The 144,179-nt window shown below is 37.8% G+C and overlaps 2 protein-coding genes, 1 long non-coding RNA gene and 1 other non-coding gene across 5 annotated transcripts; 1 reads left to right on the top strand and 3 right to left on the bottom strand.

Annotated features, from left to right (window-relative positions):
- Window positions 1-10,379: 10,379 nt before the first annotated feature.
- Window positions 10,380-10,486, bottom strand: LOC118021421. The gene has a single exon (XR_004682167.1). It is a non-coding gene; the product is annotated as a U6 spliceosomal RNA (small nuclear RNA).
- Window positions 10,487-42,147: 31,661 nt separating this feature from the next.
- PEG10 (paternally expressed 10) lies at window positions 42,148-48,642 on the bottom strand. The gene is given in 2 exon segments (XM_035020594.1): window positions 42,148-47,438; window positions 47,441-48,642. Coding segments are annotated over 2 exon segments (2,061 nt in total). The 5' UTR covers window positions 48,330-48,642; the 3' UTR covers window positions 42,148-46,266.
- A 2,351-nt stretch (window positions 48,643-50,993) lies between these two features.
- LOC118020782 lies at window positions 50,994-55,383 on the bottom strand. The gene is made up of 2 exons (XR_004682009.1): window positions 55,133-55,383; window positions 50,994-51,057 (listed from the first exon to the last, which is right to left on the bottom strand). It is a non-coding gene; the product is annotated as an uncharacterized LOC118020782 (long non-coding RNA).
- A 74-nt stretch (window positions 55,384-55,457) lies between these two features.
- SGCE (sarcoglycan epsilon) lies at window positions 55,458-123,314 on the top strand. Of its 2 annotated transcripts, XM_035020593.1 has the most exons (12): window positions 55,550-55,731; window positions 71,299-71,406; window positions 82,049-82,171; window positions 83,766-83,923; window positions 90,121-90,193; window positions 95,061-95,259; window positions 105,355-105,517; window positions 107,933-108,144; window positions 109,285-109,311; window positions 110,044-110,232; window positions 120,293-120,336; window positions 123,108-123,314. In XM_035020593.1, the coding sequence occupies exons 1-12, from the start codon at window positions 55,623-55,625 to the stop codon at window positions 123,122-123,124; spliced, it is 1,422 nt and encodes a 473-aa protein (XP_034876484.1). In that variant the 5' UTR covers window positions 55,550-55,622; the 3' UTR covers window positions 123,125-123,314. The 2 variants fall into 2 exon arrangements, with proteins under 2 accessions (XP_034876483.1, XP_034876484.1); XM_035020592.1 differs by lacking the exon at window positions 71,299-71,406 and having other exon boundaries at window positions 55,458-55,731.
- The last annotated feature ends 20,865 nt before the right edge of the window (window positions 123,315-144,179 follow it).

The following is a 144,179-nucleotide window of genomic DNA, read 5'->3' as shown; positions in this document are numbered from 1 at the left end:
CGTTCAATTTTCTTTTCAGCAATACAATCATCTAACTTAAAGCGTCTTCCTGACTACTTAACTCTGATGGTCTCATAAACTTATAAATACATAATCTTAAGTTTTTCAAGAATGTACATAAATTGGGGTGCCTGGGTGGCTCAGTGGTTAAGCCTCTGCCTTTGGCTCAGGTCATGATCCCAGGGTCCTGGGATCGAGCCCCACATCGGGCTCCCTGCTCCACAGGAAGCCTGCTTCTCCCTCTCCCACTCCCCCTGCTTGTGTTCCCTCTCTCGCTGTGTCTCTCTCTATCAAATAAATAAATAAAATCTTAAAAAAAAATGTACATAAATTTAGTAAGAATTGAATTTAATACCACAAACCTAAATCAACTACACAGATACACTTTAGAAAATGGAATTACAGGCTAATAAGCAAACATTATAAAATATAGTATGCAGGATCCCTTAATGCAAAATATTAACACCATGGATTTTATTTTCTTAAGATTTTTATACATACTCTGTATTCTTCCTGGGTGAAAAGATGCTTCATCACTAAAGAGATAATTATGTCATAACAAAAAATTTTTGGAGATGCCTTCTGAATAAGGTGAAGTTCTGGAATGATTCTTTCTCCCCCTCTTTTGTTCTTTTATTGCAGTAAAAATTGCATTACCTAAAATTTACCATCTTCACCGTTTCTATGTGTACATTACAGGAGTGTTAGGCATATTCACATTGTCGTGCAACCAATCTCCACAACCTTTTCATCTTGAAAAAGTTAAAACTCTATCTGTTAAACAATTCCTCACTTTTCCAGTCCCCCAACCATTGGCAACCACAATTTTACTTTCTCTTGCGATGGATTTGACTGCTTTAGATACTTCATATAAGCAGCATAGTACAGAGTATTTGTCTTTGTGTGACTGGCTTATTTCACTCAGCATAATGTCCTCAAGGTTCAACCATGTTGTAGTGTGTGTCAGCATTTCCTTCCTTTTTCAGGCTGAACTATTCTAGAATAATTCTTAATGACAACAGTGACAAACTTAGTTATAACCACTATATCTTGTAGAGGATGGAGAAGAGTTTCACGGAGGGTTCATGTGCATGAATTTAAGTCACAACTAAGTCATAGATTTCCTAATATAGACATAAGCTGCTGATTCTCTCCTCGGTTAAGATATTTCCACTAGGATGCCTCTTGGATGCCCTGAACTTTCTCTCTCAAAACAATATTTTAGGCTGGTGTTTATGTGGAGAAAAATGTGTATTTATGTCCCCAAAGCTCAATGCAATATTTTTTTATTAAAATGATGAGGGGAAAAAGCCTTGGGTTGAGATCCAAATACAATTGACAGAATGACAGGGTCCATGTAGAAGCCTTGACAAGAGTAATGTAATGCCAATAAAAGAGACATGACTCTTAGGATGTCCATGGTGTAAAGAGAGGCATTGCGGCATTACTGCATATGATACAACATTTAGTTATAATAACTTCACATCCTAATAATAGAGTCTGGTACTCATATGCACTGGTTTCCTGTACTTTAAGAAATTGGTTGGAGGCACTGAGTTGATGGTTAACATATTAAAAGTTTTCCATTTAAAATAATGAGGTATAGGTTTCTGTTCACGATTGCATGCTTAAGAGCTGATTGTCAGGAACGGTTTACTGACATGACTCAGGACACGCCTGAGCTTGTCTTCTAGAAGTATGCAGCCCCGCTAGGATTGTTATCCCTTGCTTTATCATCTCAGTTGGATTTTCACTTCTTTGTCTCCTAAGATATTTAAACAATATCTTCCTGTCCATCTTCAAAAATCTTTGACCTGACCATATCTTACATTCTTTTCATGTTCTATCTTCTAGGACTATAATCTTCATAAATATTAGAGGATATTTATAAAATAAACTTTAAAAGCCAGGCATCCCCATGGCTTTGTCTGGTTTCCACACTCTTGACTATTAAAATCTTCCTACTGACACACAGGCAAGATCATTTTCTGTATGGATCTGTATCACCTATCTATGTCTGCCTCTTAATCTGGCTTATCAAATGAAAAAGGCCTTTGTGGATGGGTTTTAGAAATGTCTTCATATTTACTGAGTCAAATCATGTTTTAATTTCTCTGTTTTAATAAATGCAAGCAGTGAGATATGTATATTAGGCTTCCAATTCAGACGACTTCACTGAATTACAATTGACAAAAACATTTTGCTTTAGTCCAAAACAGTGAAATAGTTCCTATTACGAAGTAGCCAGATTGATTCTGTCATCTGTAATCTTATTTTTTGATTTACCAGTCATGTTAGAAGGAAAATGTCCAAATTGTTTGCTTTACAAAAGGGTCAAAAGAGCAAGCTGCTAATTTTTCTTAACCTAAATTTTTATGTAAATAACTGCAAGATATTAAAGTCAGAAGAAATCATTACTAGCCTTAGAAGTTTGATGAATTTTTGCCAGTTATAAATGGGAGCAGGTTAAGGAAGGATAGGCCAGTGTACTCAGGAAACCTGAGGGCATCTGAGATCCAAACCCTGGTGAAACTTCTTTTAACTTTAATGGATTAACAACCAATATCCCCTTTGCCAGAAAATGGAAACAGAAATATTACCAGATCAATGAAAGATAATATACCATTCTAAATAAAGGATATGTTCTAAGGAAACAGAAGAAAATTATTCCTCTGAAAAATATTAACTGATTTTTATGGGGAAATCATCTTAAGGCTTTGTGGTCTACCCCTGGACAAGCCATAGCAGAGGTCACAGAATAGAAAGGTTCAGAGAACTCCGACCCCCTGTGCCATCATGACACAACTTTTCTTCCAGAGAACTATGACCCAGGGAGATAAGACTAAAAATCAGTACATTTTACTATTTGTTCAGGGCATTTCTGCAAACTAATTTTGTCCAGGCAAATACTTGGCTCATTCAGATAAACGACTCTCCTATTAGGACAGTAGGGAGCTGGCTTGGGCAAACAGCTTGCTTCCCCTTCAACGGTTTACTCATTAAAACACCTCGCCACGTCCACCAATCCGAAATTACTGTGTCAAAACTATCACAGTCCATTACCTGCCATGAAAGACTTACTTGAAACCTCATAAACCCTACACCTAAACCCTACAAATACTGTTTCTTGAAATCTCCCTTCTGAGGCACTACTAAGACTTTGAAGGTGCCCTTATTACAGCAAGTCTAATAAACTTAGCTTTGCTTGATCACCATGCTTTTCTGATATTCTTTTGGGGAATTGACACTGACATTCTTGGAGACCATGAGAAGATCTGATGGAGAGCCCCTGGCCAACATGGCCTGAGACCCTCAGCTCTTAAACCACATTTACCCTTGAGGCTTGAACTTCCTGTTCAGGGGTCTCTCCCACTACAGTGGTCAGGTAGGTCTTGCTTTGGTGCTCAAGCCCAAGAGATTTTGTGCAGTCCTCTCTGAAACAGTTTATTTTGTGCCCTGGGAATGAGGATTCCTCTCAGGAATCCTTTGGTGATCTGTCCGATTTGAAAACTCTTATATCTGGAGGGAAAGCTGGTTTGTTATCAATAACATGTCGAGTTCTTTTTTTGTCCTTGTCACTTTTTGTTGTGAGTCCATAAGAGAAAGTTTGGAGGGGAAAAGATGAATGTAACTTCAGTAGTCTGTCTCTTGATCCACCCTGGAGAGCTGACAGGTTCAGAAGGGCCCATCACACCCAGCCTCCTTATTGGGCCCATTTTGCTGTGGGCCACTGATTCAAACCTCGTAAGACCTGTCCTCAGTCTTGCCTTTGTTTCTTTGATAATTGCCTAATTTAGTTTCTTTTGCTTGGCGCCACAGGTCTCCAAGCTGTGAGACTGGCTGATCAGTCAGATGCTTACAAGTGTTGCAGGGATCTTGGGGTCCTCTCTCTTTCACACCCCGGGCCATGCCTATGCTGCCTTCATACTTTCATTCAGGTGCATGTTTCTCTAACTGGCCTAACTTCACCAAGGAGCATGTAGAAATACTGTGGCCACTATGGGGTATTTCTGGCATGCACTAGATGAATTATTTAAGGGACAATTTAGAACAAACAAGAAGAAAACCTTGGGAGGAGATTCTCTGACTTGTTTGTCTGAATGAAAGATCACCTTTTATCATAAGAGATCACCTTCTCAAATTTTCCTACTTTGGTGATTACTAAGTACGAACTTTTCTATCATATGGTTTGATTGAATCATTAAGGACTCTAGTTATTGCTTCAATAAGCTGTAATGCTTTTTCTCTGGTGTGTATATGTGCAAAAATAGGGCTTCTTTCATCTAACCCTTCTTTCCTTGTAGAGTTTAGGTAATTAGCTTTTTACAGTGAAATTTGTAATATAACTGTTTATAGAATAACTGTTTTAAGCTGGCTTCCTCCTGCTTCTTTCCCCCTTCTTTTCATTTTTTTTTTACCTTTGGAAATTTGGAAATGAATCTGTTCATGCACATGCTCTGTCATTATGTATAAATTCTAGAAATATCTAGTGCAGATATAAAGTGAAGACTTTCCCAAAAAAGGGGGAAAGCAGGGGAAATATTAAATTGTGTGTGCTTCTTTTGTATGTTTTCCCTTGCCAAGAGTGAAACTCAGAAAAAAAGTTAACTGTGAATTCGCGTAATAGACATGGTTCCCAGCTAGAAAGAAAAATTCAACATTGGGAACTTTTGGCAAAACTCCAGTCTTTAAATTTTTTTATATTTTCATACAGAGATTTATTTATATTTGAAAAATCAGGAAAAGATATTCTTCTTAAATAGATAATTCTTTGGACAAATTAGAGTAATTGTTTAAAATCAACACTGTCTTCTTACTAATTTTATTAACATGTAAAAATCTTTAGCAAAATGTTTTAGTTAGTACAAGAGGAGTTTAATTTTTCATCATTTAAATATTTAAGATTTCCTGCTTTACTTCCATGGATCTATTGAGTAATCTTAGTTTCCACAAATTTTTTAGGGTTAAACAAATAAAGAAAACTGTGTTTAAATGAGAATGTAATGAGAGATGTCTTTTGAAAGAGTTTAATCTTTTAAATTGTTATTTTCCGGCCCAAAATGTCGATAGTGCCAAAGTAGAGAAACCCAAAATTATAGATCTAGTCTGATCTGTCCAAGATTTCACCTTGATAATGTGGATTTGGATTCTTATATAAAAGTGCTTCTGAATTAAGTTCCTCTAGAAAGGGTTTTTTAAAAAGACTAACAAATATAAAATATTAAAATTTAGTTTATTTAATTTCTAGAAATTCTGGGACCATTAGATATATTGTATTATTGTACCTTATGAACTTGTATAAACCAACCAGAACAGAGCTCTTTTCTCTTGTAAGACTTTACAGTCTAATTTATTAATACCCTCTAGAGATAGGTATATATTTGAAATCACCGCCCAAAAGCTAAAAACTTTCCTCAATCACAAAAACACAGAGAGAGCTTACAGCCTTTGGTCTACAACCTCAAGTAAAAGTAAACACAGAACACAAAAACTCCACAGTTCAGATATCAAAGGGTTAGTCTCCTCTCCAATGAACAGAAAAATATTTTCTTAATTGATATGAGTTCACAAAGAGTCAAACAGAAAAACAAGCCAGATTCTCTATTGTCTCTTACCTGACAAAGAACAGATCTCCATCATCCCTTGCAGATTACTAAATGGCAAGACCATACAGACAGACTACCAATCATTGTTGCAATCAAGTAGGAAACATTTATTGGCTACACACAAATTAAATTCATGTACACACAAGGTGCTCAAGACAGCCTACTCCCTGCTCTTGGTTGTAGAAAGCAACCAACAGGCTTGACCAAGCACCAGAAATAAAACAAAACTCAGAAAGGGGGGTCGGCGGGGGAGAAAGAAAGAAAGAAAAAAAACCTGTAGAAACTGTGAGTCAGCAAAGATAAGTTTCCAAAGTTGACTGGGAAACCCTACAGGAACCAAGAAAAAACATGCCTTGGCTTAACAGCTCTTTGAGGCTACTTCTTGGATGATGCCATTTTATTGAATCTAGCAGATAAAACCACTTGGGTATCTCAGTGGATGACCTATCAACATGTTAAAGTACAATGTTCAAAGAATTGAAACACTGTTCTCATACGAATATAGAATGAATACAAGTCAAATATTTTGCCTAATTTTTAATTTTATTTCCTTTTCTTTTTTAAAAAAGTAATCTCCACACTCAGCCTGGGGCTTGAACTCATGATCCGGAGATCAAGAGTCACATGCTTTACCCACTGAGCCAGCCAAGCACCCCTTTTGTCCAATCTTTTAGATAATAAAGGACCTAGTCAAGAACTGTGAGGGGTCTGAGATTTTATCCTATTTGCAAGCAAAAGAAGTTACCTGCAGTGGATTCATGGATGCCAGAAGACGACGCAAGATGCCCGGGTCAGAAGCAAAAAGAAATGTATTATTTACCGCATAGCAAGCCGCATGAGCACAAGCATATTTGGTGCCAGTTCTTCAAACCACAATTTCTACACAGTGAGATGAAGGAGGACAGGTGACACCTGCACAGCAGTGGGTTGCATTCTAGGAGAGGAACTCGGAGCTTAGGTAATACACACTGCGCATGCCTGACGCCCAGCTCAGGCGGGAGATCTGTCTCTACCTTCCAAGGCCGGACGCAAAACTGAGCTTTGCTCTGGAAGCAAATCAATGTATCATCCGAGGCTGTTTGCTGTATAAACATGCTTGGAAAGATAATTCAGAACAAAGGCATTCACATGTACTCATAAGACACACAGATATGTGAGAGACCATTGGAGGATTGTCTCCTAACATTAGCAATTAGAATGTTAAAGCTAATTCAAGAAACATTTTGAGAAACGATCTATTTATAGGCACTTGAGGAAAGGAAGGTTAGAATAAAATTGCTAGGTTACTTCACAGTAAGACACAAAAAAATACAACAAAATTTTGGAAGTTAACTTTTCTATCATACATAAATCTATAAGATAATATGCATTTCAAATCAAATGGTAAGAAGAATACTAAAACACAGGTAAAAGTGCCAGTTTAATTTTAACCTCATTTTTTAAATTAAAGATCCAGGGGCGCCTGGGTGGCTCAGTCGTTGGGCGGCTGCCTTCGGCTCAGGTCATGATCTCAGGGTCCTGGGATCGAGCCCCGCATCGGGCTCCCTGCTCCGCGGGAAGCCTGCTTCTCCCTCTTCCACTCCCCCTGCTTGTGTTCCTTCTCTCGCTGTGTCTCTCTCTGTCAAATAAATAAAATCTTAAAAAAAAAAAAAATTAAATAAAGATCCAGTATGACATTAAAAATATATCTGTATTCTCTTGGCTTTAATTCCAAGTTTTGGATAATTTTTCATAAACTGTGAACATAACATAATTTGATATCCTTGCATGGAGACTGAGAATATACTTACCTTCACTGTTCACACAGTAAACATCTTCCCATCCTTCAAAATCGTACCTGAAACTGTTAGCAAAGACTAATGTCCACAGTTGTCATGGTAATATTCAGAGTAAAATGTAATATTATCTAGAACACCGAGATCCAATTTTCTTTGATAAGTTTGCTCATATCCCAGAAGAAGACAAACAGCATGTCTCCTATCGGGGATTTATCAACTATATGAATATTTTCGAAGAACAAATTTTTGCTTTGTAAATTTTCTCTATTGTTGGTCATTATCAATTTTATTGATCTCTGCTCTCATCTTGTTTCTTTTGTTTGATTTACTTTGGATTCAATTTTTGTTTTAAGGCTTCTGAGGTAGAAACTTAGATCAATATTGTTAAATGTTTCTGCATGTCTAATATAAACATCTAGAATGATAGATTCCCCTCTAAACATTGCTCTAGGTGTATGTTGCATATTTTGTTATTTTGTTATTTTCTTTTTTTCTTTTTTTAAGTAGGCACCATGCCCAGTGTGGAGCCCAACACAGGGCTTGAACTCACAACCCTGAGATCAAGACCTGAGCTGAGATCAGGAGTTGGACGCTTAACTGACTGAACCATCCACGTGCCCCATACATCTTGCATATTTTGATAAGAAGTCTTTTCATTATTATTTAGCTCAAAATATTTTAGGTTTTATTGTGATTTCTTCTTTGACCCAGGTTTATTTAGAAGTGTAATTTCCAAATACTTGGAGAGTTCCTAGGTATTTTTTGTTAGTATATTCTGCCTTTAATCAACCTTGTTGAGGTATAATTTTTGTACCAAAAACTGCACTCAATTCAAGTATACAATTTGATAACTTTTAACAGATATACAACTCTCATGATATCACTGCCAATCAACATACTGAATTTTTCCATCAACCCCCAAATTTCCTCATGCTCCTTTGCAATTTATTACCTCCCTGCAATAGATAGGTTAAAATTATTTAAAAGGCCTACTAAGTAGACAATAATAAAAAAAACTTAGTGTGGGATATTAATATCATATAATGTAGACCTCAAAAAAGGAAATATTACCCAGAATAGAGAAAGATAAATGATGATCATCCAAACAAACACGGAACATTCTCCTAACAGACATACTATAGGTCATATAAGAAATCTCAAAAAGTTAAGAAAAAACGAAATCATACAAAATGAAAAAGAGAAATACAACCCTTGACAATCAGGAGAGATAGCCTAGCATGTTTTCTGAGGAAAAACAGAATAGATTTGTTGTAAAGTTCAGTTTGTTCCAGAATATTAAAGAACATAATGAAGTGTAAAACTTGATTGTGTATAGCAAGTTATAGAAGTTTTGATGAAAGTGAATTTTATTTGCCATGCTTTATAATATCTGAGTCTGAAAGAAAACAGACAACATATGTTAAAATTTTGGCAAAATTCCTTAATTTTGATGTGTTTATTTATAAGTATATGTTAATACGCTTTATTGCCAAAGACTAAATTAAAGCAATACTGGAATTTTATTTTCTCCCTGTGAAAATATAAACTGAGTTTGAAATATTTAGTCTGCTTTGAACAAGCGTAATAAGTTCCTGACAATTTTGTAACCTTCTTCTGTTTTTAGTGCATATTGTTGTCACTTTGATTTATGTGTACTTAAGGTATAACTTGTCATTGGTCACAGGTAATTGTGTTTCTGTCTCAATCAAATGACCAAATCTTTTCTTATAATTCTTTATTTTGCTTCCTTGAGATCAGATCCTAAATTCAGGAAAATAAAATTTTTAGGATGTCTTTTCATTTTTTTTATTGTGATAAAATATACATAAAAGGTACCATCGTAACCATTTTTAAGTGTACAGTTCCGTAGCATTAAGTACAGTAAGTACTTTGACACTGCAACCAACGCCACCATCCATCTCCAGAACCTCTTCATCTTCCCCACCTGAAACTTCATACCCGTTAAACAATATCTCCTTCCCCTGCAGCTCCTGGCAACCATAATTCTGTTCTCTGTCTTTATGAATTTGACTACTCTAAACAGCTCATGTAAGTGGAATCATGTAGTAGTTCTCATATTATGACTTACTTTTCTCACTTAAAATGTCTTCAAGGTTCATCCATGTGGAGCATGTGTCAGAATTTTCTTGCTTTTTAATGCTGAATAATATTCCACCTCATGTACATTCCATGTTTTGTTTATGCCCTTCATCCTTCAATGAACACATGGATTGCTTTCACTAATGCTGCTATGAACATGGGTGTACAGATATCTTTTCAAGACCTTGCTTTGAAATCTTCGGGGTATATATTGAGCAGTGGAATTACTGGATCATATGGTAATTCTATGTTTAATTTTTTTTTAGGAACCACCATACCAGTCTTTGTAGTGGCTGCACCATTTTATATTTGCACCAGGAACATCAAGTGTTCCACTTTCTCCACATCCTTGCCCACACTTGTTACTTTCTGTTTTTTTAAAACAGTTATCCTAATGGTTGGGAAATGATATCCCATTGTAGTTTTAATTTGCATGTTTCTCCAATGATTAGTGATTTGAACATTTTATCTGTGCTTATTGGCCATTTGTATATTTTCTTTAGAGAATTGTCAATTCAATTTCTTTTCCCATTTTTAAATCTGGTTATCTTTTTTGTTGAATAGTAGGAGTTCTTTATATATTTCCGTGTTCTAAGCCTTAGTTAGATATATGATCTGCAAATATTTCCTCCCATTTCATGGGTTTCCTTTTCACTCTGTTGACAGTGTGTTTTGATACACAAAAGTTTTAAATTTTGATATAGTCCAATTTATTTTTTCTTTCATTGTCTATGCTTTTAGTGTCATATCCAAGCAACCACGGTGCCAAATCCAATGTCTTGAAGCTTTTTCCATATGTTTTCTTTTAACAGTTTTGATTCACTTTAAGTTAATCTCTTGTATATGATATAATGTTAGAGTCCAACTTCATTCTTTGTATGAGAATATTTGCTGAAAAAACATGGAATGCTTTACAAATTTGCATGTCATACCTGTGCAGAAGCCATGCTATCTTCTCTAACATCATCCCAATTTTGGTACATGTGCTGCCAAAACAAGCACTCGATGTCTTTTTAAATTAAAATTAAAATTATCTTTGAGATTTCTCAACGAGCCCCTGGAAAATCACAATGATTTATACATTTACCTTATAAAAAGAGAGATGCCAGAAATATTTTACATTGCCCCGCTATAATTTATATTTCTGAATTAGCTTGTCACTATTATAAGAAATTCATGGGGAAAATTGTCAAATGAAAGGATAATTTTGTACAGATAAAATGTTATTCATATAAAATTTTCTGATTGTACATTGTATAAAACAAATTGACAGGCTCAAGAGATCTGTTAATGCTTTCATCGTCCGTGATATGGTCTTATCTGTGGAAAAATTCTGATAAAATTGTTATGAAAGAGTTATATATTATAGTGCAATGGAAAAGTTTACTCTCCTCAATTTTGATGTTGTTCATTACTATAATAAATCAATCTTATCATTTAGTCATACCAAGAAGCAGGCAGTTCTGCTTCTTTGGTGGTTATAATACAAAAACTATTCTTTACCAGATCCAGGAGCTATATTCTTAAATAGTTCTTCAAGAGACAGACTTCAAAAACTTAATTTGTAAACCATGTAATGAGAAATGAGAAAACAATTTGTAATCCATGTATTGTGACATAATTACTGTACCCCAAAGAAATTACTTTATTTGTGGAAAGATCTTCAGAAATAGCCTGGAAACACTGCTTTTGCCTCATCAATGGAAAAAAAATTTTTAAACAAACAAGTTCAGTTTTTGAAGAATATGCTAAAATTGCAAGGTCGTGAAAGGTGTTTTTGCTCTTTTTGATGTATAACATGGAGTTACACATTAATATGTATCTTTAACATATATTCAGTTCCAAAATAAAACATATTTCATTTTAAGTATTATTCTTTACAAAGTAGGCTTTGTCTTACATAATTCAAAGGAAATTAAGCATCTTTGTTTTCTTACTGAATAAAGAGTCTAAAGTTATCCTTACATGTTTTTAAATTATTAGATATTATAATTTTAAATATTTTAACATTAAAATTATTATTTAAATAAATATTAGATTTTATTTTTTGTTGATATGCTAATACAAAAATTTTTCACTTAGGCTCACTTTTTTATTATATATCATACAAAAATGGACAAAATACTTTTTTAAAATGTGGAGAGTTCATAAGTAAAAGATTAGAAAATGTTGGGCTGCGGCACCTGGGTAGCTCAGTCAGTTAAGCGTCTGCCTCCGGCTCAGGTCATGATCCCAGGGTCCTGGGATCAAGTCCCGCATCAGGCTTCTTGCTCAGCAGGGAGTCTGCTTCTCCCTCTGCCCCTCCCCCTGCTCATTCTCTCTCTCTCTCAAGTAAATAAATAAAATCTTAAAAAAAAAAAAAAAAGAAAATGGTTGACTATGTAATTATATACTAGTTTATAGATAATTTTCTTAATGAAAGCTAATAATAGGTCTATGTTAGTTAAAACATAATTTTGTAATAACTCAATAAAAAGGGAAAAATTTTAATAGATATATACATAAATCCTAGTTGTGTTTAGGCATTCATAAGAATCATATCTGTGGGGCGCCTGGGTGGCTCAGTCGGTTGAGCGACTGCCTTCGGCTCAGGTCATGATCCCAGGGTCCTGGGATCGAGTCCCACATCGGGCTCCCTGCTCTGCAGGGAGCCTGCTTCTCCCTCTCCCACTCCCCCTGTTTGTGTTCCCTCTCTCGCTGTGTCTCTCTCTGTCAAATAAATAAATAAAATCTTTAAAAAAAAAAAAGAATCATATCTGTGTTAAAGTACCATTTAAAAATATTGAAGCTGCTCAATTTAAAATTTTTACTGAATTTTAAAATTGTTTTAGAAGAGTATTTTGACATTTTATCCATTTTATAAGGCAGCTAGATAAAAAGGACATTCTTAAAAATGCTTACATAGTAACAATTTGGCAGCTAAAAATGGAAACATATATAGCCTTTGTAGTTTCAACTTAAATAGGGACAGGATAAACCCTCTTTCTTTTTCTCTAGTCTGTGGTCCTTGTAAATTAAAATATTTTGCTAATGGCAAATTTAACATGCCTGAGGCATGGGTCAGAGGGAGAAGCAGACTCCCTGCTGAGCAGGGAGCCCGATGCAGGACTCGATCCCGGGACTCCAGGATCATGACCTGAGCCGAAGGCAGTCGGTCAACCGACTGAGCCACCCAGGCGCCCTATTCAGCAAACATTTATATTATCAGTTAGACTGCTACTAGAGTGAACCGATGAGATGATGAGGATCCAGATCAGGCAAAAGGAACAGAAAAGACAGGTTTAAAATATATTTGAGGTAGAATGTATAGAATATGGAGACTGATTAGAATTAAACAAGAAAAGGAAGTTTGAGATTTTCAAAGAGGACATAATCATGATTCTCATACAAGAGTAAATTGGACACCTGCCAAAGATTTTATTTCATTCATTAATTAATGAGGAAGTCATCGATGTTACAATGGATTCAAATGAGATTTAAAGAATCACACATATATAAAGATTAAGTATGTTAAAATTAATTTGCAAATAGTTCCAAAACTGACTTATTCCACGGGAGGTAGAGAGAAATCAGTTGTGTTAACCCCAGACAAAATCCATATGCAAGATTTTGGACAGCAATCATTTGCATAGCTATTAGTTATCTATACCTTATAAGAATTGTAAAAGAGCTCAAAGACAATGAGAAGTACAGAGAACTTATAGAATTGGATACTAGTAATGGTGTGCTTAGACAACTGTTTAATTTTCCATTGAAGACATCCAGTAGTCCTTTTGGTCCATTTCAAAAGATAAAAGATAAGGAGTTTAATTTTTAAATTTTCGAGTTCATGTTTTTTTTTTTCAGAGACTTAAAGACAAGTGCTCTCTCTATTTGGCATTTGGTAATTGGTGTTACTTTTCCAGGGAAGAGTGATAACAAGGCTCATAAGAGTCTTGAGAAGGTTTATTGATCTGAATCTACGAGAAGGAACACAGTAAAACATTGTTAAGAAAATGGGCTCTCAAGTTACATTGCCAAAGTTCACATTCTGACTTCATTACTAACTAGCTACTGACCTTGGGCAAGTTATTTACTTTCTCTATAACTCAGTTTCTTCATTGCTAAAATGAGAATAACAGGATTTAATTTATAGGGCTTTTGAGAGGATTTCATTAGATAGTAAATGTCATGTACCCGACACACGGTAAGCACTCAGTAAATGCTATCTATGAGCAGCCTGAGAGAAAGGCTACTAATATCGCTGGTCTTCTTATAAAGAGTACATTTGGATAGAAGCTTGAATAAATTCACAAACCTTTCCCTGATAACAGCATGTTCCAGTTCTCTGGAATTTCCATTCGCACATATCCTCAGCCTATCACTTTCAGAGCCAACCCTGTAAGATGCAGGGGAGAGCGTCATCACGAGGGGTGGAAGGAGCTGCCCCACTGCCACCATGGAAATCTCATCCCTTCATCACTTACGCCCTCTCGGCATCCTTCATCCCATGGCACTCACCTGTCAGCAGTGGGTATATTCTAGACAAATACAAACTCTGACACTGTGGCGCCAACAGGATCGCTAGGTATCTTCCCCACGGCAAGTACTTATCAATCAAATAAGTTAGTTTTAATCGGGTAAAAATTTCCAAAATTACATAAACCCTACATGTCAACCAGGGAAAAATAAACATTCTAAAACAAAAATAAGACATATTAGTAGGAAATGCTGAATGACAGACGGCTTGGATAAATCCTATTGCTAAAAAATAAAGGTAAAGGAACACTCAACAAAGCAGTTTTATCCATGTACCCCAGCCACTTAAGGAATCTGCAATTCCTTTTCTTTTTTTAAGCTTGTTTTGTTTTTTGTGGTTTTTTTTTGTCAGAGAGAGCACGAACAGGGGGAGCAGCATGCAGAGGCAGAAGCAGCCTCCCCTGCTGAGCAAGGAGACTCGCTCCCAGGACCCCAGAATCATGACCTGAACCAAAGGCAGACGCTTAACTGACTGAGCCACCCAGGCGTCCCTGCAATTCTTTTTTTTTCAATTGCAATGAATTGCAGCCTCAATAATTGCAGCTATCATAACAAGAAATGCTTAAGAAAAACTACTGGAAAGATATACATCAAATTATTAACCAGGATTGAGCCAGGATAATGAGTTGATGGCTTTTTTCATTTTCTTTACATTTTACTCCGCTCTCCGAATTTTATATAATGAATCACTTCAATGTTTAATTAAAAAATAAAGGAAACTAAATCCCACAAACCCCTCCAGGATGCGCTTTTGAAGCCTCAGACAGAAGAGAAGGGAGAAATGTAGACATATAAGGTAATATAAATTGTCTTAATTATTTAATTTTTTTCACTAACTGCTATGTCAATAATGAACATTTCCCTAAGTTGTTAATACAGAAAATACTGCTCCTGTATTGGGAATACTCTTGAAGAGTTATGGAGCACCTGGCAAAGAAAAGTAGGCAACTTTATGATAAAAAGTTCTGTACTCCCCTGGTAAATGTGCAGTTGTTATTCCAGCATTAGCAATAGTAAGTGAGCACTTCTGTTAAAGTTACCAAGTTACTTACGCCCCCCCAGTTTCCATGGTAACGACTTTTTTTGGGGGGGGGTAATATGGTATATGCCTAAGAATCACAAAATTAAGAATGGAATTTTTTTTTTAAGGTTCCACAGCACGAGGCTGAGAGCTGGGTGGTCTGCATTTGAATGGACCTTAAAATAGATCGGCACTTCTGGTCCCTTGGTAGGGATCATAATATAATGTTCCTCAGTCAAACTGAAAGAAGATGTGGAAAGGAGAAGAAACAATCAATAAGGGATATAACTTCAAAAACAGGAAAAATACTGCTTACCGCAGCATGCTAATGGCCTGGAGATGGAGGGCTGGAAAAGTGATTCTCTCAGTGTTGCTTCTGCAGGCCCCTAGAAAGGAATGCATAGGTTACACACAGAAAATCTCTTTCTCTATGGTAACAACAACTTTCCCCAGGGCAACGAGAAACAGGAAGGGAAAAAGTTTCTGCAGGTCTGAGGTGGAGTTAAATAGGTGAATTTTTTCGTGAACAATCATACTTCACCAGCTCCAACTCTGTTACCAAGGACCCTATGCTGGCTTGCTCCCCACCCCCCCTTATCCTATCAAAGTTTACTCTTAACAATCTGGATAAATGTTCTCAAAATGTAAATACTTGATTCTAGTCATTATGTTAGATATTTACTCACAATAGGGAATATGCACGTAACCTCTAGGAATGTTGCTCTAAGGATGGCATTTAAGACATAAAGACAGGTTAGAGAGAAAAGAATCCTTTGGTGTGTCCTAAATTATACTCCTGTAGCTGCCTTCTTATAAAGCCATAAAATTATAAATCTTCAAAACCACCATGAGATATTATTATTATTATTTCACACTTATTAGGATGGCTAGGAATCTAGGAATTTTTTTTTTTATCCAGAAAGATTTTTTATATTTCTTCTATTTTTTTTTTTTTTAAGATTTTATTTATTTATTCATGAGAGACAGAGAGGCAGAGGGAGCCCGATGCGGGACTCGATCCCAGGACGCTGGGATCATGACCTGAGCCGAAGGCAGACACTTAACCATCTGAGCCACCCAGGCGCCCTATTTCTTCTATTTTTAATGGTAGTAAAAAACACATAAAATGTATCATCTTAACCTTTTTTAAGTATACAGTGCAGTAGGGTTAAGTATATTCACATTGTTGTGCAATGCATCTTTAGAACTTTTTTATGTTACAAAATAGATTCTGTACCCATTACACAACAACTCCCCATTTCTCCCTGCCCCATCCCTTGACAACCATTATTCTACTGTTTTATGAATTTGACTACTTTAGGTATTTCATATAAATGGAAGGGTACAGTGTTTGTCTTTTTGTGACTGGCTAGTTTCATTTAGCATAATGTCTTCAAGTTTCATCCATGTTGTAGCACGTGACATGATTTCCTTCCTTTTTAGGGCTGAATCATATTCCATTATTATGTATTTACCTCCTCTTGGCTATTGTGAATAATGCTACTATGAATGCAGACAAATATCTCTGCAAGATCCTGCTTTCAATTCTTTTGGATATGTGCCCCAAAGTGGGATTGCTGGATCATATGTTAACCGTATTTTTAATATTCGGAGGCAATGCCATACTGTTTTCTATAGCAAACACAACATTTTGCATTTCCACCAACAGTGCACAAGAGTTCCAATATTCTTGCCAACACTTGTTATCTTATGTGTTTTTTTTATAGTAGCCATCCTAATAAGTGTGAAATAATAATATCTCATGGTGGTTTTGAAGATTTATATTTTTGATACAACTTTTTTTCTAATTTATAAATGTTGCCTATAACTTCACCAAATTGTAATGTCATAAACCTGCAAATATGACAATACTTGGCAAATAATGATACACAGGAATTTAAAAGCTTAGTGATTTCCCAATACCCACAAGAAATTGGTGATAATTTGAAAGTTGAATTTGAAGCTATGAATCCCCTAGTTATTTACTTAAGTCCTGAAAGTATACATAAACTCCTGGCTTCCATGTTCTGTTCTTATTTCTCTATGCTAAAATATGTATTTTTTTACATGGATGTTGCTGCCACCAAATTTTTATGAAGAACATACGTAAAGCCAGTATTTTTCCATATGTTCACACAAAAAGGAGTCTTTACAATAAGTTACTTAAATGAAAATGAAAAGAAAATAATTTCTGATTAACAATAAGCATCATAAAACACAACTTTTTGATACAGCTTTAAGAAAATGTAAAAGCACATAAATCCGAGGCAACAAAAGGAAGTCTGTCAAAATAACACAAGAAATTTTGGAGTAACTTAATGTTTCACAAAATATGTGATTTTCAATTTAAAAGATGTTACCTTGATGGTCCGTGTACAATGCTTGATTAAAATTATGTGATAAAGTCTAGTAGAGCACCAAAATTCATCAAAATTGATTCATTTATATGTACTAAAGTATAATTTTGGATGATTTTGACACACTGAAGTTTGGGAACCTTTTCCCTAGATAATGCTTTGGTGGTTGTCACCTCAGTATGACACTGAAGGGACATTGTACCCAACTTTTCACCTCACTTTCAAATTTTGCCTATTTTTTTTCATAGCAAATAAAAATGTTAACACTTTGTACTCTTTATTTTTCTGAGGTCTTGAAAATGCCTCCCAATGTCACTTCCACATTTAGGGTCATCTTCTGTCTCTTACTCCTCAGGCATTTTTAATAGGATGAGTCCCAAATATTAAAGTAAAATGCTACTGTTATAATATTTAAATAAAATAATCTTTGTACATATAATTTCATATAATTTATGGGAATATCTGAGAGATGTGGGTTGTTTGCCAAATTTTAATGGAGCCTACCAAAACTCTGTATTTGCCACTGTAGACTTTAGATGAGATCTCATGTTATAATGCTGGTAATGTATTATTTCTTCTGCATAATAAATGTTATTGTTAACTGAATAGTTAACATTGATTCTTTTGTTGCACATTCCTAACGAAATTATAGTTCTTTCTAGGTGTGCTGACAGGACTAATTTCCAATCTCAGTTTTTAGAAATTTGTTCTTCCTTTATACAATAATACTCTGAAACAGTTCTAAGCAGTCTAAGGAGGAAGAAACTTCTAGTGGTAACACATTCTATTTCACACTGATTCTCATGAGTCATCTCAATAATATGTTGTTTTGAAGGTCAGCAGCTGGCAGGAAAAAACAGAAAAGAAATAATGCATGAAGTTTTAAAACTTCATAGTACACCTGGAAATCTCTATGCAACTGGTACATATAAGGCTGTTTATGCTTTTAGATTTTTCCATACCTTAAATTTACTGCTCAAAAATGTGATCAATTCTCTATGTAGCCACAGGCATGGTATAATATTTGTCTAGTAAACTGAAGGAAAACAGAAGAAATATTTTTATGTCTAAATGTCCCCTTTTAATTATATACATGTTTATTGTGGAAAATTTGAGAAACACAATCTAAAAGCAAAAATAGCATCACTCAAAATTCCACCTTCCAGAATAACCATAATAAATATTTTCGTCTTCATATGAAAAATATACTTATGTTAATGGACATGTATATAGTTCAGAAAAGAGCTACAAAAAATTTCTCTGAGGTATTGAAATGAATTGTGCAAATATCTAGCAATACCTTGCATTTGTACAGTAATATAATAAAGATGCTCATGTCCAAGAATGTTAGCACAAGTACATATTCCAAATATACCCATGAAAAGGTTGAATTTTCAACCAGACCAATGCATAGTTAGTCTAAGCTAACCTGTTCATTCTGATTTTATCCACTGATATATTTACCTATGTGAAGTGGGAAAAAAATGCCACCACCACACTGAGATGACAGTAAAATCACCTTGAAAAATAGGAGTTATACAATAAAAGGAACAAATCTAACAGCACTGGAGACAAAGCAGAGTGTTATTGTCATATAGAAAATTTGAGGAATTTCTTGAAAATATACAGTAGATAGTGGGATGAGTGTTAGAAACCTCAGAGGAATGCAAAGCACTGAGCCAGCAGGGCTGGTAATGTGAGCTGGCCACAGGCCAGTTCATTAAAAGAATTGTGCAATACTTGGGACAGACCCAACTTGAATGATCTTTGGCTCGCAGGCTAAATCCCATTAGAAGAGTGAAGGTGGAAATTCTGACTTAGGGGAAATGAAGATCCACCGTGAGCCTCTGGGCTAAAATAAGGTAAAAAAGTAAAATCTGACCCTCAAATGGGCATGAATGAACATGAAGAAAATCCCAAGGACATGTAGCTTTAGGTTAAAATGAGTTGGACCACAGTGATCTTTTCCTTATCTCACCATCCCAGGTAGCTCAGTAGGTTGTCTGTTTATCTATCGGCTCTTCAGAAAAATTGCCTTTTATCCCTTGGCAAGAAGCATTCCTTAAGCTTTCCCCCACCACACTTATGGAACCCAAAGTCACTCTTCTTGGGGGGGGGGGCAGTTCTCAATAGGATAGAAAGCTTGAGAATGGCCAAAGCTTGAAAATCCTTCATTTATAAATGTGAACACAAAACAATGAGTTATAAGGCATTTTGAGGAAAACAAATAGCAAGAGAGATACCAAAATCAATACACAAATATGAAGGAAAAAAATGATCTTCTAAAAATTTATAACTCATATCTTCAAATAAATTTGAAAGGTGATTGCACCCAAAAAATGAAACTATCAGAATAAGAGGATTTTTTGAAATTAAAAGCATGGTACTATGATATAAAAAAAAAAAAAAAGAAAGAAAGAAAGAAAAGAAAACTCCATTGTAGGACTGAAGGGTAATAAAATATTTGTAGAACAACCAAATGACTGAAAGATAAAGTAGGAAGAAATTCACTTTTTAGGCACTAAGCAAAGAGGTGGAAAAAATAGTTAAGAAAATATGTAGTGACATTTGTCATTCCTTCTAGCTACTCAGCAATTTTGAACATCTTTCCAATATTGGAGGAATTTCCCTCCTTATGAACATCACCAGGATAGAAATCACTTTCTTTCTCACCCTCCTTTGTTTGAAGGTAAAATTTGATGAGTTAAAAATAAATATTGCAGGGCGCCTGGGTGGCTCAGTTGGTTGAGCGACTGCTTTCGGCTCAGGTCATGATCCTGGAGTCCCGGGATCGAGTCCCGCATCGGGCTCCCTCCTTGGCGGGGGGTCTGCTTCTCCCTCTGACCCTCCTCCCTCTCATGCTCTCTGTCTCTCATTCTCTCTCTCTCAAATAAATAAAATCTTTAAAAAAAAAATAAAAAAAAATAAAAAAAATAAATATTGCAAACTCCAGGGCAACCCCTACTAAATTATTTTTTTAAGAAGCATAATTAATATGCTAAAAGATAAGTGGAATCACAAAATGCTCAGTTGAAACACAGGAAACAGAAAAAGAGGTAGGATAAGGGAACAAAAGAAGTTCAATGAATAGAAAACAGTTATAAACAAGGTAGATATTTGTCAAACTATATCAATAATCACTTTAAATGTGAATAGCCTAAATACACAAGTTAAAAGACAGATTTCAGAGTGGATAAAAAATTCAAACAAAACTATATGTTGTTTATAAAAAAGCCACTTTAAATATAAAGATATAGATTAAAAATAAAGGGATGGAGAGAGATATACTATACTAACATTAATAAAAAAAAAAAAGCTAGAGTAGCTATATTAATTTCAGAAAAAAGCACAGTCCAGAAAAGAAAATTATTAGGGATAAAGACATACATTACATAACGATTATCAAATGTCCAAGAAGACCTAACAATTGATGTATGCATACCTAACAAGAGGCCTCCAAAATAAATGAGACAAAACTGATAGAACCATTAGGAGAAATATATAAATCCACTATTACATGTGAAGACTTCAACACCCCTCTGTAGGTAATGCATAGATAAAGCAGGAAGAAAATCAATAAGAATATAATTGACTAGAACAGTACTATCAATCAACTTGGTCTAATTGACATTTGTAGAATACTCTATACAATAGGAGCTGAATACACATTCTTCTCAAGTCCACCTGGAGCATTCATGAAGGTAGACTACACTCTGGGACATAAAAGACTCCTTTAAAAATTTAAAAGAATAGAAATCATGCAAAATATGGTCTCAAATCATAATGGAATTAAAACAGATCAATAAAATTCTAGATCTGAAAAATTCCCAAATATTTGGAGATTAAACAATATACATCTATATGACACATGAGTCACTAAAGAAGCCTCAAAAGAATATTAAAATTTTGAACTAAAGGAAAATGAAAATACACTTATCAAAATTTGTGGAATGCAGGAAAAACAGTGCTTAGCAGAAAATTTTTCTATATTAGAAAAGAGGAAAATATAAAATCAATAATTCAGCTTAGGAAACCAGATAAAGAAGAGCAATTTATACCTAAAACAAGCAGAAGAAAAGAAATAATAAAGATTAAAACAGAAATTAATGATATTGAAAAGAGGAAAACATTAGGAAAAATTAGCAAAACCAAAAGCTGTCATTAAAAAAATGATTAGTAAAATTGATAAATCTGTGACCAGGCTAACCAAGAAGAAAGAGAAGACACAAATTATTAATATCAGATATAAAAGAGGGGTCATCAGGGGGTAAAGGGATGGGGTAACTGGGTTGGACATTGGGGAGGGTATGTGTTGTAATGAACCCTGAGTGTTATATAAGACTGATGAATCACAGACCTGTACCCCTGAAACAAATAATACATTATATATTAATTTAAAAAAATAAAAAAATAAAAGGGGGGTCATCACTACAGATCCTATGGAAATTAAAAAGATAATAAAGGAACACTATGAACAACTCCATGCCCACAAATCTGATAATTCAGATGAAATAGACCGATTCCTTGGAAGACCAACTTGCCAAAACTTACACAAGAAAAGACAATATTTATATCTGTTAAAGAAATTTAATCAGCAATTAATAACTTAGCATCCAAAACAGAATGCACCAGGCCCAGATGCGTCCACTGGTGAATTATACCAAACATTTAAAGAAGAAATCATACCCATTCTCTACATCCTCTTTCAGAGCATAGAAACAGAGAGAATAATTCCTAACTCCTTTTATGTTAGCATTACTCTAACATCAAAACCAGACAAAGACATTACAAGAAAAGAAACTACAGATGAATTTCTCTCATGGATATAGATGCAAAAAAACTCAACAAAATCTATAAAAAGAATTACACACCACGAACAAGTGAGATTTATCCCAATTATGCAAGGCTGGTTTAACATTCAAAAATCAATTAATGTGGGGTCCCTGGGTGGCTTAGTTGGTTAAGCATCCAACTCTTGATTTCTGCTCAGGTCATGATCTCAGGGTTGTGAGATCAAACCCTGAGTCAAGCTCCATGCTCCATGGGAAGTCTGCTTGAGATTCTCTCTCTTCCTTTCCCTCTGCCCTTCCCTCTGTTTGCTTTCTCTCTCTCTCTCTAAAATAAATACACTTCAAAGTGTCATAGTTAAGATCATGTGAGTTTTAAGGTGACAGAATTATTGTAGGTGCAGGGCATGAATGATATGTAAGAGTCAGGACTCTTAAGAACACAGGGAAGATAAAGAACATCATAAGCAAGCCTGGTGACAATAGTTTGAGTTTAGTCCTGGGCTATGTTTTGGAATGATGGGAAGATATTTCCTTGGTGAAGTTATTCAGCTTGAGTTGATGAGGGTTGACAAAATTTGTTTGAGCAATAGATGCTTTCTGAAGACATCTTTGACTTCATGTCTCCCACTGTGGGTCTGCTGCTATGGGACCCCACCAAGAAAACCTAGATAAATATGCTAGAAGAGAAATGTCAAACTTTCCCCATGAGTGCTATGTTTCCTCTTGATAGAAAAGAAAATGGACAACCTTAGAAGCAGGTAAAAAATGTAAAAACTCACCTGGGGCAATCAAAAAGAAAGAGTAGGGGTGCCTGGGTAGCTCAGTGGGTTAAGCGTCTGCCTTCAGCTGGGGTCATGATCCCAGGGTCCTGGGATCGAGTCCCGCATTGGGCTCCCTGATCAGCAGGGAGCCTGCTTCTCCCTCTCCCTCTGTTGCTCCCCCTGCTTGTGCTCTCTCTCTCTCTCAAATAAATGGATAAAATCTTAAAAAAAAAAAAGAAAGAAAGAAAGAAAGAGTAAATAACAGGGAAAACAAAATGGACCACTGAAAATTTACCCCACTTGCTGCTGCAAAGGGGTATTAAAAGGGAGTATCTTTGATGCAGTAATAGTGACTCTAGGCCTAGAAAGTTAAGTGTCAGAAGAGTGCATAGAGGAGGACAGATCAGATTGGTCCTTATTGGATCCCTGAGGATAGGCTTTGGAGGGATCACCAGCAACTACAATTCAGAATTCTGCTGAGTTGGATTCTCTGGTTGACTATATGTGAGGCAAGTAAGAAACTGCACTAGAAGACCAGATTCAAAGGCCTAAGAATTTCCAGGCAATAAGAAAAGAATGAAAAATGCTTTGGGAACTTTGTAGGAAATGAAGAAATACAGACGGTAGGAGATTTGGAGAATGGAGAAAGCAATGAAATGAATTGTACTTAAATAATTCCTTGATACAAATGTGGAGGAATAGGTTCAAAACAAGGCATGGAGCATTGTCATGATTTAAAGCCCATGCTCAGTTCAGTCCTGGGTGCCAGCAGTAGAAGGTACAAAAGAGGGGGAAATAAGTGCTTTTTCTATGCATGATAGATCACATGAGCCGACCACACTGCAAATTTTTGAATTTTTCAAAAACAAGAATGAGTCAAATGAAATTTCTGCACAATAAAATTATGTGCAAAGTTGGATATTATTCCCCAAATATGTTGAAAACATGGCAGCAGAATTACTATCTTAACAGAGGACTACTTTTAACTGAAGTGAATTTGATATGTTTGGGTCTCAGAAGAGCTGGTTTTGAATTAACTACTGCCATATAGGCCAAGTTCAAACCAAACTGTTTTCTCTCTCTCTCTCTCTTTTTTTTTTGTTTTTTTGTTCATGATTCTCTTTGCTCACCTTCCTTTTCTTAACACATGTAGATCAGAAACAGTGTGGATCTGGACTGTACTATGTGTCAGAAACTGAGTTGTCTACTCTAACTTCATCTTCTATTTTCTTTCTCCTCAGAAGCAGATCCCTGAGTTTTAGCTGGGTGTGAGACATGTGAAATGAAATACTACTTTTCTATCCTTCACACTTCCACCCCAACACATAACTAAGTTCCAACCGATGAAGTATGAGTAAAAGTGTCTGGGATTTTTAGCTTAAAGGGAGTTGACTCAGCAGAGAAGAACCCCTTTTTGTTTTTCTGCCTTTCCTCCTTCTTCTGGCCAGTAGCTATCTAAGCCTGGGAGACGGTGGAACAGCCACTGGAAGTCTAGATCTCTACTGATACCATAGAGCCACTTCACCAACCCTGGACTCTTTTCTTTTCTTTTCCTTCTTTTATTTATTTATTTATTTATTTATTTATTTGAGAGAGAGAGAGAGAGAGGAGGGGCAGAGGGAGAGAGAAGCTTTCAGCAGACTTCTCACTGAGCTTGGAGCCCGACTCTATCTCAGGACCCTGAGATCATGAACTGAGCCAAAACCGAGTTGGATGTTTAACTGACTGTACCACCCAGAGGCCCCAAAGCCCCCCTGGAATATTTCTTTTTGGTCTTTCATTTGAGAGAGAAATAACCTCTATCTTGTTTTAGCTACTGTTACTTTGGAGTTTTCTTTTACACCCAGCTAAAACTAATACTGACTGATGCATACCACACATTTAGGCTTAAGAACATCATTTTGCTTGGTCAAAATTTAAGGAATGTGGAGCATAGTGTGTGTATGTGTGTAACTGTAATACAGGCGTACCTCAGAGATACTGTGGGTTCAGTTCCAGACCACCACAATAGAGCAAGTCCAGGGGTGCCTGGGTGGTCAGTCATTAAGCGTCAGCCTCCGGCTCAGGTCATGATCCCAGGGTCCTGGGATTGAGCCCCGCACTGAGCTCCCTGCTCAGCGGAAGCCTGCTTCTCCCTCTCCCTCTGCCCGTGCTTGCTTTCCCTCTCTTGCTGTGTGTCTCTGTCAAATAAATAAATAAAATCTTAAAAAAAAAAAATAAAGTCAAATAAGGTTTTGGTTGCCCAGTGCACATAAAAGTTATGTTTATATTATACTGTAGTCTATTAAGTGTGCAAAAACATTTGCCTAAAAAAACAATGTACATACCTCAATGTAAAAACACCATATTGCTAAGATGGTGGCGGAGGAGAAGGAGACCTAAATTCTGGTCCCAAGAATTCAGCTAGACATGTGTCAAACCATTCTGAGCACCTATGAACTCAAATGGAGAATGAAGAAAAGAATAGCAGCAACTCTATGAACAGAAAAGTGACCGCTTTCTGGAAGGTAGGAGATGTGGAGAAGTGAATCCCAGGCGATATTCGGGAGGATAGACGGTGGGGGAGGGGGCCTCCGTTGGCCGCTTCTGGCAAGTGATAGAGCCTCGGAGCACAAAATCGGAACTTTTAGAAGTCTGCTCCGCTGAGGGACGTCGCTCCAGTGGCTAAGCGGGGGGTGGAATCCTCACTGGGACAGTGTGGTCTCAGGGCCCTTGGGGTCATAGAAAGACCGGGGGTGCCTGAGTGCGGCAGAGCTCCCAGGTATCGGAGCGGGGAAGCCGGCTGCAGAGACAGAGCTGAGGAGTGGGCTCTCAGCTCAGGGTTGCCATAAACTGTGATCCGCAGCACAGTCGGGCCACTGCTCCTCCAACAAGCGGCAGATCCGGGGAGACCCCTCTTCCTCCCCCGGGGGGAGAGGCGTGGGAGCTCACCGCAGGGATCTGCTGGGTTTGGAGACTCCAAATGGGGTCCTGAGCCAGAGACAGAAACACTTGGTCATAGGCTGGGTGAGCACGGAGTGTGGCCAGAGACGGGCGAGACGGGAGTGACTGACTGCTTTTCTCTGGGGGCTCACTGAGGAGCAGGGCCCCGAGTTCTTGGCTCCTCCGGGGCGGAGATTGGGAGGCCGCCATTTTCACTCTCATCCTCCAAAGCTGTACGGAAACCTTGTAGGGAACAAAAGCTCCTGAGAGCAAACCCGAGCACATTACTTAGCCCAGACCGGCAAGGGCAGGGCAGTTCCGCCTCCGGCAAAGACATTTGGGAACCATGGCAACAGGCCCCTCCCTCAGAAGATCAGCAACACAATTCACAGCGCTCACCATAGCACATACCCTCCCCAATGTCTATCACCCAGCCACCCCATCCCTCCCACCCCTCACATTGAATGGAGCACTGGGTGTTATATGCAAACAATGAATCATGGAACACCACATCAAAAACTAATGATGTAACATATGGTGATTAACATAACATAATAAATTAAAATTTTTTAAAAAATGAATAAAAAAAAAAAAAAGATCAGCAACAACAGCCAGCCAAGACCAAGTTTACCAATCAATGAGAACGGCAGAACTCCAGCACTAGGGGAATACAGCACATAGAATTCATGGCTTTTTCCCCATGATTCTTTAGTCTTTCAAAGTTAATTTTTTAAATTTTCTTTCTTTTTTCTTTTTTTTAATTTTTGAATTATTCTTATTTCTTTTTACAACCAACTTCTTATCTTATCAATTCCCTTTTTAAAAATCTTCTTTAATTTTCATTGTTACAATCATTTTCTATCCCTTCATTGTATTGAACCTTATTTTTTGATTTCTTTAAAATTTTGGGATGCAGTTTCTTCTAACAGACCAAAATGTACCCAAAATCTAGTATATGGCTCTGTTCTATTCACCTGCCTGATCACATTCTCTCTTAGCTTTAAAAAAATTTTTCTTCTTTTTTTAGCCAACTTCTTCTTCTTTTTTATTCCTTCTTTAAAATATTTTTTAAATTTTCATTTTTACAGTCATATTCCATCCCTTCATTGTATTTAACCTTATTTTTGTATATATATAAGTTTTTCTTTCTTTAAAATTTTGGGATGCAGTTTCTTCTAACAGACCAAAATACACCCAAAATCTAGTGTATGGCTCTGTCTATTCACCAGCCTGATCATATTCTTTTTTCTCTTCCTCCCCCGGTTTCAGGTCTCTTCTGATTTGTTGATTTGTTTAGTGTATATTTCTCTGGGGTCGTTATTATCCTTTTAGTATTTTGTTCTTTCATTCTTCTCTTAACAAAATGACAAAATGGAGGGGCGCCTGGGTGGCTCAGTTGGTTAAGCGAATGCCTTCAGCTCAGGTCATGATCCCAGGGTCCTGGGATCGAGCCCCGCATCGGGCTCCCTGCTCTGCTGGAAGCCTGCTTCTCCCTCTCCCATTCCCCCTGCTTGTGTTCCCTCTCACACTGTCTCTCTCTCTCTGTCAATTAAAAAAAAAAAATGACAAAATGGAAAAACTCACCTTAGAAAAATAGAACAAGAGGTAGTACTGATTGCCAGGGACCTAATCAATTCGGACATTAGTAAGATATGGAACTAGGGTTCAGAATAACGATTATAAAGATACTAACTGGGCTTGAAAAAAGCATAGAAGACACTGGAGAATCCCTTTCTGGAGAAATAACATCTAACCAAGTTGAAATCAAAAAGGATATTAATGTGGTGCAATAAAAAATGGAGGCTCCAACTGCTAGGATAAGTGAGGCAGAAGAGAGAATTAGTGACATAGGAGACCAAATGATGGAGAATAAAGAAGCTGAGAAAAAGAGAGATAAACAACGACTGGATCACGAGGGGAGAATTCGAGAGGTAAGTGATATCATAAGATGAAACAATACTAGAATAATTGGGATCCCAGAAGAAGAAGAGAGAGGGGGGAAGAAGGTACATTGTAGCAAATTATAGCAGAGAACTTCCCAATTTGGGGAAGGAAACAGGCATCAAAATCCAGGAGGCATAGAGAACCCACCTCAAAATCAATAAAAATAGGTCAACACCCTGATATCTAATAGTAAAACTTACAAGTCTCAGAGACAAAGAGAAAATCCTGAAAGCAGCTCGGGACAAGAGGTCTGTAACCTACAATGGCAGAAACTTTAAATTTGGCAGCAGACCTATCCACAGAGACCTGGCAGAAAGGACTGGCATGATATATTCAAGGTACTAAACGAGAAAAATATGCAGCCAAGAATACTTTATCCAGCTAGGCTGTCATTGAAAATAGAAAGAGAGATAAAAAGCTTCCAGGACAAACAAAAACTAAAAGAATTTGCAATCACCAAACCAGCCCTACAAGAAATATTGAAAGGGGTCCTCTAAACAAAGAGAGAGCCTAAAAGTAACAGAGACCAGAAAGGAACAGAGACAATATACAGTAACAGTCACCTTACAGGCAATACAATGGCACTAAATTCATATCTTTCAATAGTTACCCTGAATGTAAATGAGCTAAATGCCCCAATCAAAAGACACAGGCTATCAGATTGGATTAAAAAAACAAAAACAAAAACCCATCGATATGCTGTCTGCAAGAGACTCATTTTAGACCCAAAGACACCTCCAGATTTAAAGTGTGTGTGGGGGGGAACAATTTATCATGCTAATGGACATCAAAAGAAAGCTGGGGTGGCAATCCTTAAATCAGAAAAATTAGATTTTAAACCAAAGACATAATAAGAGATGAGGAAGGACACTATATCATACTTAAAGGATCTATCCAACAAGAAGATCTATCAGTTGTAAATATTTATGCTCCTAACATGGGAGCAGCCAATTATATAAGCCAATTAATAACAAAATCAAAGAAACACATCGACAATAATACAATAATAGTAGCGGACTTTAACACCCCATTTACTGCAATGGACAGATCATCTAAGCAAAAGATCAACAAGGAACTAAGGGTTTTAAATGACACACTGGACCAGATGGACTTCATAGATATATTCAGAACATTCCATCCCAAAGCTACCAAAAACACATTCTTCTCAAGTGAACATGGAACATTCTCCAGAACAGATCACATCCTGGGTCACAAATCAGGTCTCAACTGCTACCAAAAGATTGGGTTCATTCCCTGCATATTTTTGGACCACAATGCTTTGAAACTGGAACTCAATCACAAAAGGAGAGTTGGAAAGAACTCAAATAATGGAGGCTAAATAGCACCCAACTAAAGAATGAATGGGTCAACCAGGAAATCAAAGAAGAATTAAAAAAATTCATGGAAACAAATGAAAATGAAAACACAACTGTTCAAGATCTTTGGGATGCAACAAAGGCAGTCCTAAGAGGGAAGTATGTAGGAATACAAGCCTTTCTCAAGAAATAAGAAAGGTCTCAAATACACAAATGAACCCTACACCTAAAGAGCTGGAGAAAGAACAGCAAACAAAGCCTAAACCCAGCAGGAGAAGAGAATTAATAAAGATCAGAGCAGAAACCAATGAAATAGGAACCAAAAGAACAGTAGAACAGATCAATGAAACTAGGATTGGGTTCTTTGAAAGAATTAATAAGATTGATAAACCCCTGGCCAGACTTATCAAAAAGAAAAGAGAAAGGATCCAAATAAATAAAATCATGAATGAAAGAGGAGAGATCACAACCAACACTAAAGAAATACAAACAATTATAAGAACATATTATGAGCAACTATACGCCAACAAATTAGACAATCTGGAAGAAATGGATGTATTCCTAGAGATGTATAAACTACCAAAACTGAACCAGGAAGAAATAGAAAACCTGAGCAGATCCATAACCAGCAAGGAAATTGTAGTAGTAACCTAAAATCTCCCAACAAACAGGAGCCCAGGACCAGATGCCTTCCCAGGGGAATTCTAACTAACATTTAAAGAAGAATTAATACCTATTCTTCTAAAACTGTTCCAAAAAATAGAAATGGAAGGAAAACTTCCAAACTCATTTTATGAGGCCAGCATTACCTTGATCCGAAAACCAGACAAGACCCCACCAAAAAGGAGAATTACAGACCAATATCCTGATGAACATGGATGCCAAAATTCTCACCAAGATACTAGCCAATAGGACCCAACAATACATTAAAAGGATTATGCAATATGACCAAGTAGGATTTATTCCTGGGCTGCAAGTTTGGTTCAACATCCACAAATCAGTCAATGTGATACACTACCTTAATAAAAGAAAGGACAAGAACCATATGACCCTCTCAATAGATGCAGAAAAAGCATTTGACAAAGTACAGCATCCTTTCTTGATTAAAACTCTTCACAGTGTAGGAATAGAGGGTACATACCTCAATATCATAAAAACCATCTGTGAGAAACCCACAGCAAATATCATTCTCAATGGGGAAAAACTGAGAGCTTTTCTCCTAAGGTCAGGAACAGGCAGGGATGTCCACTATCACCACTGTTGTTCAACATAGTACTAGAAGTCGTAGCCTCAGCAATTAGACAACAAAAAGAAATAAAAGTCATCCAAATCAGCAAAGAAGAAGTCAAACTCTTGCAGATGACATGATACTTTATTTGGAAAACCCAAAGACTCCACCCCAAAACTGCTAGAACTCACACCGGAATTCAGTAAAGTGGCAGGATACAAAATCAATGCACAGAAATCAGTTGCATTTCTACACACCAACAATGAGACAGAAGAAAGAGAAATTAAGGACCTGATCCCATTTACAATTGCACCAAAAGCCATAAGATACCTAGGAATAAATATAACCAAAGAGGCAAAGGATCTGTACTCAGAAAACTATAGAATACTCATAAAAAATTGAGGATGACACAAAGAAATGGAAAAACGTTCCATGCTCATGGATTGGAAGAATAAATATTGTGAAAATGTCTATGCTATCTAGAGCAATCTATACATTCAAAGCAATCCCTATCAAAATACCATCAACTTTTTTTACAGAGCTGGAACAAATAATCCTAAAATTTGTATGGAACCAGAAAAGACCCCAAATACCCAGATGAATGTTGAAAAAGCAAAGCAAAGCTGGTAGCATCACAATTCTGGACTTCAAGCTCTATTACAAAGCTGTAATCAAGACAGTATGGTAGTGTCACAAAAACAGACACATAAATCAATGGAACAGAATAGAGAGCCCAGAAATGAACTCTCAACTCTATGGTCAACTAACCTTCGACAAAGCAGTAAAGAATGTCCAATGGAAAAAAGACAGTCTCTTCAACAAATGGTGTTGGGAAAATTGGACAGACACATGCAGAAGAATGAAACTGGACCATTCTCTTACACCACACACAAAAATAGACTCAAAATGGTTGAAAGACCTAAATGTGAGACAGGAGTCCATCAGAATCCTAAAGGAGAACACAGGCAGCAATCTCTTTGACCTCAGCGGCAGCAACTTCTTCCTAGGCACATTGCCAAAGGCAAGGGAAGCAAGGGCAAAAATAAACTATTGGGATTTCATCAAGATAAAGACCTTTTGCACAGCAAAGGAAACAGTTGACAAAGCCAAAAGACAACTAACAGAATGGGAGAAGATATTTGCAAATGACATAGCAGATAAAGGGCTAGTATCCAAATTCCATAAAGAACTTATCAAACTCAACACCCAAAGAACAAATAATCCAATCAAGAAATGGGCAGCGGACATGAACAGACATTTCTGCAAAGAAGACATCCAAATGGCCAACAGACACATGAAAAAGTGCTCAACATCGCTCGGCATCAGGGAAATCCAAATCAAAACCACAATGAGATACCACCTCACACCAGTCAGAATGGGTAAAATTAATAAGTCAGGAAAGGACAGATGTTGGCGAGGAGGCGGAGAAAGGGGAACCCTCCTACACTGTTGGTGGGAGTGCAAGCTGGTGCAGCCACTCTGGAAAACAGTATGGAGGTTCCTCGAATTTTGAAAATAGAGCTACCCTATGACCCAGCAATTGTACTACTGGGGAATTACCCCAAAGATACAAATGTAGTGATTCGAAGGGGTACATGCACCCCAGTGTTTATAGCAGCAATGTCCACAATAGCCAAACTATGGAAAGAGCCTAGATGTCCATCGACTGATGAATGGATAAAGATATGGTGTATATATACAATGGAATATTACACAGCCATCAAAAAAAAATTAAATCTTGCCATTTGCAATGATGTGGATGAAACTAGAGGGTATTATGCTAAGCGAAATAAATCAATCAGAGAAATACAATTATATGATCTCACTGATATGAGGAATTTGAGAAACAAGGCAGAGGATCATAGGGGATGAGAGGAGAAAACGAAACAAGAAGAAACCAGAGAGGGAGACAAACCATAAGAGACTCTTAATCTCAGGAAACAAACTGAGGGTTGCTGGAGTGGAGGGGGGTTGGAGGGATGGAGTGGCTGGGTAATGGACATTGGGGAGGGTATGTGTTGGGGTGAGTGCTGTGTATTGTGTAAGACTGATGAATCACAGACCTGTACCTCTGAAACAAATAATACATTATATGTTAATAAAAAAAAACCCACCATATTGCTAAAAAATGCCAACCATCGTCTGGTTTCAATGGGTCTTAATCTTTTTGCTGGGAGGGTGTCTTGCCTCGATGCTGATGGCTGCTGACTGATCAGGGTGGTGGTTGCTGAAGGTTGGGGTGGCTGTGACAATTTCTTAAAATAAGAGACCAGTGAAGTTTGACACATTGACTGACTCTTCCTTTCATGAGCCATTTCTCTCTAGCTTGCGATGCGGTTTGATAGGGTTTGACCCACAGTAGAACTTCTTTCAAAATTGAAATGAATCCTCTCAAATCTTGTCACTGCTTTATCAGCTAAGTTTATACAATATTCTAAATTCTTTATTGTCATTTTAATAGTCCTCACAGCATATTCACCAAGAGTAGATTCCATCTCAAGAAACACTTTCCTGGGGCACCAGGGTGGCTCAGTCAGTTAAGTATCTGACTCTTGATTTTGCCTCAGGTCATGATCTCATGATCTCAGGGTCATGGGATCGAGCCCCACCTATGGTTCTGTGCTCAGCAGAGAGTCTGCTGGAGATTCTCTCTCTCCCTCTCTCCTTCCCCCACCCCTCTTCTCATGCTCTCTCTCTCTAAATAAATAAAATCCTAAAAAAAAAGAAAAACACTTTCTTTGCTCTTCCATAAGAATCAACTCCTCATCTGCTGAAGTTTTATCATGAATTTTCAGGAATTCATTCACATCTTCAGGCTCTGATAATAACATCAAATATCACTGATCACAGATCACCATAGCAAATATAATAATAATGAAAAAATTTGAAATTTTGTAAGAATTACCAAAATGTGACACAGAGACACACAGTGAGCAGGTGCTGTTAGGAAAATGGCACCGACAGAGTTGCTTGATGCAGGGTTGCCACGAACCTTCCATTTAAAAAAAATACAATACCTGTGAAGACAATAAAGTGAAGTACAATGGAATGAGGTTTGCCTGTCTTCTTATGTGTTCTATTGATTTTTTTTTTTTTTTAAAGGGACACATGAGAGACTGGGATTGAATTTGAGGGATGCCAAAGAAAGTACCAGCATCCCTTCAGGACCAGACAGTCCAAATGTAAGGAACCCCTACTCCGCTCAGAGGGCAGTGACACCCCACTAAATAGGCTGAATGGAATAAGAAACTAGACGGAACAAATTGTGAACTCTGACCTAATTTGGAAGGCCATTTCTTTTCACTTTAATTTCTCCTAGAAGTAGCAGGGGGTTCATACATTCTAACTTGGCTTCCACATCATATGGATTTCTAAATTGTCTATACAATCTAATGTGTGTTTTGTTGGGCATAATTTGAGACTGAAATAATAAATGGGATGAAATTTTGGTCAAAGCTATGGAATGTTTTGGAATTAATTAGCATCCTATTACGACTGATTTCAGAGATTTCTGGGAATAAAAATTAAACTGTCCACCACTGGGCATAAAATAAACAAAGTAGCAGTCTGTGTTGTTGGGGAGATGCCCAAGAATAGGTTTAGGCTTACCTTATCAAGCTACTGATGGCCCCTTCTCCAAATGTGACAGTCACCCCATAAGTTTGATTATTAAACCTAACCAGATAATAGAATGAGAAGCTGGGGAGAGTAGAGGGAAACCATTCTCTATCTTATCTCACTTCATATAATGGCTCATCTAACAAGAGCTTGCCCTCCTAGGGGCATTCTGGTGAGGAAACTCTCCTCTGTAGTATTAGAAAGATGGAGGTGACAGTCATTGCTTTTTCATGGCCCAACACTGAGGGCTCCTGGCAACAGAATGCTATCCATTTCTTTGCTCTAGCTCTTGACTTCTGGAATTCAATCTGTCCCCTTTGGTGAACTGTACTATAGATACTTCACTAGTTTTGATATCAAAATGCAAACATCAACCAGAAAGAGTGTGTTCATATTACTTATATTTATTTTAGTATAATAAACACCAAATATAGGCATATATTTATACTTGTTATACCTATATTTATTATATTATATTTACATTTATTTTAGTATTCTACATTTATACTATAATGTAGAACACATCAAATAATGATAGAATATGACACATAATATATCCTATTTAAGACACTATATTATGCTTACATTTATTATATTATACTACTCTATAATTATAATAAATACAAAATTTATGGACCATAACACACCATATTGTATTGGTCTTCTAGGGCCGCCATAACAAAATACCACAAGCTGGGTGACTTAAACACAGAAATTTATGTTTTCATAGTTCTGGAGGTTGGAAATCCAAGATGAAGATGCCAATAGGACTTGTTGCAGATGACAATCTCTCTGTCTTCACGTGGTCCTTTCCTCTATGTGTATATGCTATCTCCACGTTGGGAGTTAGGGCTTCAACATATGGATTTCGGGGGACAAAGTTCAGCCTGTAACAAATATTTTATAGAGATTATATGGATCAACCATTTATGGAATACATAAGTATGGAATTAATCAACATTTTAAAAATCCAATATAAAATTATCTAATCCACCTAAACTGCCTTTTTAAATTAACAAACACTACACACACACACACATACACATCTTTGTAGTAGGTATAGAAGGCTACCTTTTAACCTCTAGGTGTGTGTCTGTGATGGTCCATTAATTATTTTGTGGTAGGGATGCTCTCTCTCTTTAAAGTGGCCCTCTAGGCCATTGCTGTGGATTGGAATCACTATGTGGGCCTTTGTCACATTGACTTTCACAGTTTCTGGCCAGAGAGTCGATCTTCCAATATGAGAGGAACAAAGTGACAGCAGATACTATGCAGCAGAAGTAGGTGTCATCAAGTTCTAAGTCACAAGGATTTTTATACTTAGTGAACCCTGATATGTTGGTCCTAGAATGGTTAGCTTTCCTGATAGGAGCTATCACTGAAATGGAGACAACTCTTATACATTGGTATCGATATTGTCCTGAGGACAAACTGGAGCTTAAGTTCTATATTCTGTACACTTATGCAATCTACACAGACTTGCCTTACAAAGGTAGGCTTCTGGGCATATCTGTCTTTCTCTTGCTCCCTGTTAAGCTCTTGATGGGTATGAAGCAGCTCATGTGCCTCCCTGGACTGGCTCTAAAAGTGTCTACTCAGCACACTTCTCACCTCATGTCCACAACCGAAATGGGAGAGAAGAAGTAGGACGGATAGCTTTAACCTAAGGCCCAAATTGCATTCTACAACTTAGCTTTACCATAATAAAGATTCTTTTTTTTTTTAAGATTTTATTTATTTATTTGACAGAGAGAAACACAGCAAGAGAGGGAACACAAGCAGGGGGAGTGGCAGAGGGAGAAGCAGGCTTCCCGCGGAGCAGGGAGCCCGACGTGGGGCTCGATCCCAGGACCCCAGGATCATGACCTGAGCTGAAGGCTCAAATAATTATAGAGTTATTTGGTGTCTGCTTAACGACTGAGCCACCCAGGTGCCCCGAGATTCATTTTTTTTTATACCAATGAAACTAAGCTGGTTTTTGAAAAGATAAACAAAACAGATAAACCTTTAGCTAGACTCAACAAGAAAAAAAGAGAAAAGACTCAAATAAAATCAGAAATGAAAGAGGAGACATTTCAACTGATACCACAGAAATACAAAGGATCATTGAAGACTATCATGAACAATTATACACAAAAATTAGACAACCTAGAAGAAAGGGATAAATCTGTAGAAACATAATGGCCCAAGACTGAATCATGGAGAAACAAACTCTGAGCAAACCAATCACTAGTAAGGAGATTGAATCAGTAAAAAACAAACAAACAAACAAAACCTCCCAACAAACAAAAGTCCAGGATCAGATGGCTTCACTGGTGAATTCTACCAAATACTTAAAAAAGAAGGAATAGCAATTCTTCTCAAACTCTTTCAAAAAATAGAAGATGAAGGACATTTCCAAACTCATTTTACAAGGCCAGCATTACTCTGATACCAAAGCCAGACAAGGACGTACAAAAAAAAAAAAAAAAAAAAAAAAAAATTATAGGTCAGTAGCCCTGATAATCATAGATATGAAAATCAACAAAATATTCATAAACTGAATTGAACAATACATTAAAAAAGGTCATACATCATGATCAAGTAGGATTTATTTCAGGGATAGAAGAATGGTTTAACATCTGCAAATAAATGAATGTGATACACCACATTAACAAAATGAATGGAAAAAATCATGATCATCTCAATAGATGGAGAAGAAGCATTTGACAAAATTCAACATCCATTCATGATAAAAAGCTCTCAACAAAGTGGGTATAGAGGGAACGTACCTCAAAATAATAAGACAAGCCCATAGCTAACATTATACTCATTAGAGAAAAGCTAAAAGCTTTTTCTCTAAGATCAGGAACAAAATAAGGTGCCCACTCTCACTACTTTAATTCACCATACTATTAGAAGACCTAGTCATAGTAATCAGACAAGAAGAAGAAATAAAAGGCATCCAAATGGGAAAGGAAGAAATAAAGCTATCTCTGTTTGTGGATGACATGATATTATACACAGAAAACCCTAAAGACTCTACTAAAAGCTGTTACTCCTAATAAACAAATTCAGTAAAGTGAAAATTTTGCCATTTGCCACAATGTGGATGGATCTTGAAGACATTATGCTGAGTGAAATAAATCCGACAGAAAAGGACAAATACCATATGATCTCAGTGACATGTGGAATCTAAACAAACAAAAACAAAACCTAACTCATAGACACAAAGAACAGATTGGTGGTTACCAGAGTTGGGGGATGAGGGAGAGGACAAAATGCATGAATGCAGTCAAAAGGTAAAAATTCCAGTTATAAATTAAATAAGTCCTGGGAATGTAATGTACAGCATGATGTCTGTAGTTAATAATATTGCATTTATTGCATATTTGAAAGTTGCTAAGAGTAAATCTTTAAAATCCTCATCATAACAAAAAAATTTTTAAACAGTGTGATGGATGTTAGCTAGACTTCTTATGGTATCATTGCACAGTATATACACATATTGAATTATTATGTTGTACACCTGAAGCTAATACATTATATGTCAATTATATCTCAATTTAAGAATAATAATGAAAGAAAAAATTGCTTTTTAATTCACATCTAACTTTCTGCGTTCATTTTCAAGTAGGTTAAAAAGAGGAGAGAGGTAATCAATCAGCGAATGTTCTCCCAACCCCAACATTGCATTTTGATTAGTTTTGCCCCTAGTAACAAGGCTTAAATCTAATTCTCAGAATTGGGCATTATTTCAGTGTTGGACAGATGGGGTAATTTGATATGCCAATTTTGTGGTCCTAAAGCTAGTAAAATGCCATCACCCTACTGTGAATAATCTTAAGAACTGTGGGTAGTGTTGAAACTTGGGGTGGTACTTAGTTGACTCCAAGTTATAGAAATGAGCAAACCATAGTCTGAAAATAAATTTTGGCATAGAATGTACGATGTTGTGCTATTTTATTGGACTTTAACATAAGGTTGATGTAAATAAGATTTAAATAAGGTTGAAACCTCTTAGTAATAGAATAGAAAAAAATGTTTTCATTATTTTTAAGAAGAATTTTTATCTATAATGAATTTTCATGAGGAGGTGTTTTTGAGTATAACGCCCACCTATTTCTTCCATGGTTTATGACATGCACTGCTTGAGAAGAACTAGCCAATGATACAAAGTTATACAAGTGATAGTTAATTTGAATTCAGTGATTTTTTTTATCTAAGGTCTATAAGGCCAGATATAAAATAGTCATTAATGATCTTCAAGAGGTTCTCATGCTTTCTCTTTGGGATTATTGTCATGGGTCAAAATGGTATTCTGTAATTTATCCTGATTTCCTGGAAAGCCGTATTCTAGATGTACGTGTGTCACCTATCTCTAGGGATTATCTGGGAATAGAATTAGGGAACTCTAGTGTGCGCTAAAAGAGTTCCTTGAGAGAAAAGAGACATGTAGCCTCCTTTTCTCTTATCGAGCCTTTCTATTTCTCAAGTAAACACTAATCAAAATAAAACATTTCAGAAATTTGGTGGTATATTCTACAAAAATAATTAAAATGCCAAAAATTTAATAAAGATCTTTTGTTTGCACTAAACGATGATGACATAGTGCCTGTTCACAAATGGCTTGGGCAACTATGGTGCCAAAGAGCAGTTGGGGTCTTCTGGCTGGAGAATCCTTGGGTGCTCATCTTTCAGTTGCACTAGTCTAAGGTCTGTGCCCAGTACTGTGTACCCCAAATCCTAGTCTAGTGTTTGGCACAATGAAAGAAATCAATAAATACCCAGGCACACAGACACACAGACTTATTTGTTTGTTTATTTCCATCCAGATTCCAGATTCTTTTCTATATTATACTTAAAGAAGCTGGAAATCAACACACACACACACAAACACATACACTCACTATTTATTTATTTTCATCCAGATTCTTTTCTACATATATCAAAGAACTCAGAAATCAATACACACACACACACACACATTTATTTATTTATTTGGATCTAGATTCTTTTCTATATATTTAAAGAAGCTAGAAATCAATAAATATACAGACACATAGAGACACAGACATGAATTTAATTAATTAATTTTCATTGAGATTCTTTTCTATATATACTCAAGGAGCCTGTAAGTCAATTAATATACAGACACAGGGGTGCCTGGGTGGTGCAATCAGTTAGGTGACCGACTCTTTTTTTCAGCTCAGGTCATGATCTCGGGGTGGTGAGATCAAGTCCCTGGCTGCGCTCTGTGCTCAGCATGGAATTTGCTGAAGACTCTCTCTCCCTCTCCCTATGCCCCTCCTCCAGCTCTCTATCTCTCTTTTAAATAAATAATTCTTAAAAGAATATATACAGACATAGACACACACACACCGCTTTATTTCCATCCCCATTCTTTTCTATATATATTTAAAGAAGCCAGAGATCAATAAATATACAGACACACACACACGCTTTATTTATTTATTTTCATATTCCTGTCTGTATATAAAGAAGCCAGAAATCAATAAATATACAGACATACAGACACACATGCATTTATTTATTTATTTCCAGATACTTTTCTGTGTATATTTAGAGAAACCAGACACACACACACACACATTTATTTATTTAGCTAATTAATTTCCAGATACTTTTCTATATATATTTAAGGAAGTCAGAAATCAATAAATATTCAGATACACACACACACACAAACACACACACATTTATTTATTTACTTCCACTTAGATTCTTTTTTACATATATTTAAAGAAGCTGGAAATCAATAAATATATGGACACACACACACAGACATCTCTTTCTTTCTTTCCAACCAGATTTTTTTCTATGTATATTCAAACAAGATGGAAAAGAAGTTAATGGTGGGGGTTGGGTATGGGTATTTATTTCTTCAATAAAATATTAGGTGCTTGAATAATAACTTATATCACATATTTTATAGGTATGTACCAAATATTTTCTCATTGTGTTGTGCACATTATTTATGAATTCAAAACCATTCCTCTTAGTTTTGATTATTATTCCATGAATAATTTTATCTTTCCCCACCATTAAGCTCTTCTCCCTTCTCGTATTCTTGATTTATCTGGAATTTGTTGGTGTATTTTTTGATGTATGGGTCAAAAGTGATTCTTCTTCACACTCAAATTTGATTACTTTTATGTGTTTTTTTTAAAGTTGTGTATTTTCCCATTGTTGTGTAACTTTTTTTTTTTTTTTAAAGATTTTATTTATTTATTTGAGACAGAGAGAATGAGAGACAGAGAGCATGAGAGGGAGGAGGGTCAGAGGGAGAAGCAGACTCCCTGCCGAGCAGGGAGCCCGATGCGGGACTCGATCCCGGGACTCCAGGATCATGACCTGAGCCGAAGGCAGTCGCTTAACCAACTGAGCCACCCAGGCGCCCAGTGTGTAACTTATTTTGTATTACTAATATAACTTATTCAAGAAAGGTAAGAGTTTCCAATCAGTGAAACATAGATCTCTCTCAGGATTGACCAGAGTACCTGGGTGGCTCAGTTAAGTGTCTGCCTCTTGACTTTAGCTCAGGTCATGACCTCAGAGTCATGATCTCAGGGTCATGAGATTGAGCCCTGCAGCAGGCTCCATGCTGGGCGTGGAGCCTGCTTAAGATTCTCTCTCTCTCTTCTCCTCCCCTCCCCCTCACACCGCCCCTGCCCACTCATACTCTCTCTCTCTAAAAAAAAAAAGATTGACCAACAAAAGTATATTTATGAAAATAAAGTATATTTATGTGTTTTAAGTTAAATAGTGTGGTCTTCATTTTAAACAATTGTTTTGGTTAATTATTGGCCTCAACTATGCTGGATAAGAGGGATTCTTTATGTAATTCGTATAGCTACAAAACAGACCTTGTTGATACCTCTCTACACTTCTTTTGTAAAACTGTTCATGGATTTCAACAAATATTGCCATTGCTGTACAAAATAAGTTTAATGTTCTAGACTAGACTTGTGATCCAGTTGCATAATCTAATTTAATACAATCTTGAGGCCCAGCACATTTTTGTTTCCCCTAAGCTTTGTTTAATCATGTGGTTTATGGAGAGAGGTGGGGGTCAGGATGGGGAGGAGCCTAGGTGTCGCAAAACAAGGATGAATAGGATATTTCCATTTTCTTTCAAAGTGATTTGATTGATAGCTTTTCGCCATATTAATTTATAAGTAACTCTCCAGGCAGGCATTTGATAGGCATTTTGTTGTGCCCCCAGTCCCAATTTCCCCAATTCCACCCACCACTCTGTACACCTGTGGAAGTCTGTGTACTCTGGGCTGAATGGACAACTAGCCAGGGTAGCCTGATTCCAAGGAGAGACAGATTTTAATTGTGTGTTTTCATCATTAGCTCCAGCTCCTTCCATTTAGTCACCATCTTCCTAGCACCCTTCCCAACAAACTATCGTGTTTATGTGACCACCACGTCATATGAACCCAGCAACTCTTTGAAACTGGCACATTAAAGTCCCTCTATCAAGTTTTCTATATGCAACCTATTACAACTCTGATGTCATTACGTTTTGAAATATGATAGGATGAGTGTCTCATGGACCCCACTTGTCACTTTTCCTTACATAACTTTCATGATGACTCTTTTAGTGTTAATTGGTATTTTAAAAATCCACATGCTCATTTCTGGCATATCACCATCTTACTTCATTAGTATGTCTTCCTTTCAGTCCTTACTAATGATTTGATAATTTTTCTATTAATAAATATCAAGTATTCCATGAAGGATTGATATTAAACAGAGTTTTTTTATTATGTCAATAGAACCACTATTAATTATGTGGCTTTATTTTATATGTTAAAGTTTTGCATCTTAAAGATTTTATATTGTATCAATAGAATATTAATTGTGTTGCTTTATTTTTATTTTATATGTAAAGTTTTGAAGCCAGGAGTAATTTAGTTGATTTCCTGAAGTATTCTGGATAATGGATACTGGGTTGTTTGATTGATGTGTTTATACCACCCCCCACTTCCAAACTTACCCCCACCCTCCCTCTAGACTCCTAGAACCTCCCCACTGCTCCACCCCTATTACTCCACCTTCCCTTCTCCCTTCCTCCCCTACTCTCCCCACTGTCCCATACCTATTGCTCCCCGCCTTCGCTTCCTCCCCTAACCCTGTGCCTTTGATGTTGGTGGATGACGCTGAAATGATCAGGACACCGTTTGCACTTAACCACTAAATCTTTATTAATTGAATTTTTATTATAACATCAATACAATATTAGTAAGTAGAAATACAGCAATAAAATGGGGAAGGGTAGGGAGGTGGTAGGGGTAGGGAGAAAAGGCAGGGGTAGGTAGGAGGGCCACTGACAGGCTTCTTATTCATCACTTTTCTGTAACTTCCATGAATATTTACCATCCTTAATTATCAATTTCATTCCAGCAAGAATTTCTCAAAGAGTATCTACTCATCTTATAACTCTCCAAAGGCTTTGCTCACAATCTGGATCCCTGGAGTTAATACCCAGGGCAAAGTTAAATTATTTATCCAATCACCTTTGAACTTTTTCCCACTAGAGTTTTATCCATGTCCAATTTGCCCTAAATAGGCTGATCTCCCTGCAGTTCCCTCTGAGTTTATTTGAAATCTTTAAGGGTAGCAATCATAGGGTAAAGGATCACAAGTAAGTACACATGTCCACTTATAGAGTTATCTAATACATAATATCATGCTAACTTTTAAACTAACCCCACCCACTTAAGATTACTTAATAGTCCCTCCCACCCTAAAATACTTATGATTATGTATATCCCCTATTACTTAAACTGATAACATAAAGAAATAAAAAACAATGCAACTTCCACAGACCAATTCCATCAATCACATTCTATAATCTGAAACAACAAAGAACTTTCAGTCCCACTGGATGTTCATTCTTCCGATGAAAATGCAGCATGGTTCCCACCCAGCTCTTCGTCTCGGCAGGTGGTCCTTCATTTCTGCCCAGGTCTTTCCAGCAGAGTGTTCTCTGTTGCCAATCTTGGAACTGTATCTGACATTCGACGTCTGTGGTAGATGACAAGCAGATCAATTCAGGAGCCCAAGAGGTACTTGCAAACTTAAACACAAATCCAGACTGCACTATATAGATGTGCCCCTCTTTATTTTATGCACCTGCAAGTTCCTTATGTCACCTCACCTGATTGAATCAAACTAATTCGCCATTTTCCAGCATCGAGTGCAAATACCTCATTGCTCAAACTAAATTGACCCTTCAGAAATGTATGTAAACTTCCTCCATTTCAAGATCTTAGCACGATGACCTTCACTAGTTCTCTCCAGGTTTGCCTAACAATGGGAGCTCCTATCTTCTTCTTCCTTGATTTAATTAACACCGACAATTTGGGTCAAAAGTTATCAAATTTGCCAATTTGTTTCAAAAAAAGGTTGACTATTGGCTTTAATAATTCTGATGTTTTGTTGTATGTCCTTTATGCTTTATTTTGCTCCCTTTCTAACTCCCTTAGAGATTTAATTTCTTTGCTCTTTCCTTTCTTATGAATAAAGGCATTTTGTGGGAAAAATGCCCAAAAAAACTTAAAGTATCCAATACACATAATCAACAGTAACAAAATAAACTCAGTGAAAGGAAACTTATTAAATTCTGATACTACAGAATAAATTGGAAATTACTTATCCTTAACACCTACATTTATAGATAGTATATATAGCAATAAAGCATAGAACACACTGCAACCAGTTTTTCACAAGCTTTACTAAACAGCCAAATGTGCGTCAGGGTCTTCATCCATGCGTTGCTGACCCATACCACCGTGCTTTCCCTGACCGCTGCTGTCGTTGGCCAACATCTCCAGACTTCTGCTTGCAGTGATAGCGAATGTCCGTGTGCTCATTCATGCCGGGGCTGCAGACGATGACCTACTTCTAGGCCCTCTGCAGCCTGAAGATCAAGTGACAACTGTAAATTTGACACAAAACAACTTGAATTCAAATGTATGGATGATGGGTTGATCTGAGGTAAACAGAAGTGACGCTTCAAAATAGTTCAGAAGCACAAACGCACCATTTTAAAGGTAATTACTCTAAAACACATGAGTGACTGACAAGCTTTCGGTTCCATTGAAGAAAATAAAAGGGGGAGGGGGGAGAGTTATTTGGAATTAAATAGCCAATTAGGTATCTTTTTTGAATTTGTAGGTCTTTTTGTGTGATTTTTAAAAGGCCCAATTGATAAAACTGAAGTCCTATATGACGTTAAACTAGCAGATTGAAGATGAATGGCATGAACTACTACAGAAATACTCCAGTTCTGAGGAGCCTCTCATTCACAGTGTTGTAAGAGAAGTTCACAGTAAAGAAATATGTTGTACTATGTTACTTATCAATTTTAATTAGTTTAACAGTAAGAATTGGATAGTACTTCGGAATTCAATGGAAATAACTCCTGAAAGCAGTCACCACTTTAAAACACTGTTAAAAGACACTAGTCACCTACAGCTAAAACTTTTAACTATTTAAACATGCAAGAATAAGGGTGGGTGATAATGAATGGGTGAAAGAGGATGTGGATAAAAAATGAAACTTCACCGTTAAGACTCCTCTTCATGACACACAATTTGAAATCTATACCATGTTGTCTACTGCTCAAACCGTGTTTTGGCAATTGGAGGTTGTGTACTGAAACACAAGCCTCTTGAAGCCTGCCTCTTTCTTCTCCATGCGTGGCAGCAAAATGGAGTCTCAGCAGCCAGGCAGGAAAGATGACACAAATCCTGCAGCAGGGTTAATGGCAGTAGTAAAGAATTAAACAGAAAGAGAGAGATTAGACAGAGAGTTCAAGGTAGTAGCAAAAGACCAGGCTAAAGAAGTCAGGCAGTCCCAGGTTAGCACAAAGCATCCAGGAGACTAGATGTCGTCACTGGATTGAAGACAACGCTTGTGTTGTCTGTCGCTTTGAGTCATCTGAGTTGCTTTGAGGCCTTTCATTCTTGGCAGCTTCTTTTCGTCTCCGTCCTCTAGAGGGGACCCCTTTCCACTGTGTGAACTCTGATCCTTTTAAAGTGAGGTTACCCATCAGGCCACCCTCTGGATTTAAAGCTCATTAAAGAAGTCCATATCTTCAGGACAGTGTCCAGTGCCCCAATTCCTCTTCTTTAAAGATATCCCTCGCAGGCATAGGAGTGTGGGTCTGGGTGCTAAATTCATGTCCCCTCTCTAAGCATCCTCATGCTACAGTCTAGTGAGGGGACTGATGATGAAATGCCCAGATGCATATGGAGGCAGACACATGGAGAGATGCTTCCAACACTTTAGGTGATCCTCTTCCAGCCAATTAACAACACTTCTGAAATTTCTTCTGAATACCAGGACACGTTGGTAACATTAACTCAGAGTCTCTTAAGAGCTGGGTACGGGACTGCAAGGTAGTCATGCCTCATAAACATCTAACACACCTGGAGCCACCAACAGTCTCTGGTTACCAGGTTTAACATTTTGTGGAAGCCATTACTGGCATGATGATGGTAAGGTGTTGTGAGAAAGCCAGAGTTCTTGGGTACATGTGATTTGCACCAGGGTGTGAAGGCACACTCAACATGCAAGAGTCCCTTCTGAGAGAGCACTTCCTTCTGAGGCCTGAGGTGTTTCTGTTGCAGGGGTTTTGCCTGCTCCTGGGAGAACCGGTCCAGTTGCTGCTCCTTGAGAATTAACGGAACCATGAACGCGGAATTTGAAGATGGTGAAGTTTCTAAGGGTGCAGCAAAAAGATCACGGAAGCCGTTTTACACTGCACCAACAATTCTGGCTTCCTTAATAAGGCGTCGGTCCTCCAGTGATGTAAAGAGAGTACCGAGACTGCAAGAAAAGTCATGTCGTCCTCCTTCGTGTCTCCCCCTCCATAAAGAAATCAGCATTTCCTGTGTTTGCATCAGCTTCTCTGTAAGTGTTAAACGTGGAATCTGGCAGCCTATTAATTTAAATGGTGACAGAGGTTTCTAGCAGGTAAAACCCAGGCTTCCAGGATTCGCTGGGAAGTAAACTTGTCACGAATTTTAGTTAAATTGGCAGTTAAAGTGGGAAACTGAGAATTTGTTGGTAAGTATTCTGTCGCTCTCAGAAAATGGCAGAGGTCTTCTGGTGCTTTTTTAGGCTGTGCGCCAGTCCAGGGTGGCCCTGACCTTTCCGTAGCCGTTTCAGAGAGGGCTGTGCCTCAGGTTGGCCTGAAGATGCAGTAGCCTAATTTAGCACACAGTCACTGACTGAGAAGCTCAACAGGAGTAAATCTGAGGGTAGAGATCCTGAAGGACACGACGAGTGTTTACATGGTGCTGTAAGATGGCGGCGGCGGCGGCGGCGGAGGCGGCGGCGGCGGCTGCGGTGGCGGATACTGGGGTACCGGAGGCTGGCGGTACCAATGCGGATTCCAAGTGATCATCACGGGGACATAGAGCGATCGTCCATGTCCATCTCGCCCCACGGGGTACCAGGCGAATCCTACTGGGTAGGTCGGGTACGTGGCGTATGTGGGGTACGTCTGGTATCCAGGTATTTGAGGTACGTATTCAGTGTACGTTGCCAGGTGAGCCTGGTCATCCAAATTTGGAATGGAGAGTCGAGGATACTGATTCTGGATGGTGAAACTGTTGGGAGCTCGGCAGTCGTAGGAAACTTGCAGTTTCCACCCCCTCTTCACCTGGAGAACTTGGGCTCCATTCGGGGCGATTGTTGGAGTAATCAGCCCGTCTTTCACGTTTCTGGCCACAAAATCTCGCAGGGCTGCCATTTCGGGTTCGGACAGTGAGTAGACGTGTCCGCTGGGAATACTGTGCGCTCCAGGTATCATTTCGATGGTGGGGTCAACCAGGCGGTGATCCGGGTAGACGTTTTCATCCACTGGAGTGTACACATTCTGGACATAGTAATACCTCACCGGTTGGTAAACTCTGTATCCATCCACCGGGTAGTAAAACGATGGCTGTGCTGGTGGTGGGAGCGACGGAGGTATTGGAGAATACATCCGGCAGTGGTATCGGCAATATTCAGAATCAAAGACGATCGATCGGGTGCTCCATGTGATGTTGGGGTCGTGTGTGCTTAGCCAGCGCACCCCTAGGACGACAGGGAAGAACGGAGACTGAGTCACATCGAAAGACAGCACCTCACGGTGATCTCCCAGGTCGACTATCAGGTCGTGCGTTTCGTGGACAACTGGGCCCGATGCTATGGGGCGTCCATCAATTGCTTCTACCAGTATTGGCCAGTCCTTGACCCTCAGAGGAATTCCATTTTGGGCAACGTATTCGTGATCGATGAAGTTGCCAGAAGCACCAGAATCGATCATGGCTCGGACGAACAGGGTGTGTCTGCCCGGGAGATGAATCTGGAGCATCACTTGCAAGTGTGGAGATGAAGCATCATCTTGTGGGGACCTTATTATTTCTGGCCCGGTCGCTGAAGGTCCCTCTACAGCGGGGCCGGGGAGTTTCCCGCCGGTGAAGCCTTTGAGGCCTTGGCAGGACAGTTGTCGGCGTAGTGACCTCCATTTCCGCAGTAGAGGCAGAGGTTCAGCTTTCTGCGTCTTTCTTTTTCTTCCTGGGTCAGGCGCATGCGGGCGCCGCCCACAGGCTCGGTTGGATCTACCTGGTGGTGGCTCGTGATGTGCGGCAACACGAGCGCGCGCGGCGGGGAACGCGGCTTGCGAGCTGCGGCCGCTCTGGCCAGCCTTCTCTCGATGTGGATGCATTGGCCGATCAGCGCCGACAGCGACTTGGCCACTTCGAGGCGCGACAGCTCTGCCTGAATGTGGTCGCTGAGGCCCTCGTGGTACTGGTCAATCAGGGCGGGCTCGTTCCAATCCAGGTCCTGGGCAATCATCTGGAAGGCGTTGGAGTAGTCGATGACTGACCCCATGCCTTGGCGCAGACGTCTGATCTTGCGTTTGGCGGCCTCTCGCCTCTGAGGGTCTTCAAAGACGTGCTTCATTTCAGTCATGAAGGCTGGGTAGTTGTGCATCAGGTAGTGGGATCGCTCCAGCTTCGCAGAGGCCCAGCGCGCGGCACGGCCGGTCATCATGCTTGTCACGAAGCAGACGCGGACGCGATCGACTGAGAAATCTCTGGTGCTCTTTTCCATGAAGAGCTGGCACTGAGCCATGAAAGGAACCAGCATGTCTGGGTTGCCGTCAAACTTCTCGGGAAGGTCATCTGGGCACTCTTCCTCTAACGGAGTGGGTGGGGCAGCAGCCGCCGCAGCACCTCGGAGCTCGATGTCATCCTCCTCATCCTGAGGGGCAGGCTCCACTTGCTCACGAAGGGAGGTGTTCTCCTCTGTGAGCTTCTGCACCTGGTTCTGCAGGTTGTTGTTCTCCTCGGACTGCTTCATGACCTTCTCTCTGAGGTTGTTGATCTCTTCAGAGAGATCGTCCCGCCTTCGTTCGGCCAGGTTGGGAATGTACTGGCCCCTTTGGGCGCTGCGTGAGGATGAAGAAGAGGAAGAGGAGGAGGAGCAAGAGGAAGAGGAGGAGGAGGGGCCGTTGGGGGGAGGAGGAGGAGGAGGAGGTGGGCAGTCGGGCCCCAGGGTGAGAGCTGGGGTGGGAGGAGACCTCCCAGGTGTAGCTTCGCTCCTGTGGGGATGGAGGCCCGGATCCTGGCCTCCTCTTCCACCCTTTCTTCTTTTTGTTTTCAAAAGCTTTTTGTTTCTGGAAATTAAGATAAAAGCATAAATTTTAACATACACATTCAAAGCAGCACATTATAAAAAAGACTTTAGCATTTAAAGTAGCCACTAAAGTACTTTAAATACATGAGTATTTAAAGTAGCCAGCCACTAAAATACTTTAAATACATGAGTATTTAAAGTATCCACTAAAATACTTTAAATACATGAGTATTTAAAGTATCTCTTTGCTCTACTTGCTTAAATTAATAATTAATAAGCAAACACAAATCTTGCAAAAGGGAGAAAGGAGTTAATCAATTAAGACAATAGATAACAAAAAGCACCCTACTTTTTCATGTCCAAATGACCTTTTTCTCCTCAAAGGTCACATGATTATGATTCAACAATTCATAACTATATCAACAGCAAATTTACCTTCACTGACTATAAAAGAATGCCAAGACATTCTAAACAAATAGTTTTGTATCAAGAGAGCACCTCAAGAAACTTTCAAGTCAAAGATGGAGACCAAATAAAATCACACAAGCAGAGCCAAAATGCCTGTTATTAGACAAGTTACCTGAAAAATTGCTAATATTCCAGCCAATAGGGAACCAAAAAAAAAAAAAAAAAAGAGTGGGGGGATTAGAATCACAATGCCTATATTCATCAACCCTGGGGAAAGGGGGCACTATCTCCATGGAGGTTACTAAGTCATTATCAAAAACCCACAGGGTTGTCTAAATCCGACCGTAATCTGATTTCCCAAAGAGAATTCCCTAAGGGACAGAAGTGGCACTGAGCAGCAACATGTGTCTATCAGTTTCCCTCCTTATTATGCAGTCAATCAACAAACATTAATTGATACCTCCTAGGCTAGGAAGAGCTGGGCTATAAAATGGGACATTCAAAGAAGCCCAGTAATAGTACACCTCAAACTTATAATATGGATTTAATTAAATAATGCAGGAAAAGCAGTGAATATTCAACTGTTAGCTAATATTAATAAAGTTATTAATAAGAAAGGTAACTTTCTGTGTGAAGAGGCTAAAATGAAAACAGGGAAGGGCTGTAACTATGGCAACCGAGGCATGCATTTCCCACCTAGAGATTAATTAATTTTATTTTTTTGGATATACTGTTGGCCAAACAAATCCAGGGCCTCACTTGATTTGCAGGTCACCAGTTTGCAATTTCTAGTTTTTAAACAAGTTTTTAACAGCACAGCCCCATCCAAAAGTTTGTAACTTAGAGCAAGACAGGGCTGTACTCCTTCCTAGGTGGTGAGTAGCTATATGGGGGGGTTAGGGGGAGTGGGGAGATTAAAATTCTTGTTATGGGTATGGTGACAATAAATCACACATACAATAAATCAGCCAACATAGGAGTTTAAAAATGCATACTTTTTTTGGGGGGGGGGGAATCCTGTTAAAAAGAGGGTTAAATGCATTTATAGTAACTTAATTATTTTAACTTTTTAATATTTTTTAAATGAGCATTAAATTCTCATATTTGGAATACTTCAAGAAAGTGCTCAAAAGTTTAAAAACATAATTTATAAAGCAGGCAGATTGCCTGTTCACCAAATTTTAACTTGGCAGTCCTGGCCACCTGTTCTTCTCTGATCCATCAAGGCAAAAATGGACACTAAATTAATTATATTAATTAAAAATCACAAAGATAAATGTGTTAATCAAAGAAGTTAGGTGAAAAATAGCTAGTATTTCAGTAAGGTACAAGGGAAAAAAAAAGGCGGTGGTAATCAAACATGATGCATGTATACTTTAGCCTTGTCTCTGGCTGTAGAGACATATCCCTTCCTCCTCCTTCCTTAAAACCCCTCATAGCTCTTTAGGCCCCTCCCCTGCACCCCCACACCCCAGCCCCAGCCACTTTCTCTATGCTCTGCACTGTCCTTGGAGTGGCTGTATAGCAAGCAGAGTCTTTAAGGGACAGAATTACTGTGCCATTTTAATAGTTTTAATTGGCATTCAAGATAAAATATTCTAAATAGTCTGAAAGTTTAGAAAATAACACATCATAACCTGTGACACTGTTTCATTTCCAGCTCCTTAAAGATAATTGTATTAGTGACACTCAAAATATAAGGTCACAAAATAGTGCAATTTTTGTTAAAAGTTATTTTTATTTTAATTTTTATTTCATAAAATGAAATTATTTAATAAAAATTTTTATTTAATAAATGTCTCATTTATTAAAAGCTTTAACGTCCCATTAAAAAACAACTAATAAGCACAAGTCAGGTGACTCAAGTGCCACTTCTGTCACCTAGACAGTAATACTTTCAAAACTTAGAGAGAAGACTTCTGGAAAGGCATTCAGAGCATGGCCTGGCGCTGCCTGACCCAGGTCAGGAAGGTTAACAACCTACATGTCAATCACAGTCACTGGGGTGAGCTTTATTGAGGCCCAAGTCTGATGGTTTTAACATCTGCAAAACACAATAATAGGACAGATATAACAACATGTTCAGAAATCAGCAAACAATCATTGTATTGTTTAGGGTACCAGAAGATCAATAAAGGTTAAAAATTCAAATGCTTTGTAAGGTAACATAAAAGTGAGAAGAAACTGGAGTTAAGACAATAAGGAGGGGGCTGTGACTATGTAATTTGGGGATATATGTCCCCTCCCAAAGACATTAAATTCTTTAACAAATTTTTAATCCAGTGCTGGTCAAATTAAGGACCTTATCTGACCTGCAAGTTCACCAGTTTGAGACCCCTGACTTTTACCAAGATCAGGTATCAGGTACCCACCCCTGGGGTTTTTAACTTTGGGGTGAGACTCTAAGTCCTAAAGGAGATAACTGTCCAGAGAAGAGTAGGTTAACCTTTAAAAGTGATAGGAGGGAGGGCAGGCAGGTTAACATTCAGTGTAAATAAAGTTTAAAAATATTTAAATAGCAACTACAGCACCAGTTAACATGGAAACAGGAGCACTGTGACTTGATTTGAATTACAGAACTATGACTCCTTAAACCCGCCCCCCCTACTAGGGGCTGGATTGCCGAGATGGGGTCAAGAGGCCCCATTCCTAAAACCTGAAAGGACACGCAGCATAGAGCCAAGCCACATGGGACTGATGTCACCTTTACATATGAAAAAGAATTCAGTGTTAGTCTATATAGGAATTAAATACATTTGATTAATCTTTGACTCTTCATGATGATGTCTAAAAACTTCTTTTCCCCAAACACACCAAAGAGTAACAGTAGCCAAAAACCATTGCACATTAAATATCTCATTAAAAAATGACACTTCATTAAGCAACTCTTAATTGCTTTACATTTTCAAATGTCCCAATTTTTTTAGTACCATGTGTACTATTTGAGAAATGCAAATTATATTAATACACACGTTTTTACCATTGTTTTGAACTTTAAAAGAATGCAGATAACAAATTTCCAAAGGGGGTGGGGGTTAGGGGGGCAAGGTGGGCCTGGGGACTGACTGAAAGCTGTAATTACTTTAAGTATAAATATGTAAAAATATGTAAATTGTATACTTGTTGTGGGGGGTGACAGGTATTTGGGAGTCAAAGTCCTGGCTTATGGCTTATAATATAGGATACCAGGTTTTAAAAGTTATGTTTAGTTAGAAACATAAACATGGTACTCTGACTGGAGATAAGGCATCAATTTGTTTTATATATATATTTTATAATGCCAGTTAAAACCCTCCAATCTATATTTTGTAATGTAACCACTTGATGTTACATTATACAAAATTTAAATATGACAATTATGTACCACCATTAAGTATTCCATTCACCCCAAATAATTAGCTTTTGCTTTTCATTTTTAAAAAGCTAATTATTTTAAATATCTTATATAAGTATAGTCTTGTATTATAATTACAGCTTACATTATTGGAGTTTAAAAATGCATACTTTTTTGGGGGGGGGAATCCTGTTAAGTGGGAGAGATAAGGCAAGCAATGCCTTGGACAATCCAGGACAGCAAAGCACCATAGGAAAAAACCAGGAAACACCTGCAGACACCAAAGGTGGCACTGAAAAAGCCAATTTACTCTGGTCATTTAACACATATTTAATGAATGCTTACCATGTGCCAGGCACAATTAATATGTAGGCAAGTTAGCCAGGGCTAATCCCTTCGAGTTCCAAGGAAAAAAAACCCATCTTCATAGGCACACAGATAAACACCTCATCCTTGCCCCAAGGCCAGGCCAACAGTACCAATAAGGCACTTAAAACTCCTATGAAACACAGTTCAAGGTATTCCTTATTTTGTGTCCACCAAAGAATCTGATTCCAGTAAGCCACCACAAGTGTCCATTAGTGTCTCAAAAAAACCTTAAATGTGAAAGTATTTAAAACAATTTATTTTTCATTTGTAGTAAAAACATTTAGCTGGATTGCCCTTAGGGGCACCAGCCATGTCTGCTCAGAAGCACTTTTCATAACCCACTATCAAGTTTAAATTGTGGAATTGTGTTATTTAATATATGCAAAGCACTTGCAAAAAGTGCTTATAAATCCCAGGTATAATGACTATCGTTGCTAATTGTTCTTATTTATTATTCTTATATTTATTAGACACTAGTGGATAAAAAGCAAAATCGACACCGCCAAGAAACCGCAGGAGGGAGGGGCTGTGCATCCAGGTTCAGGCAGCGAAAACAGTGAAGGCACGCAAGCGCAGAGGAGGTGGGCCTGTAGGGCGGGGCTGGGAGCTGACACTGCGCAGGCGCAGGCGGGCACTGGGAGGCGGGGCCATAGGCCACTTCGGAAGAGGCAGGCTCAGGGAGGGGACAAGCTTTGGAGACGAGGTGTCTGGGCAAGCCACCTCAGAGGAGGCAGGCCTAGGGAGGGGCGCTTGGGGGTATCGCCTCAGAGGAGGCAAGCTCAGGGGGCAGGGGGGAGCCACCTCAGAGGAGGAGTGCTCAGGGAGAGGCGGAGTCTGGGGGGGAGCAGCCTCAGAGGCGGGCTTGGAGAGGGAGGGTCTGAGGGAGCGGCCTCAGAGGAGGTGGGCTCAGGGAAAGGCGCGGTCTGAGGGAGCGGCCTCAGAGGAGGTGTGCTCAGGGAAAGGCGGGGTCTGAGGGAGAGGCCTCAGAGGAGGCAGGCTCAGGGAAAGGCGGGGTCTGGGGGGGGGGAGCCACCACAGAGGAGGGGGCTCAGGGAGAGGCGGGGCTGGGGAGAAAGGGTCTAGAAGGCGCGCTCTAGGAAGGCGCGCTGCAGAGGAGGCGCGCTCTGAGGAGGCGCTGGGAGGCGCTCAGCACGCTCTGAGCAGATACTGCAGAGAAGGCGCGCTAGAATGGGCGGGGCAGGCCTGAGACTGGCTGTTTGCCTCTCCCAGGATCCCCCCTCCCAAAACCCCTCCCACCAGCCTCCACAGCCAGATTCATTTCATGCAACAGAGCAATCACCCCCAGATCCAACACCCCCCCATACTAAGCAAACCAACAGTTTCCACAAACTGTTGCTGGACGCCAATTCGCGCCACCTTCACAACTACACCGCCACTTCAATCAAGCGCAACTAGACAAGGCAGCCCGCTCTGCCACCACCAAAAGATTCCCTTATACACTCAAGTCAGCGCCCCTCCACTCCACTGCTATAGCAGGAATGGTGTGGGCAGAATGTTAAACACTAATTTTTGCCTGGGGCTCCATTTTGTCTAACAGCACCATCATGCAGACAACCGTCCTGCAGAAAAACATAGTGGGAGCCATTCCAAAAGGTGTGTTAGAGACAAAGGGTGGGGTCCCCCACTAAAAAGACAGAGTAATCTTACTCTGCAGCTCTTGTCCCTTTACAGCTGGTTTCTTTGTGGCGTAAAACAGTGCAGCTTGTATACCTCTGCAGCTGTTATTACTTTTAGCGCATTTTAGGTGTAAATTCTCTGCAGCTCATGTACCTCTGCAGTTCCTGTGCCTTGTAGCACAATGAAGCGCTGTTGTAGTGCGAATGGTATCATTTTTGTAGCGCTAATCTGCAGCTCAGATTTTGTAGCGCATTTAAAGCGCAAATCAGTCATCAGTCTGCATGCAGCTCATATACTGCTGCAATTCATAATGGTTTGTAGCGCATTGAAGCGCCCATCAGTTTATAGCGCAATTGAAGCGCCCATCTATCTATAGCGCATTTAACGCGCTTATCAGTTTGTAGCGCATCGAAGCACCCATCAGCCTGTAGCGCATTGGAAGCGCCAGGCTATAGCGTATTTGAAGCGCTTATCAGTTCATAGCATATTGAAGCGCCAATTAGTTTGTAGCGCCTATCACTACGTAGCGCTTTTGAAGAGCAAATTGCAAATCGGTCTGCAGCTCATGTCTGTCTACAGCACTTATCTGGACTTGAGTCCTGGAAATCAAAGCCCTGAAGGCTTGGTTTCTCCACTCTGTTTTGGGGTACTGCCAGTGAAGGCGTGACAAGATTTGCGTGGAGACATTCAGGGGCACTACTCCATCTCCCGCAGCTCCCGAAAAGGACAGAGAATGAATGTGATCTTAATAAAAGAAACATCCTCACCGCATACTCACCACGCGAGGACTCCTCTGCGAAGACAGGAGGACGGGGTCCCACACCTGTGCCACGCGTGGGTTCCGCTGGGTGCTCCGCAGCCCGGAGTGGCTCCGGACGCGAGCCCGCTCAGCGGACCTTTCGCGAGGCTCGGTGGACCCTCTTCGCTCTTCTCCCCAGGTCGTAGTCAGGTTTCTTCGACACACACCAACCGAAGTTGAAGCGCGTGTACCGGGAGCGCCGACTGGGAGCCTTATATAGGCTGAACAGAGGAGGGGGGCGCCAAATCCCAGTGTGCTCCGCGAGTTAGGGGGGCGGAGGGGAGCGGAGGCGGAGGGGGGATGGGGGATGGGGTGGGGGCGATGGCCACGCTACACTGGCCCGCCGCTAGAGGGAGTACAGGATTAAGGAGGGGGTGCAGGATGCTGATGCTGAACTGGCCAAGCTGGGAGGAAAGAAGAAAGGGAGGGGAGGGGAGAATCGAGGACGGCCGGCCTAGCCAGGCCAAGAATGCAATTGCCCCGGTGGTGGGAGCTGGGAGACCCTTGTGCTTGGACGGGACAGGGTCGGGGGACACGCAGGATGAGCCCCGCGACCACTGGCACCTTCTTGCTGACAGGTTAGTGGCCCGCGCGCGACGGGAGGTCCTGGGGCCAACAGGCCGCCGCCTCCCCATCTCCCGCCCGGGTTTTGGGTATCTGGGTGCATTTTCTGGGTGGCAGCCCCTCTTGCCGCCCCTGTCCCCACTATACCCCTCCTCCAGGACACCCCATACCCCAATTCCCGGGCCCTGTGAGTCCCTTCCCAGGCTTGACCCCTGGCCTTTTCTTTTTCTCTGCGCCCCCGCGGGCCCCTCCCTGCCCAGAACGCGGAGAAATTCCATCTCCAATTTCCATTCCTACCCGCTCCCCCCACCCCCCGGTTCCCAGCCCTGGTGGTGGACCTCTCCCCGTCCCTGCAGCAAAGACTTGGGGGTTGCCCATTTTTCTGGGGGTCGTTACCACACGAATGGGGCGCTGCGGCCCGGAGACAAGCCATAGGAAATGGGTGTCAAGCTGCGTCCCTTTCCACACAAACACGTCCTTTCTTTCCTTGAATCCGAACGGGAGAAATCACAAAAATGTGCAATTTGAAACACCTAACTCCCCCCTCTTCCTAAGAGCATTTCTCGGCGGCGGAGATCTCGTTTTTCTTAGGTTTTATGGAGCGGGGAAGTGGAATCATGAAATGCTGGGAGCTAAACAGGGCGTTCGGGTCAGGGTTAAGCCCGGCTGGGGGCCAGAGACGCTGCAAACAACACCGTTTGCCCCACCAAGCGCACTATTTTGAAAAGCTAAAACAATTAAAAACAGCTGTGGATGCCAATGTGCTTGGAGGCTTCGGAGGCTCCCAGCTATGGCCTTTTGGTGGTGATTACAAGGTTTACACAGAGACCTGGTTCTCCCTGCAACGTTACATTTTTCTAAATCTTGTAGAGAAAATGAATACATTTAGTCACGGTAACCGCATGTTTAATCCTTTCAAGCATGTGGCTGAGATTCGGCCACAAATGTTTGTGTGTATTTATGCATATAAACATACATATTTTACCTTAGATAAAATTGCAGTGGGTTACAAGCCTTTAAAATACTGATGAAGAAGGATGCTTAAAAAAAAAAAAAAAAGCCATAACGAGGATTTCCATTTAAGTGCCTCAAAGTGTTAGGCTCTGAGAAAACGGACAATTTGTTGATAATCTTAGAAAAAGAAGTTTAAGTTAAATTGTCTACAGCTGAGTGAGGTTCCTGAAATACGGATGAGACACATTTGTATTTGAAGGCTGAAACTGAGCATATTTTAGTAACATTGCTACAGATTATTTATACATATGGGATAAATAAGAATTTGGCCCATTGTAGATGACAGCGTGTCAGGGATTGCACTTAGAGCTAGCTTTTCTAGGAATAAACAAAACTGGAGCACATTTACTGAGATTTTACTTTTTATCAAAAATGAAATGTTGACCATCTGATATATGAATGAATGAGGTGAAGATTTCCACCAATTAAAGATATTTTTCTAGGAAGTTGGGTGAGCACAATTATACTTTTTAGAAGTGCCTTTTAATCTTACGATGTTCAGCCTTTCCTGCAAGATAAAATAATTTTAGGATTCTTATGTTGCCAGAGTACCATTCTCATGACCGCCAAACTATCAACCCCTTAGACTTTTTTTCAATCTAGAAAAGTTACTTCACCTAATTGTTAACTGATAGATATTCTTTTTCTAAAAAGTGAGATTAAAAATCAGTATAGATGGTAGGGAAAAGGAAAGTTTAAAAATTGATCCCAAGACACTTAAAGTTTGAACCACTTTGAACCAATTTAATCTTTTATTTCAAAATGTTAACCAGAATTTTTTAAATATAAAAACAGCTTTAGTGTTATTTTTATCATACTGAATTCCTACTCACTGTACAAAATTCAGGAGAAAAAACTCCAGAAAACTGGGGAAAAAATCAAGAAAATCAGGATCACCTGTAACTTCTTCATCCTGCGCTAAACCCCGTAAACATTATGGAGTTTACTTTTTCACACTTTCTTTATACGTGCTTATGTACCAAAATAATATATATTTTTCATAGAGCTGCATATTATGATTTTTAAAAATAAAAAAGGGGTTCAAATTAATTTTTCAAATTTATTTTCTTTCCAAAGAGACCTAATAGTTAAATAACAGTAAATTTGCAGGGTTTTTTAAAGGAAATATTAATTACTTTTTCTAATTAAAATTTTAGATGAACAACATTAGTACATATGTATTTAAAACTAGAGAACTGAGAATTTCCCCTGACATCACTATTATAACATACACATAGTTATCATTTTGGTATATTTCCTTGTGCTTTTATTTCTCAACATATACAATAATTTTTACTTTGCTTAGAAATATAATTTTATAAGAAAAAAACAGTATCGACAGGTAAGTAATTATAAAACTTTTAAAATCTGAAACAACAAAACAATATTAAAAACAAACACAAAAATACAACTTTGATAGAAAAATAGTTTAGATAACATTTGTGTTATCTAACAAAACTTTAACAACCCCCCATTAATAGACAAGAATTTTAAACACTTTTTTGACAGTTAGTATCCTAAGTGAATTTTGGATTTTCTCAGATATTTCCCAGTGTTGACTGTTTCTTACCCATTTTGCACAAGATTGCATGTAAATCAAAAAAAGCTGTTAATGAGCATATTTGTTTTTATCAAATAATAACTGGACATTGTATTTGGACAGTTTAATCCATTTTTATGAGCATTTGCTATGGATCTATGAAGCTGTTGATTTACTACCTGTATTTAACTTCTTATGTAGTGGGAAAATTGTATTTCAAAACAAAGTAGAATTTTCCCTTGTCAAGTAGTAACTAGACTTTCTACTTGGACATTTACCTATTTTATGACAATTTGCCATGTATCTGTGAAACTCTTGACTTACCTCAGGTATTCAGCCTAATTTGTAGGGTGGAAGGAAAATTGTATTTCAAAACAAAATGGAATTTTAAAACATTTTATCTCTTTTAAATGAAAATTTGCTATGGACCTAAGAACCTGCTGATTTACCTACCACATGCATTTGGCTTAACTTTTAGTATGCTAGGGAAAATTTATTTCTAAGCAAAGTAAAATTTTCAGTTGTCAATATTAGCTGGACTTAGTATTTGGTCATCATATTAGACTTAGTATTTGGTCATCTCATCTCTTTATTATAAGAGTTGCCATCAATCTAAAAGCTGTTGGTTTACCTGATATATTTAGCTTAGCTTCTAGGACAAAGGACAACTCGTATTTCTAAGCAAATTGGAATTTTCACTTGTCTCTCTCTCAAACATTAAAAATAGCAAAGGACTGCACCAGAGAAAGCTAGTGAGAGACCACCTCAAAGAGATAAAGACAACATGTATTTCAGATTCTATCACTGGTTTACCACTGATGAAAACCATGCTCTAAACAAAATGCTGAAGCAGTGAAGAAACCCTGACTTGTTAAAAAATTCTCCATCAAATTTTTAGATTGTTTGAGGATTCCTGTAAGGGCAGAATTTATAGATCTTATTTTCTCCCAAATAACCAGCCACTTTGTTTCTTTTTCTTTTTTACTAACTGTAGCACACATTTACTCTTTCTGACTCCTTTTCTTAAACCTTACCCTTGCCTCGGCTCTAAACAGCAAAGTGCAAATCCTATTGCTGATCTTATTTCCTGCTATTAGTGTAAAAAAAGGATTCCAGGTGAATAGATGATATGAATTTATGTGTCCGCTAGAAATTCTTGGGATGGAGCTGTGTTTTAGTCCAAAGCTTCAGAGAACTATTAACATGGTGGCTTTTTTTTTTCCTTTTCATCCTTTTGAACTTCGCCAGCATAGATGGAGAGACAGACATGACAGACAGTCAGGAACAGACTCTCTCTCTGTCTCTCTCTCTCTCTCTCTCTCTCTCTCTCTCTCTCACACACACACACACAAAACATTCAAGCTTTTTCTAAACTTTAGAATACTGTTCTCCGGTCTACTGTCTTCCTGATTTCCAGAAATGTTAGCCAAAAACAGGAATGCAAAATTCAAAAAAAAAGAAGCTGGTGTTCCTAAGGATCAACAAGTCTTTTCAAATGAACATTTTTTGATTGGGGTTTTCAAGTTGGTAGCATCAGATAGAGTCTCAATGCTCTTAAAGCTGTTTTATATGAACTGCCTCCAAACAACATTCTCTCTAAGCAGAATTCCTGGTGTCTTCAATTTTTAAACAATGTAACTAGAGTAAAGACAGTATTGAATAAAAAACAATCTCCACAGTCTGACGCTAGAACAGACATTTCCATTGATGCTCATTTCCTTCTAGTCTTTGTTCTGTGTGCATATGTATTTTTCAAAGACTATGATTTTAATATGTGTAGTTTTGTACACTTTGTTTTGAAACATAAGTGAATCTTGCTTTCAGCAAAGCATTTGTTAAGGCGTTAGATGCTCTTATGTGAGATGGTGTGTAGAGGAGCCAGATTGCTTTGTAAGTGTGAGGCGGACTAAACTAGCACCTGCCAGGTGTGTGGGTTACTGGGTTGGGGTCCAAGAGTGGTCCCTGGGGAAAGATCCAAGCCTTTGCCCAGGTCTTCTCTTTTTCAGTGAATTTTATGAATGACTTTGATGAAGATCTAAGATGCTTGCTTTAAAATCCAGGGATGACTTGCAAAGGGGTTAACTGTTATAAGTAGATAGCAGAATTTAAAGTTAATATGGCTTAAATAGGCTGCAGTGCTATGCAAAAAGATATTTTATAGCAGTAAATGCATCATAATTCATTGGTGTTATAAGGAAGGAGGTGACTTGATGTGGTGGCAATTTTTGAGGAAAAAGAAGGTTAATATGAACCAGCAGCTTGATGTGCCTGCAAAAAAGAAAAAAAAATCAAATTCAGATTCTGATAATAGTATAGTGTCCATATGTCACAAAAATTAATAGTACCCCCCGTCTAATTAACCACATCTGTAGTATTGTGTCCATTTCTGGCTGTCACATTTAAAGAGAGACGTTGACAAATTAGACAACTTCCAGAACAGTCCGTGGGGATGGTGAGGGGTCTGGCAATCCTGTCATAGGAGGTATCCTCAAAGGGTCTGGAAATGTTTAGCTTGAAGACTAAAAGTAGACATAAACTCTCTTCTGTTTGTTTCGGAAAGCAGAACTAGCACCAGTGGGTGAAAGGTAGAGACGGATTTCAACTCCAGACCTTTCTAACAGTTAGTGCAGCTCAGCAAGGGAATCAACTTAACACCTTTACTTGGTCTGTTCTTTTAAAATATCAGAAATATTCACCTTTATTGCAATTAATGTGTAATCTGAAGGCCGCGATAACATTTTCGCATAGGACAGCAAAGAAACTTGTGATGGAAACATTTTATTTTTTTCTGATAAACTGTCTAGAAAGAAGAGCCCTGTGTATTGCAAGTTGATCTCTTACAACTTGAAAGTAGCTGCAACAGGGCAGTTTAACACATTCCTTCCTACCCTCCCATTCTGTTTCAAACATGAATATTGGAGAAGAGAATTAAAGGGCTTTGGGCTTTGTTTTGCCCCCCCCCCCCCACCCCTGCAAAGTGTCCTGGCCTTAACTTGTTTCCTATAGTTCTTCCCTTCCTGGTGTTTCTTGCTGGCTGGGAGCAAGCTTCCCGGGCAGAGTGGCCGCTGATGCTGGGGCACCCAGGGTTAAGGGGGGGCAGCCGCTGCTGGCCGCTGGTGCAGGACAGCTAAGCCCTTGGCTGCTGGATCCTCTTACCCTGGGGGAAGTGGGGGACAGTTCTCCTTTCTGCAGGTTTCACCACTCTTATATGTCCTTGCAGCACTTAGTTATAATTTTTAGCTTTTCAGTTGAAGATAAAACCTTTCAATCAAAAGTAGCTTCCGACCCTGTGCTCTTTTAACTTGTCTCCATTTCAGGTTAGCCTGGATTCTGACTGTCTCAGGGGCACATTCTTAGTGTCTTCAAGATGTCTTGTGGCAGATTTTCTTTCTCCTCCATCCACCTATTGATTGCTTATTTTGATTACCATGTCTAACTTTGGAAACTGGATTGCTCAAAATTCATCTGTAGAGTATGCAACAGAGGACCCCACTTCTAGGAGCCATAACCTGTAACACATCTGACTCCACGGAAACTAATTTTATGCCCTGGAGCCTTGATAACTAAGGGGGACTCGGATGAGAGATGGAAAGAAAGAAGGACATATTCTTCAGACATCTTTTTTAACCCACCTTTTCCTACTTCTTTTAATCCTGCCTCTTCCTCCCCCCCACCCCTCCCAACCTACCCACAGTGTTCTCACTCAAATTGTTAGGTCAGGAACATATGGTCACTCTAACTCTGACTGTGTGAAGTATATTTTTCATGTTGAACAAGTTTTTCCTTATTTTCTCTCTCTTTTACAAAAGTGCCATGCACTTTTGTGGGATTGTAATAATGCACAGGGCAACTTGTAATGGCTCGCTTCCCAGTTGTTGAAGATGCCAGAAGCGTTCCTGCGCTGAGCTCATATTTCCGAGAGAGAAATGCTCAAAGATGAGCTTCTGGCTTGTCAACGCTCGTTCACCTGATCCACAGGCAGCTAGTTGTGATTCCTTGAATGCAATGCTTGCTCCCGCTCTTGGGAAATAGTAAATAATCCTCGTGTTAAATTTTAAAATTTAAAGAAGTTTTAAAAATAGGTGGTCTCAAAACAAGTGACTGGCATGATGACTAATGTTATGTTCTTGGAAAAAAAAATTAATGTGGGTAAAGCTAAACGGCTGTTGTCTTCTAGAGTCACTTTGGTAGAATTTTTATTTTTTGGATTTTCCTTCATCTAAGAATTTTTACGCAATATTGGTGCAATAGTGGTTTAAATGGGTTTTATTACTTACAAAGCACTCATCTTTAGCACATCTCACTTTCTACTTAATTGCCTTGGACTAATCAGATTTTTAGAATAGATCTTCGGCATTCTGTACCACGGGAATTGCCACGGCATCTGTTGTGACATGGAAGGCAGACTTTTTCTTTTCTGACAAATGAAGCTGCTCATTTCAAAAAATGCTTAGGAGTTAGGCAGCTCTGGTGTAAATTCTTTCCCATTCTTTAATGTTTCACTCATTCATCTGGTCACCACTTTGATTATTATGGAGATTTGGGGTTTATTGCGAATTTGAAAGAAGAGATCACAGTTAATTTTCCTATAGTAGTTAAAGTGAAATATTTTAGTTTCCTTTTTTTTCAGCGATAGGCATAGATGTAAAGTTATTCTTTTACCTTGGAATGCAGAAGAAAAGAAAAAATTAGCCCCGGAGGTCTTTTTTTTTTCCTCCTTAGCAAATTGGTGTTTCTTGTTATGCGGTAAAATGACGCTGGTTTTTTCTCTCCTATGAAATAGTTCATCAGTGTAGCACCTTTACCATTTTCCATTTTCTATAGCTCTAGAGTTGATTATCATCAAAAACTAGTACTGCAGAAGTGCAAACAGAACAGGTCGCTACATGTGCTTATCAGAATTTGAAATGTATGCTTTTTTTTTTTTTTTTTTGTCTAGCCGTTTCACTTCTAGGAGTTTAGCTTACAGATAGACTTGTGAAAGTGCTCAGAAGTAAAGTATAAGGATGTTTCGAGGAGTATTGATAGCAATAATGAAAACTTAGAAAGCGTAGTGGTCATCTTTATTAATTATTCTTTTATTTATTTATTTCCTGGGTGTCAACCGGTTTTGAGACTCCGTGTTAGATGCTGGGAAACATATGGTCCCAGCCATTACGGAACTTTTATGCTACTGGGGTTGACAAAGATTAATCAAATAATCGCACACATAAATGTGCCCTTAGAGCTATGGTAAGTGCTACCAACACTACTAGGATTTCTAAGGAGAGGATTTGGCCAGGCAGGGGGATTAAGGAAGGCTTCTCTGAGGACGTACTCAGATCTGAAGGATGAATAAATGTTAGTGAGGTGAAGAGGAAAGGTGTATTTGAGGTAAAAGGAAGAGCTCTGTAGAGGCCCTGGGGCAGGTTGACTTGGCAAACAGAAGGTGCTGGAAGAAGTCCAGTGAAGTTGGATCCGAGAGAGGAGGGAACCCAATGTGAGAGGAGGAGAGGTAGGAGGTCAGGGAGCGAATTTTGCCGGACCTTTTAGACCACCTTAAAGAGTGTAATCTGTATCCAAAAACCTATGGGAAGTCTTTGGAGGGGTTTTAAGCGGACAAGATCAGATTTGCATTTCAAAAAGAGCATTTTGGCCGCTTTGTGAAGAAGAGGTTGGAGGGGTCAGAACTGCTTGCAGCAGCTAGATCCAAGGCTACTTTTGTAATCCCCATAGAGATGAAGCCCTCCTGGGCCGGGACGGTGCTGGGGAGATGAAGCGAGGAGGGACTTTTTGAGGAGTAAGTAGCAACAGCAGTGGGTCGTGGACCAAATTCACCATGGAGATGGGCAGGAAGAGATGTCAAGGATGATTTCTAGATTTCTGTCATATTCGGGAGGATGAATGGGGGTGTCATTCAGGGCAGGAGGAATGCCGAAGGGGCCCAGACTTTAAGGGAAAGATCAGGAGTCCTCGTTGGGACAGGCTGAGTTTGAGGTGCCGACAAGGAAATTATGTTCGAGCAATGCAACCTTCAAATGTGATCTCATGTAAACACGTCCAACATATGCGCTAAGGGAAAAATGTGTGGTCACGTTATGTAAAAAAGCACGGGGTGTGTGTGTGTGTGTGTGTGTGCGCGCACAAACATATATCTGCATCTGCATACACGTGGAAAGATGCAAAGTGGCTCCCCTAGGCATTGGAGGGGGCACCACAGATAGATGAGAGGGGGTGTTTATGTTTTATGCCCTCCTGCTTATACTATTTGAATACGTTGCAATGAGGATATAGGGCTTCTATGATAAAGAAAAGGAATGACAGTTCCAAGTGAAAAACCAATATGAGAGTATTTCTCTTTCAGAGGTTTCGTAATTGGAAAAAGCTTGCAAGGATTATTGTAATTTTTTTTATTTTGAATGGAATTTTTCTGACAGTTTGACTTCCCTAACCTAGTAGTAGCTCTTACACTCTGCCTTTTAATCCTTTTCCACTAGATTGCACTATTACACTAGATTTCACATAGTCTATGTACTATTTTATATTCTGCCTTTCGCTAATTTTATTAATTTCAAAATAGTGCAACATTTTGCAGATCAGGACATTAAATTATAATGATGCATATACCTACTGCATATATCAGGCATCTCTTTTGTTAAGGGTCCCACTGGTGCTCCTTATTCATCTAACATTTCTGAGATGGAACGTAGATAGTACTGTTTCCGGGCTATGGAAACACAGTATATGTTTTGATCAGGCTATTTGAGCAAAGGAGGAAAACTACCAAGAGAAGAGGATAACCGTCCCTTCTCCTTTAGCTATTCTATCAAATCAACACTTTTTCTTTTATTGGACATTGAATCCCCCCCCCCCATTTTGGTATGTATGATGCAAAGCTGAATCTTGTGTCCATGCACTTTTTGCTTCTGTTGCACTATTTCTTCAGGAAAAATTCCTAAGAGTTTATGAGAGTCAGAGATAGCACATATCAATATGACTCGCTTCTTATTGCATCTGGCTTTCCTCAAAAGGATTAAGCTGCAGCTCTCACCCAGCATGCCTGGCCAGTGCCATCCTCTTAGTCCTCCGGGAGGCCGTGTGGACTGGGGGGTATTTCGAGCCCCTGGGCTGTTGCCTCTGCTCATTAGCAGCCTCCAGCGTTTACTCCACTCAGCTATGGAAATATTATCATCTCTCATGTATCTTAATGACTGTGAAAACAAAAAAGAGAGTGCTAAAGTTTCTCTTGCCAACTGTACTCGCAACAACTTTTTTTCATTTAAACATCTACTTTTTAAGAAATCACATTTAAAGGAATCTAAAGTTTCCTTCATATTAGTTGTAGATTAAATGTAATAAGAGCTCACATTTTTTGAAAACATATTATGTGCAAAGCCCTCTTCTGAAGGTTTTAAATGTATTGTCTCGTTTAATAACTTGTAAAATGTCTCTATGAAGCGGGCACTAAACTGTCCCTGCCACAGAAGGAAACCGAGGTACAGAGACATTGCATAACTTGCCCAGTGGACAAAAACTGGGATTTCAACCCAGACACTCTGTCTTCAGACACTCTGATAGAAAACACTATCTTTCTGTATTCCAACTTCATTTCACTCTGAAGTCTAATATCTTACCTAGCTTGTGCTAAAATTATAAAACTCAAATAATTTTCAAATGTGTTTAATAATTCCCGATATCTTGCCCTGCTGGAACTCTAATGTTTTAACAAAGTTTGAAGGCTTCTTATTTTGGCATTCTTGGGTTTAAAATCCTGCTGTGACAGTTCTCTTAGCAATAGCTTTTCCTGAGGTTGGAGTGGACAGTCCTCCTCAGCAAAGCTTTCTCCCCCCTCCCATAGTTTCCAACTTTTTAGATTTCCTATTTTAATGAAGAGTGTGTGTGTGTATTCATGCACATAATGCATGGAATTAATTTTTTTAAAGATTTATTTATTTATTTGAGAGAGCGAGAATGAGAGAGAGAGAGAGAGTACATGAGAGGGGGGAGGGTTAGAGGGAGAAGCAGGCTCCTTGCCGATCAGGGAGCCCGATGCGGGACTCGGTCCAGGGACTCCAGGATCATGACCTCAGCCGAAGGCAGACGCTTAACCAACTGAGCCACCCAGGCGCCCCATGGAATTAATTTTTATGGACATTGCCTCATTCTAGCTATTTCTAATCTACAGTCAGGGGAAACTTACTTTTTCTAGAAAGAAAAATAAGTCGAAGATGACCTACTAGTAATAACAATATTTCAAATTACATTTAAAAATATGTAGTTTGTACATAGCTTTCCCATTTAACCATTTGGGGTTAGTGTTAGTATTGATGAGTAGATGACATGGACTTTGCAGTAAGCCAAGAAATGGATTCAGAATCCAACACTGCCACTTGGTAAACACATGACCTGGGGTAAGTTTCATAATTTCCCAAGACTTCTTGTTCTAATGGCAGAATGGAACTAATAAGACCTACTCCACATAGACGATAATGTAAGGATTAAATCAGTTAATATGTATAAAACCCTGAGTGTAATGCCTCACACTTAGCATTCAAAACAGGGTAGCTAACAATAATGTCAAAGACTACTGTTTCGAGAGAAAAATATGAAGATATCTTAATATAAGGGACAATTGAAAAAGTATTAAGGATGGTTGCAGAAAGGAAGGGAAGAGAAGATGTAGGGGACAAGGAGGCAACATAGCAACGTGGGGAATGGTGAGAGAAGCAGAGAGATGTTGGGGACGTGAGCTATATATCCACTTTGTGAAAACAAAGTCTGTGTCCCGTTCAAGTGAAATATGAAAAGAGACAGATGAGACAGTGGACAGAGAAAGACGTGACAGTTCGGTTCTAAGGTGAGTGCGTTAATCAGATTAAATTTCATTTGGCATTTCCTGCTGTTTACTTGGACAGCAGTGTCGGAGTAAGTTATTATTTATTATTTCTTTCCCTTGACATTCTGATTAGCTCATCAGCAATCAGTCACCATTCACAGCTCTTCAATTGCTTTTATTAAATAACAAACCCCTCCTCCCCAAGTCTGCAAATTATTCAGGTTTTGGAAAGAGTAATGTCTCTTCAGAGAGTGCTCGCCCCAGGCCAGATGAAATGTCGTCAGTAATGCTGCTACAAGACTCAGAATAAATCATGGGATCTTAATACAAACTTTAAGTATTGTATGGTTTCGAGGGAATTTTAAGGGCATGCCAGCCACGTTTGGATTAATTCAGGCTTTGATGATTTCTGAGAGGGAGCGTTGAGGAATTGGTTAAATTGTATATGCCAGTTAATGGTGTGAATGTCTTCTTATTTGGGGCTGTGTAAGCGCAGTATGTATGTTATTCTTTGCTTTTGTGTTTATGAATTAGAGCAAAACTCACATCCAGGTACAACTGTAGCAGAGATTATCATGAACTCAGTAAGCACAGTGGAGTTTCTTTCAAGATTTCTGAGGATGGTCTATTATCTTTGGAAAGAGTCCAAGAACCAGTCTATACACATTAAAATTTTTTTGCACATTATATTTAATCTTGAAAAGTTATGTATAGAGCAAATATTTTTTAAATTGAGTTATATTTTCCCATGCTAACTAAGGAAATTTGTTCTCACAGAAAAAGAAATGCTCTGGTCCTTTTCTAACAAAAATCAAACTTTGAAATCATAATGTTTTTCAGTGAGTATCTACATTTGTCATTGCACAGATTATAGTAACTTTCTATACAAGAAGCTAGTCGAGTGGATCCATGATCTTGGGCACACAATTAAAAACAAACAGTTATTTCCATGTTACTGAGATTTCTCCTCCTGAGGTGTGGGACTTGAATATTTAAGCAGACACACCATCCATGATGTTGTGTCTTGCCTTTAGTGACATTGTCTGGTGAATAGAGTCATAAAAAAGTTGTCTTTTTTTTTTTTAGATTTATTGGACTATAGTCTTCTGTGGTCAGAGGAGAACTTTAGATGGATCACTATGAACTTTTTAAAAAATGAACATGCTCAAAGCCATGCTGGCCTTAAAATAGAACAATATCGGTGGGATATCTTACGCTGCTTCCATTTTTTAGTGATTGGGAAACCAATCACATTTGTCTTTTGAATCCTGTAAAAGCCAACTGGTCTACCCTTACATAGGATCTGGAAATTATGAGCAATGATATGCTGGCTTACCTGGCAAGGACGTGACAAAGTGTAAGACAAAAGTATCTCACGGACTTGTTTAATTCTTTAAATCACCCATAAAGTACAATATGTGTAGTTTTCTGTGTATAACTGAATACCGATTCTTATGCATATGTAGTCTGAGAACCAATGGGTTAGAATAAAGGAAGGAATAAAAGGGGTGCTGTCTGGATACTCAAACCATTCTTTCTTTATGATAACTCCCCAATCCATGGGAGAGGTTTTCAGCTCTAAGGTCAGCCTACATTTGGCACATATGATATGACTCAGTTGAATATCCTATCTACCCTTGGGTTCTGTAGTTATCCTCTCAGTCTTCTAGAGTTCATATATGTATATGAGAATTGCCTGATGAAATTGTGTAACCTAAACTCTCCACAGTGGAGTCATGAATATGTGTTTTTAAAATTTTTTTTGTGATAAATTTTTGAGGGTGTGAATATGTATTTTTAGAGAGCTACCCAAGTGATTCTTATGTGTTGCCTTTGGAACCGAGTGATCAGGAGAACCCAGGGAGCGGGGTATTTTGCCACAAGAGACTACTATGAACATTTTTTATCCTATTTTAGTGTAAATTATTTAGAAAGTGATGACGGTATTTTTCAACTAGATTTAAAAGGACCTAATTTCAGTTGTTAAGCAAATCAACCATTTATTAGGTGAATCATCCAGAAGATTGATCTTTTAGTAGATATAAAAATAGTACACTTAAGTTTACGTATTTTAAAAATTACACACCAACCAAGTCATTTATTTGCTTGGGGTGCTAGAGCCTTTGATTTCCACTAGTGGGTTATCACTGAAATGATCACGTGAGGTTTTGTTTGCTTGTTTGTTGGTTTTTAAGAACTTGGGTTTTGAATTGTATTCTTTTTTTTTATTTTGGAAGGGAACTTGATATTTCTCCTAATTTTGTTTAAGCTCAGAATTTTCTTCAAAATTCGGTTTAAAAAAGAATATACATTTCATCCCTGATTTATTAAGGTGAGGAGCCCTTTCAATACGAAGTTTTCTGTGCCCTTACCAGTGTTTATCTTCACTTGTCCTTACTTTCTGAATCATGAGGTATTTTCTTTGCTTGTATATGCTGGTCTCACCCATTCTGGTTTCTCTTGCATTGTGTCTCATCAGTTTTGCTCCTTTCTTTATCCTCCATCTGTTTCTCTCTTGTCTTTTCCTCAGCTTCTGAACAAAATCTCTTTCCCTACCTTCATATAACCAGCCCTCTCTGCATCTTGCTGCATCTCAGTCTATCTAGCATGTCATTTCATCTCTTTGCTCCCCTATCCTGGCCAATGTTCTTGAAAGATTAACTGTATTTGCTACATCTACATCTTGACCTTTTGCAGTTTGGCTTCTATTCTTATCCCTTTGTTGGAACTCCACTTTCAAGGAGTCACCAGTAACTTCTCACTTTACACATCTAGCAGTCTTTTCTAAACTCTCATTCTGTTTGACCTTTATGTGAGGGTGTGGATTCCAGCCTCCTTGATATCTCTTCTGTTGACATATGTGACACTTCAGGCTCGGTTGTCCAACCTCTCTGACTGCATTGTCTCTGATTTCTTTGCTGAATCATCCTCTGTGCTTGCTATATAAATGTATTTATTAACGTGTTCTTCTGCCTTTGCTGTCCCTCCCACTTTTTTTGTGTGTGTTCCTTGTTGCTATATTTCAGCTCCAGAAGCTAGGACCAAACTGTGGGATATATCCTGGGGGATTCTGGGACTGAGCTGAACCCAGAGGGAACATACCTGAGATGGCTAGAGGAAGGGAGAATGAGATGGAGACCCAATGTTATAGTTAGGAAAATGGTACCCAAATCCCATGTCTGACAGGTAAGAATAAAAAATAGGGGAGTAAACCATAAGAGTGGTAGTTTGGTTGATGGGAAATAGGATAGATGAATGACTCAAGAACATGAAGGTGTATCTTCTCCGATCACTTTGGATATGAGAGTGCCTAGTACATGTTACCTGGGAGCATGGTCTGTTTAAAGAATTGTGCTGGGGTTTGGCTTCAACCATCATTCCTCTGGGGATGAATGTCCAAATCTGTATCTGAAGCCCCAGTAAGTTCTCTTATGCACCAGAGTTCTATTTCCATCTTCCTCTTAGATGGTTTCACCTGGATATCCAAGTGGTACCCCGAATTTAATATGGCTCAAATTTATTATCTTTCTCCTGAAACTGATTCCTTTTTTGGGGGGATTTCTAATGAATCACTGTTCTGTGTCAATCTGGATCAAATCTTCAAAGTCATCTTTGATTCTCCTTTGATAAGCCACATGCAGCAATTTGAAAACTTTGTCAGTATTATCTTCATGATGTCGTATAACTAGCCCTACCTTTATTTTCAATTTATGGGCTGACTGCTACCCTACACTCCAGAGATAACTCCCTACTTATTAGCCCCTAACCCCAATTATGTTCATTTCTGCCAGTGTAATGTTTCCAAAACTCAACTGTGAAATTTAAATGATACTTAAACTTATGACAACATCCCTAGCCAGGGATAATGGCTTCCCCCACTCAGGGTTTTGTAGTACTTACGTTTTCTACCACTGTGTGTATGTGTAATTATTATGTATGTATATGTATATATATATATTTCATACGTATTTGGGTACATGAATTATCAATCCTTGCAGATTGTAAACTTGTTGGGGTGTAGTTCCTGTGTCTTATTTATCCTGTATCCCCACATATTCCTTGTACTGACATGCAACAAATATTTATTAAATGGAATTAAACAGCTAGTTGGGCTAGAAGGAATCTAATCTCCATTAATAGTAGATGACCTGGGATAGTCATTTTAATTTGACATTAATTTCATTTTTTGTGCATTTGTTTTATTCTGAAAAGCTTTTTTATTAAGCTGTGCTGATGGCATAAATGGAACAGTTAACTGGAAGACCAAACAGGCCAACAGTTTTATTATCAGCAGAAAAATGACTGGTGGGAAGAAAGATGGTGAGTTTAGGTGGTAAATCTAAATCTCCTTTGGGGAGTCAATTAAATGTCTGCTTCCAGTATTCCTTTTGCTTTTTTAGTCATGTGTGGATTTTTTTTTTTTTTGATAAGTCAGTCTGAAAAACTCCAGTTTTGTTTTTCTAATCTTCTAAAACTTCTGATCCTTTATGTTCTTAATCCATTATTTTCTAAGTTTTTTTCCTTTGCCATAGTTTTGCCTTTTTTTAACTAAAAATAATTCTTGTTTTTAACCTATTGTGACCCTTATCCAGTCACTAGCTTGCCACTTATAAAAATTGTTCCAGTGTGGTCATTATAACAATCTATTTATAACATTGAAAAACATTAAGAATCATGCTTAACATAAATCATTTTAAAAACAGTATTTATACAACCTTAGAAAAATGGTTATAAAATATTTTGGCTAATTGTGGATGATTTCTTGACTGATTGTTTTGTTGCAAAACCAAATTGATATGTTTTGCTATTAAATAATTAGATGGCACTTATTTTCTATTGGAAAGATGACCTGACCCTTGGATGATTGATTATTTTTTCTAAATTTTTTTTCCCTATCATAAATGTGTCCATTAGCAATATGCCAGGACCTTTGAAATAATGCATTTCATCAGGGAGAAAAAAGACTTACTTAATAACCAAAAGATTAGTAGTTTTCAAAATGTCAGTTTTCATTGTGAGCTTTTACTTAATATTTCTTGATTATTTGCCTTTAAGATCTCTCTGCCCACCACCCCTTGCCCCAGCCCCGCCCCCCCACACACAAAATTTTGGCTGTATGTGGTCATGCATGTTGATATGTAGCCTGGTTTCCATAACTTTGGGGCAACCAAAGTGTCTATAAAAATAACAATTTAAAAAGAACAGTCATTTGGGGTGATAAAATAGCTTTACTGCCATATAACAAATCCTGGATACCTTGTAGGAGTGATTCCTGGCTTACCTCCTTATCTTCATACAGCCCTAAAGTTGGGAATTACTAGCTTTTTCCAGCTCATACCAAATGATTCCTTAGGTGGAATCACCCACTCCCAGGTCTGTTTCACAATAGGACAGAGGCTTCCAATTCTCCTCTACTCTGCTGTTTTTGAAACAAACCCACAAACACCTTTGCATTTCTAAGGAATTTTTATTGCTTATATCTATAAGAAAACATAGAGTTTTATAACAATAACTTCCCATGAGAGGATCACAAAAATTTATTTTAAAAAGCACTAAACGCACTTATTTTAGGTCCTAAACCCATCATCTCATAGTCCTTTCCCCACACCCTCCTTAGATATTCTCAAGGGATTCTCCCTGGTTTCTTCAAGGGAATTACCCCTGACGACCACCTGTGTCTGACAGGTTCTTTAATCAAGCTGAGGGCCCTCAGCTTCTTAGACACATCCACTCTGCCTGTGTTCTAATCTTCCTAGTTATGGCCCCAGGTGGCCCTCAAGGTTGCCGTTTGCAATGTTATAATGCTCTGTCATCTCCTGAGGATTTGGGACCTGCCCTGATTTCCTAGTGCCCCATACGAGATCACCAAAAACTCTCCCTTTGGACTTCACACCATTCTGCACTAAATTTACAGTCATCCTTTTTTTTTTTCTTCAGTTCCTTCTCTTTAACTTTGATCTCTAGAACTCCTGTCATCTTTGAATATGTTCCTCTGTTTCCTATTTGATTTGCTAAAAAGGTGTTCTATAAGAAGCTGTTAAACGCTGTTGAGTCATCTACTCTAGTGCTTTCTTAGTGAAATGTACTATTCCAAGACCTTTGCATATAGCCTTCTCCAGAATCTTCAAGAGATACTTGTCTCTTCCTCTTTTAAACTTCATGCTCCCATTGGACCCCAATTTGATTTTTCTCCTTGGAACCTGCATGATGACCGTAGTTCTCAAAATAGAAGTGATCAATATATCTTGAATCTACCGAGGTACCACATCCTCAGTTTCTTTGAACTCATCTTTAGCTTCTTCTCCCTTCCTGGTCTCCTCATCCAATTTAAATCTTATCATTGTAGTTCTATATACTTAAATCTTATCATATGTAGTTCTATGTATTCTCTCTCTATAGAGAGAGAGAATACAGAGAGAGAATAATACATTTCATTAATTGTATAAAGAGAATTATTTCCAGTTGCTGATATAGCAAGGCCATTTTAAGTGTTACCGCAGATATCAAATGTTCTTTGAGATGTTTTTGACCATGAGTCCCAATCATCTCTTTTTGACAATTTCAAGAGAGCACAAAAGATTATAAGAGCATTTATATAGTAAAATAAGTTTAGTGATTGTATTTTTTGTATAACTTTCTTTTAAAATAATGTTCAGTTCTAAACTTCAGCAGTGGGATGGTGTCTCTTCCATAAATAGGATTTTGAGGAATTTGGAGTCCAGAGCAACACATTTGGCATCATTCTACCTTGATATACATTCAATACTTAAAAAAAAATCATAAAGAGCCCTCTAAATATGGAGTCCCTTTTCTTTTTCCTAGGGTAGAGATAGACAAACTTAAAATTTACTCCAGAATAATTTAAATAAAAAAGGAATAAGCCTTCATATTACTAACTTACATACTTCACTTAGATAAATATTTTTAAATTCTCCTTTCTTACTTAAGAAAACTCATTTTCCAAAATGGGTTAGCCTTAGGTTTACTGACAGACTTTCATTGCTTTTTTTCTTAAGAAACAAAAAATAAACTTCCTCCTAAGAGAAAGTCAAAATAATCATGTACTGATTTCCTATTTATTTTCCACTTAAGTGTTAAACTTGAATTTGACCTTCTTGGGAATGAAGTACTATGTACTCTGAATAATTTGTTAGAATTTTCTTCTGCCATCTTAGAGGAGCTCCTCCTTAGCTCACTGACAGTTAAGGAACGGGCAAGGCTTGAAGATAGAAATATCTTTCTAGATGTCTTCTTTTTCTGTGTGGTTGGAGAGGAACATGAAGTGCTCCTAGGACTGAAAATACATGTTCTTCTTTGCCTCTGAAGGGTGGCAAAGTCAGGACGAAGAATCACAAAGTTCCAAGACTTCAAAGGACTGTCTACCAGGGAGATGAGTTTCTCCTTCTAGGCTCTGGTTATGATGGCTGAAATGTCTCCTTTTAAACTTCAGGTTTGTTTCTTTCTTTAAACAAAAGAATCTTTAGGTTTGTTTCTTTCTTGAAATTGTGATTGTCAATGCACTTCTTCCAACTGTGCAGTGTTATTATGATAACTTCACAAAACAAAGAATGAACTTGGATTATCTGGTCAAATTCTGGTTTGTCATCAAACAAGAGAGACAATTAAGAAAGTGAAGGTGTCGGGGCGCCCGGGTGGCTCAGTTGGTTAAACGACTGCCTTCGGCTCAGGTCATGATCCTGGGGTCCTGGGATCGAGCCCCGCATCGGGCTCCCTGCTCAGCCGGAAGCCTCCTTCTCCCTCTCCCACTCCCTCTACTTGTGTTCCCCCTCACGCTCTATTAAATAAATAAATAAAATCTAAAAAAAAAAAAAAAGAAAGTGAAGGTGTTATGCAGCATAATTAGCTTGCCGTAGTGGGTCATAATAATATAATGTACAGACACCAAATGTATTACCTTATGTTTTCAAATCAACAAAATACGTGACTTCCTGGGTTCAAGTCACTGGCTTTTCCTCTTACTATTCCTGTAGGCTTGAACCTATCGTTTTGTCTCTCTGGATTCAATTTTGTTGTCTATAAAATGAAGGACTGAACTCTCCAGGAGAGCAAGTGCATGCCAACTCTGATTGGTAGTATCTGTCAGGAATTCTGGATTAAGGAGAATGCTGAGGCCATATCCAAGTAGGAAGTAATGCTATGATTTGTCTTTAGTTAGAGAAATATATTTGGCATGCTCAGACAGGATGACATCTAAAGTCCTTTTCAACTGCAACGTTCATGGGACTAAGTTTATTGATCACCAATTAACAATGGTTTGCAACCACTTTCCAACTGACATTTAAGTAAAAAACAACAGGAGAAAACAAAAACATGTGATCATAATATGGAAAATCAAGACGTTTAACAAAATAGTTTCGGTAAGTGGCTTTGGTTGGGAGAGAGAGAGGGAAAAAAAAAACCTTTTTGCTTTTTGTAGAAAAAGACGCAAATCGTGGTTTGTCTTCTTCCTCATGTAAAGAACAGTGCCCTTATCTCTTAGAGGAATGAAGTTTAAAAAGGCGATGTAATGCTTTCCTTGTGATGAATTCTATGGCCTAGGCATGGTCTGCAAAATAGAAACGGTTGCTGGCCACCGCCAAATGAATGGCCTACAGCACTTTGATGTTGAGTAAACTCAAAGGTGAAGGGCAGACAGCTGAGAAAAGCTTCTGATTCAAAACCAAGATTTTTAAAGCGGGAATGATAAAACACCAGGTAAATCTTGGTGAGGAAAAACAACTACACAGGTTGTGTGCCTGGCTGGATACTGATGCCCTTCAGAATATTTATCTACAGCAATTATCTGGTTTGGTAATTAAATTTTAATTTGACTATAGAAATAACACGTTAAAAAATAGGTTGGGAAGGAAACCATAAATATATCAGACTCTGAAAACCCTGAAATGAGTTCTCTCAATGCAGAGATAGCAAATGAGATTCATCTCTTATAATCAATTCTGATTAATTGGTAGCAGCTTCTCCGAGTGCTACGGATACCAGGGCTCCGAGCCTCAGAAAGGGCTTTTAGTTGTTAAAGCTATAAAATGTAAGACAAGTCTTATTTTTTTCCTGACAGAACTTACAATGTTTTATTATCAGGGGTGATCATATAGTAAAATAAGTTTAGCAATTATATTTTTAATGTAACTTTCTTTTAAAATAATATTCCAATTCTTAACATTAGGATTAACATAAGGATTCTTAATGTAAAGAGGATTTTGAGGAATGGAAATGTCTTAGTCCTTAGGCAAAAGTTTATTTTCAAAGCTATACCAGATAAATGACGGTTCAGTATTATCTTTCATCTTAAACGTCTTTAAAAATCTTCTTCATCATTTTTACCCCCAGTTTTTTTTCTGGATAATACTTACTATCAAGGCAATACTATGAAGAGTTGAGAAATATGCACCATCTTATTTAAGTAATTTGCACTCAGTTAAAGCACCCTTGTCATGCTTCCCATTGAATAGCTTATCTCTTAAAACTCTCTGAACATGAGAGGCAAATTAACAAAATTGAAATGCTTTTAGAATAGACTTTAATTTCTTATTAATAAATTACTTATTAATTATAGTGCATTATAATATTCTTAGGCTGACTTAGCTATTGCTAAGGGTAATAGATCACTTAATCAATAGATCTCTTTGTTTAAATTATGCAGTATATTTCCCACACAACAAATATGTAAGAAATTATTTTATACAACACATTAAATCCATTCATTTTGATTTGACAGTTCATGTTTACATAATGTATGGGTTGAATTAAGACTTTCTATGGTACACTTATTTATTTCTGAATGCATTTAATACATGGAGTTTACGCTGCCATCGCAAGTAATGGCTATGTCCCAATTAGAGCAGAAGTATACCACATCAGCTAAGGACCAGGAAATAAGCCACAAAAGGGTCTTCGGGTGGCCAAAATCGATGCGGCAAACGCAGGCTTCTGTTTTTCACATCTGGCAGAGCCCCGCGTGCATTAAGACAGAACAAATTTGTTCTTACTTCAACACGCAACGCCACCTCATTTGGTAGTCTGGTTTCTAAACCTGCAGCAGATTAATAGCAGCAAATTAGAAGGGAGAGAGAAGCTGCTATAGGAAACATACTGATAACAATGAGAAATGACAGCTGACAAGTTGTCTACAGAGGAGAAAACAGAAAATCTATAAAACATACAACCTTAAAAAGCATTAGCAGACTGGGACCCGCTAGCAGAGGTGTGTGATCAGTAAATGACAAGGCAAGCAAACGGTCCGTAAGGGCGTCGTTATATAATAGAGCAGAGTGCAATTATTGATGTGCCAAATGCTGATCCTCTACCATCATGAAAAAGGATTGAGTCAGTACTTGAGAAAACTCAGCTCCCTGAAATGTTTCCTTCTTCGGGGGTTTGTGGTAAAGTGAGGATTTACTATCTTAAACCTTAAAAATTAGCAAGTGATGGTGTAAATGGACCTTTTAGAATGATTAATTTGTTGATAAAGCATCTAAGAGAGAGAGATACACATAATAGGTACCTAACAAAGGCCACCCGGACATGAATACTGACAATACTTTCTGACTTTCTTCTCAAAGAGTTCTGTGGAGAGACAGCTTTGAGATTTGAATCTAGCTGGGACTTGCAAGGTCTCACACTCAGCAGCTAGTTTTTATGACCATGTACTCATTCTTGGTGATGCAGGAAAAGGTCTGGTAAGTGTTCTCTGGACTTTTTTGTAGAGAAGGGACTTGGTACGTGCCTGTGCACGTGCTTATGCCATTAAAAATAATCATTGTGATAATTGTGAAGTTATATGCTGTAAATTCATTAGCAATGCACCACCATAATCCTTTCAAAATTTAATGTTTACTAAATACATCCAAATTTGCTTTTGTTTTTAAGTAATTGTAAATAAGCACTCACATGCACACGCTCATCACGATGTTGCTCCCTTAGGGAGAAAATTTCAAATGGACTATTAATAAAGGAAGACAGGATGCTATTTAGCTAGCATGAGGTCCCACTTCATTGCTATGGCCATCACCGTCTGTTACTTGATTTTTGGCTCTCTGCTGTCACATAATTGTTGAAATGGCCTGTAGTTTCTCTGTACCTTATGACTAAAATGTACAGAGAACAGTTTCTGTGAAGTTTTTGGTGGTATGGTAATGAAGGACATTGAACTACGCTTAGGGAGGGTGACGTAATTACCCTGGCCACTTGCCCATATACCTTTTTGCTCTTCTCAGATAGGTAATTTTTCCTTTAAAAAAATCTGTTATTTATGACTACCTGTCTTCAGTTTTTAATCTTTGCAAATCTAGCTACCCTCGCTGTTTGAAGATGATGTTTTTGACTCCCTGTGGGTTGGACTTTTGGTTTAATTGTTTTTCCCATTAATGGTGATGGATTTGCACGGGATTTAGCCACACACTGGTTTCCAGTTTCATTTGTATCCAGTGGCATGTGTTTGCAGAGGTAATGGATTTGCAGCCGTAGACAATTGCAAAGCCATGCGATACACAGAGAGACCAGACCCTGTGACCTCAGCTTGATTAGCATGACACTGTACACATGTATATTTCAGAGATTATTAGATTTTAGTACTGTGCATTTTTAGAGTTTAAATTTGATTTTCAGGATTTGCTTTTAAGGAAGACAATATGCTTCAAGCTTTCTGTTTGTGAGTACTACTCAGATACATGTGAGCACAACATGTGTTAGCCGGAGTAACAGCCGTTGTTGCTGTTGGTGCAGACCATATCAGCATTATTTATATAGCTTGCGTTTAGAACAAGAGCCTGTAACTTCAAATCCTGTGTCATTTGTCGTTTCCAAAAGGAAGCGAGGTGTAAATACTGCCCAAATAGCCTCTGTTGAAGAGCGATCTGTTTTGTAAGTAGCAAATGGGGAAGGTAGAGGTAAAGGGCGCTTCTCTAAAATGTTGTGTGGGTGCCCATAATTTAAACTGATGCTACAGAAAGGAAGTATTATTTTCACAAACAGAACATAAGGGCTTAGTCATTTTCCATTTCTCGATGATGAATGTACCATACATCCATATCATGTTTTTCTCAAAGTGAATGGCATCCTAGACTTATAGAGAAGCAGTCTTTACTGTCGAGTTGCCAAGGTAACTGACCAGCAAGGATGCGGCTCAGCAGCTTGCAGAAAGGCAATTGAGTACATGTGAATACGGAAATGTGCATGTCATCTCAAAACCCACGAGGGCCATGGTGAATTGTGGTTTGGCTCTGGAGATCACAGAAAAGTTTTTTATGAACCAGAAACTGAGATGTTCTGTACTAGTCCCTGAAGTGAGGTGATAGGCAGTGGCAGGTACCCTTTTAGGGTCCCACTTCAGGCCTTGCCAAGTTATATAGAAAACAGAATCATTTTAATATTGCTTCATATAGGGGCGCCTGGGTGGCTCAGTTGGTTAAGCGACTGCCTTCGGCTCAGGTCATGATCCTGGAGTCCCGGAATCAAGTCCCGCATCAGGCTCTCTGCTCGGCAGGGAGTCTGCTTCTCCCTCTGACGCTCCTCCCTCTCATGCTCTCTGTCTCTCATTCTCTCTCAAATAAATAAATAAACTCTTAAAAAAATATATTGCTTCATATGAACAACCTTTCTTTTGGCTTTATAAGCTAGCTTTTACTACCTTATGGCAGCAAAAACTAAGGGAGACTGTCAGGAGTTTGTAATGTAAATGGCGGATGATAACCCATAAACTGCTACACACCTGTGAGAATTAATTCAAGTTATAAAATGGAAATTTAAGTGAAGTATTATGTATATACTTAGTCCACAAATATAACACCTGTGTTTACCTCCACAGTGCTTTTTAACTAGAAGGTATTCATCCATTCAATAGGCATCGATAAAATTATTCAGCTATGGCAGACACCTTCTAGGTGCCAAGAAAATAACAAAGGTAAATAAAATTCAGTGCTGGACTTCAAGGTGTTTTAATCTCTAGAAAGAATAAGTTACATAAACTCCGGAGAGATTCCTTTAGATTATTCAAAGTACTCCTGTGCTTTGAATGTAGGGTTGTGATCTGGAATTTAAATACCTTTACATATAGAATGAAGTAACTTCTCAGTAGGGGTTCACAAATCTCCATAATTTGACTCTTCTTACCAGTTTTTCTCCTTTTACCTTAATTATACCCCAGGATCACTGGCTTAATTTTTTTCCTTGAAAGGTCCCCCCAGTATTCCACAATTGTATCTTGTACAAGTTTTCACCACTGAAATGCCCAAATCCCCATCTATGAGTTTCAGAATCTTGCCAGTATTTTACAAGCCATGTTGAATTCTACTTCTTACATAAATCTTTTCCAGATCTTTTCCAGCTTCCATTGCTCCTCTCCATCTTTCCAGGTATTATCAGAGGATACCTCAGGTATCATACCTAGTTAGGTGGGCGTTGGTCTCCCAAGCCAGATGGTGAGGAAGGCAGGGACTGGGTCTCCTTCGTGTTCACATTCTCCACAGCACCTAGCACTCAGGGGACGTTGTGGAGTCCAGCGGGGGGGAAATTGCCAGTTATCATCCTCACTGTTTTTCTGTGATTTGTTCATTCTTGTTCTTTGGAATGGGACCATTTCCACAGGTGAGTAAAATGTTTTGAGGAGAAGAAGCTGGGTACTCTAAATGCCATGTAAAGCCTACTGAGGAATACTAGCAAAGCAAGTCAGGAAAGGATGAGTCTCTCTACATACCTAGTTTAAACGTAACTTGCAGCTTCCTTCCGTCTGTTACATAGCCTTTGAAGTTGTGTTTTAGTAGCAAAGCTATGGATACATGAAGCTACAAGCCAAATATTTTAGTTCAGTTCTCCATTTTTGGCAGCCATCCACAGAACTGCAGGGACAAGTTTTCACAGATAAAGAAACATTTTGTGGGAGTTCCTATTTTTATGCTGAAAAATTTACTGTCAATGATCTTGCTATCTAGGGCTTTTAGTTAGTTGTGAGCCAAGGGTGAGCAACACTGAAGTTCTCAAGGTTAATTACTGCATTTACAAATCCGTCAGTGACTAAGAAAAAAGAACTGGCTTTATCTGTTTAAAAATTACAGCCACTAGCCAATCAGGAAGATAGAAAAACTAAAAGAGATTGTAGAAGTGACAAGTGTATGGCAGTAATGTGTTGGTGGAGACGATGATATCACAGGAAAAACAATAGGTGGGAACTAATCAAACCAGTTTAGCCAATTTAGTGTACTCACATCACATATCTTAAGTAATCAGCAAATCATGAAATCTGCCCCATTTCATTTAAAGAAATCATCTGCACTGAACTTTATTATCTGTTATTGCTTATTTAGGATATAGCATAGTAGAATAGATTATATTGTGTGATTTATTAAATGTCAAGATCGGGTAAAATGGAATAAAGGAGAGATATGAGGAGAGATACAAGGAATAATACAGCAAAAGTATCCAATGCATTTTTTATAAGTGTATATGAAACTCACCTTACATATACTGATGGCATTATATAGTCTGATATGCTATGTCTAGCAAATAGTTAATACAGTTTAGATTCTTACCATTTAAAAATTACTCTTTATACTTTGCTTTGAAAAAAGGAAAAAAAAAACTGTAGTAATTATGTAGTCATTCAGTTCTCATGATATATTTTGTTGGTAATAATGCCCATGAAAAGAAATTACTGAAAAAATATTATGGATGTCATTATTTAATAACAATTTAAATTATTAAATGTGCCTAATTTTGTTTACGTAATATTTGAAAGTCTCTAAACATACCACGTTGAAAGAGTTGTTCCATGTTTTGTCCTGAAATCACTTCTCTTTAAAACAAACTTCTTAACAATATCTTGCATGTTGCTTTAGTTTTCCCAGAAATTTCTAAAGAAGTGAAACCCTTCTTTACAGCGTAAGTGAATTACTGAAAGCATAGCTCATTATTTGCCTTTCTCTCTCTTATCTTTCCTCTTTGTTTTCAGTGTACACTATTTTCTCGAAGGTGCACTCTGATCGGAATGTATACCCGTCCGCAGGTGTCCTCTTTGTTCATGTTTTGGAAAGAGAGTATTTTAAGGGGGAATTTCCACCTTACCCCAAGCCTGGTATGTTCTCAGTGGGAAAAAAAAGTGGTTAACTTACTAAATTTTTCTTTTTGTTCAGTGTGCATAATTTAGATGATATATGATCAAATATTATTAACATTATTTTAAATGGTCTGTATATGTGATAAATTGGTTGTTGTAGGATGTTTCCCATTTTAAGATTAGAAATTTAAGTACAGAAGGAAATAACTCATTTTTGAATTTTTTAAAAAAGCTTATTTCTACTTTTCCAGTGTTGAGTTTTGTGTGTCTGACAAAGGACCTACCTACCTATGTTCGCATAGAAATAATTATAGCTGTACAGTTATGGTTTTCTGTATTAAGACTTAGATTCTTACATAGTACATTGATTTTTGGAAGACCAAACATATGTTGTAGAAGAGAATGAAATATGGTATTAAGAAAGAATTCTCAAGAAAGCTCTTACAATATGAGATAATTTTAACTTCATAATAATATAATGGAGATTAAATTTTCCTTCAAAATAATACCAATTGTGATGCTTTATTTAATTCACCATTGTTTTAAATTATGTTATATTGGATTATCATAAATGCCATCAGATTAATGAAGATATAGAAAGAATAGCAAGAAAAAAATATGTTTTATTACAACTACTTAAGTAACAAATAAAAAAGGAATTTTCTGAAAATTATAGCATTAGAATTAATATAAATATTATTTTTGTGGATTATATGATAAATAACATACTGAAAACAGTCATAGAAAATAACCATGTTCTCACCAGCAGTAAGAAAAAGTAATCTTTTCATCAGTTATTTAAAAAATGTTTTTTTTATGTGGCATTCTATGTTTGTAAAACTATATAAATGAACCTTTTGAACAGTAGCTCCAACATTTGGGAGAAAATATGTAGTTAAGAGCATAGTTTCTGGAATCAGCCGAGATTAAATTCTAATCTCACCATTTGAGAAGGTACTTAACATGAAAAATTACATATCCCATCAGTAAAATTAGGGCTAATAATAGTCCCTTTTATAGGTGTGTCTGAAAATCAGGTGAAATTGTGCCTGAAGAGGCCAGGCACATTCTAACAAATGATGCTGTTGTTGTTATTATTCTTAGTTACAGTTCTTTTGGATTTAACAACTCATTCTCCAAAGTTTTAAAATTACATTATTTTTGTTTTGATGACACTTTTATCATTTTGAGATATCCCTTGAGATTAGTTCGATAGTGTCCAGAGTTTTATGAAAGAAAAAATTCTCAAGAGAATGACTACATCAGCATGATTAGGGGATTTTCCCGAAAGATAGTTGTCTTATTGGCAGAACTTCCACACTCCTGTGTGACCAAAAAAAAAAAAAAAAAGGAAAGAAAACAAAATTTCCAAAGACATTGTATGACTGCTTTCTTTGTTGCGTGAGATTTCTAGGCAACTAAATAACCAAAAAGATTTTTTCTTTACTTGAAGCTCTAATCTGAATTCCCAGATGGAATTTTTTTTTTTTGGTGTGTATTTAGTTTGCTACAAATATAAGAAAAAGATTTTAGAAATATTTTGATTGAAATTATGAAAGCAGCATGTGCGAAAATAACTGTTTTATATTTTAACTCTGTGCTTCTTATTTAGGCGAGATTAGTAATGATCCTATAACATTTAACACAAATTTAATGGGTTACCCAGACCGACCTGGATGGCTTCGATATATCCAAAGGACACCATATAGTGATGGAGTCCTATATGGGTCTCCAACAGCTGAAAATGTGGGGAAACCAACAATAATTGAGGTAATTTAACTAGAAAGAGCAAAATTATATTTTTGAGTTTTTTGTAATTTGAGTTTCAAATGTTGAAATTAAAATTATATGACAGTGGTTTTCAGTATTTTATGCATAGAAACACATTAGATAACATTTGGAAATGTACCATTCCTTTCTGTTCATTTACAAAGGTCTTTGTTTTAGTTCTTATATATAAAAAAAGAGCAATCTAAATTAGTGGAAAAAAATTTAAAGTCATTTAAAGAAATAGATTATTATAATATGAATTCTATTTAAGAAAATAAATACAAACTTAAAACACTTGCTTTATATATTAATTTCAAATTTTCATGTTCATTGAAATAGTCTTTAAACAGACATCTGGGGGCACCTGGGTGGCTCAGTTGTTAAGCATCTGCCTTCGGCTCAGGTCATGATCCCAGGGTCCTGGGATCGAGCCCCGCATCGGGCTCCCTGCTCCGCGGGAAGCCTGCTTCTTCTCTCCCTCTCCCCCTGTTTGTGTTCCCTCTCTCGCTGTCTATCTCTGTCAAATAAATAAATAAAATCTTAAAAAAAATAAAATAAACAGACATCTGATGAGCTCCTACCATGTCCTAAGTATTATGATCACTGCTGGTGGTAGAAAGATGAGCAAGAGGTGAGTCCTGCCATGATTCTGGTCCAGTCGTTGAAGCACTGGAATGGAAATCCATTGTTAGCCAACATCATCATAAATCAGAAGAAATCAGAAGGTACTGTTTGATGCAGTTGTAAAAGGGTAAATAGGAATTCACTTTACAAGTAGAAGGAAGGCTATCTTAGCAAAACAACACATCAAAATCTTGGAGGTATGAACAAAACCACATGATCTCAGAGAACTCTAATTGTGACTAGAAGGCAGGACACACCCCAGAGGGCAAATGATGGGAACAGAGGTGTTGATGTTGGTAGGGGTAGATCTTTGAGGGCTCTGTAAGCCATGCTGATAGGTTTGACCTTTATTCTTGAGGTGGTATTAGAATTCATCAGATTCTAGCCTAGTACCTAACATCACACCTGGAAAGTATTAGAAATTAAAACAATAATAAAAACAAAATACTGACATTGAGCCTTTAATGGGAATTAATATGTTTTAAAAAATAAAATAAATGGATATAAAATCTAGTAGAAGTGTTTCCTGGTCTATTATACCCACCAAAATCAGAATTATACTGGCAGTTAATGGCAGGAGAGTCCTTTATGCCCTGATGCCGACAGGAGCTTAGATTCTAATTTAACTGATCAATTCCATAAAGATTTAGTGGTAGTGACCAGGGCAGCAGCATAGAAACTACTAATGGAATTTCCAGGAGCTTTTACAGGTTCTGAGTGGCACATATTCTATGTGGTATAAACTCTCAGGGGATTACATGCTTTGAGTTTTTCTCCAGAGTTTTAATCAGCCATAGATTGTGGATATGAGCTTCCATGTTGGCCAAGAGAAGGTGTTTCTTCTTTTGAATTGAAGTTTGTATTAACATGACTTTTCAGTGATTTCTATGAATAAATCTGTTTCCTTAAGACAATATATAGATACATAAATAGAATGTATACACACCCATTATCTATGTAGATATGGAAATATAGAGAGATATAAAGAAAGAAAGTTATTTTGAGTTATTGTCAAAATAATTTTAAAAAATATTCAGTAAAATTATATAGGTTATTGACCCAAAATAAGAGAAAATGTCATTTCTTAAATAGGAAAACACTAGAGGAATTCCATTTAAATTGAAGAGCAAAACAAGAATGAACCCCTCCACCACATCTATTACAGAATATATTAGAAGTCCTAGCCAGTGCAGTAAAGAAAGAAAAAAATATTAAATCTGTAAGTATTTAAGGAAAGAAATAGAATAGTCAATGATCTAAAGAGTCTATAGACTACTAAAATTTTAAGAAAGCCTAGTAGTAAGTTATAGGCTCAATATAAAAAATTTGGTTATATTTCTGTACATGAAAAACAAGTATTGAGAAAATAAATGTTTTAAAAAGATACCATTTTTAATGACAACAAAAATTATAAGGTACTTAGAATAAATCTAACAGAAGATATGCAGAGTTTGTATGGAGAAAGTTATAAAACTTAATCAATACTAAGATTATGTAAGTGAAAAGGTAGTCTATTCAGGGATAGGAATACTCAAAATCATGAAGGCATCACTTTCCCCCTAACTGATCTATAGATTCAATGAAATTCCAATAAAAATTGCAATAGGTTTTTTCATGAAACTAATGTCAACTAATTCTAAAATTTGTAAAGATGATAAATGGCCAAGAACAATCAAGATACTCCTAAAGAAGAAACAAAGGGGGAAAGGTTTCTTTCCTTTCCAGATATCAAGATTTATTATAAATCTATGGTAATTATCATAAGGTTGTATTGATACAGAGATAGACAAATTAATCAATTAATAGAATAGAGAGCCCAGAAACAGATACATCTACATAAGGAACAATGATTTATTTTGGAAGAGATGGTGCCGCAGATGATTGGGGAAAAGGATGTCTATTGAATGGTGCTCAGAGGATTGGTTTGCCATATGGCAAACACAAAATTAGATTCTTACTTCATAAGAAATATAAAACTCAAGTCTAGATAGTTTAAGGATTTAAACGTGAAAGGCAAAATTTTCAGCTAGTGTATGAAAATGTTGAAGAATATTTTTCTGAGTTTGGGGTAGGGAAGCATTTCTTATATAATACCTACATATTTTTACTTGAGAACAAAGATTGAGAAATTGTGTTAAACTTGTCAACTGGTGTTCATCAAAATAAACCATTAAAAAAATAGACAACCCACAAACTGGGAGAAGTTATTTTAAAAATATATAGCTGACTAATGATGTGTATCTAAAATATAAAAAAGGACTCCTATAATAAGACATGAAAATCAGAAATAAGACATGAACAGACATCTCACTGAAGAGAAGACATAAATGACAATTAGGTAAAGACACTTACTCTCATCAGTAATGAAAAATGTTCAAATTAAGACCACAATGAGAATTTGACCCTTGGTAAAAGTTATTGAGGATGGATATGGGGATTGGATAAGTACTTTGGAAAACAGTATTGAATATTTTACATAGCTGAATATCACTGTACCCTATGATCCAGCAGTCCCACTTCTAGGCATATACCCAAAAGAAACATCTGCAAACGTCCACTGAAGGCATGGACAGTCAGGCTTATTGAACAATGTTTGTATAGCAAAACACTGGAAATCCACAGAGCAGCGGAGACCCAAAAGTCTAACAGCACGAAAACAGATAGAAAGTTCATCAACAGAATAGATAAATTGTGGAGTTTTCACACAGTGAATTAAAAAAAAATTTTTTTTAGTAGAGTTGACACACAATGTTACATAGTTTCAGGTGTACAACATAGTGATTTGACAATTCTCTAGTTATGCCATACTCACAAATTAAGTACCATCTGTCACCATACAAGTCTATTAAATATCATTGAATGTTTACAGCAACAATGTCAGCTTGCCCAGCAACCTGGATAAATGTTGTAAACGTAATGTTGAATAAAAAAAAAAACAAGTTCCAAAAGACTACATAGAGTTAAACATTTCTCTGGAGCTCAAAAACAAGCAAACTAAATAACGGATTTTAAGCATACATGCATTTATCATAAGATGATATTTAAAATGAATGGGATGATAAGCATAAAACTCAAAATGGCTACTTCTGTTTGGAGAGAGGGATAGGAGAGAAACACGTGTGTTGAGCCAGGAGTCTCAGGGGTTCATGATGTTCTCATACCGTAAATGTTATGAATATGTCAAATAATATGCTAAAAGGATAATGATGAAAATTTAACATCTTTTTCATTAACACAAGTAGTGATTAATCTGTAAATAACATTTCTTTATTCATATATAGTAACATTTACAGTATTTAAAAAATTCTATAAAAGAATTTTGCATATCTTAAACTCATATTTAATCAGATAACCCCCCTGATTAATTTATTCAGTAGATATTTATTAAACATCTAAAATAGATCAGCCACTGTTCTAGAATAGGGGATCAAAAAAGTATACACACATACCTCTCTGCCATGAAGGACTTCACATCATCATGATAAGTAAAATTTATTTTATTATATTAGGTTAATCACCATACATTACATTATTAGTTTTTAATGTAGTGTTCCATGATTCATTGTTTGCGCATAACACCCAGTGCTCCATGCAGTATGTGCCCTCTTTAATACCCATCACCAGGCTAACCCATCCTTCCACCCCCCTCCCCTCTAGAACCCTCAGTTTGTTTCTGAGTCCATAGTCTCTCATGGTTCGTCTCCCCCTCCAATTTTCCCCCCTTCATTTTTCCCTTCCTACTGTATTCTTATTTTTTTTTAACATGAGCTCCCCATAGCACATACCCTCTCCAATGTCTGTCACCCAGCCACCCCATCCCTCCTACACCCCACCACTCCAGCAACCCTCAGTTTGTTTCCTGAGATTAAGAATTCCTCATATCAGATCATCATGATAAGTAAAATTTGATTGAGAATGTTACTGTATTTAAATATCTCATTAGAAGTGATAGAAGGACTGCATTCTGTTACAGCTGTTAAAATTAAGCATTAAATATAAATTCAGGTAATAAAATTCTCTTCCTGATTTATGAAACATACTTCACCCTCTTCAGGAGCCTGTGACTTTAAAAAAAAATTAGAATTTATGAAATTTATAATAATGAAATTTGTGATAATTATGGAAAGGCTAGCCATAAAAATCTTGCCACTAGCTAGAAAATGTCTAATGTTTCTGAGTTTTAGCTGTGAGATAGTCTAACAAATAGTAGAAAATTGATACTTTTATTTCCATTGAGAGTATGATTAAATTTTTTGCAAGGTAAACCTTTAAAATCATGAAGATTCTCAAGTCTTTTTTGCATCATTTCAGTTGCTTCTTTGTGAACAATAGTTCCTAATTTATTTTAATGACTAGTCTTAATTTTAGCATCCCGAGTGAACCTTGTTGATTATGTGTCCCAACAGATAGCAACAAGGAAGTCATTAAACCCAACAGAAATTTGACAAATTGGGGGCAGAAAAATCCTTTTGACTTTGTGCAATAATATGCTTTTCAGAATATGTACTTTGAAATATTTTAAATGTTTGTTTATTCCAAGATTCCGATGTTTTATTTTTCGCTCAAATAATATTTCTGATAAGTGTGATTTCTTTCATTTAAAGCTCAAATACGATGCTATAAAAATCTTCAGTATTTATTTTTAAACGGCCAAGAGTGTTCTTTTCAGTTTGAGTCAGTTTTGTCCTGCTCTTTCGTCTCAGTGCTCACTCCAGCTTCAGTCGCTGCCAGGAGGCTAGTGCTGGGATGCTAAGACCATTACACAATCATTTGTTGTTTTTGAGGTACTGCAGACCTGTCTGAGTGATTTAATATCTGTTATAAAGTTAATTAGTCCTTAATTTTTGAAGCCGTATCCTGTTGTTGGCCTTTGCTTTGTTTGTTGTTTGCAGTGGCTGTTTCTGAGTTGACTTTGATGTAAGTTCATTGGCTCTGCAAATGTTTACTAATCTTTGACTCTACAAAGGTATTGATTTGTGTTTTGGGGCATGTGCCATAAGCCTTATAGACTGTGATCCTTACAGCTCTACTCCCATCATAAGGGAGATATGATTTCTAAGGGGTTATTCATGCATATTTTGACTGGTTGGTGTGCAGTTTAGTACTGAATGCAAACAACACAGAAGATGTGCTTTTTTTTTTAAAGGGTACTTTGTAGTAAAATCCTCAAGCTCCATTTAAAAGTACAAAAATATATTGTTTTGTTTTTGGTTTTGTTTTGTTTTTTTGGTTTTTTTTGAAATCTTAGAACGGCAGTGGTAAGTAATTTCTGATGGTTAATCCATTTACTAATGATGCATCTGCATTGCTGCCAGCACTTAACGGTGTTCTGTAAAAGGGTCTTTCTGATTTTAACTTTTTGTTTTAGCATGTTAAATAGACTTGCTTAATTATTTATTTTCCCGTAACATTGCTAAAAGCTCTGAGTTGTTCTTGCCTAGAGAAGGCACATTTTGTAAGTACATAAATAATGAAAATGGAAAGAACGACAATTTGTTTTCATTTTGTCCTTAATGAATTTTGTTTCCCAAATAACATTTCACTTCTTTAATATGATTTTCTTTTTCTAATAGATAACTGCCTACAATAGGCGTACCTTTGAGACTGCAAGGCATAATTTGATAATTAATATAATGTCAGCAGAAGGTAGGTATGGAAGATATGTTGCTGATTGTTTTCTTATTTGCAAGAAGTATTTCATTATGGTTTGTATCTATGCAAAATACAGTTAAAGATTTTCAGGTACCACATACCTAACGTAACTAATGAAATGGTAAAGTGTAGAAAAGAAAGCCAAGCAATCTTTAATTGGTTATAAAATATCATGATGGGTGTTGGTGCTGAAAAGCTCAGAATAGGGAGCCAAGCACATAGGCCACTTATCTCTGCGGGCTTTGGTTTCATTATCTGCAAAATGAGACTAAGGCTAGCATTTCTCTCCCAAGTCTGGGGTAAGGAAGGAGTCTCTGAGCTAAGGATTGAAATGTGCTTAACACAGGGCTGAGCACAGGGTACACGATCAGTAATTAGTAGTTAGTTTTATTACAAAACTGATGATAGGTAGTGGTTTAGTTGTGTGTGAAGACAGAGAGTTGTTGATGGAAATAAACTGGAATTTGGGTCACAGTCTTCTTCCTGAATAGCTAATCATGCATCGTTGGAGTCCATCAGCAATTTGGAGTTACATATACTCAAATTGTAAGTGATTCCCAAGGATTTGGAATGTTAGGGACATGGGGAATATTCTAAGAATTGCGCTGTCAAATATTCTGATCTGACTTTGGCATTTGATTGGGAAAAATACGTACTGCTAAAAACTTTGTAGTTAAAATTTATATATCATGGGATACGCCTCTCTATCCTAGATATCATTTATGAGGGTAACAGAAGAAGAACGGACACAGCATTTTTACCCCTAAAATTAGTAAAACAATTGCGCATCCTAAATAGGGAATTCAGAGTTCTATTTGCAAGTACAATTAAATGAGCAAATACTAATTTGGAATTCGTGGTAGTTCATAAAGGTTGAGTTAAAAATTGCCTTTATACTGTATGAAGGAGAGTAATTTCTATGGAATTGATACTGCAAAACATAACTGGGAAGATTGCTTAAAGATTTTGCACCCCTTTCCATGAGTTTTTTTCCCAGGTATTTTGGCAGTATCAATTGCAGACAACAAGTGTGCTAGTTTAAAGTTTAAAGTGACTTTCATATGTGAAAAGCAAGTCCAAATCCCAGTTCTGTGGGCCTGGACAGAAGATTCCTGTTCCCTTTTCTACGTCCCAAGGGCTTTTGGTAGGTATTCCTGCTTGGAACAGGAAGACTTTCACTCCCAACTTCAATTGTAATTAGATGCTTGCATCCTGCCTAAAGCTATCCCTGCAGAGTTGGAATACCATTAATGATCAGAATCATCACAACATTCCCTTTCTCCTTAGGAGTTCATCAGTGCAGTGATATGGTTACATTACAGTGGGCTTGGACCACTAACCTCACCTTTATGCTCTTAAGGGGGGGCTCCCCATTCTCAGGTACAGGAGTCCCTACAGACTACGGGACAGCCTGATCTACAGTTTGAACTTCCTTCTCAAGTCTGCTCTCAGTCCTGGCAGATCCAGAATATACCGGTATCCTAATTAGATGTTTGATGTGCAGGGACCCGTGTTCAAGCAGATACTAATGGAGGACTGCTAGACATCTGTAGGATTGGAAGCTGGCTTTACAGGCTATTCATCTAAATCGGGAATTTTGAAGGTGGGTTGGTGAGGGAGGAAGAGTAGACAGGTTTTGGAAGCCTCCATTTTCATTTCAGGCAGAGCTGCCCTGCTGCCTTTTACATATGAAAACCAGTGAACCAAATACCATGCATTTATCCTTGCTGGTCTGGACGGAACGTCTGTGGGCACTAGGATGGACACATCTTTGAGGAGGGCCTACACACACGCCATTTCTCCCAGATGAGTTTAGGAAAAGAAATAAGAGTGGCATCTGAGGATAATCCTGCTCAGTCTGACTCCCTGCCCAGCTGTCTCCTGCTCTGAGAGACCTAATGGGAAATTAGTCATGTAGAATCACAGAGTATGAAGCTCAAGGAGAGTACATAGAGTGATTCTCTAAATTGGGTTGAGTGCCTCAGAGGCCTGCCACCAATCTGTTGGCCTACTGTTCCCTTGGCCTCTGTGATGCCCAAATATAGCAGGCATGGGATTTCCCCAAAGTTAGAAAGCTCCTATGACTCATCTTTGGAAAGTCTGGCGGTGGCACTTGGCTCGGTAGAGAGCGGGCAGCTGCTCGGCCCAGAGCTTCTAAGGGTGTGGCGGCAGCGGGTCTCAGAGAGGAGCCACGAAGCGGGGTCACATGGATTAGGAAAAACCAAGGAACAGTCCTCCAGAAAGGAGCATTGAAAATAAGAAAGATGTTTTGCATGCTTTTTTAGAAAAGTGGATGTAAAAACACTGAGTGAAATAAATGGGTGAGGGCGCCTGGGTGGCTCAGTTGGTTAAACGACTGCCTTCGGCTCAGGTCATGATCCTGGAGTCCCGGGATCGAGTCCCACATCGGGCTCCCTGCTCATCAGGGAGTCTGCCTCTCTCTCTGACCCTCCCCCCTCTCATGCTCTCTCTCTCTATCTCATTCTCTCTCTCAAATAAATAAATAAAATCTTTAAAAAAAAAAAGAAATGAATGGGTGATAGACTTCTAGCACACTCAAAACTATATTTGGTATTATTTATAAATATTATTTATTGCCAAGAAACTGTTCTTCATGACATATTTATGCATGACTGTTTTTCAGTATAGAGAAAAATGTGGCATGATTAAGCTACTGCTTATCTATATAAAACAGGAAATGTATCTATATAAAACAGGAAACTTACCTACATAAAACAGAATAAATATATCATATTTTAGAAGACTGCAGATGGGCCATACATCAAACAAATATAACAAAATCACACACAGAATAAATGGCAGTGTAGAAGATGAATGAAGAACCTTCTGTGATTAGAGCCATGAAAAACTCAATCTTTAGGAAGAGATACCACACTCTAGAAAACTCTCTTGAAAATTCTAAAGCCTGAACATCTTCCCTGACTCCCCCTCTGGCATCAGGCGTCCTTTAGTATTAAAGAGGCTTCATAAGAAACGAGGTCATCAAGATTTCAGTTATTTATTGTGTAATTTTTAGTTTTTACTACTCTTACTGAATAAGAATATAATACTTTACAGATATATGACTTTTAATGAAATACATCAGAGGATAAATGTGGTATAGTTACTACTGAGGGCTTTAAATGTGTGTATAGTCCAGAAACAATTTCTTTTCCTTTTGAGGGAAGAATTCAGGTAAACAACTTGTTCATGTTTATAATAATTGTTAAAGTTTACGGTTTTATAAGTTCTTATTCTAGGCTGGGAACTGCACTGAGCACTTTATATACAGTCTCCTTTAGCTTAGTTAAAAAATCATCTGAGGCAAGTTTAAATGATTATGAAAGCCTGGGCCCATCTACGGATTTGTTTCCCCCTCTGAAAATAGAGGGCAAGTACCTACTCACGCTCAGGTTGTGAGTATTAAGTGGAAAAATTCACCGCATTCCCTTTAGCTTGGCCCACCTCATAGTAAGTATTCCAAAAAAGGTAGCCTTTATTATTATGGAAATATTATTAAACAAATAAAAGCTATTCTTTATCTTAATAGAACAATCAGAATACAGGAAATGATGTTTTTGAATTGAAGAGTAGCATTTGAGAAACTGAAATACGATTGACCTTTGAACAATGCAGGGGTTGAGGTGCTGACCCTTGAGCAGTTGAAAATCTGTGTATAACTTCTGGCTCCCAAAAAGCTTAACTACTAATAGCTTACTGTTGACCAGAAGTCTTTCCAATGATAACATATATAAATTGATTAAAATATATTTTGTATGTTCTATGTATCATATACTGTATTCTTACAATAAAGTAAGCTAGAGAAAAGAAAATATTATTAAGAAAATCCTAAGAGAAAATACATTTACAGTACTGCACTATATAAAAAAAATCACATATAAGTGGACCCACATAGTTCAAACTCTGTTGCTCAAGGGTCAACTGTAAGTTCTGTTTATTTCTATCCTACTTAGTTATACCGAGAGTCTGAGTTAGACATTGGTTACTTTAAAATAAATATTAATTTTAAAATCTTTAGAGGGAAAGTTTGGTGAGATACTGAAGAGGAAAAAAGCTAAATCGCTAACAACAGGAGATAATGGAATTTTGTGGGAAATTTAAAATATAATTCTCTAGAATACTTAATTATGAAGTGATCAAAAGAGTGAAATTACTATGACTTCAGATTTCTTCTGGAAAATATAACCGATATTTATTTTAGTAAAAGTAATGTTTTAGCATGCTCTAAAAAGATCAGTAATACTGCAAATTAAACATACGGTATTTCAAATTATCCATAAGCAACTCGCAAGCAGTTACAGATATTTTGTAATGTCTTCTGTATTTGGAAAGGATGCTGCTCTGTGTCTCAGCTTTCTCCTCTGTTCAAATGGGCAGAGCACTACCTAGGGTTGTAATGATTAAATAAGACAATGTACTTGAAAAAAGATCTGTCAGTTTTGAAACACTACAAATACAAAATATTATTCCTACCCACGGAGGGCTCTGGAAATGCTCCCTCTACCTGGGAACCTTGGCGGAGGAGGAGACTGACAGGTTACTGGCAAAATGGAGGCGGATTTGGCAGTTTTCTCTTTTTTGGCCAAATTCTATAATTATAAATTGCCCTACAGGAGCTTTCTAAAAATCCTTCGGATTTGATTACACTGTAAGTAAAATTCTGTGTCAAATGTATGTTTTATGTCTTTAGATATGTCCTCCGTTATACAGAAAGCCTTTAAAGTCAATATTCATAGTGTTCCCCAAAGCCAGGATTATGACAGAAATCAACAAATCTCGAATTTCTCTTTCAAAAGATGACTTCATTAACGATATACATACCCTTTTTCACCAAAATTAGACTTCCCATTACCATACCAAGCAGAATTCTTCATTAAAAATATGAATGTAGAAGAAATGTTGGCCAGCGAGGTTCTTGGAGACTTTCTTGGGGCGGTGAAAAATGTGTGGCAGCCAGAGCGTCTGAACGCCATAAACATCACGTCGGCCCTAGACAGGGGCGGCAGAGTGCCGCTTCCCATTAATGACATGAAGGAGGGGTAAGCAGACCTTTATCTCGTTGCCTTAAATCTGTAATTTTTTTTTTAATTTATGACATGATCTTGAATTTTTTAACTATGGTGATCTTATCAAGTTTATTATAGATGGGAGATGGCCTATTGCATTCTTTGTAATAAGAAGTAGGTGTTGTAAAGATATGGAAACACTAGCAATTTTCTATATTGACAAAGAGGTTATGTTAATGGTTCTTTATATCTGATGTCCCAGGTCCTGTGAATTCTAATTGTAGATCAGGATCAGCATCATAAATTATAGCACTAAGTCTTTTATACCTTCCCTAGAGAAGCTGATTATTTAGGGCCCTGCATTTCAAAGGAAATTGATGCCCCAGTTATCAGCTGCAGGATACTCAGACTGCTGTAACTTTATTCTAGGAAACTATTTCTTCGCCTTTAACATTCTTTCCACCATGTGTCGGTGACGGATGGCTGGAGTGGATTTGAAACCTATTCCTAAAGCCTGGCCTTGTCACTCAGAAGCTGGGTGACACTGGGCAAATGCTGCACCCCTCTGTGCCTCGATTTCCCCATTTGCTCCAAGGGGAACTTCTTTTTCCCTCAGAGTTGTTATAGTGTCTAACTGAGACAGTACGTTTGAGAGGGGTTCGTCTGTTCTCATGCCTTACAAAGTTTGACTTAGACCCTTGTAGAGTGTAAGAAATACTTTTTATGCCTGGGTACGTTGAGAGGATTGAATGTCAATGTCGAATCAAACTTTGATCTTTAATTTTTAACCTGTAGGTTGAAGCAGATCTGCCTTTTTTATTTTTTTAACCCATCCTATAAACATATGAGATATGGAATAAATCACAGTTTATATAGCATATCCCTTTCCAGTTCCTCCTTTTTCCATGTACATGGTAACATTTTTATACAGATGATATATAGAATTAACTAGAGTACCTAGATTAATAAGAATTAAATTTAAGGGCAGTGTTAAAGGATAACTCTGTTGGAAATGAATGAGGGAAGAAATCACAAATAGACATAGATGAAGTATAAGAGAGTAGGCAGGAGAGGGATAAGGGATAAGCAGTGAGCTGTGAAGTCCAACTTACAAATTTCAGAATTAAATTGTAGCTTGTATGTCACAGTAATGGATTTTGAAGTCAGTCAAGCACACGTAGAAGTGCTTTGAGAAAAAGAGTTGCTTTATCTCTTGTCTATCTGTTGGTTTTCTATATGAAACCATAATTTTAGAGCTTACATTTTTTTTACTTAAGCATTCCAACATGAGTCTCTGTGCCACTGAGTAATTAAAATAGAACCAGGGAAAATGACGAACAGGGAATCTCCCCTGAAAACATTCTCCAAATATGAAGTCTTTTCAACAGTTTCTTAAAGTAATATGTTCCACAATGATTGTTAAAACAATGACCAAAAGATGGTTGGAGGAAGCAGCCTGAAAACCAGGCATTGGTAGAGTTTTGCCCCATTGTGCTTTCTTCTGGGCTCACTCTTCCCTACTCAGTCATGCAGGCCGCGCAAAGGCCTTTTTAGAAACAACTAAAACTGAACTACACAACTCTAGAAACCAGACTCTGACCTAAAACAGTGCTTCCCAATCATGTCTTGCCTAAGAATTGCCAGTAGCGCTTTAATAAAAATATAGATAGGGGCGCGTGGGTGGCTCAGTCGTTTAAGCGTCTGACTCTTCATTTCAGGTCAGGTCTTGATCTCAGGGTCATGAGTTCAAGCCTGCGTTGGGCTCCACACCCAGTAGTTTAAAAATATAGATAGATGATAGATGGATAGATAGATAGATAGATAGATAGATAGATAGATAGATAGATAGATAGATAGATAGATGATAGATAGATAGATAGGTTCCTGTCTTGTGCTTCCCCCTAGAGATTCTGAATCTTTGAGTGTAGGGCTGGGCCTGAGCATGCGACTCTAAATTAAGAACAGAATTTTGGTCCTACAAGTACTTGTTAGAGAATTCAGTCATTAGCTGATCCCCCAGCACCTGCTAGAGGGCGGCATGTGCTGTCAGATATTTGAGAGAGTCAGTCTTGTGGCATTTATTTGGACCCTGTTGTCTCAGATCCCTTCCCAACTTGAAATGCTTTCCATGAGTTTTAATTTAATGTTAAGCTGTAACCTTTACAAAGTATTCATATGATAAGTCTTTTAAAATAGCATTTCTATAAATTGTACCCAATGCCAACCCTACTGCCCCGATGTCCCTTATATGAGCACCAATGAAACAAGATCGTACTTGAGGATAATTCCAGAAGAAAAAAATTGTCCCTGGGGATGATTTTGCATATTTCCTTCAGTTGTTATCTAATGCCATGGTAACAAAAATAATTTTTTACCCTGTTGCCTTAAACCTAGAAACAAAATCCTGTGCTTGGCTAACTCATCTCTTGTGCTGTCCTTTCTTTTTGTTGATGTATATCATAATACTTAATTTATCTAGTAAACTTTTTGCTTCCATAATTTCTTTTGAAAATAATGTGGGCTATAAATCCCTTTCTAAAATGGAATATTGAAGAAAATATAAAAAACTAGGGTCAGACATAGCAAAGGAATTCCATCCCTTTCTTTTCTAAGGTTTTATTTACAAATGTTGTCATACACTTCCATCATATTAATTGAGCGCCTGACCAAAGTGTTCTGCTTAATACTCAGTAGCAAAAGTCTCGGTCTCTGATAAAAAACAAGTAAAACCTCCATGATATTATTTCCTATTACTCATGGCGGCCACAATCTACTAAATGAAGATTTTTCCAGACTTGATCTATGTAGTCAGATACATAGCAGATGAATAAGAGACTCTCAGGAGTAGACCGTCAGAGTAAATCCCCTGGCCTTCCACAGCCCAAAGCACCATTAGATGTCGATCATCAAGAAGGTACTCTGCAGCATCCCAGCTCTTCTTCCCTCCTGATGTACATTTGTTCACCTGTTTAGACTCACTGACAGCTTTCAGACTTGTCCTAAATCTAACAGAAAACAATTACAAAGATTTACTTCAAAGTCAATAAGCTCCTGCAAAGGAAGGCTGAGCCTCCTGAAAAGATTTTCTTTCCCTTGCCAGACCCATAACCCCGGGCAACTGTGCTCCCTCCGGGCATGGTCTCTGTGCTGCTTTTGCTCCTGTTACTGTGCCAGAGGCTAAGGACTTGTGGATGCATTTAGCCTGGGAGAAAGCTGGTGGAAAGGGGAGCAGGTTCATATTTCATTCTAGGCATGGCATAGCTGCCAACCCAGGGTGAGTGATGTGGTGTAAATGGCGGCTCTGAAGGGAATGATGGGGTGTGAGGATTAAAGAATATACTCACTTTTCATAAGAGATTGTCAAACCCACCACTATTTCCTCTGGTTACCAAAGCACGTGGATCTAGCCTCAATCAGCAAAGAGAATCCTAGTTTATTCGTTAGACGGTCTCACAAAGTGCTCCCTCTAATTAATTGTTTGCTTTCTGCCCTAGAAAGGCCTCAGTGAGAAATTACACTTGAGGAAGAGACTGTAAGTCAGTGGCCACCAAGTACTGCTCTGATGGAAGGTCATGATCCTGGGCTAGTCCGTAGTGCTCTGCTGAATTTGTCCCCATGTTTGATTTATAAGATTGTCCTTTATTCTTAAGTTAACGTGCCTCCTGCACTTTTGGTGCAAATATTCTTTTATGGAATGGTGGTGATATATGATAGGAACTTCTAAAAAGAGCCTTTAATAATGTAAAAATTGAAAGCCCATATAAATCCATTTTTTAAAAGTATAAAACCAATACATGAAATCAGTGTGACTATATGTCTCAAATCTATTCTATGTTCTACACATAGATTCACTTATTAACTATTTTTATTGGGGAATACTATATTAATCTTTGTGGTATAGTGATTAAAAAAAAAAATCTATGCTCACAATCTATTAGGGACCAGGCAGGTAATCAGATAATTAAAGAACAGTGTTGTACATACCCCTGTTGGCCTCAAGAGGTCACAGAGAGTGTTCCTCCTTCACTTCTGGTCCATGCCTGGAAAGGGTTCATAGAGGAGGTGAAGATCTGAGTTTCAACTGTGCGTACAAATTAACCTGCTCAAAAAATAACGAAGAGAGATTCTAGATAGAGGGGTCAGTTTGGGCAAAAGCCCTGAGGTAGGTGCAAGCCTGATGGATTTGGAAACCGATTTCATGTGGATTCGGGGGACAGGGATCCAGAAGTGATTGTTACCAAGGAGGCAAACACCAGACCAGGTAAGGCCCCAGATACCAGAAAAAATTGTTTGGATTTTATCCTGAAGCATTAGGGACATTTGCAGAAAATAGCACATGGTTGAAAGAGTAGACTGAACCCAAATGCCTCCTTTCTGTAAGCAGGACGATCTTTCCCCATCACATGCACACAAAACGAGAAGGGTCTGACCCTTGTAAGCCAGTTCCCCTCTTCGGATAATGTATTCCTTCTCCAATGAAGAGGAGCAAGCAAGTAGTAGAACTAGGGTCTGGAAGTGTCCTTTCTTTTCTTTTTTATTCTGCATTAGATCTTTTATTTAGTTTAACTATTCTTTATTTTTCATCTTACTTTTTGACCAATTGATTGCAGATATGCAGAGAACAAAGAAGTGGTGTGGGGGACAGAGGACAGGAATCATAGTGCATTTTCTTTTAAGAGCTCAAGAGTTCCCAGGCAACATGTAACATGTGGACGTATTCTTCCCTAAACTGTCTTTTATCTCCTATCTCCACAAAATAATCAAACACATTCATTGCTTGGACAATTAGGTCAAATATGCAATCATTGGATCCATTTACCTAGCAGAAGTCTGGCTAAAAAAAGCAGAGTTTTGACTTAATTTTTTTTTTTTTTAACCTGTTATTTGATTTTCAACGTTGTATGTGTAAAAGCCACAATGAATATGTTCTACCTCAGGGGAAGTTGAGTTCTTCAAACTGGAAGAAAAGACTCTTTCATAATGAACAAATTCTGCCTGTGTAGATCAATTCTTAAGAGTTTGAGACATCAGGGAGCCTGGGTGGCTCAGTCGTTAAGCGTCTGCCTTCGGCTCAGGTCATGATCCCGGGGTCCTGGGATCGAGCCCCACATCTGGCTCCCTGTTCAGCGGGAAGCCTGCTTCTCCCTCTCCCACTCCCCCTGCTTGTGTTCCCTTTCTTGCTGTGTCTTTCTCTGTCAAATAAATAAAATCTTAAAAAAAAGAAAAGTTTGAGGCATCGTGTTTTGTTAACATTGCTTGAGAGCCTCGTACTTGGCACCACGTTCCCATCTGTTTACACCTTTGAAAGTTTGAAAACATGTGGCTGAGGTCATAAAGATAAGAATCATTCTTGTTTCACTTTATAAAAAATTTCAGTTTTTTCATGTCAAAAAGCTAGCTGAAAGGAAAACAGATTATGAAAAATGTAATTTTAGCATGTATCACATAGAGTTATTATTCACAGCCTCATACAAAATTATTTTTTAAAAGCCAACATGTTGAAACTTACTGGCTCTACAAAAGAAACAATAAATACATTTTTTTTGACCTGCAAAGCAAATCTAATATCTCCTTCTCTCGAGCATGACATTTGTAGTCTGTTTGCATTTTATATATTAACTTACTGATTGTCCCAGTATTCTTGAGATATAATTGACATATGGCATTGTACAAGTTTAAGTTGTACAACAGAATGATTTGATGTATGTGTATATTGCAAAACGATTACCATAATAAGTTTGGTTAACATCCACACCTCACGTAGTTACAACTTTTTTTTTTCTTGTGACTAGAACTCTTAAGATCTATTCTCTTAGCAACTTTTGAATATACAGTGGCTCGTGTTTTAAAACTGGTATAATGCTTTTTATTCATTCACTTATTCTGCAAATAGGCTCCCTGAGGACAGTGAGAAAGACTGGGTTCAAGGAACACTGTTAAGGGGCTGTTGCTTCATGCCCTGTGGAAAGTGATGGTGATCAGAACGAGGGTGTAGGGAAGATGGAACAAATTGGACAGGTGCATGTGAGAGTTCTTTTGGGGTAAATGTCAGAGACTGATGATGGATTGAATATATGGAAAGAAGGACAGGAGTCAAAGATGATGGTGCTTGAGCATCTGGCCATGCCAATCACCGGGAGATAAGAAGATGGAAAAGGAGGAACAGGTGAAGGTGGGGTGGGGTGACGATGAGCTCAGTTAGGAACATATTAAGTTTGTGAAGCCTATGGATCATCCAAGGAGAGATGAAAGTAATTTGGCAGTATGTGTCAACTGTCATAAAAATGTTTCTACTTCTAGGCATCTCTTTTAAGATAGTAACATTAAAGAATATGCACAGAGATAGTCTTTGCAATATTATTTATAACATCAAAAAAATTGGAAGCAACTTACATGTCCAACTCTGAAGTAATTGTTGAATAAATCATGTGCACTTACAAAATTATATTGCCATAAATCTATAATTACAAAGACTGTACAATATGGTAAATGCTTATGACGCATTAAGGGAAAAAGCAGGGTACAAAATTGTATTTTAGAGATTATTGCAATTAGGTTAAAATATATGTATTTGAAAAACATTTTGCAAGGTACATTGGAAAATAAAAATAGTTATCTTGGTAATATAAATTAATTCTGTTTTTGTATCCCAGGTTTTATGTAATGTTTTTATATTGCTTTTATAATTTAAGGAAAAAAATAAAGCATTTCAAAGCACCAAAAACTCTATGCCCATTTATGTTATCTTGAAGTGAATTAATTTAAAATCTTACTAATTGTAAATGCAAATCAATGTCATGTTAAAGCAAGTTAACAGTTGTAAAAAATATTCATTTTATTTCTGTATTTATAAGTATATGTCACAATTATTAAGGAGATATATGGTCTTGGTAGGCAGTCAATAGGGAATAGAAATTGACTTTATGTGAAGCTTACAAGTAAGAACTTGTTTTAAATGGAATATATTTATATTCACTGATCATCTAAATACTTTACCAATGGTTTCTCATACACACTTTTGTTCTGAATTTTTTATTTTCATCTTTAGCTTTAGCCCATTATATACTATTTATCTCCCAAAGGCACCATAGTTTTTGAAAAAATCTTCCTTCAAATGAATCTTAAGTCCAAATATAAATTTGACATAAAGAACAACCAAATGAGTTTGTGTAATCAAACTCTGGGATACAGTTGTCAACTCAGGGTGTGAGTTCACACTTACATTGACATAGCTTTGAATTTTTGTGATGCACTTTCACTTAATTTCATTTTTAAAAATAACAGCTTTATTGGGATGTAATTCATATACTGTACAATTCACCTATTTAAAGTATGTAACTCAATGGATTTTAGCTTATTTTACAGAGTTGTGCTGTCCTTATCACCATCAATTTTAGATATTTTCATCATCCTAACACCTTCATCCCATACCCATTAGCAGCCACTTGCCACCACCACCACCCCTCCCCCCCCAGCCCTAGGCAACCACTATTTACTTGTTATCCTTATAAACTTGCCTACTGTGGACATTTCATATGAATGGAATCATGCACTAAATGGTCTTTTGTGACTGGCTTCTTTCACTCATCCACAGTATTGTTTTCAGGGTTCATCCATATTGTAGCATGTATCAGTACTTCATTTCTTTTTATGGTTGAGTAATATTCGATTGTATGGATATTCTACCGTTTATTCATTCATCAGTGAGCATTTGGATTGTATCCATTTTCTGACTACTATGAATAATGTTGCTGTGAACATTCATGTACAAGTCTTTGTATAGACATCTGTTTTCATTTCTCTTAAGGTATATACTTAGGAGTGAAATTGCTGATTCATATGGTAACTCTGTATTCAACCTTTTGAGGAACTTCCAGACTGCTTTCCAAAGCAGAGGCACAGTTTTACATTGCCACCAGCAGAGTAGAAGAGTTCCAATTTCTCCACATCCTCTCCAGCACTTCTTATTATCTGTGTTTTCTATTATAGCCATCCTAGTGGATGTGAAACAGTGGTGGTTGTTTTTTTAAGATTTTATTTATTTAGGGATGCCTGGGTGGCTCAGTCGGTTAAGTGTCTGCCTTCAGCTCAGATCATGATGCCAGGATCCTGGGATCGAGCCCGACATCGGGCTCCTTGCTCAGCAGGGAGCCTGCTTCTCCCTCTGCCTGCCGCTCCCCCTGCTTGTGCTCGCTCTCGCTCTCGCTCTCTCTGACAAATAAATAAAATCTTAAAAAAAATTTTTATTTATTTGAGCGAGAGAGAGAGCATGAGAGGGGAGAGGGTCAGAGGGAGAAGCAGACTCCCCACTGAGCAGGGAGCTCGATGTGGGACTCGATCCCAGGACTCCGGGATCATGACCTGAGCCGAAGGCAGACACTTAACCAACTGAGCCACCCAGGCGCCCCTGAAACAGTGGTTTTGATTGTGATTTTGATTCCTCTTTTGCTGAGGGCTAAGGGTGTTGGACATCTTTCCATGCACTTATTGGACCTTTGTATACTTCTTTGGAGAAACGTCTATTCAGAGCCTTTGCCATTTTTAAATTGGATTATTTGTTTTTTTGTTTTGCATTGTAAGAGTCCCTTATATATTGTAGATACAATTCCCTTATTAGATATATGATTTGCAGATATTTTCTCTCATTCATGGATTGCCTTTTCACTGTCTTGATGGTGACCTTTGGACCACACTCTTTTCAATTTTGATAAAGTCCAATTCATCTAGTTTTTCTGTTATTGCTGGAGCTTTTGGTGTCATAGCTGAGAAACCACTGCCTACTGCCAAGTCATGGAAATGTATACCTTTTTTTCCTCAGAGTTTAATAGTTTTAGCTCTTACATTTAAGTCACTGATCTATTTTGAGTTACTTTTCTTATATGCTATGGGGTAGGGGCCCGACTTTATTCTTTTGCCTGCAGATACCCTGTTGTGCCAGTACCATTTATTGTAAAGGCTGTTCTTTCCTCCATTGCATTATCTTGGCATTTGTGACAAAAATCAATTTACTAAATGTAGGAGGTTATTACTGGACTTCGAATTTTATTTCATTGATCTACATGTCTGTCCTTATGCTGGATTACTATTGCTGACTGTTTTGATTACTATTGCTTTGTAGTAAGTTTTAATCAGTAGTTGTGAGTCTTCCAACTTTGCTTTTCTTTTTCAAGAATTTTCTGTGGTTATTTTAGGTTCCTTGAATTTCTGTATAAATTTTAGGATCAGCTTGTCAGCTTCTGCAAAGAAGACAGCTGGAATTTTGATGGGTTTATTTCATTTTATAAGTAGCTGTAGCATTGTCAATTAGGAAAAGAAATAATTATTTAGAGTAATTTCCCGGTTTTCTCTCTTCTTTTGAAAGACCCATGAGATTCCCTTTTCTCGAGCTGCTTCAAGATTATTTCAATGCTATTATCACTAACTTTTTTTGTATGAAACTCTTACTGACTAATTAAGTAGAGTTCTTTCTCCCTGATTACTAAGATACACACCAAGAAAAATTTTGCTTGCCTAATTTGTGCTTATCAAATAATAGTTTTTCTCTTGGATTAACTTCTTGGGGAAAAAAAGTGAGAGACCTTGTGGTAGGAGACCTAACAGTAGGGGTCTGTGCAGTAGAAAAGCTGACAGAACTCTTGGGTAAAATAGCTAAGTGCCTAAAGCTCTAGAGATGTAATTTCACCATCTTATTAAAATGAAATCAAGTGAGATTTATTACCTACAATTATTTATTGGCTTAGTGATAGTGTTATTTCTAAATAATTTACTTTAAGAGTAATTTTTAAAGGTAAGTAATCTACCAAACATAGTAATCACAATATGACAGACACACACTTACTTTGAATTAAAATAAATAGGATGAAAAAATTTTTTTTTTTTAGACATTAACCTAGAATCAAGAGAGTGTCTGGAACACCAAAGCACTCAGTAAATATTGGTTGAATAAAGGAAAGAATGGAAGGCGGCTCCTACGTGAATATCACTGCTTTTAAAGCCCAGGCCCCTACCTTAGGGATGATTCTAGATAATCCCTCAATTCAAAAGGATAAATCCTGCTTTCAGGGTAGATTGTTTTTCAGTGTTTCCAATTTTCTCAAAGGATAACCTGAGAGTTTCACATTTTTGCAGCGTTTACGTCATGGTTGGTGCCGATGTACCATTTTCTTCTTGTTTACGAGAAGTTGAAAATCCACAGAATCAGTTGAGATGCAGTCAAGAAATGGAGCCTGTGATAACATGTGATAAAAAATTTCGTACTCAGTTTTACATTGACTGGTGCAAAATCTCGTTGGTGAGTTTTTATTTTACTTTGTTTTTGCAAATGTAATCGGAAGTGATGTGGCTGGAGATAAAATTTGACTAAAACCTGAAGTGCTTTTAGGTACAAATCCTGGGTTTACTTTGTTAACGCAATTGACTTCCCTTGACTTTAAGAATTTGGCAATCTTGTTGACAGTGCATCCATTTAGGAAAGAGTATCTCCACTTTTGTTCTCAGTCTACCCTTGATTAGTTGTTGGGGCTGCATTAGCTTGGCAGGTGGTCCAAACGACCCCCCTGGATATCCAGGTGGCTGCTAAGCCAGGATAGATTACAGAGTCAGGGTGACACGTGAAGAAAGTCTCAAATATGCTGCCATTACCCACCTTGGAAGGAGAGACTGGGGTACAGTAATACATCTGAAAGTAAAGCAATATTGTGCTACAAGTTGGTGTCCTAAAAATCCAAATTGTAGGGCAAATTTGAGGAATAAGAAAAAATTCCAAGTGAGCAAAATTAGAATCTTACCCACAGCCCCATAAATACTAAATATCTCTTTCTAAATTACTTTTATTTAGGATGCTAAAAAACTTAAGAAAATGTAGGTAAGGTTTCATATACACTTGATATATATCTATAATATTTCATATAAAATTTATATTATTTTTTGATCTTGCTTTCTGGAAGATTGGTAAGTTGTTTTACTTCTTTAGTGACCTTTAGATTTAACTTCTGTCAACTCTTGATGATTGGTGGTGAGTGAATTAGATCTAAGTTTAAAGTTGACATTTGAACAAAGTTATTGACACATAAACACAACTGTCACTTCATGTCTTAGAGAACCAACTGCAGGCAACTGTCCCAGATCTCCCAGGACAGGAGAACACAGTATTCACGTCGTAGCACTTAGCACTGGTGGCCCTTGGCCCTAGACTCCTCTTTTCATGTGACTGTTTGTCTTAGGAAAATAATTTTCTTTGTCTTCTTAAATTGAGTAAAATTATTGAGCCGCTGTGGTTTACGTGTACTATAGATAAGTGTTGACTTTGCAAAGCTTAATATTTCTGTCATGGTGCTGATCATACAAGGATGCCAAAGACTAACTGCAGTCCTAACTTGAGTAGGTACCTGTAACCGGAGTCAGCACACAGCCGGCCCTAACAATGCCATTTAACTTGTGTTTGTGCTGTGAATTGTTTATGTTTAGGAATACTACCGAATTTCTGAAGTTTTAAAAATGACTTATGCTTTGAAGCATTTAGTTTCTATGGTTAGGCTTTATAAATGAAAAAATTGGGATTTTCCTTTCTTATCTTACCTGTATTTATTTATGTGTCACATCTTACCACAGAAGATATCAGGAGGCTTAAATGAAATAGTCAAGCAATACACATAATAAATAAAATAGAGAAGAAATGGAAGATTGGGACCTGAACTTCATTTAAAAAATAAGCCTAAGGTCAAGTTTGAAAACAAGCTTCCTACGTCCAGGATTAAGAGAGGAAATTCATCAGTTACTTAGTTCTCCTTCTTAAAGGAGATAGAGCATCAATTCCTTGGCAGAAAATAAAGGTTTCACTAGCACTGTGTTCTTGACAAAAGTCTTCAGATGGGTTTGTTTGTTTGGTTTGTTTTTTTTTTTTTTTTTTGAGAGGATACTGAGAAATGCCACAAATCATTCTCTCCAACATATTTTGGGGGGAGGGTGTTCAGGGGGCAAACATAGGGACAGATTTCACATGGCTATTTTTACGGTGCCCTTCAATAAAAATCGCAACATAATTAAATGCAACTCCGTGAAAACAGTTCAATGAATGTGGAGGTAAATTAATACAGTGCCAATGTGCATTTTTTGATTCTGGAATAGAATTTAGTAAAACTATAGTATTGGATGAGTTCCATGTTCCTTAGGCTGTCTTTCCTCCAAATCACTTCTGTCAGCTGGACAGCAGAAAGATCAAGGTTGTAATCATTTAGAAATTGTCTCTCATTTTATTTTTCTTTTCTCTTTCGCTAACATTAGAGACCACACCGGCATACCTGGTTGTCCACCAGTTCATGGTTTGTTAGCATCTGCCCTAGAAGTTTGTCCCTAGGAAACAAGAAATGTACATGGTAGTGTGAAGGGCTTCTGCTTCAAAATAAGGAAACTAGGACGAACAACCACATACACACATACACTTATTACATATGCATGCATGTACATATGTCTGTATGCTGTGGAAAGGGCATAGAATGTTGGCCAACATCAGCCCTCTAATCTGTTACTTTTGTTCATTACCTCTTCCTAGATCCCATAAACAGTGGCATGTTCAAGATGATAACGTAATTGGAAAAGATGGCTTTTTAGAAATGTGTCAAAGAAAGTTTTGATATGTCTAGGTCTTCAGCTCTCGTGATGTTTGCAGTTATTAATTTTGATGTGTAATTGTCTTCTTTTATATCAGGTCGATAAAACAAAGCAAGTGTCCACCTATCAGGAAGTGATGCGAGGAGAGGGGATCTTACCTGATGGTGGAGAGTACAAACCCCCTTCTGATTCTTTGAAAAGCAGAGACTATTACACGGATTTCCTAATTACACTGGCTGTGCCCTCGGCAGTTGCACTGGTCCTTTTTCTAATACTTGCTTATATCATGTGCTGCCGACGGGAAGGAGTGTGAGTACTTTAAAACACTAACAAAAAATTAACGAGCCTCCTCGGATAACAACATATCAGATTCCATTAAAAGCCAGGTTTCATTGGGTTCATAAAACACTTTATAAATTAAGTGACATTGTGTTCAAGTCAACCTACAGTACTTTATTCCTTTAAAATGAGTTAAAATAGTTTTGACTCTAGGAAATCAAATTAGGGGATATAATTACTTTATCCAACAATTGTTAAGGCTAGATGTAAATTCGTGCTGGCAAAACAGTCCCAAGAACAACTGAGCCTAGCTCTTTGGGTTATATAAGCCATTTTGTGTTGGGCGCCTGGGTGGCTCAGTTGGTTAAGCGACTGCCTTCGGCTCAGGTCATGATCCTGGAGTCCCGGGATCGAGTCCCACATCAGGCTCCCTGCTCAGCAGGGAGTCTGCTTCTCCCTCTGACCCTCCCCCCCTCTCATGTGCTCTCTCTCTCTCTCTCAAATAAATAAATAAAATCTTTAAAAAAAAATAAGCCATTTTGTGCAGAGCCTGTGGAATCTATTGACATGGTAATTGCACTTTAAGTAAATGAATTGTCTTAGTTTGATCGGAAGTGATGGTCAGAATTCTTCTTGCAATTGTTCTGTCAAACGGGTGACCTAATCTAAGTGTTTAAAAGATATGTATGTGTACACATAAACCTAGGAGTAAATTAATGAAAACAAGAGTATAATTTGAGTAATGAGTGTTCACTTCATGAACAGTTAGCACTTTCAGGACATCTGTGTCAATTAAAATAATCTCCCAAGATTATCTGGAAGTCAGGGCAACAAAGCAAAGGATAAAAAATTAATAAAGCAGCAAGTAACAAATTCTTCCATTTTTTACATGTAGCCTGATTTCATTATGTCGTAGAATTTATTTCTAAGAGCTTGATTCTTAATATCCATTTTTTTTTTCATTTTTCTGTGTGTTTCTCATCAGTATTCCATCTCTGTATGTGTACTCATCCAAGTCATGTCATAAACCTGGTGGCAAATGCTGCCTGGTTGCGTTTAATAGTAACAATGTCAGCATTTCCACATCATGCAAGATCCCATGAGCATATAGTCTTAATGTTCCAAATATCAATGCTATTATTTAATTCATAAATTTTGTTTTGTTTCTAGGGAAAAGAGAAACATGCAAACACCAGAGTAAGTGTCTTCTTTCCTGTTATTTTCTTTATCATGTTTTTTCACTTCTCAGTTGCTCGTCATGCTCCATACATGTGTGTCATGCTTTGATTTTGTCATTCATCATCTTTCATAGTTTATTTCATAACTGTGAAAGCTGCTTTTTAAATAGAGATATTTAGGAGGGGTAGAGACTAAAAATAAAAAGGGTTTGAAAACTAAGATTACATAGATAAAAATTAAACCTAAAATTTCAGATTCAGAATATTAACTTGCCATTTATATGATGTGATTTCCCAATCTGCATTTCCATAAACCAGAGAACAGATGAAAAGAACTTTCATACACGTTTTCCTGAATCTACAGTAATAACCTACCATAAAATGAAACTTCTGTGAGTATTTATAAATGCCCCATCAGAAGCACCAATATAAAAGCTATGGTAGTTTAATCTTAATCGTAGAATTAAATAGCATACTAGTTTGTTACTTAGGGCTATAATATTAACACAATGCTTTATAGCTTAGTTTCATGCAAGACACGTTTACTTAAAAATTGGTTTACAATGTTCAGTTTTGCCGTGTTAAAAGCATGTGAACTGTATCTCCTTCAGAGATAATTTGTAGAATACCCAAGGTGCAATAATGTCTTATTTTAAAAAGAAAAAAAATTCATAACTTTTTCAAATTTGATGGCCCATCAGGCTAATACTTGATTTTAAATATGTGTGTGTTTTATTTCTTTTCAATCTAGCATCCAGCTGGTCCATCATAGTGCCATTCAGAAATCGACCAAAGAACTTCGTGACATGTCCAAGAATAGAGAGATAGCATGGCCCCTGTCTACGCTTCCCGTGTTTCACCCTGTAACTGGGGAGATTATACCTCCTCTGCACACGGACAGTTACGGGAGCACGAATATGCCACTGATGCAGATGCAGCAGTAAGTACCCGTGTGCTCCCACCATCATTAATATGCATGAATACATCCACTTAATTTTCATAAAGACCAGAACTTTTCACTATTGGCTTCTGTTTGTTTGTGTACAACTCTAAGAGAAAATACCAAAAGGACATTGATAGTGTAGATCCCCAACCCCATGGTGCTGACCCAAATATAAAGGATTACTTTCAGGAAAGGCTTTTTTTTTTTCCACTAATTGAAACCAGATGACATTCACCTTAATATTTCAGAAATCGACACTGTTAGTAAACTAACGTGTGCGCTCAAAGATGAGTTAACTGTGAAAAGAAATGCATATCCTGGGGTGCCTGGGTGGCTCAGTTGGTTAAGCGACTGCCTTCGGCTCAGGTCATGATCCTGGAGTCCCGGGATCGAGTCCCGCATCGGGCTCCCTGCTCAGCGGGGAGTCTGCTTCTCCCTCTGACCCTCCCCCCTCTCATGTGCTCTCTCTCTCTCAAATAAATAAATGAAATCTTTAAAAAAAAAAAAAGAAAGAAAAAAGAAATGCATATCCTAAAGCATAACAAATTGATGATTTTTTAGAGTTATTATTAGAATTATTGGGTTCTGTTAACCTATTTTTTGATGTTATTACCACACCTCTATTTGATCTAATTTTTTTGTGCCTCAGGATAGAAGGTTTTTTTGTTATTTCTTGTGATCTGCTTGTATATCAAAATGAGTAGTTCCAATTTTGACTGTAAGTACAATTTATTAGTGCCAACCTTTGTAGTGCTGGAAGGACTATGATCAGAAAGCCTGGAAGAAGCCTTTGTAAGGGTACCTGTGGGAGGCAAGGGATTGAGGAAATTGCCTAGTTGCTCTTTGAGAACCCACATTATATGCCTAGAAGCTCAATTTCAATATAAGGGAATTGTAGGTAAAATTGCCACTTATTTTTAAGAACATGGCTCTTTTTTTCCCACCAATTTTAACCATATGTTGAGATGGGTTAAATTCAGTTTCCCAAGGAAATCACAGGTTGGCTTTTGAGATCCTCTTCTTCTTCACTTTACTTTTGTGAATATGATGGATATAGAGAAAAATCTACCTCTCCCCACCACATAAACCTTAGGGTATGATATACAGGTAACCTCTTACTGATTAAAGATTTCTCTGGGAACCATCCTGGATGCAAACATTTTCCCATTGCAAATGCTTACTTTGTAACCATGCAAAATGTATGTGGTGATTTGGAGATTAAGCAGTAATTAATATGAGTAGTATAGATAGTCAGACTCAATAAATTTGTCCAAAATACTTCAGAAATCTAAAAGTATTGTATTTTCCTAAACTTATCTAACATTATGTACTTACTGTTGAATAGGCTAAGGTGTGTGTTTATGTGTGCATGTATGTGTAAGTAATTGATTGAAGTCTGATTGACAGTGGAGAAAATTGCATACATTTAACATTTTGAGTTTTAGAAACATTGATATTCGATCAGAGATGTGAGTATTAAAGTCTCACAAAATTTAGTTGTACTGAATTGAAGGGATAGATTTCTATGTTCTCTGATGGTTAGTGGGTCATCCTAAAAACCCACTTCACCAGGATTAGATACTGATGAAAAAAATTAGTACAATTTCAAGAATATTATAATAGCTCACAACTTAGCAATCTCTCCTGCTTTTTTTTTTTAGATGAAAATATGAACAGTCTTTTCATTCATTTCCAAATGGAAAGAATTTTAAAATTCTTTTAGGCTACCATTCTGTATTTTCTTTACCCAAGAGTTTACTGGTAAATGTGGGTATATATTCCTCAAATGTTGATATATATTCTCAAAACCGAAATGGTCAAATACACTTGAGAAACAGTTTTTTTGTTTGTTTGTTTGTCTTAAAACTACAAGGGCTCTCAGAGGCCTTGAGTGTTGATATGCTTCATGAATCCATGGAAAAAGGCCAGAAGAGGTAACTCTTCAATGAACACAGTCTGGGAAATGCTTCTATTGACAAACAACAATGCTATCAAATTTTGGAATAGAGAAATAATTGTTATAATGAGTAGGGGAACTTAAATGTTTGTAAATCAGTAAAACTCTGTTGCTAGTGAAGTTTAAGGGAAAGAAAAAGGCTGTGTCATTTAGATATGCTTTCTAGCCATATATGTTGAGAATGAGAGGAGCTCCTTAAAAATTATTTTGATTTTCTGTGGACAGGATTTTGCAATGTTTCTGCTTACATACAAACACAACAACATTTTCTATCTAGTTTACAACCAAATACATCTTCCTGGTCCTTCCATAACCCCATCAACTGTCATTATGTTGATGAGATCTCTCTATTTGCAAATGCAATAGGTTATTCTATTGAACTTGTGACAATTTGACCATATATGTATTTTTAAGTCCAGAAAACCTTCACATTATTCAGATTTCTGCTAATGGAAAAACTCCATTAACTAGCACTTCTATATAAATAGGGTAGATAGATAATTGATGATGTGCACAATGATTATTCTGAGGCACTGCGAGATCATCAAGTACGTCTGACTCATCAGAGGGAAATTAAATTACATTCGGTGTAGTTTCAGTGTTGAGTGTATATTTCTTTTATTCTTGGAAATGGATAATATGTGCACTGTCTCTATGGTAACTCCCTATAAGCCAGAATATGTGATTAACCTCATTTTCCAACCATGCCAGATAATAGGGAAATTCATTATATCACGTTCGTCACAGCTGTCCTTTACGCAAATTCAGCTTTTACTCTCTTACCTTAAAAGCATGGCCCTGTTTTTAAAGTTTTATTTCAGCACCAAGTACACACATACATACATATTTTGGTCATTTGGATTGAATTGAATTCTCCACATTAAAATGAGATATTATATTTGACGAGGCATTACAGTACTTGATAACCAAGTACACGCTTGGAGAATGCTGCCTGGTATTTGTTAATTAACCCTTCTTAAAAGGGCATGCATTTCATCTTCCCATATTCATACTAACCTTACTGATTCATAAATGATTTGGCTAGCTACAGGATTTCATGTTTATCCTTCAGACGACACTGGAAATATTCAGGCATAAGGACATGGCTGAAAGTTTATGTTGGCTTCTAAGCAAGACTCAAGGACATTATAAGACTTTTCAAAGCTTTCCTTCAGAGCTACATGGAAATTTGCTCGGGTCTTTTAAACAAGTCAATCCAGGAGGTCTAGAGAACCTTAGAAAAGTGTGAGGTAAAGAGGACTCAATAACAGTTGTATGATGAGGGGTTGCCACCATAATTTGTCAGTTACACAGTAATATTTTCTTTTTGGTACAGTACTTCACAGGACTTAGACTGGCACCATACCTTAGACAGTAAAAAAATGTTTAATCATTTGCAGATGATAAAATTGAGGCATGGATAAGAGACAAAGCTAAATTAGGTCAAAACTGAGATTAGATTATTTGCCTACCTTGCTATTAAGTCAAAGATAATGTAGTCATTGAACTCAGAAGGATCTCTGATCCAGGTTACGGGCAAGGGATTGAATAGGTCATGGAAAGGGAACCTGGAGAGGGGCCAGGAGATGGAGCTTATGCTCTGAAGGGACGATTTCATTTTGTACAGTGTTCCTTCTACATTCCAGATTACAGAGACAATATAAACAGGCTGTTAAAATGATCACATAGTATAGAAATGTAAGGTCAATTTAGTTTGATCTTTGCTAATGTATTTATTAATAACTGTTTTATTTTGGAATGATTTTCGAGGTTCAGAGAAGTTGCAAAGATAACACAGAGAGTTTCCAGAGATCCCTCACCCACTTTCTCCCATTGTACCTTTGTCAAGACTAAGAAACTAACATTGGTGCTTTACTATTAAGCAGACTTCAGATTTTTTTTTTTAATATTTGAGATTTCACTAGTTTTTTTTTTTAAAGATTTTATTTGAGAGAGAGAGAGAGAGAGAGCATGACTGGGAGGGGCAGTGGGAGAGGGAGAGAGAGAATCTCAAGCAGACTCCATGCTGAGTAAGTGTGGAGCCTGATTCAGGGCTTGATTCCAGGACCCTGAGATCATGACCTGAGCCAAAACCAAGAGCCAGAGGCTTAACTGACTGCACCACCTAGGTGCCCTGTGAGATTTCACTAGTTTTTCTCCTAATGTCCTTCTTCTTGTTCCAGGACTTTTGTCAAGGGCACAATAATTGACATGTCTCTTTACTCTCCTCTGGCCTGGGCAGTTTTTTAGACTTTCCTTGTTTCCCCATGACCTTGACAGTCTTGAAGAGCACTAGCCACATATTCTGTGGAATGTTCCCCATCCCCTAACACAGTCAGGCTTTTTGCATCTGTACTTTGTTATCTTTGCAGTTCAGTGAACACATGTTACCATTAACAGTAAGAAGAACTTTTCTCTTTATAGGCTGTCACCTCATTTCCATTCATTGCTGGAGATTACATTATAAAATAATTCTTTTTTTAAATTTATTTTTGATTTATTTTTTATTTTTTGAGAGCGAGAATGAGAGAGTACGTGAGCAGGGTGGGGAGGGGCAGAAGGAGAGGGAAAGAGAGAATCTTAAGCAGGCTCCATGCCCAGCAGGGCTCCATCTCACGACCCTGAGATCGTGACCTGAGTGGAAATCAAGAGTTGGACGCTTAACCAGCTGAACCACCCAGGCACCCCATAAAGTAATTCTTAAAAGTAAATCTGCTTTCCCCAAAGAATCATTGTTGTGATTAGGAGTTATGTTTTTGACCAAAGATTTAACTTAAAATACATTACAGATTGACTGATGTACCTTGAAAACAAAACTTTGTAATGATTTGAATGAAGAAAATCAAATTCCAAGTCATAGAATTTTAGGTCCTAAAAGGTATGTTGAGAGAGAGTCTAGCCTGGTTGTTTCCAAACCAAGTTGAAGATCACACTCACCTCTGGAGCTCCTACAATGCAGATCCCAGGGCCCTAGATCCACGGATTTGGAATCTGGTGGACGTGTGAGTCAGGTGGAACAGGAAAAAGGGTTGAGAATTCCCAAATAAAATACTTGACAGAGCTAGGTTTGAGGATTTGGGAAAGCCAGCTTGGTGTTTCTTTTGGGGGTGGAGGTGGGGAAGGGGTTGTTATTCACATTCCTCCACCTGGAGTTTTAAAAGGGGAACAGTGTCTCCTGATTCCTCCCTAAGGTATGTACAGAAGAAAAGTGTGAAAGGGGGCAGTCCAGGTGCTTGATTTAGAGTGTGGGGACTGTTTGTGGGTTTATACTTACCAGCTTCAAAACTTTTTGCACCTCCTTCAGTTGCCTGAGGAAAATGGTGTAGAGAAGTGAGAGATTAGTACTGATTAGTACTGAATGGGATAGAGAAATGCTGAGCCTCAAAAAGCGAAAAACCACTGGGAAATTGTAATTTTGCACTTTTATGGGAGGCATTGGCTGGAGAATTTCAGATATTCTATTTTCTGAAAAGGAATTTATTCTAAAATTTGTGATGTATTATGTTTTTTTTAGGGGGTAGATCTGCCTCCTTATTACTCTTTTCTCATACCAACATCAATATCAATCTATTTTTCCTGAGTGGGAGGCATCTTCATAGAAGATTTTATGTAATGAATAATAGGGAAAAGTGCCCAAACATTTTCTAGAAAGATTTTAATTGTCTATATGAAAAATTTCCGTATTCATTATACTAAACATGATATCTAATCCAGAGTAATTGGGTCTCCCTCAAAACAGGAGGTAGGTTGTGCTTAATCTTTTATAAATTAACGAATATAAAACTAGAATTAAGTCTTCTAATTAAAGATATAGTAACAAATCATTTTAACTCTTGTCTAAAGTGTTTTTCCATTTGTCTCCCCCTGGGTAATAATGAGAACTAACTATGGTAAAATTTCATAAATAAAAAATCAGATTTCAATGAAAGTTAATACCAGTTGAAGAGAATGTTTTAGGGGACCAATATAATGGTTTCCTGTTGACAAGAAGTGTCAAGCGGCCAAGGATATTTCAGAGCCATTGACTTTTTTTTTTTTAATCCAGCAATGGATGCAATATCTCTTTGATAGCTTTTGGTTCTATAGGTTTGTACTGCTTCAGTTTAAAGCCATGGTAGGCTTGCTTTTGGCTTTATACAAACAGGAGAAAATAACTAAAAGAAATAAATTAATATCTCCTTTCTCATTTATGTTCCATGTATGTTCTACACTGGTTTTAGTTAAAATTAGGTTTGAAATTAAAAATTATAGTGATGTTTTCCAATTTCTCTGTGTCCTTCCTTCCTTAATCCAGATAATGGCCTGGTTCTTTAGTAAAAGTAAGTAAGGGGTCCAAATCGGCATTTTTGTTGGAAAAAAATTATAGAAAATTCAAGGGTTAGGCAACATCAATTTTGCTGAAATAATTGGGAAATTCCAAAAATATACTACTATAGTTAAATACATTACTTATTGTTAAAGGGCTCCATACTAATTCAAAAGAGAAGTGTTTTGTATTCTACATAGCCAAACTAATGTCATTTATTTTCAACTCTGGCACAGATTCTGTGGCTTAATGCAAATCACTTAACCTTTCTTTGCTTTTGAGTCTTCCAGCAAGTTGGAATATAATGTTGATAATCATCAACCTAACTCATAGAATTACTCTACAGGATATCCAAGAACGTCAAATTACCTTAAAATGGTTGTACAAATAATAAATAATTGTGTCCTCCCCCCAAATCACTTATTTATTAATTTGCACATTATTACCTTTGCTTCCTTGAAGAATAAAGTTTGTGCAATGGCTAATTTACATAATTTTCTATTTAAATGCATGTAATTAATGGTAGTAAAATTAGAAAATAATTAATGCTAATAATTTAGAGAACTCCAGTTTTCTTAAATCTTTTTTTCTCTGTAATGTAGTTTACACATAATAATCTTTCCATTAGTCCATTAATAATGTAATTATTCTAAATAGTTTTATGACTTTATAGAGGTCCTTTCTTTGAAGGTTTATTGGGCTTCTATTTGAAGTCATGCCCACTCTCTTGTGTAATTGCCTTCAGTGGTGCGTTTTCACCAAAGATGGAAATGCTTCCATTTTCTCACTGTCTAGTCTGCTTGACTGAAGCAGAGTTACTCCTGGGAATTTCTCCAGTATCCCTGAAGCAGTGCTTTCATGAGGTACCTCCCTTCAACACTTCAGTGGAATTCACACTTCAAGTATGCCCATCATGGACATTTGAACCCTCTGACACTCACAAGCTCACCTGCAGTCACAGGTTTGGGCCCCCACCCACAAAAACAGAGCCAGGTCTGCCCACCCAGGAGATGCTGGGGATGTTGCTTCTCCACCTATTTCTTGTCGAGCACCTTTTTGTACATAGAAGCACTTTCATAGAATTCATCCGTAGTTCAGTTGAAGTTGCAAGTAGTGCATGTACATGGCTCAAACCTAACCAATTGGGACATGCACTGCAGGTAGTTTTAAATCCCTAAACCAAAGTCCCACCATTACTTTCTCACAGATCTCCAGATTTCTTGCTACCTTGTGTGTGGCACTTTCTTAACCAACCGTTCTCCTTGAACCTAGCCAAGCCCATTCCTACTTAGATGGTTTAGTAGTGTAGTGGAAGAGGAAGAAAAAAAAATCAGGGCTAGAAAAGAAATTACAGGGTGGAGATTGACTTTGATCAGTGGTTTTCAAACTCTGTTCCACAGAAGGGTAAGTTGGACTGACCAACGGGAGTGAGGGGGCTTCCAACTACTAGCCAAATATTGATTTTGAATTTGGGGTATCCTTGATTTGGGGCTTTTGAAAGCTTTCCTTGTCATCTTCAGTATTTTTGTTTTGTCAAAATGTATTGATTTAATCCATTGATAGGCTAGGTAGAGCTAGAGGTGATGGGAAATGAAGTGTGTGTGTGTGTGTGTGTGTGTGTAAGGTGTGCTGTAATAGCTTCTAATGTAGAATAGATAGGCCCACATTAGTTGTACCTGAGAAGTTAAAAGAAAATTCATATCCCCCTCCCAAATGCCCATGAAATTGCATTTTGACTTCTGTATTAAAGATGTTTGTTTTCCCACCTTTAACTCTAGAACTTATTTTTTCTGTGGTTTATAAATTAATCTTTTTACTTCCATGATCAAAACCAGTATAAATACATTGTATGAAATACTGTAAGAATAAACAAGCATATAAAATACTCCATGAGACTACACAAGGATAAGTAGCGCTGTTACATAATGGCAAACAAGAATATAATTATTGGGATGAATTATTAAGTAACTTCCTTGAATTGAATTAGAATTGATTTTGTTATTTCCTTAACAATATATTTAAAATGGAGCTGAAAATCTAAAAAAATTACTCGACGTCATTAACATTCCTATAGATTAAGAGTTTAAATAGTATTTAGCCTTTATAGCTTTCTACTTTAGATCGTTGTATTTGGAGCATAATATTTGCTTGCCTGAAATGATTCAGATCAATGGTTTACAACTCTGTTTCTTGGAGGTTTCTTAGAAATGCCTTAGGGGCCAGCATGTGGGGCAAAAGAAACAAAGCAGACGGGATTCCTGGCTCCCTTGTTTCAACCCAGGCAACCTCACATTTATCTCTTTTGTACATCAAGAGTTCTGCTTAGGATTTCAATTAAAAGGAATTCCATTGCTGAAGAGAAACAAAAAAAACTGAAAACTCCTGGCTTGGATCTAGCCCTACTCTGTAGTGAGGGGCTGACTCCTAGAATTTCTTCCACACAGAATCTCAACTGTACATTTTTGCAAATGAATTTTAATATCAAAATTTGAAACTAAATGAGTATGAATGTTAATAAATATGTGTATTTTATGTGAATCTTTCTAAGTATCTGCACTTTTGCATGTATTCATTCAAAAATTATTTATTGCATGCTTACTGTTGGGGAGACTGAACAAAAATAAGGGGTTCTTACTGGTAAGGCACTTTAACATTATGTGATGAGAAATACAACAATCAGCAGTGTACGAAACCATACTAAATGGTAACCTAATGGGGAGGCAGTGCTTAGAGAGTGAGGAGGCTAGAACAAATGGTACTTGAGGTATTTTTTAATTAAAACAAATAATAAGTTAAAAATGTTTAATTAACATTCTTTGTGGGATAGTTTTAAATTATAAGAGTAACCGTGTCCATTGTAACAAATTTTAAGTTGAGTTTGCAAGGACAAATGGGAGCTGGTTGGGTACAAGAGATGGTCGTGGCTGTGGTGGTGGTGCTCCATGTAGGGACCAGATATATTGATGGTCTTCTGGGCCAAACTTAATTTGCAGGTAGGCATAAGGAAGTAATGAAATGTGCGTTGTTTGAATGACATAATCGGAGTTGTGTCTTAGAAGATCATCTGACAGCAATGTGCACAGTGGATTATAAGGGAGCAAGAATGGGACTAAGGAAACAATTCAGCTCAGTTGCAAAGTTGCAAGTAAGAAAGGGTGATGGCTTCAACCAACAGAGGTGGGAAGAAGAGGACAGATTCAAAGAGAGAATGAGAATTGTCAAGAGTTCCCAAGATCGGGATGGGGGAAGGGAAGGAGGGAGGGGTCGATGATGACTTCTGCATCTTGACTATACAGTTGGGTGGATGGCCCGTGTCATTCCCTGGGCAGGGATAGAAGAGCATAGCTTTGGCATAATGAGTGAAGATGGGTATGTGTGTTGTTCTGTGAGAGTATGTGAGCATGTATGTATGTTCTAGACCTGGATCTGAAAGTGTGTGGGTTCTAAGCACAAGTCCTGGAGTCCCTGGGTTCATATCCTTATCTGCCATTAGCTATGTAGCCTTGGACCTCTAAGCCTGTTTCCTCAGCTGTGAGTTGAGAAAAATACCTACCTCATAGGGTTGTTGTGAGGTAGAACATAGCATTTAATAGGAGCTTTATGAATGTTATCAAATACTATTATTTATCTTCTTCAGACCTTAGGTTTCTCATGCATAAACTCATGGGGGTAGGCTGGGTTAGATGATTTCTGGGGATCTTTTTAGCTATAAAAGTTTTCATTCTAGTATGTCTGCTGTCTGTTTGCATGTGTATAAACAAACAGTTTTACTCAAAAATGCCAATCATTTCTAGGAACTTGCAACATCAGACTCAGATTCCCCAACAGCAGACTACAGGTAAGTACTAAAAGCAGTAAGTTGATATTAACGTATGAAGCTAACAGATTAAAAGATTATTATAGGACCATGTAATTTATGAAGCTTTAGCTTCATCAAGTAAGGCAAACCAGTTGTGTCATTCCTTAATCAGAGTTAGAACCTTAGAATAATAGCTTAGATTATTGCATAGATTGCCATCGGAGTGATAAACACAGGGTAAATGATCTTAGAGCAAAAGCATCCATGGAGGTCCTGTCTAATTAAGGAAGACTGAATATAATCCCCTTCCTTCAGTGAAGCTCCCTATTCTTCCCCTTGGTATGAAAGATTCTTAGCTTGGATGCATCCAGGATTTGTCTCAGTAAGTGAGCAGCTTGAAACTGACTCTTACAAAAGGAAACCATTGTGACTAATCACTGAGGCTTCAGGGGGATAAATGAGAAATGGTTGGCCTGGTTTTAATGCCACTTTAAAAAGCTGTTATAACATGACCAGTGACAACAAGATGGCGGACGATTCTCCCTTGACTATTCTATTTCCCTAAGACTTGCTTTCTTTAAGTTTATTTCTTTCAAGTGTCCCTAAAAAATTTCCACAGCCAATTATTTCATTCATCTCGGTACCAAGTAGATAACTTATTCATGATTGTCTTCTAATTAGTGGTTGATTCCTAGTTCTAATTGCCAGGCAACCAGTAATGCCTTTTGTGGCTCTCTTGGAAAAGCAAGAGAAGTTTTAAAAATGTAAGTTGGATGTGGAATTCTGAGTATGAATAGTGGTATTGTAGTAGGGAAGCTATTAAGTAAGTCTCTTAAAAACTTTAAGCACATATAGAAATTTATTGGATGTTTTTATTCAGAAATTATTTTCTCTATTACTGCTTTCGGGAATTTAAGGAGATTTTCGTTTGACAACTTTTCAAAGATTTGAGGCAAGTATAATAAAGTTGTTCATCAGATTTTAATTACGAGATAGTGTTTATCAGAATTTTCTCCCACAGTTTTGATCACTTGTTTTAATTAAATGCTAACATGTTTCAACAAGGGTGTTCAATATATTGATGTGGTGGTGCTACTGTGTAAGCATTCAGGAGATTGATGAAGGAATCAACTTTGTTATAAATACCTGTTACCTAAAGAGCAAAGACAAAAACAAATCCCTATTAACACTAATTGCCTGGCTTTTTTTAAACAAGAAAACATTTAAAGGAATATTCCTACATTTCCCTCATTAAATTCATAAACTTCTAACTCTTCTAAGATGCCTTTCCTCTGATTCTTAATTATTTCATGCAAGGGGTGAGTAGAAGGGAGACAGTTTCTAGTTAAACAGTAAGTAACTTATTTGTGTGTTTTAAAAATCCAGATTTTACTTATTCTCCCATTAGAGGAAATAAGGGAGCCTGAATAGATGATGTTAGAGAGACATATTTGATAGCAGTATAGATTTTCAGCAAGTAGACTTGTTAATGTGCTAGTTTTTAGTAATAGGCAGCATTTCCAACTACAAGTACAATTTATGCGGAGCAAATGGGATAAGAGCCAAAGAATTTCCCTAGGGGAATTTTAGGCTGTTCAACCCAATTTTCTAGATTATTTTTCAAAAACAGATTTTGGGGAGGCATTTTGCTTGAGTCAAGGAAGCTTTGATCTCCTTTTTAGTTAATACGATAGCCTATTACCTCCTTGTTTTCTTATATTTTTCTGTGATTTGGAGCACGTTATTGACTAGAGTGCACTAACTCCTCTTGGTTGTTTTCTTCTTGTCGTTGTTTTCGCTGAGTCCCCAAAGTATCTAAGTGCTAAAGGGAGAGAGACCGCCCTAGCATTTTTTACAATTATGGTAGATTGTTGTGTTTCTGCCTCTGAGAAATGTACAACCAAATAGAGTTATGCCTCCCAGAGAGAAGAACTGAATGGGCAGGTTAATTTCCTTATTCCCATTCCCTTTGTTTGAATGAAAAAAATAGTTTGTTTCTCAGTTTCCAAGTTATTCTGCTCTATATGCACATCCATGGATTTAGGGCTCTTTATGTATTTTCCGGGGTACAACAGCTTTTCTGTCGCTCCTTCCTGGTCGCCCCGGTACCACAAAGAGGCAACCACATTTAAAATAATTTGCTTTTTCCAAGTACCTCAAAGCACTATGCAAGGTCACAGTTTTCTTTATGAAGGTAATTTAAGCACAGGGCTTGTCTCTTGGATACCAAGTAATTTTATCTGTAGCTACTTGAATGGAATTTTTCGGGAAGAGTATATTTTGAAGTTTGTTTTATTTAGTTGGTTTTTTTTTTTTAAATGATCACCCAAAGTTTAAGAAATGAACTAGCTGCTGGTGTTGTAATCCTGGACTTAAGCACTCGCTGGGATAATAGAGCAGTTACAGGCTGACATTAGCACTACCTTTTTGGACGAGGCCCAAGCCATTAGGTTCGATGCCCCTTCAGGTTTTCTCATTTTCTTTGCCTTTCCAGCCCACACAATATTTTCTAAAAAGCTGCGATTAACAGGTACAGTCATACATCCCGCAGTCAACCCCATTCTTTTTGTTTATTGTGGGAGGAAGTTTCAGACCATACCTTCTGAGAAGTACAAACCATTACGTCTTTGGCCCAAGGACTGATTTAGAATTTTTTCCTTTTTTTTAATGCAGAGAAATAATGTCAACATGATTATTTTAAATTGCATTGAGAAGATAGAAAATTACTTCTTGTCATACTTTGTTTTGCTCAAAATCTAAAAAGTGTCCTTGCCCTAACTCATGCCCATGTTCGTTCTTCCACACTCCAGGTAAATGGTATCCCTGAAGAAAGGAAACTGACTGAAGCAATGAATTTGTAATCAGACAGCATAGCAGTTGTATCTCATTTCTTCTCTTTTCCACTAATGCATGAGCTTTTCTGGCATATGGTATGCATGTCGACAGTATTAAGTCTGTAGCAAATAACACAATATAACTTTCATTTTACTAAAGTATTTTTTTTTGTACTTAAAGCATTTTTGACAATTTGTAAAACACTGATGACTTTATATTTGTTACAAATAAAAAGGGACCTTTAAAATAAATATTATTAATGAAGCTTAATGTCGGGTGAAATTTATTTCAGAAAATATTTGATTGCCTTCTACATGGTAGGAATCTTCTGTTGCTAGGAACAGGTCCATGTGGTCATTCTTTATTCAGTAAGATTTTATTAAGCACGTTCTATAGATACAGAAAAATATCTATGCTCTGTGTTCCACGTGAGCAACCCATTTAAATAATGCTATTATCCTTATGGCATGTCTCAATCTGTTCTTTTATATACTACTTCTTGGAGTGTTTTAAGGTAGACCTGGTTTTAAGAATTATGGATCTGATGATACCTTGTTTATGAAGGATGGCCCTGGGCTGCATAATTACCTGTTTCCATTATCAGATACTTGTTTTTAGAAGCAAGCCGGGAGCTATTACTCAAAAAGAGAATAGTTACCCACTGTTAGTGACATGAATTAGCTCCAAACCCCTGAGTTCCCCTGTAATAACACTACTTTCAAGGCTTTCCTCCTACCATGGTGATCTGCTTCATGCATCTTGGATACTATTGGTTAAAATGTGGTTATCAGTCCAGCTCTCAGGGCTACTTTTTTTTATATAGACTAGACCAGCTAGAAAACCTTCTCCTACTCTGCTCTGAGCAGATTTCTGTGTTACTTGTTAATTAGTCAAAGGACACACAAATGCTATGTAAATCTGATTCCAAAATCTAAAAAGATTGCCTGTTAACATTGTTTGCAACAATGTGTCTTTCACTTAGGGGGAATATTCTATCATGTCCTTGGCATTGGAACCCCCCCTCCCGCTAGCCCCCCAATGCCAAGGACATGATAACTTAACAAAGGGTGTAGGTTCTTTGATTTCTTAAAGATTTATCTTATATTTTTATTCCTTCCCAAGACAAATAGAGGGTTGCCACTTGCTATTCTTCAGGACTTACCAGCTTTAGGTTGTATATATATTGGGTCAGGTTCAAGTCCTAGGAGGAAAGGTTGCCATGACTCCAGATGACTAGATTGTGACAAGGTGGCAGAGAACGAACAAACTATTGCTCCTTCCAGTGAAATCAAGCAGGAACTTGGAAGTTCAAGTAAACAGGAACAATAATATGTGATCCACAAATAAGGAACTAGAGATCAAGGGTTAGGAACTTTATTCATCTCTTCTAGGAAAGAGGCCACTGTAGAGGTTGGAAAATGCAGTTGGAGTTAGCACTGATTTTTGCACTGACCATATTAAGGAATTGAATAGGATAAAAATTATTGGTCAGCATCTCACAAATTGGCGATAATTGCCTTAATCTCTGCAATTCTCTCTGAAAAAGTGGTCTTGCCTCTGACTTAATATTTTAATGGGGACTAGTGATGTTGAACATTTTTTCATGTGTCTGTTAGCCATTTGCATGTCATCTTTGGAGAAGTGTTCATGTCTTCTACCCATTTCTTGATTGGATTATTTGTTTTTTGGGTGTTGAGTTTGATAAGGTCTTTATAGATCTTGGATACCAGCCCTTTATCTGATACATCATTTGCAAATATCTTCTCCCATTCCGTGCGTTGTCTCTTAGTTTTGTTGACTGTTTCCTTTGCTGTGCAGAAGCTTTTTATCTTGATGGAATCCCAATAGTTCATTTTTGCTTTTGTTTCCCTAACCTTTGGAGATGTGTCTAGCAAGAAGTTGCTGTAGCCAAAGTCAAAGAGATTGCTGCCTGTGTTCTCCTCTAGGATTTTGATGGATTCCTGTCTTACATTTAGGTCTTTCAACCATTTTGAGTCTATTTTTGTGTGTGGTGTAAGGAAATGGTCCAGTTTCATTCTTCTACATGTGGCTGTGCAATTTTTCCAACACCATTTTTTGAAGAGACTGTCTTTTTTCCATTGGACATTCTTTCCTGCCTCATCGAAGATTAGTTGACCATAGAGCTGAGGGTCCATTTCTGAGTTCTCTATTCTATTCTGTTGATCTATGTGTCTGTTTTTATGCCAAGACAGTACCATACTATCTTGATGATGACAGCTTTGTAATAGAGCTTGAAGTCTGGCATTGTGATGCCATCACCTTTGGTTTTCTTTTTCAATATTCCTTTGGCTATTCGGGATTTTTCTGGTTTCATACAAATTTTAGGATTATTTTTCCAGCTCTGTGAAAAGAGTTGATGGTATTTTTATAGGGATTGCATTGAATGTGTAGATTGCTCTATAGCATAGACTTTTTAACAATATTTGTTCTTCTAATCCATGAGCATGGCGTTTTTCCATTTCTTTGCAACTTCCTCAATTTCTTTCATGAGGGTTCTATAATTTTCTGAGTACAGATCCTTTGCCTCTTTGGTTAGGTTTATTCCTAGGTATCTTATGGCTTTTTTTAAAAATTTTTTTTAAAGATTTTATTTATTTATTTGACAGAGAGACACAGCGAGAGAGGGAACACAAGTAGGGGGAGTGGGAGAGGGAGAAGCAGGCTTCCCGCGGAGCAGGGAGCCTGATGCGGGGCTCGATCCCAAGACCCTGAGATCGTGACCTGAGCCGAAGGCAGACGCTTAACGACTGAGCCACCCAGGCGCCCCATTTTGATGCTATTGTAAATGGGATCAGCTCCTTAATTTCTCTTTCTTCTGTCTCGTTGTTGGTGTATAGAAATGCAACTGATTTCTGTGCATTGATTTTGTATCCTGCCACTTTACTGAATTCCTGCATGAGTTCTAGCAATTTTGGGGTGGAGTCTTTTGGATTTTCCACAGAGTATCATGTCATCTGCAGAGAATAAGAGTTTGACTTCTTCTTTGCCAATTTGGATGACTTTTATTTCTTTTTGTTGTCTGATTGCTGTGGCTAGGACTTCTAGTACTATGTTGAACAACAGTGGTGATAGTGGACATCCCTGCCGTGTTCCTGACCTTAGGGGTAAAGCTCTCAGTTCTTCCCCATTGAGAATGATATTCGCTATGGGCTTTTCATAAATGGCTTTAATGATATTGAGGTATGTTCCCTCTATCCCTACACCATGAAGAGTTTTAATCAAGAAAGGATACTGTACTTTGTCAAATGCTTTTTCTGCATCTATTGAGAGGGTCATATGGTTCTTGTCCTTTCTTTTATTAATGTAGTGTATCACATTGATTTGTGGATGTTGAACCACCCTTGCATCCCAGGAACAAATCCCACTTAGTCTTGGTGAATAACCCTTTTAATGTATTGTTGGATCCTATTGGCTAGTATCTTGGTGAGAATTTTGGCATCCATGTCCATCAGGGATATTGGTCTGTAATTCTTTTTGGTGGGGTCTTTGTCTGGTTTGGGGATCAAGGTAATGCTGGCCTCATAGAAAGAATTTGTAAGTTTTCCTTGCATTTCTATTTTTTGAAACAGCTTCAGAAGAATAGGTATTCATTCTTCTTTAAATGTTGGGTATAAATCCCCCTGGGAAGCCATCCTGCCCTGGGCTCTTGTTTGTTGGGAGATTTTAGGTTACTACTTCAATTTCCTTGCTGGTTATGCGTCTGTTCAGGTTTTCTATTTCTTCCTGGTTCAGTTTTGGTAGTTTATATGTTTTTGGGAATGCATCCATTTCTTTCAGATTGCCTAATTTCTTGGCATATAGTTGTTCATAATATGTTCTTATAATTGTTTGTATTTCTTCGGTATTGGTTGTGATCTCTCCTCTTTCAGTCATGATTTTATCTATTTGGGTCCTTTCTCTTTTCTTTTTGATAAGTCTGACCAGGGGTTTATCAATCTTATTAATTCTTTCAAAGAACCAGCTACTAGTTTTTCGTTGCTCGGTTCTACTATTCTTTTGGTTTCTATTTCATTGATTTCTGCTCTAATCTTTATTAATTCTCTTCTCCTGCTGGGTTTAGGCCTTATTTCATACTGTTCTTTCTCTAGCTTCTTTAGGTATAAGTTTAGGTTGTGTATTTGAGGCCATTCTTGTTTCTTGACAAAGGCTTGTTTTGCTATATACTTCCCTCTTAGGACCAGCTTTGCTGCATCCCAAAGATTTTGAACAATTGTGTTTTCATTTTCATTTGTTTCCATGAATTTTTTTAAATCTTCTTTAATTTCCTGGTTGACCCATTCATTCTTTAGTAGGATGCTCTTTAGCCTTCATGTATTTGAGTGTTTTCCAAATGTCCTCTTGTGATTGAGTTCCAGTTTCAAACCATTGTGGTCCAGAAATATGCAGGGAATGATCCCAGTCTTTTGGTACCAGTTGAGACCTGATTTGTGACCAAGTATGTGATCTATTCTGGAGAATGTTCCATGTGCACTCAAGAAGAATGTGTATTTTGTTGCTTTAGGATGGAATGCTCTGATTGTATCTGTGCAGTGCATCTGGTCCAGTGTGTCATTCAAAGCCCTTGCTTCTTTGTTGCTCTTCTACTTAGATGATCTGTCCATTGCAGTAAATGGGGTGTTAAAGTCCCCTACTATTATTGTATTATTATCGATGTGTTTCTTTAATTTTGTTATTAATTGGCTGCTCCCATGTTAGGGACATAAATATTTACAATTGTTAAATCTTTTTGTTAGGTAGACCCATTAATTATGATATAGTGTCCTTCCTCATCTCTTATTACAGTCTTGGTTTAAAATCTAATTTGTGTGATATAAGGATTGCCACCCCAGCTTTCTTTTGACATCCATTAGCATGATAAATGGTTTTCCACCCCCTCACTTTAAATCTGGAGGTGTCTTTGGGTCTAAAATGAGTCTCTTGCAGACAGCATATTGATGGGTCTTGCTTTTTTATCCAGTCTGATAGCCTGTGTCTTCTGATTGGGGCATTTAGTCCATTTACATTCAGAGTAACTGTTGAAAGATATGAATTTAGTGCCATTGTATTGCCTGTAAGGTGACTGTTACTGTATATTGTCTGTGTTCCTTTCTGGTCTATGTTATTTTTGGGGTCTCTCTTCGTGTAAAGGATCCCTTCTAATATTTAATATTTTTGCAGGGCTGGTTTTGTGATTACAAATTCTTTTAGTTTCTGTTTGTCTTGGAGGCTTTTTTTTTATCTCTCCTTCTATTTTGAATGACCTCCTAGCTGGGTAAATGATTCTTGGCTGCATATTTTTCTCATTTAGTATCCTGAATATATCATGCCAGTCTTTTCTGGCCTGCCAAGTCTCTGTGGATAGGTTTGTTGCCAGTGCAATGTTTCTACCCTTGTAGGTTATGGACCTCTTGTCCCGAGCTGCTTTCAGGATTTTCTCTTTGTCTCTGAGATTTGCAAGTTTCACTATTATATGTCAGGGTTTTGAGCTATATCTATTGATTTTGAGGGGGGTTCTCTGTACCTCCTGGACTTGAATGCCTGTTTCCTTCCTCAGATTAGGTATAATTTGCTCCAATATACCTTCTGCCCACCCCCCCCCTTCTCCTCTTCTGGGATCCCATTCATTCCAATAGTGTTTCATTTTATGATATCCTTTATCTCTCGAATTCTCCCCTCACGATTCAGTAGTTGTTTATCTCTGTTTTTCTCAGTTTTTTTATTCTCCATCATTTGGTCTTGTATATCACTAATTCTCTCTTCTGCCTTATTTATCCTAGCAGTTAGAGCTTCCATTTTCAATTGCATCTCATTAATAGCCTATTTGATTTCAACTTGGTTAAAGTTTTGTTCTTTTTTTTTTCTCCAGAAAGGGATTCTCTGGTGTCTTCTATGCTTTTTTCAAGCCCAGCTAGTATCTTTATAATTGTTAGTCTGATCTCTAGTTCTGACATCTTACTAATGTCCATATTTATTAGGTCCCTGGCAGTCAGTATTGCGTCTTGTTCTCTTTTTTTGAGGTGAATTTTTCCATCTTATCATTCTGTCCAGAGAAGAATAGATGAATGAGAGAACAAAATATTAAAATGGAGCAACAACCCCAGAGAAATAGACACTAAACAAATCAGAAGAGACTCAAAACCAAAAAATTAAAAAAGATAAAAATTTTTAAAAAGAGAATATAATCAGACAGGTGAACAAAATAGAGCAATACACTGGATCCTGTGTGTATTTTGGCCTGTTTGTTAGAAAACTAGATCCCAAAATTATAAAGAAAGAAAAATGTATATGTGTACAAAAATAAAATTAAATACAATGGAAGGATAGAATATAACTCTAAAAATGAAAATTAAAAGAGAAAACAAGGAAAAGGGAAAAAAAGGAATATAAACAGGTGAACAGAACGGAGCAATACAGTATTTCCTGAGTGTATTTTGGTTGGTTTGTTAGAAGAAACTACATCTCAAAATTGTAAGGAAAGAAAAACTTTATATATATATATATATATATATGCAAAAATAAAATTAAATATAATGAAAGGATGGACTGTAATTGTAAATATGAAAGTTAAAAAAGGCTTTAACAAAGCAAACAAACAAAAACAGAAAAAAAAGGAAAAAAGTGAATATGATCAGACAGGTGAAGAGAACAGAGCCTTACACTAGATTCTGGGTGTATTTTGGTCTGTTTGTTAGAAGAAACTGCATCCCAAAATTGTAAAGAAAGAAAAACTTATATATACAAAAATAAAATTAAATACAATGAAAGTATAGAATGTAACTGTAAAAATGAATATTAAAAAATTTTTTTTAAAGAGTTGATAAGAAATTGGTTGAAAAAGGAAAGAGAAAAAAATTAAATCTGAAAGACTAAAGAATCGTGGTGGGGGGAATCGTGAATTCTATATTCTATATTCCCCTAGTGCTGGAGTTTTTCAGTTCTCATTGATCCATAAACTTGGTCTTGGCTGGACGTTCTGGCCGATCTTCTGAGAGAGGGGCCTGTTGCAGTGGTTCTCAAGCGTCTTTGCCGGAGATGGAATTGCCCCGCCCTTGCCAGGTCCGGGCTAAGTAATCTGCTCTGGATTAGTCTGTGTGGCTTTTGTTCCCTGAAGGCTTTCTGCACAGCTTTGGAAGACAAGAATGAAGATGGCGGCCTCCCAATCTCTGGTCCTGGAGGAGCTGAGAACTCGGGGCCCCGCTCCTCAGTGCACCCCCAGAGAAAAACAGTCAGTCACTCCCATCTCCCTGGTCTCCAGCTGCACTCAATGCTCACCTGGCCTGTGACCGAGTGTTTCTATCTCTGGCACACAACCCTGCTTTGAGTCTCCAAACCCTGCAGGCTGCTGTCATGCACTCTGGCGTCGCTCCTCCTGGGGGAGGAGCGGGGGGGTCTCCCCGGATCTGCCACTTCTTGGGCCCCTGCTTGGAGAGCAGTCACCCGATTGTGCAGTGGTTTGTGGTATATGGCAACCCTGAGCTGAGAACCCTCTCCTGGGCTCACTCTTTGCACCCATCTTCCCCACTCTGATGCTTGGGAGCTCTGTTGCATTCAGGCACCCGTGGTCTTCCCATGACCCCGTGGATCCTAAGACCACACTGTCCCACCTAGGATTCTGCCCTGCTTCCCCACCTGAGCATCTTTCAGGCAGGGAAGTCCCTCAGCAGAGCAGACTTCTCAAAGTTCCCATTTTGTGCTCTGCTGCTCTATCACTTGCCAGTAGCGGCTGATGGAGGCTCCCTCCCCTCACAGTTTATTTTCCCAAATATTGCCTCAGATTCACTTCTCCACACGTCCTACTTTGCAGAAAGTGGTCACTTTTCTATTTGTAGAGTTGCAGCTATTCTTTTCTTAGATCTCTGGTTGAGTGCACAGATGATTTCTGGTTGAGTTTGCAGAATGATTTGATAGCTATCTAGCTGAATTCCTGGGACCAGACGAAATTAAGGTGTTCTACTCCTCTGCCACCTTGGACTCCAACTATATCATCTAGCTTTACATTCAGTTAATAGACTGCAATTCAGCTTAGGTAATTTACTATGTAGTTTTCATCCTGGTGTTTATATTTGTAAAACTGTGGCAGCCATGGGGATGTGCAGCTTGGATCTTCCTTCAGGAAAGAATTTGCCAATCAGCTGCAAAAAGGGTGGTTAACTACCAGCTGCCAGCTATTAGCACCTTCAGGATCTGCCTTGTCCTTTGAACAGAGGAACACTTTTCCTGGGCAGCCACCCTCCAGCCATGGCTGAGCATGGTGTCAGTACTAGGGCCTAGGACTCCTCTCGTGGGAAATCTTTACTCTGGAGCTCCCTGGTAGGTTGGCTGAGAGCCTCAGGTTTGCATTGCAGTTGGATGACCTCCTTGCCCAACCTTGCTACCTCTACACCCGCTCCCCTTTTAGAGAGGTCAGATCTCCCATCATAGATTGAAGATTTCCCTTCAATTCAAAGTAATAATAAGGACTGATTAGAGCTCCATTACAAATATAGAATATAAGTCTGTGTCCCAGAATACATGATCTTTTTTGGTGAATATTTTATATACAAGAAGCCAAAAAGTGTCAATCTTAAAAGTGGATTTTATTGAATCAGAAATCTCACTAGTTACCAACTCAGTAACTAGTGTGTTGTTTGTTTTTGCACGATTTTTAAACAATGTGTAATTCCTTTCTAATCAACTGGGAATCAAATTGATTGCTTTTATAGAAGAAATTCACAAAAGACAGCAATTCAACCGAAATTTTGAATTAGTTTGGTTTCCCCAAAACAGGTTGTAAATTTGGGGATGATCCCAGGAAGCCAGAATATGAAAGCAGAAAGATTGAGGAGGTGAGGATGTTCTGAAGGAAAGCCAACATAGAGTATGTTATTGATCTGGCTATTGTTTGGAAAGCAGAACTCTGTTCTACTGGGGATCCACTAAGGGACTATATAGAATACACCTCAGAATTTCCCTTCAAAGTGACAAGAGATTTAGACTTTCATCTACAGACTCACCATCCTGCAGCTGAGTTGCTCCAAGGGACATTAACTGTCCTGTACTTCTGGGATTTTGCTGTGAGTGGGCTGAGCAAGATCCTGGTGCTCTGGAGAAAACCCTGGGGAAGGGAAGCTGAGAGATGGTAGGGAAACTCAAAGTGAGAAGAAAGCTAAATAAGCTGTTAGTAGCATGTCTTGATCAAGCAAGGGACACTGCTGGATTTTGCACAATATCATTGATATGCAATGTTAAAAGGCAACTACTATCATCTGACCTTATTGGTTAACGTTTCAATTTTAAGTGGGACAAAGTCATTGACACGTAACCTGTTAAGTCAACTTGTGATAGACCTGATGTTCATATTTAAAAGAGAATTGCTTGATGAGTTTTTTGCTCTGTGCTGAAACCTCATGCCAGGAGAGGATGGATTTTTATTTGGGGAAGAATTATTTGGTGAGCTGTGCTGATGTGACGGGTCAGTCTTCCTCCATCCTGCATGCTATATGATCTGGAACACATGGTATCTAGGATTTCTATGGGAAAGGAAATGAGAGTTGAAGGGTCACATGGGATGTTTTTCAGAGGTGGGCTTCAAAATGGCTTCCCTCACTTTCATCTATACTCTATTATCTGGCAATATCATGTTCTCCAAAGGTATTGCTGTGGATGCTGGGAAATGTAGTCTTCCTGTGTACTTAGGAAGAGGAAATGGTGTGGTAAACACGAGCATTGTTTTGCCACACATGTGGACTGGGCAAAACATGTAATTAGTGATTATGAACTAATTGTATATAACAATGAAGGATATAATTACATGAATAAATAGTTCTATCATCCCCAATAACCTAAATTGTGAGTTAGAACTTTCAATTGGAAATAACAACAACAACTACTACAAACAAATGGACTAGATAAACAAATTTTGGAGAAATTTTGCATTAACTTCTTGTAGAAAAATATATGACTATAGGTTCACAATCTCTTATCTGCAATTCCCAAATCCAAAGATTTTAATTTCTTCAAGAGTTCATAGCAAATTTATCTAATGGTAGAATCTGACCGGAACAAAAATGAGGTTTATTTTATCTTTCTTAATCCCACTTGGTATGAGGCTTTGCTATAGAAACATTAACATTTTGTTACAGGGTATTGCCCTTACCCTATTGAGTATGTTATATAATGTAAGCATTACATTTAAGAAATCTGAAAATAATTGAATACCAAAATACATGTGGTCCCAAGAGTTTCCAGTAATGTATTGTGGACCTCTACTACTAATTTTGTAAATGTTATGTTTAATTTTTATATGATGTTTATAAAATAAGCTTCTTTTTATTACCTAAATTTGGGGTTCCATGTGTGTTCTTAAAGCAAATTAAGTGGTAAAACAATGAGAAAAGATTGAAATAAACTGGTTTAACAGAATAATGCATCGTCTAGTTCTATCTACTGAGAGGATCTAGAAGCGATAATACCCCACAAAACCTTTCACTCAAATTTTGGTTTCTAGGAGCCAGGGCTTCTTAACAAAATGGCTGCTTTCAGGGCTTCAGAAGAGAAAGGATAGATGAGCCCAGAACTCAGAAAATAAGAAAAAAGATAATGGAGATTTATCAAAAGAATTCAGGAGCCAGCTAGATGGGGCTCATCTCACACTGGCCAAATACGAGACAATTACTAAATACAGTAATGTCTTATAATCTATAGATAAAATAAGATCCCTGAAAGTATACTTATATAAATGAATGAATGAGTAAACGAACGAATGAATGAATGAATGAATGAATGAATGAGAATGGAAAGTACTTCCTGACAGTAGAATGCCAGCTGATGCGGAAAATATGATGGGATCATTTTGCAACCATCACAGAAGCAACCGTTTCACACGAGAATCATGAATAGATAATTATATGGAAACCAAGATCTGGGCACCAGATGTTCTAGGGTGCCATTGCTTCTTTTATTTTTTTAAGGTTTATTTATTTGTTTATTTAGTTATTAAAGAGAGGGAGAGAGAGAGAGACAGAGAGAGCACACATGGGGGGAGGGACAGAGGGAGAGGGAGGAGCCCAATGCAGGGCTTGATCTCAGGATGCTGAGATCATGACCTGAGCCCAAATCAAGAGTCAGACCCTTAACCAACTGAGCCCCCCAGTGCCCCTGGGTGTCATTCCTTCTGAGTCTTCCAATGGACAGACCTAGAAAATATATTCATGTATATGTGTAAGTACACATCTTCTATCTCTATAATAGGATATTTACATAGTCTCAAAATTATCTCCCTACAATGTAATAATGAATTATTATATTTGTTTCCTAGGGTGGCTGCAGTAAAGTACCATAATCTGGGTGGCTTAAAATAGCAGAATTTATTGTCTCACAGTCCCAGAGGCTAGCTATCTGAAATCAATGTGTCAGCAGGGCAACCTCAGGGGAACATCTTTTCTTGTTTTCTTCCTAGTTTCTGGTGGTTTGCTGGCAATCCTTGGCATTCCTTGGCTTGTGGTGACAGCCCTTCGATCTCTGCCTCTGTGATCACATGGCATTCTCCCCTTGTGTGTCTGTGTCTCTCCTCTTCTTAGAAGGACACCAGTCAAATTGGATTAAGGGCTGACCCTAGCCCAAGGTGACTTCTTCTTAATTAATGACAACTACAGTAACCCTGTTTCCAAATAAGTTCACATTCTGAGGTACTAGAAGTTAGGACTTCAATATATCCTTCCCCACCCTCCACATTTAATATGTTTATTGCCAAACTGCTTTCAAGAAGGTAAAGCCAATTTACACCCTAACCCATGCAAAGACAGTTTGGCAAAAATGACAAAAATAGTAATACTCATTTCTGGTACTAGTTTTAATCAATATTTATATGATTATCACTGAGGATAAACACTTTTTTCCCATATGTTCTGGTCATCTTTTTTTTATTATATGGGTAAAAAAATTAAAATAACATTAAATTTATAATTTTAACTATTTTTAAGTATATATATGAATGCTAAGTATATTCACATTGTTGTGCAACAGATCTCTAGAAATTTTTCATCTTTCAAAACTGAACCCATTATACACTAATATACACTGTTTTTACCCATTAGACACTGATTTATCCTCCCCTTTTCCCCAGCTCTTGCAACCATCTTTCTACTTTCTGTTTCTATGATTTTAACTACTTTAGCTACTTGCTGTGATGGGAGTTATACAGTATCTGTCCTTCTATGACTGGCTTATTTCACTTAGCATAATGTCTTTGAGGTTCAACCATATTATAGCTTGTGACAGGATTTCCTTCCTTTTTAAGGTGCTATAATATTTAATTGTATGTCTAGATTACATTTTCTTTATCCATTCGTCTATTAATGGACATTTGGGTTGCTTCTACCTCTTGGCTATTTTAAGTAATGGGGCAAGGAACATGTGCAAATATCTCTTTGAGATCCTGCTTTGATCACTATATCTTAGCATTGGCATGGGGAAAACAGTCACTCTATGAAGATACCTGGAAAACATCACTTTAACCAAATGATCAAAGTTACCATCACCAGTGATGGGACAAATTGATCTCATGTGTCTTCTGATACGATGCACCAACAAGAACCACCATTTCTGTGGTATTCCTGCCAAAAATGCATGCCCTGAATCTAAATCTGACAATATAAAACTTAAAGACAGTCTACAAGCTAATTGGCTTTACTCTTCAAAACTATTGAGCTCATGGAGATATAGACTGAGGAACTCCAGATTTAAAAAGACTAAAGGGACATTATAACCGAATGCAACATGTGATGTTGGACTGGAATTCTCATCTCTTTTAGAAAATAAGTTGTATAGCTAGAGAAATGAATGGATATATAGATAGACATGATAAAGCCAGTGTAGCAAAATATTAACATTTGGTAAATTTGAGTATATGGGAATAGTGGTACTATATTTAAAAGTTTTTGCAAATCTGAAATTAATCTCAAAATAAAAATTCTTAAGAATAGCATGCTAACTATAATATGAAGAATGGATAAAAGGGCAAGAAATTAATGCAGAGGAAAGAAGAGCAACTGTTCAGGAATACAATGGGGAAGAAGAAATGGTTAGAAGTGTTTGTCTTTGAGAAATATTTTGGACACAGAATTAAGAGGATTTGTTGACAGATTGGACATGTGGGGGAAAGGAGGAATCAAGATGACTTCCAGAGTTATGGCCTTAGTTCCTGGGTATATTTTTGATCCATTTACTGAGTTTGAGAAGGTTGGGCAAAGAATATCTCAAAGAGAAAGTCAAGACTTTGGTTTTGAACTTTTTTTCTAGTTACAAAGGCCATCTCCTACTAGGGCAAAGAGCAGGGTAGATGTGCCATCTCAGGAATTTCTACTGCCATGTGCCAAATTTTTGTGTATATAAGTTTGTAGCAAGCCTCTAAAACAAAATTTATTGGCTACAACAGATAGTATTAGTAAAATGTTAACTAGTATGTATACTAATGCTTAGTAATGTCTATATCAGTGCAAAGTGTTCAAAGGTCTGCCATGGATAAAGATAATGAAGTTCAGGGGTCTTGTTTCAGGTGAATGTGTAACACAGGGCTATCTTAGACAAACTTAAAGAGGAGCAAACACATTTCAAAAGTAAATGGAATTATGCCCTGATTTATCCATGGTAAGAGCTCATTTTTGAAAATGATTGGAAAATTGAAATGAATAATTAAAATTTGCCAATTATATGCCATAAGGGATTAATATCCAAAATTGTAAAGAACTCCTACAACTTTACAACAACAACAAAACCGAACAGCACAATTCAAGGTGGTCCAGGGGCTTGAACAGACATTTCTCCAAAGAGATACTAATGTCCAGTAAGCATATGAAAAGATGCAAATGCATCTTCAATATTTTAAAGTATTTAATATTATATTTTTATATTATAAAATATTTAATTTCTTATGTTAATTGACCTGAGAAGAAAAATGAGATGATCATCTTCATAGAAGCTGAAAAGTCATTTGACAAAATTTTCAACTGTAATTTTGACCCCCAAATACTCTAAATATATATTTGATTGCTACTTTCTTCATATGACTTATCCAGTCAGCCTTGTGGAACACTACAGGCCCTCTGACTAAATCAGGAATATCTTACTTGATATTGAAGGCTCATGACAAGACAACATAAAGACAACAAGAAACAAACGTCAGAATAAGATAATATAAAAGCATTAGAGGCAGAAAAAAATAAAAGGGGGAGGTCAAACTATCAATATTTAAAGATGATATGATTGTATATCTGAAACCTTAAAGAATCAACCGAATGAACTATTACAAATGAGTATTATTCATATACAATTTTATTACTCATATACAAATGAGTAATAAAAAATTCCCTTGGGGCACCTGGGTGGCTCAGTCCGTTAAGCATCTGACTTGGGTCATGGTCTCAGGATCCCCGGGATCAAGCCCCGAATCAGTCTCCTTGCTCAGCGGGGAGCCTGCTTCTCTCCCTCTCCCTTTGCCTGCCGCTCCCCCTGCTTGTGCTCTCTCTCTCAAATAAATAAATAAAGTCTTTTTAAAAAATTCCCTAAGATAGAGGGGATGTAGATTTAATATAGAGACATCTTCATATACAAACAATTACTAGTGAGAAGCTACAATGAGAGAAAAGACCCCACTTAGAGCAGCCATCAAAAAGAGAAAACATCCAAGAATGAACTTAATTGGAAGAGAACAAGTCTTATCTGAATAGAAACTTGAATGTGCCCCTGACTGATGTAAAAGACAACTTATGCAAATGGAAAGGCACATAATAGTTTTGGACCAAAGCTATAACCAAAATTTATCCTAAATTACTTTACGAAGTGAATGTGATTCTAATATAGATACTAACAGGTTTTTTGGAAACAGACAAGCTGATTCTAAATTTCATTTGGAAAAACAGAGAAACAAGAATAGCTAAAAAAATCTCCGATTAAAAGAAGAGCAATAGGGTACTTTCACTAGACATAAAGCCATATTATAACATTTTATGACATAATATAACATACGATAAAACCTCTATGATTAAAACTGTGTGGCGCTGCTACATGCAGAGCTATTGATTCAGAATAAAAAATACATAAATTGTCCCATACAAATGAATAAATTTAGTATGTTTTATAGGTAGCATGTAATGTCAGTGATGGAAAAAGATGGACTCTTTAACAAGTAGTATTAGCAATAGGTAGTCATCTGAAACAAAATTAAGTTGCATCCCTACCGCACATCATAAGGTATAGAACAAACCACAAGTGATTTCCTTTATCACTTTGGAGTGAGGAAATCTCTAACTATTCAAAAACTATTCAAAACCCAAAAGTCCTAAAGGAAAAGCTTGACAAAATCTCTCAGATATTGAAAAAAACTTCTACAAAGCAAAAACAGCATAAACAAAGCAAAAGACAGCCTGAGAAAAAGTATTTGTATCTTATATTATTGACACAGGACTCACCTCCCAAACGTACAAAGAATTCTTCAGAGTCGACAAGAAAACAACCAACCATAGATAAATGGGCAGACAGTATAAGCAGAGTGTTCACAGAAATGGAAATATCCATTGCTTTTAAATATATGACAAGATGCAAGTTAATATAGTGCTGAGGGTGCGGGACTGTAGGAGACAAGCACTAATGCATTGCTGGTCAGGGGTATAAATTGCTGGGGTCCCTAAGGATGGCAATCTTGCTGTAAATACCAAATTAAAAATGCATATACCCTGGGGCGCCTGGGTGGCTCAGTTGGTTAAGCGACTGCTTTCGGCTCAGGTCATGATCCTGGAGTCCCGGGATTGAGTCCCGCATCTGGCTCTCTGCTCAGCGGGGAGTCTGCTTCTCCCTCTGACCCTCCCCCCTCTCATGGGCTCTCTCTCTCTCTCTCATTCTCTCTGTCTCAAATAAATAAATAAAATCTTTAAAAAAAATGCATATACCCTTTGACCCAGTAACCCCACATCTGGGAACTCTGTGGAAAATGACACATAAATAAATACCGTAGTATTATTTGAAATAATAATTGGTTAGAACTGATTAATAAGGGAGTGATGGATCAACACAGGAATCAGTGAGGGGGGTGGTGGCTTGACGGTGGGACACTGATGTCATATAACACTATGGTAACAAAGAACGGGGGAAACTGTGCATTGATAGGGAAATATCTCCAAGGAATATTACGAGGTGGGAACAAAGTACAGAAACCTGAATCGTATCGTGTCCTTTATGTTAAAGAGAGCAAAAATAGGAATATATATTCCCATTTCTTTGTACTATGTAAAGGAACTTTGTAAGACTCAGAAAAAGCTAGAAAGTATGAGCCACAAGAGGGGGTCCCGAGAATTAGGGAGATGAGCGACTGTGGAGGAAAAGTACAAGTTTTCACTCTCTGCCTTTAGTATTTTTTGACTTTTGAATCATCTAAATTTATTTCCTATTCAAAAATAAACACAAAAAGAATGACGGGGAAGGCAGTTGACCTTGATAGAGGAAACTAGAGGACACGGGCGGGCACCAGTATACATTCCTATTTCTGTTATCTCCACATATCTTCCCTGGTATTTTAAAGATGACCAGAATGCTGAGAGAGATGTTTGCCAACCCTCTGATGTCTTCTTTCTGACCTCCCCTTATAACTCCATTGGTATTTTCAAGGCTAGCACCTTGCCAGAAAAGAAGTGTGCACATGCTTCATGCGGGAAGTGATGGACCATGGCGGTTTGTGTTCCAATAATACGCCTGCTCTTTTTACGTGTCCCCGATCAGATAACATTAGAAGTCTGAGGAGGTAATTAAAGATAACCACTGGAATGGTGGACGCGGGGGCTAAAAGATTTAGATCAGCTGAAAACAAAAACTGGACGATTGCAGCATGTTAGAAAAAAGAAAAATAAATCACAACCATAAATAGAGTAACAAAATAAGATCAAATGGGATGGGCGGAGTAAGACTGAAAATTACAGTTAGCAGAGAAAAATAAGAAAATGTCAACCTCCCTCTGGCAATATCTGGACTGCAGCTATTTTGTTTGTTTGCAAGTACAAACTTAAACATGAGCTGACAGGGACTAGGGTAAGGGAAACATTTTCTCTACGAATCGAAAACCGGAAGAACCATCAGAATGCCACACTGGGCAGTAATGACCTGGTAAGATGCTCCTCAGGAAAAAAACTTGGAAATGGCTCTTAATCACAGACAGATGGACTATTGAGGACCCAAATTTCTGCTCCATATAGCACAGACTCAATAATTTTGTTCCCTAAAATGTTTTAAGGAAGGCATAACCAAAAGCCTACTGCTCCCATTAAAAAAAAAAAAAAAGGAAAAATGCAATAAAGCTCCCATAGAATGACCAGCTTTGAGCAGTGCTGCTTCCTGATGTACCCTCCAAGTTAAACTGTTTATGTAATGTAGTCCAAAGTAATGGAATGAAGTGATGCACTATATGGGATCGTAAACTATAAACTAGCCATAAGTTGGAGAAAATCTTGCTTTAAAAAAATTGTAGGACTTCTTTATAGAAGGATATTAAAAGTAGGTCTATTAGTTTTCTAAATACCTTTTTCAATTTGTCATTTAATTTATTTATTGCATTTCTTTTGACCAAGAGAAATATTTTTTTATAATGAGTATTACGATCGTATGCATTTTGCTTTCCTTTTTTACTTATATGTTTAAACTATCTTCTCTGTATCAGAGATCAGATAAAAATGAAATTGTATTTTCCTCTCTTTTCCTGGCTTATTTAAAATTCTATGTTTACCAAATTATGAATTATCATACACATATATATGTATATATATATATATAAATGACTATTCCCATTTTTTTCTTTTGGTCTCTTGATGTAGCACATGAATTTAATTGTAAATTTCTGGGTTTCTTTTACTATTATTATTATTACTATTATTATTATTATTGAATGCAAATACTTCCCTCGTCATTCTTTGCGCTGGCGGTGGAGGTGAGCTGCTCAGATCTCACTTCAGAAAAACCGATTGTAAGGTCCAGCCTGCAAGAAAAAGAGTCACCATTTTGGAAGGGGCAAACGCTTCTCATCAGCAACAGGAGGTAGGGCTGCTTTTGCTTTTACACAGTGACAGATGGAAAGAATGTGGGCGGAACTGAGGTGATCCACTTAGATTCTGCTCCCTACTCCCTCCTCCTCCTGGGACTGTGAATGAACAAGGGCATCACTCTCAGCCTAATGAGCGTGATTACCAAGAGCTCAGAGACCCTTCCAGAAAGAGAGACTGGATCACAAGCCACCAAGAGCTGCCAGCTAAGGGCAAGAGGGATTTAGAATTGACGGTGGAGGAGGGAGATGGGACCACCGGTTGTGTCCAGGAGGCTCACTGCACAGACAGGGACCGCAACTTGTCTTACTGACCTCTCTGTTTAAAACTTACCTTCAGAAAAAGCGGCTCATGAAAATCATGGAGGACAAATTCCCCGAAGACGTGTGGATGCGGATTTGTGCCCAACATCAGGGGTGAGCGGTGGCGGGTGCGACAGTGCCCTGTTCCCGTCTCCCCTCAAGAGAAGCTGACTGAAGAGGGTAGGAGACAGTCTGCACAGACCGCACTGTTGGGTCCGCCTGGCCATTGAGGTCGAGGTCTCAAGCGCCCGGCGCTGCTCCCAGCCAACAATGAGCGGGGCCGGGGTGGTCCTAGACTAGGCTATTCCGCTCGGTCGCGGGCCTCCTCTGAATGCATTTTGCTCAGGGGCATCTCACGGCCTGGTTGAGACTTTGTCAGAGTTTCGCACAAGCAGAAGCTCCTCTGACTCAAATTTCCATCCTTACCTCTCTCCTTTCATCATGATTGGAGGCAAAGAGAGCAATCAGAACGACCAGTAAATTTTGAGCTTGGACATTTTTATGTAAAAAAAAAAAATTATGATCAGTCAAAATAGAAGACAAATGGCAACTGGGCGAAGTATCTGCAGCGTTAGACAAGGGGTTATCACTTTATTTTACAAAGAGTCCCCGAAGATTACCAAGAAAGGGAGAAGCCTTTAAGTTATATATGGATAAAAGAAATAAGTGGACAATTTTTCTTTTATTAAGAAAAAATTGAAAACTGCAAATAACAAATTATGGCCTGATTCTCCTGTTGGCCCAACCAAAAAAACTACCTTCCCTCAAAGAATTCCTTAGCTGTGTATGACAGAGTTTCTCAGAGCCGAAATATTACCGCCTCGGAGAGGCCTGTTCTGACTTTTGCACAGTCGTCGCCTCTGTAGCATTGCCTCCTTTTAGGAAACAGGGAAAAGGGGGTAAGGGAGGAGGTGGTGTAATTTCCTTTTTTCCCCCACAACATCGATATGTTGGTTTTATGTTTGCTTCTTGCTTACAAATGTAGCATTCAATATATGCTGTTTTGCACCTTCTTAATTTGTTTGTTTGTTTGAGTATCGTCGATACACAAGGTTACATTAGTTTCAGGATAACCTCCTATCTTGAGTGGTCTACCTCACACCTTCTCCGTGTTGCATGCTCCTCCTTGCCACTCTCTTTTCTGCTAGAGTGACTGCTCCTTTGTCATAGATCACAGACTGAGGATTCAGGGGTTAGAGCCCCCTATAGGTAACACTGTTATTTCCCCAAGCACTCTATAAGGTGGGGTTACCTTTATTCTCCTTCTGAGCACCATCCTATATGACGGTGTCTCAAATTTTTCTGAACGGCCAGGAAGACGAACGCCACAATGAAGAGAGGAATTTTCTCGAATCTTCCAACATCCTCTGGGATACCGGGCAAAGGGGGCAGCTGAGACCATATTCTAGTGGGGGAAAAGAGCCTCTGATTCAAGGTCTAATGTATAAAGCCCCTCGCTGGGGCCGGATGTTCTCAGAGCAGGCTCATGATGACAGGTGATAAGAAGAAAATGTCCACAGAAGTTGTCACTGCCCTGTGCTTAGAACGAATGTGTACCAACATCTCAAGTCTGTGGCCTGGCATCTGGTCCTCAGAGCAGTTAACCTCCAAAACAGAAACAAAATTGGTAGTTAGGGAAGGAACCAGCACAGATACCACTAGAATTTTTGGTAATCTTAAAAAAAAAAAAAAAGAGGAAAGAGCATTGGCTGAGGAGAAACAATGTGGAGGGAATAGGAGGAGGAGCCCTGTTTTTAGGAAGAGGTGCAGAGAACCGTGAGCATTTGCTGTTGGGATATGTGATGAGCTGTTCTGGGTGCCCTATAGCTCCTCCAGCAGGTGTGGTCTGAAGAAGCACTTAGACCATCACACTGTCTTGTTCCAAAAAGGACGTAAGAAGGCTTACTGGGCTGGGTAAAATATAGTCAGATAACTTCGTTTGAAGTAGATGAGAAGGAAAAAGGGGACATGAAGTAGGCTAATAAAAATAATGAAGCCCAAAGTGCCCTGGTTTTGGGGATGAAGCACAAATTTAGCTCTAGCTTTTTATCAGCAAATGTGAAACGCCAACTCACAGCGTCCATAAGATAGTAGCAGATGAACTGTTCAGGAGAAGCACAAATATTCCAGTACTAGGGCAGGATGAAATAACTCTTGAGAGTCCACATAAAGAGGCCATTGTGTAACATAATCAACAACATTCTTACAGTTGACACAATGATGAATTTCATATAACTGTTTTGTAGCGTGTCCTGCAAGGCTGACCAACGGCTTCAAACTGAAGAGAGGTTCTAGAATACAGAGGGAAAATGTTGTACAGGCAGTCCTTGCTAGGTGCTTGCCTGACTTAACTCTGGGTACATTTTAAAGGATCTGAGGAGGTGATAAAGAGCAAATTCTTCATGTTCCTTTATAAATACTGTGCTTCAGACCCATAGCTGACAGATATTAGGTAGCTGGGAGTTCAATGCTGCGTATCCTATACGTGAAGTTCAGCTGTTCCAGGGATCTAGGAAAAAAGTGGTCTCAATAGGACATTGAACTAGTGTAGGAGCAACATCTTTTGGGGAAATTTAAGTCCAATGATCAGTAGTTTCTGAGGGAATACTATAGAGTGGCCAAGATTCTCTTTAGGAAAGAAACAACACTGAATATGCACTCTCACACAGACAGATGGGCCACTGCG

Source organism: Mirounga leonina, unplaced genomic scaffold, assembly GCF_011800145.1.
Source record: "Mirounga leonina isolate KUSES-001 unplaced genomic scaffold, KU_Mleo_1.0 Mir_174, whole genome shotgun sequence".
Lineage (NCBI taxonomy): Eukaryota > Metazoa > Chordata > Mammalia > Carnivora > Phocidae > Mirounga > Mirounga leonina.
Note: the sequence above shows the minus strand (reverse complement) of the source record. Positions and strands in the feature narration are given on the sequence as shown.

Excerpts from the sequence above, each read along its gene's own strand:
- SGCE (XM_035020593.1), top strand. The coding sequence starts at position 55,623 with ATGCAATTGCCCCGGTGGTGGGAGCTGGGAGACCCTTGTGCTTGGACG. Across the intron at positions 83,924-90,120 it reads GGAAACCAACAATAATTGAG|ATAACTGCCTACAATAGGCG; the intron begins GTAATTTAACTA and ends TTTTTCTAATAG. Across the intron at positions 105,518-107,932 it reads ACTGGTGCAAAATCTCGTTG|GTCGATAAAACAAAGCAAGT; the intron begins GTGAGTTTTTAT and ends CTTTTATATCAG.